Here is a 112221-nt window from a genome sequence, read left to right on the forward strand (position 1 = left end):
GTTCTGCAGTAGCTACGGACCCGCCGCCCAGCCTCTGGGGTCAGCTCTGCGAGCCTGGCAGTGGCAGCATTGTGTGGCCTGCGGGCATCCGGAGGAGGCAGCAGCGAGCGAGGAGGAGGCAGCAGGGAGCGAGGAGGAGGAACCTGGGGTGAGGAGGTGAAGATCACAGCTCAGGTTCCTGCCCATCAGCCTGGGGTTCACAGCGGGAGCAGCCACTCAACCTGGTCAGCGAGTGGTGCTCCCGCTGTGGTAGCACACTGACCACCAGGGGGCAGCTCCTGCTTTTAGTGTCTGCCCCCTGGTGGTCAGTGCACGTCACAATGACTGGTTGACCGGTTGTTCTGGTCGTTCCGCCATTCGGTTGCTGGGCTTTTATTATATAGGATTCTTGAGTCTACTGCTTTAGCTCAGTGTTGTCTGTGGAGTTCATCCATTTGGATGGACACAGTTTTGATACAACCTTCTGTCTGCTTCATCTGCTTTTCTTTCTCCTACCAGTGGGCATGCATTCTTGCCCTATTGGGTGTTCCCCTTTCAGATATTATTATTCCACTGTGCCCGGAGACATCCTGAGATGGACAGCTATTTGTACCCTTCACCATGAGTTGTCCAGGAAAGCAATTTTTCTGTGCAAAACTCATTTTCTCAGTATGCTTATAAACAAATACACACTGAGAGTGATTTAACTAGTGTTGTATGATCATCCTTCAATGATTTTCATGGTGCACCATAACTTTTTCAGCACCATATTCCTTCTACAATGTGGATGTGTCTAATCCCATGTAGAGAAAGGGGAGAAAGCCTAAAGGGAGAACATTCTGGTCTTTATATGTTCTTTGGACTCATTTAATCTGTTTCATTCTTCCCATTCTTTCCTTAGTTTGTAATATATTTTCCCCCCATACAGAGTGTGTTCTCTGGCCACAAAGGAATCAAACTAGATGTCAGTAAAAACACACACACACACCAAAAAAAACACCCAAAACCCCCCCTCCCCCCAAAAAAAACAACAAAACAGGAAAATCTCCCAAACATTTGGGAACAACACACTTCTAAATAATCCAGGGATTATTATTTTAGACAATCATTATGAGAATGGTTTACTCCTTGGCTCTAGATATAGAGAGGCAACTAAGGTAGTGCCAGCCCTCGAGGTGCCTAGGTTAGCATTGGAAACTATTGCTTGCAACCAATTGTTCCCAACAGCTGCAGCAGTGGGTTGTGGGAACACAGAGGAGGAAATGATCCTGTTTCTGTTTGGACAGGATTGAAAGAGAAATGAATCTGCACAAAGGACAGACATTAAATCCAGAGAGAAGCTCTGCTAAGCTGAATGTCACACAGCTTTCAGGTGACTTTCCTCTTTGCCTTGTCACGGCCTCCCTTGATAACCTTGATCAAGTTTTGCTTGCTGCATCCCCTTTTCTAGCATCTAATTGAAGATAATCATTGCTTCTGTAACCCCATAATCCCATGATTTCACTGCCATATAGCATACCTTTTGTGAAAAGTAAAGTGTTACTTTTCTTTGAGAATCAAGCCCACTGAAGGGACAATGAATACCTTTCTCCCCTAAATGTCCTGGCAATTTTAAAAGTGAAGAACAATACAATTTAGGTCTCTTATAATAAATATATAGCAGTAAAATGACAAGTAGTCAGTCATTGTTCTAAGAATAAATTTCAAATAGTGGAGTCAGTAGCAATCCTTAATAGTGATGAAGTCTGGTAAAAAGCTCAGCATTCCAGTAGGGAAGAGCTCACTTCCTGCATGGAGAGCCTGTGGCCTGACAAGGCCTGGCTCTCCTGTTAAAAGAGAAAAGTCCCAACTGTGGGTTGGAAACTGCTCTTGAATCTCTGGTTTATCAAACCCCTGCAGCAGGATGGAAATAAAATAACCGTGGTTTGTAACTCAATCTGCCTCCTGGGCAAGTCAATGCCAGGAGATGCCAGAGCTGTCCTGCTCCATGCCAGGAAGGTAATAGGTGACAGTCCGAGTATGGGGGGCCTTAGGTTGGATTCCTTAGAAACAGAACCCAAGGAAGGGTCCATGTGCGAGTGCTTCTAGAGGAAGTCAGTAAGGTAGTGGGGGAGGAAGGAGGGGAGGAAACCAAGCAAAGTCTTCTAGAGAATAGTTCTGAGACTGATCCGGCGGGGGATTCTGGAGTGTAAGCTATGTCACAGGAAGTTATGCCACAAGGAAATCCCAATGAAAGGGAGATTAGGTTTATGTATTCTTGCACCTAGTAGGCCTCCAAGGTAAGGAGAATGTAAGTTTTTAGACACATGGCTTTCCTTGGTGTGGACAGATGGGGCACAAAAATCTAAGAACTGTCTCCTTGAAGTGGGTGTTAGCTGCTGGAAGCAAAAGCGCACTGAAGGGGGTGTATGTGCACAAAAATGGATCCAGACGGAGCAACATCATTGTGTGCTAAAAGAGTGGTTCCCAAAGGGGGTGACACGGTATTGTGACTAATAACTAGTGTAAGGGAATGGGGAGTGCAGGAGAAGGCAACGTGATGACATTCGGTTGGCAACTGAAACATGGGCACGGTGCTACCCATGCGGTTCCAGACAGGATCCAGTCCATACTGAGACTGCTGAGGGGAAGTCAAAGTGTCCCACTCGGGCACCATGAGTGTCTGCCATGATGTCAAAGCCGGATACAATGTCCAGATCTAGGCTAGCAGCTCCCTGAGGTGAAACTAAGTCACCAGAAGATGGAACCAGGCTTTGAGGTTTCTTCCCAGGTCCAGCTTGTCCCTGAGCCTGGTCAGACGGAGCCTGCAGCCCTGAAAGTGGGACGAGGAGGAGGTGCTGGGATATTCATTAGTCACAGGTAGTAACGTTTCTAGGTTAGGAAACAGGCAAGATGCTCAGAAGAGGTTGTGGTTGAACTAGATGTTTCTCTGTTACCTAGATGCAAAATGTCTTGAGGGTCAGATTTTTAGACTCTTTGTTCCAAATTCATTGTCATTATCATCCTTTCCTTTCTTTTTATTTTGGTCTCTATTTATTTTTATTTTGTATCCACTGCTAATATGCAATTTTGCTGGTCTAAACATTCTTATAATTGATTTTACCACACTATAGAAGTAAGGTTAAATCTGTCTTAACTTTAGCAAATTCATTTAATGTATATTTTTGAATACTTCTATGTATAAAAAGTTTCCTGCTAAGGACTAACTGGGGACTCAGAAATTACTCATCTATAGCCATTCTCCTTAGGGAGTACATTTGCAGGAGCAGTTCTGTAGCTCTATCTAGAACGGAGAGCCAGGGTGTCTCCTGGGAATACAGTGCATACATTACATTAATAAAAGTCCTCCTTAAAATAGTCTTGCTAGCTAAAATACAGAACATAAATATTGTTCAGGGTACACTTATACTATTTTTTAAATAATCCTGTATTTTGCTAAATCCGACAACACTACCTGGAAAGTTTGATCAAGTCTGATTCTAGGAAGTAGGGTTCATCCAACCTCACAGTCAGGGGAGGGAGAGGTGTCAGTGTGCCCTGCTGCGAACTGAGGCCAGGGATATGTACAGACCTGCCAGACTCAGATGGTGGCTCTGCCAGTTACCACCCAGAGGTCCCCGAGCCAGGAATTAAGTTCTCTAAGCTGCTTTTTCATCTGTACAATGGGGACAAAACAACTGCCTTCTCAAAGCGATTGTCAGGTAGATGTGCATGGGATAGTAATCTCTAAAAAAGAGACTAATAAGCATGCATTCTTCATTGAAATAACATTCTCTCAAATGAGAAGATCAGGGGGAGAAACACCAGTCAGAATGTTTAAGGTTCCTTGGATTGCAATTCAAGAGAACATACCATTTGCCAAGGGTGGGTGAGTCTGTTTTACGTTTCACAGGTGACAGACTGCAGAGCTCTGGCAGGGTGAGTGTGTGCGTGTCCACAAGTAATATGATTCATGAGGACCAAGTCACATTTTGGATTGGTGAGAGGCAGTAGACAGCCAGATCCCCTCATAACTAGAATAATTTGTTCCCACAGTTCTTATTTATTTCATACTCTGCCTTGCCGCCCCCAGGAGCTTTGATTTCTGGGCTCTTCTATCTTTGATTGGTCTTTGTCAATGAGTGTCATACATCTGTCCTTTTTGGATGAGGAGCCAGAAGCTGGTTCTCCACTGAAGCGTCCCCATACCCACCTGTCACATCCATCACCTGTTTTTTGGTACCCAGCCCAGTTTACCTGTGTACTTGCCCAGGGCAGAGAAGTTGTTCATCAGCATATTTGTTTCTTACTTTGTGATGTACAAATAGATTCCTAGTTTAATATACAAATTATACAATGTTAGAATGAATGGGTGTATTTCATCACATGTTGTCATATAAATGCAACGAAATGCACCCATTCATTATAGCAGACTGTGTGATTATTCTTTTAGCAAGGTTTCTGCTGTCCTAGTTCAATCACCTTTCTTACAGCTGCCAAAAAAACACCTCACTACATCTCAGATGGCCCTTTGTGTACGTTCAGAGAAACCACTCACTTTGTCTTCCACTGAGAAGTGGAATTAATAATGACAGGGAGTGCTAGATAGACAACAGTATGGTGATTACTAGAGAGAAAGGGGGGGGGTAAGAGAGGGTATTTGCTTCTCCCCCCCGCCTACTAACCATTCAAATAACCATCAGGAAGCCTCTGTGGCTACTTTCACTTTTTTTTGACTTTATATAAATCACTTAACTTTCTGGAATTCAATTTCTTCACCTATAAAATGATGATGGTACAAGACTAAGAACATCTTTAAGGTTCTTCAGGTTTTAAAATTCTGGTCCTCTTTATTTTCTTTGAATTTTTAACCTACAAAGCATTTTTGCTAACTATGTCATTATCTTCTAGTTATATCTACTAGACTTGAAAGAATTGCTTTGGAGGATACTGACCTCTTAATTGGTTTTTAAAGGAACATCCCAATCATTAAAGATACTTAAAGACTTGCAACAGCACTAATAGTACTAAACTACAGCAGAGTTCTATTGATAGGATGTTTAAAGATCTAACTTTAAGTAATGAGGCGAAAGCGCCCTAGTCTACTTTCCAACACTTCTGTGTTTTAATGTTAAATGATATGTTTATTGCTTGCTCTCTTGTTCTATTAATCAGAATATTGGAACAGCTGGTATCATAGCAACAGGGCCCATTTGACTTCCTGTGTAACCATGTAAGCTTGTGATCATTCTCTATGTTATGTGGATTCATTCTTTTTCAGGCTGGGGTATTTATTGGGGGTTTTATAGCACATTATAGCTCATAAAATCTTCCCATCTTTCTTAGGAACATGCATATATAAAGAGGTGGTGAATTTAACAAATAAGACAGAGGACAAAAGTAAGTCTCAACCTTATTCTCAGAGTTTGCATTGCTTATTTCAATTTCCCCTCAAAATAATTTTATAAAGTTATAAATTGTTATGCTCATCTTACTGTTGAGAATATGAGGCTTATGATGAGAGGCTAGACATCTTGCCAGAATTGTGTCATTGGAAGAGCCAAGATTTAAATTCCAAACTTACATTTTTTTCTAATCTATTGTAATACCTCTTTTAGAAGTAAATATAAAATATAGTAGTAATCAAAATCTTGATGAGTTGAAGAAATCACAAATTGGAGAGAGACTTAAGTCAGTTATTTTCTTAAACCGAGTTTCCTCTTTGGAGCTTCTTCTGACATGTTGGGAGAAAAATACCATGGTAAGTAACTAACTAGCTAAGATGAGTTTACTTAGAGTCAGCAGCTTTACTTTAACTAATTTATTAAAAATGTACTGACAGTACCATTCTATGTGTTTGGTCCTATCAAAGAGTTATCTAGATACTTTAAAAAAATTATTTTGCATGTTGTTTAGCTATTTGCATGGAAATTATTTACTCACTTTTGAGGAGATCATTTGTAATTGGAATGAGGAACCAAGTCAAAATCAGGGTTGAGAAGAGAATAGAGAGGAGGAAAAAGGCAAAACTCAGGCTCTCAGGGCACAGTGACTCTTGTTTGTACCTTTTTAAAAAAAAATAATAATAATAAACTGATTACTGCCCTAACCGGTTTGGCTCAGTGGATAGAGCATCAGCCTGCAACTTGCAGGTTCATTCCGGTCAAGGGCATGTACCTTGGTTGCGGGCACATCCCCAGTAGGAGGTGTGCAGGAAGCGACTGATCGAAGTTTCTCTCTCATCAATGTTTCTACCTCTCTATCCCTCTCCCTTCATCTCTGTAAAAAATCAATAAAACATATAAAAACAAACAAACAAACAAACAAACTGATTACTGGCAGCTGGCAGATAGGTAAGTCTGGGCACTCCCTGCTCGAGCAGACTGATTAGTAGAACTATAAAAAAATAGTTTCAGTTGCTTATTGCAACATTTTAGCTGAGGAGCACACCTGGGCAGTCTTCCTATGAGTGACGTCACCTGGAGCCTCTCCAGTGGCGCCTCCTCCTGGGTTGGGGCTGCTCTGCACCCTTCCCCTCAGTCATTCTCAGTCCTGCCCTTTCTCTATGCAAGTGATGGGGAGCTATGAGAGGGAAGTTCCTAGATGATTTTCCACTGATGGGAATTTGAGATTAGTGTTAAAAGGCAGGTATATTGGGAAGAATGAGATGACAGGAGAGGTTTGGCCAGTGTTGACTTTCTGCTTGAAATACTTCAAAATCTTCCCATGTTCTTTAGGGGAAAGTCTGAACTCTTGATACGAGTGCAATGTACTTCTTTTTCCACATGCCTTGCCATAAAAACCTCTTACATGTTACTTTTCTAGCCATACTTACCAAATGTTATTTTGTCTCTCAGCATTTCTAAATTCTCTTCCTTCAACCCTGAACAATCTTTCCCTGAAAATATTCCTCCTTTCTCTGTATGCTCGACCCCACTTACAATCAACTGTACAAACAAAACTATTTTATCAGCTAGCTTTTCTTAATATTGTTTAGCAAAACCCCAAAGACACAGGCTGTGACCTTGAATATGGCACAACGGGGAGAATAGATGTATTTTGGCTGGGGAAAGGCCAAAGATATCTGACTTTACAAAGACGTCTTGAGGGAAGTGAAGAAAAAATGTTTCTCTGCAACACCATTTGTGTGAAACTTTGAAAGTATTCCTGCCAAAACACTGTGGGCATACTGATGAGAGTTGATGAGACCCTAAGTCAGCCAAGCTGGCAGTTGTGACAGGCAGATGATCCCTTTGGCCTTCTGTGACCAAGTCCTACAGTTCATTTGGAGAGATTAAAAATACAGTTATGGCTGCCATTAACACTCAGAAGGACATTAATGAACTAGGAAGACAAGAGCTTGAGATGTCAATGTATACTAAATGCAGCCTCATTTCCCATGGACTGTGCCCCTCTATCCTGGTTCTTGTGCCACTGGATAGTACCTATTTAATCAGTTTCAGCTTCTTTCTTGATTAATGGGATTAATAATACTTCCCAGATCAGGATACCATGAGGATTAATTTAGGTAATATTAATATAACATATACAAACATAGTCTTTGGCCTATAAATTCTCACAAATTATATTTATATCTCTTGCTACCATACTTTTACAGGACTTTGTGTTGTCCCAGTATCTAAGTAAGGGAGGTATGTAATGCATGTTTGCCAGAAGCATAAAGATCTATCATCCTTTACTTACTGTCCTTTGACATACATATCAGAAGGCAAGTGGTACTTGATCTAGGAAACTTTTTCTGATCTTTCTGGAGATGGGAAGACAACTGGGATCTGTCAGTAGCTACTTCCAGAATTTATTTAAAGAATTGGACTTGAGTTCTGCAAGGGGTAGACTATAGTGGAGACCCAGATTGTCTTTCTGGATTGAAGGCCTTACTTTCCCAGGTCCTGGAAGTTCTTCCCGCAGATATGCCATACATATGCTGTCGCCCTTCTTTGGGAAATACCTAGACTGGAAAGAGCTGCTTTGGCCAAGATTATTCGCCTCTTTTGGGCTAGCTCATACCTAATGACTGGTTTAGCAAGTCTACAAAGACCCCAACTTGCAACACTGAGAAGAGTTAACCTATTTTCAGGATTCCTTGTAATCTCAGCCAAGAACTTTGTTGAAACTGCATCATAGTTTAACAACTTCTGCTTAATTCCGCCTCCTTTCTTTCCCTTCCACATGTATTGTTTTCATGAGTTTCCCACATAAAATTCCTGGGTGCTAATCTTCATCATTTAGGGAATCCAACCTGCAACACAAAGTTAGTCTAATGACTGGATCCTTATATTACTTCTCTGAGTCTTTGTTCTTAGATGGTGCCATGTCTTGGCCTTTTGAACTTCTCAACAAGTTGGGAATCTGTATCTTCCAGGTCATCCCCAATGATGAATACCTTGTTTGTTGCTTGATCACAGCTATTTGAACTTGACTTTCACATCAGTAAATTTCATGTCCTCCCACCGTGCTCTTCCATACTTGAGGATTATCCCTCATCCTCTTTAGCTATTACTGGTCCTCCCTAATCAGCCCTCTCCAGCCCTCTCCAGGTCTCTTACTTCTGGAATCTCCTTTTATAGCTCAGCCTGTTTCATTTATCTTCTGTTACCACTTTGATATTAGAGTCTGAGGCTTCAGTGTAAGTGGAGTGAAGACTGACTTATTTTACAGATCATATGGATTCTGGTGGCTGGGATGACGCTAGGGAATTGTTACCACATAAAAATGAAGACAAATCTCCCTAAGCCAGCGGTTCTCAACCTGTGGGTCGCGACCCCTTTGGGGGTCGAACGACCCTTTCACAGGGGTCACCTAAGACCATCGGAAAACACATATATAATTACATGTTGTTTTTGTGATTAATCACTATGCTTTAATTATGGTCAATTTGTAACAATGAAATTGGGGGTCACCACAACATGAGGAACTGCATTAAAGGGTCGCTGCATTAGGAAGGAATTAGCCATCTGCAGGAACCTCCACAGAATTAGCCTTTACTACATGGTGATTTTCAGACTGACAGTGTTAAGGAATCAGGAAACAACCCTCTAAGTTGTAATCGTCATAAAACAAGCTATAATTTTAGAAACCCATGGAAAGGTGTTATATGCTAGCAGTGACAATCAGGAAACTGGTGGTCTGAATGGAATGGCAGTAACGAAGAGTCAGTCAGAAGAAAGGCTCTTTAGACAGGATTTGGTCCCTGCAGAAAATTGCATGGCTGACAGATCCAGCCAGAAGAAGCTCATTATCAATGCTTAACCTACTTTTTAATGCCAGCATTTCTCCCCCAGTCTTCTTTGTGATCATACCCTGAAGAAGAAGTGCCCTGCTCAGGTCACCACGCTCACATGCCAGGCAGACAAATAGGAGACATTATGAATATATTATAACTCTGTGGACTGAAAGGTGACTTCAGAAGGCAAATTAAATTTGCCAATACTAAGAAGTTAATTTTCTCTGTTTGGACATCATAAAGAAAAGTGCAATCTTTATGCATTATCTGCAGAATTTGGAAAGTGTCTGGTGCACAGTAGGAATTGAACAATTGTGCTTGCATTTGGATCTCTTCCAAAATCTATGCTGTCTTTAAGATACCCACTTTAAACATAATAATACAAGGAAGTTAAAAGTAAGAGGAAGGAAAAGATATACCGTACATATGCTAATGATAACAAAGCTGGAATAGCTATATAAATATCAGACAATGTCAACTTCAGGGCTTAGAAAAATCACAGAGACAAAGGCATATTACATAATGACAAAAGAGTCAGTTCACCAGGAAGAGGTAACATTTCTAATGTGTATGCGCTTTATAAGAGTACTTCACAATACATGAGGCAAAAGCTGATTGGCCTGGAAGAAAAAATGCACAAATCAGAGTCACAATTAGAGTTGGAGATGTCCGCCCTATTTTCTAAATAATCAGTAGATCAAGTAGAGAGAAAATCAGCAAGGAGGTAAAAGGCACAGCATAAACAATCTTGGATCTAATTGAGATTTATAGAACACTGCACCCGAAAAGAACAGAATAAACATTCTTTTCAGGTTCAAATGGAACACTTAACAAGAGTTACATCATGTCTTGCAACATACAACAAATCTTTAAAAAAGTTAAAGAATTGAAATCTTATAAATTTTGTTCTCTAACTTCAATGGAATGAATCATTAAATAACAAAGTTAAATGAAGAACTCCTAATATTTGGAAATTAATTGGCATATTTCTAAATAATCCCAAGGATCAAAGAAGAAATTCTCTAGGAGCAGAAAATATTTTGATGAAACAAAAATGAAAATACCAAATAACAAAATTGGTGAGATACAGCTAATGCAGTACATGAGAGGGAAATCAATAGCATTAAAATGTTCCAGTTTGGTAGGATTACCATAAAAAAGTACCACAAACCAAGTGGCTTAAACAACAGAAATTTATTGTCTCACTGCTCTAAAGGCTAGAAGTATAAAATCATGGTGTTGACAAGGTTGGTTCTTTCTGAGAGCCGCATGAAAAGGATCTGTTTCAGGCTTCTCTTCTTGGCTTGTAGATGGTCATCTTTGTGTTCCTATGGCATTTTTCCTGTGTGCATGTATGTGTTCAAATTTCTCCCTTTACAAGGACACCATCATATTGGATTAGGGATCCACCCTATCCCAGAATGATTTCATCCTAACGTAACTAATTACAATTACAAAGACCTTATTTCCAAATAAGATCACATTTTAAGATTCTGAAGGTTAGAACTTCAATATATGAATTTGGGGGGGGGGCATAGTTCTAACCATGACAGCTTATATTATAAAAGACGATCTCAAATCAACAACCTAATTTAATAATTCCATTATTATGAGATCCTAAGTCAGCCAAGCTGGCAGTTGTGACAGGCAGATGATCCTTTTGGTTCACCCTCATGGTTTGCCCAGTCAGGCTCTACATACTGGAATTACAGGAGAAGGTGGTCCTTGGTGGGGGGAATGGAAGGATCTGCTCATCCAGAGAACTAAGTCCCTGTCTAGACCACTCTGGATATCAAGGACCTTAGAATTTCTCTATTAAGCGACCTCTTTCTGAGTGGGCCTCTTTCTGAGTGTGCCCTATACTCCAGAGTTGCTTTCAGAAAATGTAGACTCAGCTTGGATAGGCTTAGAGAATTCCTGGAGGATCCACACAAGTTGCAGGAAGACCTTTGCAGCCAGAAGGAAGGAGGGAGTGAGGGGAATAGGTGAAGGTAAGGCATCTATTGGAAGCCAGAGGCTGGGGGCTGTCTCTCCTTTTCACAAAAACATGTTCTAGTGGGAATTTCAAGGAGTTTAAGAATTTTAAATTTGAACATGAATATCATAAAGGCATATATTTTTTAAGGTAAGAAGATTAAAATGCATGTTGTTCAGGCATTTGTTAATTGATATATAACTGTTAAAAACCTAGACATACGGTAAATTTGGTCCATTTGTACTCATTCTGGTGTAAGCACCACAGTGGGGTGGGGGTCTTTGTTTTTTTTCTGAGAACCTAGAACAATGCTTGGCAAAGAGAGGGCACTCAATAATTTTGAATTAATGAATGATAGGTAAATGAAGTTCAGTCCTTACAATATATCCCTGGAAAGATAGATTCTAGATAGTAAGTGGTCATGGTAATTTGTTGACACCATCATGGATAGAGGATGATTTAAGAAGAAAAATCCTTTAGAACAATGGTTCTCAACCTGTGGGTCGCGACCCGTTTGGTGGCCGAACGACCCTTTCACAGGGGTCACCTATGACCATCCTGCATATCAGATATTTACATTATGATTTATAACAGTAGCAACATTACAGTTATGAAGTAGCAATGAAAATAATTTTATGGTTGGGTCACAATATGAGGAACTGGATTTAAAGGGCCAGAAGGTTGAGAACCACTGTTTTAGAAGATGACAAGCAATATGATGACCTGTGTATATAGAACTCAAGTCTGTGAGCACTTCTCTGGTGATTATCCTGATCCCCAGTGAGCTGTCACATGGTGTGTTTCAAGAAAACCTGTCTTAGTCATTTTATTGGGAATCATTAAATCTGCACTGTGGCCGCCAACCATGAGATGATGCTACAGTGACTAGAGATGGCTTCCCTGCCCTCCAGGACTTTACTCAGTATCTGTCATGTTTGCCAAGGAGAGTTGATTCTCAGAAAAAACCCCCACTTTGGTTCAACATGACATCTGAACTTTCAAGAATTTCAGATTTGATAACTGATGATGATATTCTTAGAAGAAAATAAAATTGAGAACAGAGTGTGAGAAATTGTTAGTAGAATGTGTTTGTCCCATACCAATAAATATTCTCCACTTAACCATTTGAATTTAATTGAGAGAGCATTTAAAACACTTTTCAAACTATTTATGTTCATGTAACACAAAGTCATGGTTATTACTCAACTACAAGATGAATTATTTTGAGCCATTTCTTCTATCAAGGGGAAAATATAGCAAACAAGCATTTTAATTATTTAAAAGAACATTGGAGCAATTAAACTTTTCTGACAAATACCACAAGAATAAAACCAAAGGACAGAAAGTAATATATTAACTCTTTGCCATTCAAATGGCTCATAGAGCCTCCAGCAATCATATGCTACAAATAGGATGTTTATATCACATGCAAATTTAGTGCCTCAAGAAGCATTAACAGCCAACTTTCTCACAGCTCATTGGCTTATGGTCTTTAATGGTTAACCCACAAGGGAGCAATTGCTTCACCAATACCTCATTTGTCTTCTCTATAACTTTTTCCATACCAGTAGTTCTGTTAATTCTATTATTAAATGAATGGCAATACCCACAATTTCTTTTAAACTGCTAAATGGACAGCAGTAAGATGATGATATCTATTTATAAATAAGTAAATGTCTAATTGTTCACATTGCTTTTGAGTTGAAATCTTTCTCTAAAATAAGATAAGCAAACATAAAATAATGAATCTGACATGAAAATAATATTTAACATATATTTACTCTAAGGTATACAGCACAGAGCTATAGAATTGTAATTTGATTGATGAAAGCCTTTTGCTTCCATTAGACATGTATAAAGGGAAATTGGCTTTCAACTCCATTACTGTAACCATTCTACCATCAACGTGGAAATATGAAGAATACAGTTTACCAAGCACTAAGTACACTAGTACACTGGTAGACAAGTATGATTATACTAAAGGTCATTGGAGAAACAGCAGAAAAATTATTATAAAATTGGCTTTTAATATTTAAATATAATCAGTAGCATTATTAATGAATGACTTAATAATTTTTCTAATGTAATTGTTATCCAGAGCTTGGTCTTTAGTTTACTGTATGCTGTGTGTGTGTGTGTGTGTGTGTGTGTGTATGTGTGTATGTAATGCATTTATTACTATATCCTTAAGAGACAGAGATATTAGACACATCTTTAATTTTTTTCTTCAAATGTGATTAAAGAGATTATCTTTTAAAAATACATATTTTTATTGATTTCAGAGAGGAAGGAAGAGGGAGAGAGAGATAGAAACATTAATGATGAGAGAGAATCATTGATTGGCTGCTTCCTGCACACCCCCTACTGGGGATTGAGCCCACAACCCAGGCATGTGCTCTTGACTGGAATCGAACCTGGGACCCTTCAGTCCACAGGTCGATGCTCTATTCATTGAGCCAAACCAGCTAAGGTGAGATTTTTTTTTTTAATGTTCTGCTTTTTTAACTTATCTCTAAATATGCCTATTGCACTTTTAATTTATGCTAGTATCATTTTTATCTAGACTATTTCTTTTTCTTTAGAGTCTTCATTTTTATTATACCCTCTTGCAATGTAATGGAAGCAATATTTTTCATTTTATCACTTGGTGATATTAACTAATTCTTCTTATGTTTTTTTCTACTCATAGCATTATTTTTTTCCCATTTTCCTTTCTGTTGTTTGGACTTTATCTCTGGTCTTTATAGTAAACGTTTTCTCAAATGCCTGGTCATCTCTGGTTCTTAGCAGCATACATTATTGATATATGAAAACTGACTGTGTGTGTTTTGGGGGGATGGTCATAGCAGTGGAGCAGTAACACTTGTCAACTGATGCACTTCATTGTAAATTGATCAGGCAGAGACATGGCCATTTATTTGTCAGACAACCCACGGTCAATGGCTGCAGGTCTTTGAGACTTTTCTTATCTTTGTCTGGCTAGTTTCCCCAGAAAGGAATATTTTAATCTCTTGTTTGTGAATGCTACATAAAGTTCTCTTCCAGGGTTTGAATAGGAAAAGGAAACCGGGGGCTCACTTTTCAACAGGCAAATTGTCACTAAACTCTTGCTTTCATTATTGGAATGTCATCTCTAGCCTTCCTTGTGCTTCATATTCTCAAGGCACAACCCTTATTCACTTAAGATCTTGAGAGAGTAAACATTCAGGCTTCTTCCAAAGTGGGAAAGGACAAGTCACTTGGATTTGTAGGGCAAATGAAGAAATCCAGATTCCTCACTGCTCTTGATCATCTTTTCAGCTACGTTTACTGTTTATTACTCCATCTGACTTCCCTGACTTCAAAAGTACCTGGTGCAATAAATCTGTGTGCATTTTAAGGTAGGGTGAAGCTGTGGCAGAAGTCATATTGCTTCTATTGTTTTCATACCCCAGCTGCCACTGCCACCAGCTCAAGACATATTTAGTCTTCTCTGTTCTGTCAATTAAGGTACTTCTTGTTTATCCTCCATTCTCATTTCTCTCTCTTTCTCTCTCTCTCTCTCTCTCTCTCTCTCTCTCTCTCTCTCTCTCTCTTTCTCTCTCTGTCTCTTATTCTCTCTCTCTTTCGCTGTCTCCTGGACTCTTTCCTTCCCTCCCATGGTTTTGTGAATTTGTTATTTTGATGGGATATATAAACCATAAAAATAATCTCTCTATATAAAAGCCTAATATGCAAATTGTCCCTGTGGGAGTTTGACTGGGAGACTGATCACTTGCTATAACATGCATTGACCAACAGGGGGTGGCATAGAAGGAAAGGAGGCCCTGGCCGGCAGCCGGAAAGCCCCGGTTGGCCCTGATTGCTGGCCAGGCCTAGGAACCCTATCCATGCGAATTTTGTGCACCGGGCCTCTAGTAGTAGTAATAAAAATAGTAATGTTAGTAATGTGCCACTTTCTAAAATCTTCCATTGAAGGGAGTGACCAGGAGTCAGGAAAAGACCACCACAACGAAATGTCTTAGTCTACTCAGGCTGCTATAGGAAAATACTACAAAGTGGGTGACTTATAAACAACATAAATTTATTTCTTACAGTCCCAGAGTGTGGAATTCCAAGATTGGGGTGCTAAAACAGTTGGGTTTTGGTTAGGGCTCTCTTTTGGGTTGCAGACTGCAAATTTGTTTGCTCTGTAACCCGGTAGAAGGGGCTAGCCAGTTCTGTGAAATCTTTTGTGTAAAGGCACTAATCCCACTCTTAAGGGCTCCATACTCCCAGTTTAAGCACTGCCCAAAGGCCCCACCTCCTCATACCATCACATCAGGCATTAGGGTTTCAACATCTGAATTTTGGGGAAGCACAAATACTCAGACCAAAGCAAAAGGGCAGTGGATTGTATGGTCTGGTGCCATGTGCATTGAAAGAGATTTCACTGTGGGTCTTGGGTAAAAGGGAAGATAAATAATTAAGCAATAAACATTAATGAAAGTACCTAACCCTCCGCTAAGCCTATGGCAGTTGGGTTGGGAAAGAGAAAAATAGTCACCACTTGAAGGGTTCCCAAAGAAACAATCCTCTTAGAGTGGGTCAGGTGTCAGTGAGTTTTAGGTGAAGAAAAACGAAGAGGTCGAGAAAGTAGAGAATTATATTGATACCAGTTGGAGTATTCGAGAGATCATGATGGAAAGGTTTGAGAGCTTGGAAAGGAGTGGAACTTTGTGGTAGGTTATGAATGTACAGAATCCTTTGAGGAAAATGTCCTGGTGTTCATGGATTAAGTGGATGGCTTGGACATCCAGTGAGGACTGAGATAATGATGGGTATAAGAATTAAAGGGTTGTGCCGAAACCGGTTTGGCTCAGTGGATAGAGCGTTGGCCTGCGGACTGAAAGGTCCCAGGTTCGATTCCGGTCAAGGGCATGTACCTGGGTTGCAGGCACATCCCCAGTAGGAGATGTGCAGGAGGCGGCTGATCGATGTTTCTCTCTCATCGATGTTTCTAACTCTCTATCTCTCTCTCCCTTCCTCTCTGTAAAAAATCAATAAAATATATTTTAAAAAAATTAAAGGGTTGTCCTGGTGGCTAAGGGAACGGTGAATAATCATTTCTAACTACAGCAGGCCTGGTCTCCTGTGTCAGTGCAATGGATGGAACAGGTGATACAACTATAAAGACTAAGCCAACAGCAGCAGGGCCCTGGGGAAGGGGAGGAGTCCCTTATGTTCAGCAATCTGGGCTCCAGGGGCCTCCTTGATAGACGGAAGTGAGTGGTGTGATTTTCCCAAGCTCATCACAAACTCTGAGGCCTCTAGCCACTCTATGGTGACCTGGATCTGCCATTAATGATCTGTGTAACCCCTGGGCACGTGGCTGGGCCTCGTTTCCCTCACCTACAAAAGCAGGACGCTGGCCTACTTCAGTGCTTCGCAAACTTTTCCACCAGACATCTCCTAGAGATGTGGGGGTGGCCTGAATACACTTAACATTTATCACATTTTAGCTTAACATTCAATGTGAAGTTTAAATGGGATATAGATTAGTCCATGCAGTGTGATTATTTCTTGACATATTAATTGGGTTTTACTTTTTCTGCTGTAGAGAACCATGCCAAATTAGAGCTATGTCTGGCATGTTTCCTGTATTTTCCCACTTCTGTTTCAGGGAGGTTGCCAGATCCTTAATTTTCCTACCTCATGGTTGTTGTTTTTTTTTCAGAGTATAAGAGAGAAGTTGAAGAATATTAATCATTCTACCTATTTGTGAAAGTCTAAACTCATATAGCAGTCTCCCCAGGTGTGAGATTGGGTAACGTAAAGGGAAAGAGCCTGGGTCGTAAGAGAGGGGGCATTTCTTCCCAATCTGGGAGGAGAATGGAGTTTGGGTCCTATGCACAAAGCAGGCAGGGGGCCCTAGCCCCAGCTGCACCTGGAGGAGTGACGCTAGTCTCAATGACACTAAGTGGCTCGGGCTGACACACAGGAAGCCTTGAAGGAAACCTAAAGGCTTTCTGTGCCTGGAGTTGGAGAAACAATGTTTAATGTCAATGTCAAGTGGTTGGCCATTTGAGCACAGTGGCTAAGAAGGGGCTGCTGCCACTGTTAGCTGGTGACTCCTCTAAAGAATAACGGGATGACTCCTCTCACCCTGTTCTTTGTCTTTGTGTCACTGATCTTCAGGGAAATCAAAGAGCTGAGGGTTTCATGTCCAGCTTCTAAGCCCAGTTCTTTTCTCTGACAGTTGGCTCTTCCAGCGAAAAGTGTGAGTAAAAATGTGAGTCAGGCAGAACTTTGGAAGCTCTGGGTTTGACCCAGAGAGGTTTCTTTCCCTCTTATTTCACACTTGGTTTCCCCTCCTCCCCCAGGATGCACTGAGGGTGGGGGTATCTATGCTCCCTGTGAGTACAAGGAGTGCACAGAAAAAGGGTGTGCAACCCTCTCCCCACCACAGCATCTGTTCAGAACCGCACACTGAACCTTCCCTCCCTTCGGTCTTCCAGCTCACAAACTCTGTTCTCTGATTTTTCATCCACCTGATGATCTCTTCAGAATGGCATGAAACACTTTCCAGATATAAACTTGAAGATGCTTCAGCCATGATGTTCTCCTCCTGTTACCTCAGACTGTCCTGGGTAAGTACCACATCCCCCTTGCCTGGGCTTCAGGGCTTTTGTCTTTATTTCTGTTCTTTACGCTGTGTGTGAGGATCTCTTGTGCTTCTATAGAGGAAATGTTTTCTAAGAGCAGCGGGGAAATAAGCTTCTGCTAGTCTTGGCCTCATGCTCCCAAAGCCTTCTCTCCCTTCCCAACGGTGCCAGGTCAGGGACTTACATTGGCACAGGTAGGGCCATGTGACCCATTCTAACCAGAGAGGCTGAGGAAACCAGGCACTCTGACAGCCCAGTCTTCGACTGAGAAGGTAGTGAAGACTGTTCCCAGAAGAATAAGTTGGCCTTGCCGTGGTTTAGTATGAACATTGTGTTTTTATAGTAGTGGACACTGAGAAATATCACACTTTCAATATCCTTAGTTTTTCATTGTTTATTTTTCCAGCTTTATTGAGATATAATTGACATGTAGCATTGTGTATGTTTAAGGTGTACAACATGTTGATTTGATACACTTATATATTGCAAAATTATCACCAACACAGCATTAGCTAACACCTCCATCACATCATACAATCACCATTTCTTTTTTGTGGGGAGAGCATTTAAGATCTATTGTCTTAGCAACTTTCAAGTATATAGTACAGTATTATTATTATTATTATTAACTATAATAAGCATGCTGTACATTAGATCCCCAGAATTTCTTTGTCTTATAACTGAGTGTTTATACTCTTTGATTAACATCTCCCCATTTCTCCCACCTCTCAGCTCCTCATAACCACCATTCTACTATCTGTTTCTATGAGTTTGGCTTTCTTAAATTCCACATAAAAGTGAGATCATATAGTATTTGTCTTTGTCTGACTTATTGTACTTAGCATAACGCCCTCAAGGTCCATCCATGTTTTTTTTTCAAATGGTAGGATTTCCTTCTTTCTAATGGCTGGATAACATCCTTAATTTTTAAGACAACATCTGCTATGTGTTTCTGAGTGCTTCTCATAACTTGCCAGACCTGTACCCTAGATATGCAAGCCAACACAGACAGATGAGAAAACAGCCCTTATGTGGCCGTATGTTGATCACAGCTTCTGTCAGCTTATCTGGCCTGCCCATCTTAAATTCAACTTCTGGGCTTGTTCCTCACACATCTCCTCATTCCTGCCCTCCCTCACTGTTTGGTCCTGATGTTTTCTCCTCCTTTTGTCATTCTGGCCCTGGCTCATTTCTTCAACTAGGAGTAACATGTACTGATTTGCAATTTGGGGCCGATTTATGTAAATACCTTGAAAAGTCCATCCAGTGCCCTTGGACATGCACTCCAGCACAGGCCTGCCCACTGCTGGACCGGGACTGTGATCTGCAGGTCAGTTCTCTGCCTTCTACATAGAGCTCATGGTCTCTGTTTAAAGTAATATCAGAGGTTCCCAAATCTTAGAATTAAAGTGACCCTCTAAAAATTAATATGATAAAACCAAAGATAATCAATAGAACAAGTCACTTCTGGAAATATCCAGACATTATAAAAAAAAAAGTGTGTGTGTACGTGTACGTGGGTATAGTGTGTGAAGGTGGATATTTGCAGATTTGGGGACTCCCAATCTCTACTGTGGCAACTTGGATATAACTTTGGGAAGCAGGGACTGGATTATGATTATAATAATATAAAAAGTTCATCAAATATATTAGAAGTTGCATGACAAAACCCCCTGGTATTGGAAAGTGACTGGTCCACATGGTAGAGACTACAGAGCAAGACTTCGTGTTTAAATCAGCATGTGTGAGGGAGTCACAGAACTGGGAGGATGGGACTGTTTAGATCTCAGGAATGGTCCAGGGATGCTGCATGTTGCTCATCATGAATTGAATACAATCCCTCAAGACTGTCCACCTCCCCAAGCTCCATATCTAAGTTCAATGGGGCACTAAAGAACATGCTCACACATGATATAATCGAAAGGAGTGGCCCTGCTCACGGGCAGAGGAAGTCTGATCCAAGGTTCCTGTTGCTGTGCTCCCAGGAAACGTCCTTTAAAAAAATGCAGCTTAACAATCCCATTACAGCCTCCTGTAGGGGTTCACCACTCCTCCCATTGGTATTTCGTTGGTCACTTAGCAACTGTTCTTGGAGGAAATACTCTGCTTTAAAATCTACAGTGTAGTATGTTACACCTTTTGATTTAGGAGATTAAGCGTGACTATTGCACACAATGGTCTAACCTTAATTAAACCCCTGAATTCCAGGATGCAGCCCAGTGAGTAGCACCCAGTGCACCTCTGTGAGAGTCTGTCTATGCTGGTGGAATTCAGAAGCTAGAGAACAGGTCAGTGAGACTCTGTGATAATTATTCTGAAATTTCTTTGAAACACACACACACATACACACACACTCCCTCACACACACGCACACATGCTCACATCTTCTCACACACATGTAAACCATGCATATCTACATACTCCAGAGTAGTGGCTGCCATACAATAATGCTGTTTAACTTTTCATCAAAAAGATTATAATTTTTATATTCCTTGCAATTATTCAGTTAGTACTATTTTTTATAGTACTCCCATAAAGCATTTGTTGTTTTGGAAAATTTTCTGTATATGCCATTGTGTGTAGCCTTTTCCTTTTCTCTTTATAAATTACTTCTCATAAGGTTATTTTATAGGACATATCATCATTTGTCTTTGCTTCATGACTTTTGCTTTTGATAGAGAAAAAATTCTCTCATTTTGAAGACTCCGCTAACTTTCCTTCACCTTTCCCTTGACTCCAATTGCTAAGCCAATCTTATTCATGCCTCAAACAACATTCTCTTTTCTAGAAGTCCCCGAGTTCATATCTGACATTGGTCACTTGTAATAGAGGCCACTGTCATAGAACGGATACAAAGCCTGTGCGGATGAAGGTTTCCTTTAGAACTAATCTCTGCGCATTTCTCTCCACAGACACTTTCTCAGCCATACTGGCTGCTCTTCTAGGGCTCATTCTGAACAGATCTCTGGGGTCTTTGCATCTCCTGTTCCCTCTGCCTCTGCATGAGGCTGAGTCTTTCTCATCCTGTTATTGTCAGCTCACATCTCACATCTTCGGAGATGTCAGCTGTCCAGCTTCTATCTGAAGTAGCCACATCTACATGATTTCTGCCCCATCTCTTTCATCAATAATACCCTAAGGTCTAGATTGATCGAAAACCTAAAAGCAAAATAAAAATAAAAATGTACTCATAGCAGAGTATCAACAGAAGGAAGATTTTATCACATGAAAAATTCAAACACCTGATAAAAACCCCTGTATGACTATACATGTAAAGAGAAGAGACAAAGAATAAACTTTTCTAGGTTTTGAAAGAAAACATTTGAATAATGTCTTTTTTATTTGTGTTTTTGGTATTAATTTTCCAAATTAATAAGACAGCAGAAAATAACTCATAGAAAAATAAACAGAAGTCATAAAGGCAACAGAAAAATAAAGGCAATGCATAAGGCAAGAATATATTTGAACACACTAAAAAATAAAAAGATATTTAAATCAATGTGGATTAATTAAAATGAAAATAAATCACTAATCAGATTCAGGAAAAATTAAGCAATTTGATAAATGGAAGTGGATGTGAAGAAATAGGCACCATGAAAATTTTCAAGGGCAATTTGAAGTATCTTTCAAAACTTGATATGGTAATTTCAAAGGTAGAATTATTTTAGCCTAGAAATATATTGGAGTAGATATACTAAAGACTTAAAGAGAGTTAATATTAATATATTGAGTACTTCCAATGTTTCAGACTCTGTTTTGAGCCCTAAAAATCCCATTTAATTCAGCTAAAAACTTGATGAGGGAGGCTCTATTCCTCCATAATTTTGTACATTAGGAAACTAAGGCAGCAGAAGGGAAATGTCTTGTCCCATGACTGATGTATGGCCATGTATTACCCATCTGTCTGTATGATTCCTCATCTACCTCCCCTTCTCTAGAATCTGGGCTGGCCTTGTGACTTGTTTTGACCAAGATCAGATCCATAATTTGTGGGGCCCAATACAAAGTGAAAATATGGGGGCCCTTTGTTCAAATATTATTAAAAGTTTCAAGTTGGCAATAGTAGATCATTAAACCAAGCACAGAGCCTTTTGCTAAGCATGCACAGCTGCATAGATCATATGCCCATGAAGTTAGCTCTGGCTTTGGCCAGTAGAATGCATTGCAAGTGAAAGTGTACTTGTTCCAGGCTAGCCTTAAAAAAAAGCAGCAGTTTGCACTGAGTGTATAATTGTCTCTTATATGGAATTTTTATATATTATATATATATATATATATATATATATATATATATATATATATATAAAGACATTTTGTGAAATGTGTATATTTAAATTAAATCAATTTAACTATCATTTTATTTAGTTGCACTTAAACCTGAGAGAAAAAAGAAAAGGCAGGGGAAACTAGAAAGCATATTAGGAGAGATTCTCCCTGTATAAATGGCTCTCAGGAAAAGAGCCATAAGGAAAAGATTTATATATGAGCAACAGCCTTTCTAATCCTCTATTGGAGTTACTGATAATGAGATAAGGAGGGCTAACAGAATTCAATCCAAGGTCATGCTCTAGGTCTCTGGAATGTGCTAATTATGCTACTCAGCTAATCATGTAATCATACTACAAATTATGTGGTATGAAAGATTTATGGCATTAGAAATAAATGGAATTTAACAATTTTATTATGATGATTAATTATAGATGAGTCAAAATTGTGTAAAGGATTTATGTAACCAATTCAAGCTAGAGTTTAAGTGGCTTGGTTCAAAATGACAAACTATCATCCCGGAAAATTTGAGTCCGAGATAGGAGTGGAGACTTTTGTAGAAGATTTACACAAAATTGGACAAATAGGTCAAGAGACAAAGAAGATCTGCTGGTTCAATTATGCGAATTCTATGTCTTGAAGGTCCACCAGGTGCAAACTACTGTGCTTGGAAAGGAGTAAACTGGACATTGAAATGGGGGATAGTTGAGTTCCTTCACTTGACCTTTTTATAGGTTGGCATAGGGGGAATGCTGCTAAAATTAGAGTTTAATAAATCTAGGGCAAGAAATGTATACTCATGAAGTGTCCTCCTGGTGATTGAAAAAGAGAATATGCCACCCAGCTGGGTGTGACTCAGTGTTGAGCATCAACCCAAGAACCATTAGGTTACTGGTTCGATTCCCGTTCAGGGCACATACCCATGTTGCTGGCTCCATCCCCAGTAGAAGGGGTACAGGAGGTAACCGATCAATGATTCTCTCTCATCATTGATTGTTTCTATCTCTTTCTCCCTCTCCCTTCCTCTCTGAAATCAATAAAAATATATTTAAAAGAAAGAAAAAGAGACTATGCCCACAAAGGGATATTTAAGAAAATGTTTAAGAGAATTTCTGGAAGAGAAAACCATTTGCATGGGCTTTAGAAATTCACTCTGCTCATTTGCTACTGACTTATTATAACTGGATTTCAGTGACATTAGGTATACTAGTATCTAAAATTTGGATGCCTAGAAAGACATAATGTAATCCCAATGAGCAGATAGTTGACAATATCCAGAAAGATATATAGAAAGCTCTGGCTTCTGAATAATAAATGACAAACCTAATTGTGGCCAAGCGCTAATTACTTCAGTTATCTGAACGATGGTGTAATTTCAGAGCCAGAAGAGCCTATGCTTGCGTCATTCATTCTTGGAAAAAAAAGGTTAAGACCCAAAATGGCTTAGAGAGATGTGCGAGGTCCTCTGGCAAATGGTGGGTAATATTGAAACTTAAACACCGATTCCTGGTTTTCTCACATTGGAAAATCTGTCAGCTAAAGGAAATTAAGGCAAAGGCCTAAGAACAACAATAAAAGCAAAAACAAGAATAATGTTTGATTCAGAATTAGCCTCAGTAAAATTTACTAGAATACCCTGAGAATATATACACTCTTAGATACTTGGTTTTTAGGGGAAAAAGTATGAATATCCTAATGGGCCATTCATTATGCTGAATATGTCAGAAACTCCTAGCAACCTCATTTTAATATTATGCTGATCGCCTGATTTCCAAGTATGACCTCCTAACTGGATTTTCTGCTTCACTTCCCCCCAGCCATACATTTTCCATATGACACCAGGGTAAACTTTTCATTGAAGAAATCAGATACCACTCTGCTTCGAATCCTCTAGTTGCTTTATAGTTTGTTCAGAAGTTGATTCAAAACTTCTTGCCAGGATCTAGAAGTTCCTACATAATCTGGATCCATCAAATTTTCTGTCCTTTGCCATGCTCCTTTCTCATTACACTCTTTCACGCTGGACCTCTTGCTGCTGCTGCAATATGTTAACCATGTCCCCACCCCTAGATAATTTCACATGGTCAAATATTTTATAGCACTTAGTTCAAATATAGCTTTCTCTAGAAGAATTCCACAAATCACAATTTCTAAAGGGGCTCTTCCTCCTAGCTAAATACCTTCTTATATTTTTATAATAGAACTCAACCACCATCTAAAATGAAAGTATTTCTTTGTTTAATGGATGTTGTATTTACCTCTACTAGAATATAACATCCATAAGGGTGAGGTCCTGTTTTTTTTTTCCTGTTATATCTTTAGCTCCTGAATAAGCGACTGACACAGAGGAGTGACTTAATCATACATGCTAAATGAATATGAGACAGAAAATGGACTCTTGAGTTCTCCCTGGTCCTAGGTCCCCAACTATGTGTGTGCTGAGAAAATTGCACTTGGCACCATCCAACCTTGATCTAGTGTTTTCCTGTACTTTTTCTCACCCTTAATTTGTATTTCCCCGAGGAAGTTATCTGACTGCAGTATCTGAGCACCATTGTATAATGAGTATTGCTATGACAAAAGTTTGTACCAATGACCTTACGAATAACTACACTCTCTCATCTGCAGTTCAAATTTAGCTGCCTTCACTCCTTGCAAGTCCCTGGCAAAACAATTAATTTAAAAGTAAAATGAATGAATAAATGCATATAAATTGGTTTTTGTAAAAAAAAAAAAAAGAGTGGCTCGGTGGCCACTAGGGGGCTTCTTTCCTCAGAAGATGGCTGTCAGGCTTCAAGGCTCCTGGGATTCTCAGGAGGCCTGTAGAGGTACAGTTAGCGGAGCACAAAAGCAAATGCAATGGGAGCGTTCTGCCAGGTAGTGGCCAGGGTCTGAGCATGCTCCAGGATTATCCTTAAAAATCACAGGTGGAAGTCAGCTTTATTTATATGCTACCTCAGAGACTTCCTGACTGAATCAACATGTTAATTTTGGCCCTGTATCAATGGCATTCCCTCAGCAAGCTCCCTACCTCTAGCTACCTCACTGTCAGGACCATGACATGTGCCCATTTCATTGTCCACCCCATGAAGGCTTGATGAGGGGTTGTCCAATCTTATATGAGAGCATCCTATGAATATGTGTTTTGGGGAGTGGGGTGTGTGTGTATGTGTGTGTGAGAGAGAGAGACAGAGAGAGACAGAAAAAGAGAATGAATGAATGAGAGGGAGAGGATGAAAGCATGAACATAATTTCTTTATTGGCAGTGAAATGTACATTCATTGTAGATGTTCCTGAATATTACATGCTAACTGATAACCTTTGCTGTTTACTTCCCTTTGCCTCGGTACAATACTATTCTTCAGGGATAAGACTTGCTGAAGTGAGCTGTGTGCCAGGGCCAGGGTGGGTGTGGATCAGGCTTTTGTGTACTGAAGTATTCTGTTCTGAGAGTCTTTCCCCTCCTCGGGGGCCCTATATTGTTCTAGTCTGTGGTTCTTGATGTCTGTCTATACTACTCTCCCTGCGATCAGACTGGCTCAGAAGCTCCCCCTGCTCCCCAGCATTCCTCTGGGCTTTGATTGTGCTACTGTCCACCTGAAATGCTTCCCAGTATGGAACTCATTTCATTTTCTTAGGGCGGGGCTGTCTGACCCAGACCCCCAAGGCTTGTGCTTCCCCTGAACCTGAATGGTACCTCTCCATGGTGCCTAGTCTGAGTGTGCAGGGTTAGGTGTTTCAGGAGTCAGAGTGCCTGGGTTCAAAGCCTGGCTCACTTGTGTGACCCGGTTCCAGTTATTTGTCCTCTCTGGATTCCCAAACCTGTAAATGGAGCTTACAATTAAATGTATATTGAGTTATTAAGCGAAATCATGCACGTAAAGCCCTCTACATAATGTCTGGCCAATAACAAATGCTTCAAGTAAATTAACCAAACAAAGGGAAGTCTGAGTTTGAATTAAACTTGAATTTGTAAACTTCATTGGCTAGCCTATAAATATATAAGCCATTACAGGCTGGCCCAGATTATTATGAATACTATAATGGGCTACTCAGCATGCTGAGTGCAGGGGGAACTCCCAGTGACCCCAATTTAATACTGTTCTTGCTGATTGCTTGACATTTCCAAGAATAGCGTTAATTAACCTTAGCCGTGTGGGTGACTTTAACACTGCTCTGCATATTCTTTGTAGAGTTCCTTGCATGTATCACATTTGTCCTCGCCAGTGTTGAGATAGTGCACCACTGTTTGATAGCTCACTAATTGGGAAACATCTGTATGTGCACATGTACTAGTATGTGTAGGAAATACATATATTCACTTATATTTGGCAGGAGCAGCAAGGCTCTCTTCTATGAAACTAAATGGTTCTTCTCTGGGGAGTAGCAAAACTCATCATCAGGAACGTTCTTAAGCCAAACTGCAGATCAATGTAATATGTGTTAAATTGGGACAGTTTCCCGATATGTTTGGCTTTTATGGATCTCTCTCTCTCTCTCCGCCGCCCCCCCCCCCCCCCCCCCCCCCGCTCACACACACACACGTATGTGCTGTTTTTTGGTATTTATGTATATAGAGGGATTTTTCCATTTATGCTAATGCACCTTTGCAAAAACTAAATACAGGAAAAAGATTCAGAAAGTTTCAATTAAACTGCTATTTCTGCAACATATAAACTGTGGGGACTTATACATTGAGCCTCAGTTTATATAAAATAGGGGTCATTATTGATGACTCACAAAGACTTACTGAGTACTTATTTTGTGTCAAGAATTATGCTCTGGTCATCATGAGTATTAAGTACATGAGATAAATATGTACGAGTGTATTTGATAAACTGAAAAGTACATTTGTGAATATTAAGTACTATAATCTTTATTATTAGCATGTATAAATAGTTATATACATAAATAAATTAAGTTAGACTTATTTTCTGGAGAAAAGTGAGGTTACGTGGTCCAACTTAAGGTACTCACAAAAAGGAAAAGTACAAACCCAAAAGTACTGCCTATTGAACATGTGCTGTGGCCCAGGCACTGTGCAGTGTCTTTTCCTGTGTGACTCCCAGTTTCTGAGTGTGGTCTCTGGAGGGAGACTGAGTTTTAATACACTTAATTAGACTTGAGCCTCTGCTGGAACTGTCCATTGAGGAAAGCCTGAGTTCTCTTAGACTTAGGTGGTCCGCCCCACTTATGAAAAAATCTTTCCCTTTTAAAAGCAGAATTCCATCTCTCTGTAACTCAATTGTCCTACTTCTGAGCGAAAATCGTTTGTTTGACTTCCCCACGCGAGCCTTCGATGGCTTCTCTCACATGTTTCTACTGTGCACCTCCATTTCCTGAAGCTGTTCCCTATGTGACCTGATTTCTGTTCTGGAAAGTCTCCTTTGGGTGACCTCTCTCTTTTTCTCAGTGTCCCACTTAAGGCAACCAAGTCTACGGAGGGCTTATGGATTCATCCTATATGTGGCCAGGGATGCTGTATTTCAGATACCTTCTTTCTGCTATCTAGACTGAGACTTGTCCCATGTACCAAAATAGAAAGGCATCCATCTTAATCCTTGATTCTTCAAGTTCTGTGTGACAGTACAATGACTTTTGTGGTTGTAATCCTTCTTTTACTGATTTCGGGGAGAGAGGAGTAGAAATCCCTATAGAGTTATGCCTTAGCCTCAAAAAATCCTCCTTTTGTTGTTATTATTTTTTCTTTGCTGAGAGAAGAGTATTTGTTACTGTCATTTTCAAATTCAATTTCATAAGCCAGTTCAATAAACAGTTATTTTTCTAGGACAAAAGGGCTAAAAATATTCTTCAGTTCATCTCACGACATTTTTTTGATTTTAATGAACTCAGACAGTAGGAATCGAGAGAACAAAAGCTATTATACATTTCATCATCTGAGTTTTGCTCTTGGTTAACAGCCATTCTTGACTAAATATCTGCCACCTGGTGGTTCTTATGAGAACTGTTAAGTATTTAGCCAAGCCACTATAGGGTTCAAATATGCCCCATTCATTCATTCATTCATTCATTCAACAGATATACTAAAAGTCCACACACTTGTGTGGAATAGACTGACACTTAAAGAATTCTTTTGGAATAGTTTCTAATGAATTTGGCTATGTTTAAACATCTTCATGGTCAGTGAATACAGTGTACTTGGGCAAAAGATCCTCAAACTAGATCTCAAGCCATATTAAATGACTTTTTAAGACCTGTTTTATATATAAGTATTTTTTTAAAAAATATATTTTTATTTATTTCAGAGGAGAAGGGAGAGAGAGATAGAAACATCAGTGATGAGAGAGAATCATTGATCGGCTGCCTCCTGCACATTCCACATTGGGGACCGAGGCCACACCCTGGGCATCTTCCCAGACTGGGAATTGAATTGTGACCTTCCATTCATAGGCCAATGCTCAACCACTGAGCCATGCCAGCCACGCTATATCTAAGTACTTTTGGTCATAAAGTTCCCTCTTCCCAGGATAGTTCTTTCCTACCCATCACTCATAAGTCATCCTGGCGACACACCTCTCCTCATTGGTGCTTTCTCTGTACTGGAATTATTTTCCTTTATAAAATTTTCTTCCTCTACTAGACTATAAGCTTCTTTCAGGTAGTACATTGTTTACTGAGCTCCTAAGGTAGTTTCAGGTGATTGGTATGCCGTCAGTAATGCTCAATTGAATATCAAACCTATATTTAAAGTATAGATTTTGGTAAGTTTTCAAATGTGCATATACCCACAAAACCATCAGCTCCCCCAGACCCTCCTCATGCCCCCTTGTAACTGACCTCTTTCTCCTGAAGCTGCCACTCTCACTCTGTCCCCAGGCAACCACTGCTCTGTTTTCTGTCACTATAGTTAGTTTGCATTTTTCTAGAATTTTACATAAATGCAATTATATAATATGTGTACCCTTTGGTCTTATTATTTTCATTCAAAATAATTATTCTGAGATTCATACAACTTGTTGCATATATTAATAGTTCAGATTTTAAAAAAATATATATTTTATTGATTTTTTACACAGAGGAAGAGGGAGGGATAGAGAGTTAGAAACATCGATGAGAGAGAAATATCGATCAGCTGCCTCCTGCACAGCGCGTACTGGGGATGTGCCCGCAACCAAGGTACATACCCTTGACCAGAATCAAACCTGGGACCTTTCAGTCCGCAGGCCGATGCTCTATCCACTGAGCCAAACTGGTTAGGGCTAATTGTTAATTTTTAAAATTGCATACTATTCCCTTATATATTATTATTTGTTTATTCACTGGCTAATAGATATTTGAATTGTTCCCAGTTTAGGGGTTGTTACAAATAAAGTGTATGTGAACATTTTTAAACAAGTCTTTGTGTGGATATATGCTTTTACTTCTCTTGGATAAAATACCCAGGAGAGGATAGTATGAATCACACAAGAGTTGCTTGTTTAATATTTAAAGAAACTCTGAAACTGCATTCCAAAGTGTTTACACAAGGAGTTTAGTTCCTTTAATTCTCATGAACACTTGATATGATAAGTCTTTCATTTTAACTACTCTACTTGCTATTTAATGACTTATTGTGGCTTTAATTCACACTTCTTTCTAATGACTAATGGTGATTATATTTTGATGAACTTATTTGTTATCTGTGTAACTTCTGTGACAAAGGTTCTGTTCAAACTTATGGCCCATTTAAAATTAGTGTTTAGTTTTAGTTTTACATTTTTGTTGTTTGTTTTCTTATTGCTGAATTTTGAGACTTCTTGATATATTCTGGATACAAATCCTTTATGAGATATGTGATTTGTAATATATTTTTCTAGGGCGTGGCTTACCTTTTTTTTCTCGCTCCAGGTCTTTGGAGTTCGTTCTCTCTCTCTCTCTCTCTCTCCCTCTCTCTCTCTCTCTCTCTCTTTCTCTCTCTCTCTCTCTGCAGCTCTCTTCCATTTAGTGCTCTGTCCTGCAAACTATACCTGCTTTGTTAACCTCAGCCTCTCAGCTCCCGAAGTCCATCCTGCTCAGCTGTGGGTCCCCCTCTGCATGGCCAAGCAAGTCTCTCAAAGCAGTAAGTAGGGTTGATCTCAATTGTTTTCCATTTCTCAGGGCTTCTTGTCCTTCTTTGACTCATGTTCCATGTCTGGAAAACTATTGCTTCATAGATTTTTTTTCATTTTTTGGTAATTTCTGGCAAAAGAATAAACCTGGACCTTGCTATTTTACTTTGGACGGAATCAGAAGCCTTGAGTGTGCCACCATTTGCTCCTGGGAATGGATTCTAGAGGCTGTGTTTCTACTCCTCGTGTGTCTGTAGTGCTTCTCTGTTCTCTTTCCATGACTGCTGGCCTTCTCCCCTTACCATTGCATGGGGATTATTTTTAAAAGCCATTTAATCTGTAAAGTGTACCTACACTGGCAATTGAAACTGAAAAGTTATTCATTCCTTGTGCTATATAGCAAAGTTGGGTGTGTAATACCACTAACCATCTCCAGACTACATATAAGAGAGAAGAGGGGAGGGGAGGGGAGGGTTTGGTAGGAAAGGGGGAACGTGAGGAGGGGAGGAGAGGGCAGGAGACTGCAGTGATCCATCAGAAGTTTGGGTCCGGGTGTTTTATCTGACCAGAGGAGGATCGGGTGGAGCACCAAAATGTAGGTAGGTTCTATACTGTACACCTTGGAAAATTCGGTAGTCCTGAAAAACACTATAATTGCTTTTAAAGGAAGCAACGTTATATGACTTTGACTGCTTAAAGGATCTTTTCAGTCAAATGCATGTTCTAAGGATGTGTATTAAGCATAGCTGCAAAATTTGAATGCATTTTAGTTTGCGACCCAAAATTCTTAGCATTCAGCATTTCTTATCCACACCCTGTTTTCTTCTCATAGGGTTCTGCCTCAAAGAAGATGAATCTTTGGATAGTCTTTGGGGATAGAAGAGGTAAAGTCATTAAATTGTCTTTCCTTTCACCTTTTATTTATCACATATCTAATTTTATAACATGTTAACATTAGCTACTACTCTTTTAACACCATTCTTCTCTATGACTATAAATGTGCTTAAATCAAGGAAAAGTTGGGGGTTACTTGACTACTCCTATTACAGGAGGCTTCCACTTTGCTTGGATAAGTTTTTTCCACTTTGGGATAACGCACAGTAGGATGAATGAAGGATACCCATTTTTTATTTATTTTTATAAAGTGAAACAAAGGTAGGTTCTCAGGCAGATAGGGTTTAAGAAGAAGATGTGGAAGTTGAGGAACTAGAAAGTAGTCTTTAAAATATTTCTGCTGCTATAACCCTGAGGATGATTTCATGAACTCACATTGGTATCCAAGTGTAAAGAAAACCGCTCTCTCCAAGGCAAAGATACAGTGATGGAAATCAGCATAGTGTGTGGAAGGGGCAGTGCATTCTTGCTTGTCTTCGGTCCGTATTTGTGAGATGCAAAGTGTGGAGCTCTGAGTTCCAAGTTGGGAAATTGGTCTCTGAGCCTCACTAGCAGTTGGATCTTGAACAAGACACTCTGCATTCCCGCTCTGAAATAAGGGTACTTGAGTCTCTTCCAGCTTTAATGCTCAGTGGCTTGAGGCTGATTGGTGCAATTCAAGATTAGGAGGCAGCATCTGGATAGGTCAATGGAAATCCTGGGAGGTCAGAGAAAGAATTCCAGGTGTTTGATGGCATCATTGTCAGTGATCTAGAATGGTGAGAATGCACCCAACCATGAGGCTCAAAGCAATAGAGGGGATCTGGCAATTAAAGCTCAGGTTCAGTTATCCAGACTCCGGTTCTGTTCACTAATGTGAGTAATTGGATGGAGATAATGATCACTAATATCTCTATTTTGGGGTCCATATTACTTAATATTTGTTGAACATTTATTTAAAAAATGACTTAATAAGTTTCATTTTACACATTAGCAAATAGAGAGGAGTTAAGTATGTTGCCCAAGGCCACTCTGTAAAACTAAAGGGAAGAATCAGATTCGGGGGTGTGTCTTACCCTAAACTCCATGGTTTTTATGGCTGAGCAATGACAACTATTGCTTCAAGTATTTTGCATTGTGAGCATGGGTTCATGAATTTGAACTAGTCCTTGCTTTGTATTAAATTATTTTAAATGACCTTTAAGCTTTAGAACCTATGCGTTAGTTTTAACCCAGTGGCATAAATAAGATGTGGGCTCAGTGCCTCCTATAAACTCTAAGAAGAAAATAAAAGGAAATAACTATGGAACAGCATACACACAAAACATAAAATCGGGGAAGATTGGAAAAAAATACAAGGATGGTTATGTACCAAGTCATTATCAGTGTTTTTGTACTCTGTAAGAGGCAAATACAAACAGCCTGTATGTGACAATCTTGCACCTAACTACAAGCATTTGAGAACAGATTTCTTATTTTACTGTTTCCATGACAACACATGACCTTTCGCATGTTTTCAAAGGAAGGAAAGGTGAAAATTACTCTCAGTGTTAAATTGAATTTTTCTCTTTCTCCTCACCTATTTTATTCATAGACACTAGAAGGTACAGCAATTTCACGTTCCTTTCAAAATTTCAGTGCCATTTTTCTACATTAGATACAGAATAAATGAATTCTACTTCAATTCCTTTTTCTAAGGCTAGTATTTTCCAGAGAGAAAAAAGTTTCCTTAAGGTTTCTGTAGTCGGCAAACAAAATTCATTACAATAGGGGTAGCTCCACAAAATTATATTAATTTTTTATAACTTTTAAATTTGTAATATGTCAGTATTTTGGACTCTCGCCATTGCTAAATGTGGGTGTAGCCCTCTATTTGCTTTATGCAGAGTTTTTTTTTTCTGTCTCACAGTAAACAATTAAATGAGGAGTCAATAAATACTTGGGAAGGAATAGATAAATGCATACGGAACTATTTTGAAGAAATTTTTATTTGGGGGGGGAAAAGGATTCTTTTAGAGTAAAATATTTTGATGGTTTAAAAATAATTCACTTTGGGATTAAAAATCTTGGTAGCCATTGAATATTGATCATTGTAATAGTTGGGGTTCTCCAAGGAAACAAAAAGCAATGATGAGTATTTACAGAGAGAAAGATTTATTTTAAAGAATAGGCTCATGTGATTGTGAGGTTGGTGAGTCCAAGATCTGCAGGGTTGGCCAGCAGGCTGGAGACCCAGGGAAGAGTTGCCATTTCAGCTCAAAGGCAGTCTGCTGGCGGAAGTCCTTCACGCTCAAGGGAGGCCAGTCTGTTTTATTAAGGGCTTTCACTGATTGGATGAGGTCCACACACTTTATGTGGAAGGTAATCTGCTTTACTTAAAAATCTACAGATTTAAATGTTAATCTCATAAAAAAGAATCATCTTCACAGAAATGTCCAGAATAGTGTTTGACCAAATATCTGGGCACCATGACCCAGCCAAGTCGACACATAAAGGCAATTATTACAGTAGAGTTGTGCCAAGTGCTGTGCTAGGGGCTGGTGTTTTCCAGATGATTTTGAGGAACCAACCCAATATGGTAAAACAATTTGGTCTCTACTTGCAATTATGTGTCCAGGCATATTTATTTGTTGAATGTGTACAATGCGCCAGACAAGGTTCTTGGTCTGTGGGGATTAGCCGAATGGGTGAATTATTACATTCTAGAGAACCATTGTGAGTTATTTCATAGAGGTTGACCCTTTGCTCAGCATCAAGTGACTTATTGACAATGGAGAAATGTTGCTTAGAAAACAATGCTTTATATTGGTATGGGATTTTAATGTATCCAGAGCACTTTAATATCCATTATTTGATTTGAGTATCACAACAGTCTTGGACATAGCAGGGAGGACATTTCATTCCCATTTGACAAAAGAGAAGCCTCAGGCCTTACCTTTCTGAGGAAGTTGTAACATCCCAGTCTCTCACTTCTTGACTCCTGACTGAAATTTTTGAAATGGTTATCATTTCCCCGGGGCCATGACAATTATGAAGGAAGAAGCTAAGACTTAGCTATATTTCCATCAAACTGTAGAGTGTGTATCCTGTCAGCTTCTATATGATATTTTCACTGTGTGTGTGTGTGTGTGTGTGTGTATTATGGGTATAATACACATAGAGGGACACTCTCTATTTATTATGCTCAAAATCAAACCCATGCCGGGCCAGTGTTGCTCAGTGGTTGAGCATGGATCTATGAACCAGGAGGTCCCAGTTCAGTTCCCGGTCAGGGCACATGTCTGGGTTGTGGGTTTGATCCCCAGTAGGGGGCTGCAGGAGGCAGCCGATCAATAATTCTCTTCCATCATCGATGTTTCTATCTCTCCTCTCCCTTCCTCTTTGAAATCAATAAAAAATATTTTGTAAAAAACACCCCCAAAAAACAAACCCAGAGACCTTGGAACTATCATCCCGTCCAGCCCATTCACAGCGGGCTGCCCTAATAGCTGTTTTCACGGGATTACTTCCCAGCTGGGTGGTTTCCAAATGTATATTTACTAAGAACAAAGATTTTCCTCCTGCTTCTCAGATCCATAATAGTATTTCACAGCATAGAAACCAATGGAATGAGCAACTTTAATTTAAGAAAGTTAAAGTGGGTGGGAAGAAAACTGAGACGCAGATGAAAGAAAAACAGATGGGAACTTCTATTTGGAGTTTCGGTTCTCTCCAGTTACCACGTCTAGGCTTTCTAGTGCGCATGTGCCCAGCACCTTCTCTTCACCCTACAACTAACTCTTCCTAATGAAGAAGGTGGTCCTGAGGCTGATGTAACCCGACTCACTCTCCGGAAGTAGCACAGAGGCAGTGCAATGTGTTGGAAAGAGCGGGCCCACTAATGTTGGGTAGATGGCCATTTATTTTCTGGGTGATTATTGGGAAGTCACTCAAGCATGGAACCTCTATTTTTTTGCCTGTGAAATAGGATGATAATAATTAGTTCGCAGTAGTCTTGTGAAGATCAAATGGAATGTAATTGTATGTGCCTATAGCAATTAACAATTAAAATGAGTAAAATTATACAAAATGTTAACGAACCTAAAAAGGGAAGAAAATGATTCTGGCACAAAATAATTCTGGCTTTATTTATCGAGGGAGTCTGTTGACCACCCTCCCATCACACTGCCTCACTGACCTGCCTCAGTCCTGACCTCTGCCCATCAGCTCTGCTAGAGGAGTGTACCCATTAACACAAGGCAAAGATAGGGGTTCCCCAATTACAGTTGCCAACGACTACTTACCTTGTGTCTAGTGTTTATCTCAATGGAAATACTGAGCACAAGGAACTCTCATAGATCTGACAAAAAGAAAAAAACTGTTGCTTTTAAAGGACTCCGGTTTTCCTGTGAAGTTACAAATTTGAAGACCGAGTTTTGAAGTTCTAGATATGCTTTATACCTTCAGAAGAGTTTTATAACCCTTTGGTCATAGCTGTGCTGCAAAGGGCTGTTATTTATAGTAGCAAAGAAATGTTAGCTTCTACTTGGCTTTCATATTACCAAGTTCTTCCTATTTCATAGACATTTAGTTTTTCTCCCTTCACAAGGAACTATCCACTTTCAAGTGGTGGGAATATTTTGCTTATTCATTTGTGTTACAATTTCAAAGTTATAGCAAATTTTCAAGATAGTATATAGAAATCATGTACACCCTTCTCACAGCTTCAGAAATTGTTTACATTCTCCCTCTCTCTCTCTTTCTCTCTCTCATCAGTTTTCTGAAAACTGAGATTGAGTTGTAAACATGACCCTGGTTTACCCCTAAATATGGCAGTGTGCATTCCCCAATCACAAGGGCATTCTCTTATATAACTTACTAGAGGGCCCAGTGCATGAAATTTGTGCTCCGGAGGGGGTTGTCCATCAACTTGGCCTGACCCTCTCCAATCTGGGACACCCCTCTCACAATCCGGAACTGCTGGCTCCTAACTGCTCGCCTGCATGCCTGCCCGCCTGCCTGATTGCCCCTAACAGCTTCTGCCTGCCAGCCTGATTGCCTCTTAACTGCTCCCCTGCTGGCCTGACGGATGCCTAACTGCTTCCCTGAGGGCCTTATCACCCCCAACTGCCCTCCCCTGCCAGCTTGATCACCCCCACTGCCCTCCCCTGCAGGCCTGGTCGCCCCCAACTGCCCTCCCCTGCTGGCCCAATCGCCCCCAACTGACTTTCCCTGGCAGCCTGTTCGGCCCCAACTGCCCTCCTCTGGTGGCCATTTTGTGGTGGCCATCTTGTGACAACGTCACGCGACACCACCTAGGCTTTTATTATATAGGAATATCTCTTCTTTTATCCAGTACAATGATCAAAATAAGGAAATTTAACATTGATACAATACTAGTATCTAATCTATAGTTTATAGTCACATTTTATCAATTGTACTATCTTTTATAGGTATTTTTTTTCTGGATCAAGACCCAATTCAGGATCATAACATTTCATACTAAAGTCTTTTTCATCCCCCTTAACCTGGAACTGTTAGTTATTCAGCCTTTCCTTGTCTTTTTTGACCCAAGATGCCTTTGACTGCCCTTTAGTCTGAGTTCGTCTGATATTTCCTCATGATTGGATTCAGGTTATGTCTTTTTGGCAGAAATAACCCAGCAGTGATATTCTCACTTCTCAGTGAATCACATCAAAATTTATGGGGAGTTACTTTGTCTTTGATAGTATATAAATATTTTGTCATCAAATGTTCACCTGCTAGATTTATGTCCCATGATTTTCTAACTCCATTTCATCCATATTTACTTAGTGGTTTACTGAAAAGAAAGTAATGCATTTTTTCCATATGTATATATCAATATGAACTCAAAGATTATTATCTTATTCAATGGGTTGTAATCCATTACTATTTTTATTTATTTTGATGCTAAAAATTTTTCCAAATTTAGCTAGTGGGAAACCCTTCAATCTAGCTCCCCATATATTTTTGGTATGTTTCCATTATTATTATTTTAGCATGCACTGGCTCATCAATATGTCTCAGGTTCCTTATTTACTCTTCCTGCTCCAACCTCGGCACTAGGTATACTAATTGCTAATAATGTAACATCACTTCTAGATCCACTCAGCAACAGAGCTAGCAAATAACTGTATCAATGCTAAACCTTGTCTTCATGTTGATTACATTAATCCCAAATCAACACCACCATGGGATATACTCCAGTCTGACCCTTTTTCTTTTCTGTAACTCCCTTCACTACCACTGAGAAAACTGGCTTTTCTCCTCCCATATATGTTTACTCATTTGCTCCAGCCTGAATACAGAGAAGGTAGCAAAGGCAGAAAAATGAGACCTTTAACATTTTCTGCTCATGACTGCCACTCTAGCAAAGTGTTGAAGCCTGGTAGGAAACCAGTATCTAAATCTTTTCCATACTGTTTCTTTTCCTCAAAGAGAGAGCATAAGAGGTGTGAATTGTTGTGACTCTCAGTTTGACAGTTCCTGTTATCATCTTCACCACCACTTAACCACCCTTACTAGTAGAGCCACAAGTAGACATCACATTTATCACATTTCCAGTCCAGAGCTACATACTTGAATGTTCCAAAGAGAAACTCCATCCTTAGATTCAATGGTAAAACCTTTTAAAATATTTTGATGGGGTTTATCCATTGACTGGCCAACAGTCGGGTGCCATACATTTCAATAAAAAATTTCTTAGGTACCAGACCATATCCCAAGAAGAAATGTGTGATATCAGAATCTATTTTCCCTATCAAATCTGTGTTTTATCCAGGGGACCAACCCAATAAGATATCCTCTTTCCCAATAAGATGTGCTAACTAAGATTGATGATCCCAGAGGCTGTGTTAGAATTGGTGGGGTAGTTATCCAATGTAAAATGCTGAAGCTAGAAGTAGAATTTGAAGCATAATAAAACGATAGAAAGAAGGTTAAAAATATGCTGAGGTTCTTGGTGTTCAATACATATTTATTGGGTAAATTTAACAAAATAGGTTTTCAGGACAGAAAATAGAGATATTGTTATACAGAAAAGGAGGCAAAGGATTTTCCAGATAGATGGAGTGAATAACAAAAAGATCCTAAAACATAAAATGGTGCAAGAATATAAAGTGCCATGGTGGAGAGTGAGAAAGACGGGCAAAAATCCCATGTTTAAAGTTTTTCTTTGGATAACATGTTTCCAAGAAAGCAATAAAGGCTGTCATTCAAATTTGCATTTGAGAATGATTCCTCTTTCTGCCAGAAGGAGGTTGGATTTGAAGGATTAGAGCCTGAAGATAGGTAGACCAGTAAAAATTTCCTGTAGCAAACTCATGGACGGACCTTATATCTCAGTTTCAGGAATTCAGTCGTCATGCCTGACTTACCTATGTGTTTTCAGAGCATCGCAGTTCTTCTTGAATCTTTCACCCCCAAGGATGGAGTAATTTTGGGTACTAAGTCCTGGTTCCATTGATGTGCAACTGTCCTCATACATCTGTGGATGGGAGCCACCTCTCTGTCTTTGCAGGTAGCGTCCTTATTCTCTGCTAGATAATCTGTTGTGGGCACGCTCTAGAGTTAGACCTGGATCCTTGTGGAGTCCACTGATTGGCTAGTCACTCTTCTGCTCCCCATCACTTTGTTTTCTGATTGCCTTGTTCTACGTACACAGCTGGCCTCATGTCCTCAGCATTGGCTTTGTCTCTTTTTTCAACTCAAGTTCAGATTCTGGCCCCTTCCATTCAGTTCAGTTTGGGGTCATGTTTTACAAGACCCAACCAAAGTCCATAATTTAAAGAACTCTCATTTTTAAAACGTGATTAACAATTTTGCACCTAAGTTCATCATAGGGATTCTTCGTGGTTCTAATGAAATAACTAGAGGTTAAATTGTTTTTTAAATCTATAAAGCTTTATACAATTTTAAGGTCCTATTGTTAAAAAGTTTCAAAATCAGATGCAATAATAGTAAGTTAAGTGGTGCTTCGTATGTTGACTAAAACTATGTGTCTGAAATAGAATAAAGTGAAGCAGTTATGGAAAATTACTGTTTTTCCCTCTGAAGGAGAAAAATAACATACTTGAATTAGATTGGCTTCTGAAAATTGACTTAGCAATTTTTATTTCTATTATGCTCCCATTTGCTCACAAAGCGAACGTCCATTATTTTGTTATTATGAGTAAAGACGGCAAAGTAAGAACAAAATTTATCCAAATGCCTTTAAATCTTAGAATTTTTCTACTCTCGTACTTCTCCCTCTATATGTTACAACCTACTCACACTTAAGACCTGAAAATTAGTATTTTCAGTGACCTATGCTGATGCTTTGTATGGTCACTACTCCAAATTTTGTCGCCAGGTAAAAGGTGAAAAATAATTATTTGCTCAGGTGTGCCAATATCAGCACACTGCCTAAAATAAGCTTTGAAATTTGGTTTTTGGAAGCTGGAATTGGTTGCATAAAACTTCAAGAAAGGTGATATAAAAATATAAAAAGAAGTTTCTCCTTTGGTTGATAAAGCAGTAGGATATCTCCCAGGAAACATTTTTCGAATCTTTGGTTTGTCTCACTAAGAAACTGAAATCAATAAAACTACATTTCTAAAGGATTTATATTCTGTGATGTCCAGGTAACACAACTACAGGTTTTTGGTTGAATTCAATTAAAAAATCCCCAAATCAACCCTCCTGGCAAAAAGCTTATTGAGGAAAGAAAGGGGGGTAGATTATAACTAACATAGACTTTGCTGGAAAAAAGAGAGAATAGAAATAAGAATTTCACCCGAGTTAGGATAATAGTTGGCAAATTTTCATTTAACCTGAATAGAAAAATCAACATAAATTTACATGCTTCATGTAATCAGCAAAGATAGAGAACTTAAACTGTAAACAGGAATATTAAAAGCAAAGAAACAGCCAGAGATGTCTGGCTCAGACCTGTCATTATTCAAAGTAAATATTATTCTTTTGAAAATAGTTCTATTTTTTTCTCTTTTTTTGGGGGAGGGCGGGGGAGGTATGTTTGGGAATGAGGGAGGAAAGATAACAAAAATGTCTATAATTTCATAATTATAACTATAATGATTATGATAAAACTTCATTTTATTGGAACTTTTTCACCAGAAAGGTGTTAAGACCAAGTTATTATGGTTATATTTTACTGAGTGAGAGAGGGGGGCATAAAGTAAAAAATCTTACTTCTAAGAAGTGTGTTTTTATGTAATGCTTGACTTTACTATTTGTGAAATATTTTTGTTCACTTGTAACATCTAAGAGATTTACTAAGGACCCCTATATATTTTCTTACAAGTTTACTTGGGCATTGTTGATTTGATTTTAAAATATTGTACTTACGCCCTAACCAGTTTGGCTCAGTGAATAGAGCATCGGCCTGCCTACTGAAGGGTCCCACATTCGATTCCGGTCAAGGGCATGTACCTTGGTTGCAGGCACATCCCCAGTAGGAGGTGTGCAGGAGGCAGCTGATTTATGTTTCTCTCTCATCGATGTTTCTAACTCTCTATCTCTCTCCCTTCTTCTCTGTAAAAAATCAATAAAATATATTTAAAAAAATACTGTACTTACTGCTAGATAAGAACCAGTCACTGAGGTGATACAATAAACCACTTTTATATATTGAGATCTTGTATTTGGATATCCTGAATCGTTCCTCTTGTGATTCAGATTTAACTAGACTTTAAGTAAGATACTTCACTTAGTTATTATCTTGCTTACTTCCTGTCAGAACAGAAAACTATGCATAATGTCCCTGCATGCATCTAGAATAACTGAGGCAAAGGTCTCTAGAGTTCATTTATCTTGTTGAATTCAGTTATCTGTTAATCGTTGAAAATCCATATAATAGGTAGAAGATAGAAGATCTGCAAAAAGAGAACTTCTTTTCTTCTACAAATAAGATTCCATCCTAAATCATCATTGAGGATAGCTACAGATCCTGAAATGAATAAATATGCTAACAGTGACCCATGTGCCCTTGCTTTTTTAGCAGTTTTACTTTAATAGATGCTACAAAGGAATTTAAATGGGAATAGTTTCTTATACTCTTAAAATAGCTAGCAGTCACAGAAAAAGGATTCCTAGATAGCTGTCTGCAAGCAAGGAAGAGAAGTCTCTCCGGAACCCAGCCACGCTGGCACCCTGATCTTGAACTTCTAGCCTCCAGACCTGTGAGGAGTAAATGCCTGTTGTTTAAGCCATACAGTCTGTGGCATCTTATTATGGCAGTCCAAGCTAACACGCCACTTTAGATGTTAAAGGGGACAACAAAAAAGGGAACAGCTGTAATACTTTAAAAAATAAAGATAAAATTTTAAAATTTAAAATTTAAAATGTAGAAGGAAAAAATAAAATAATTTATATTATAAAAAAGGAAATGATAAGAAGGAGAGGGAAAGGGGGGTAAGAGAGGATATATATATATATATATATATATGCAAGACACTTCATATTTTCTTTCTACTAAATCATCAGCAACAAGGTAAGGGATTTTGATTCAAAAGGATATTTCCTTTGGGGTTAACAGATAGTAGAGTTCTTTAGATGTTTTAAAACATGTGAATATTATTCATGATTGGTTACACTCTATTCCAAATATTAAATTACTTAAAAAAATTATCATCAAATTTTATAATTTTAAAAATAGTTTTAACTAAGTTAATCATAGACTAGGTTTTATTTTTAAAGTTTATTTAAATGTAACATATACTATAGAATTCACATTATAAAGTATATAATTCAATCATATTTTGTACACTCAGTGTTGTGCAGCCATCAAGTTTAGAATATTTTAATCATTTTAAAAGGAAGCCTTGTATGTAGTGGCATCATTCTCCAGCTACACACACCCTAGACAACCATTATCTATTTCCTGTCTCTATAAATTTACCTATTCTGGTCATCTATATATATAAAAGCCTAAGTGATGGTTTGACCATTCGACTGTTCGACCGTTCAACCGTTCTACTGGTAGCTATGACATGCACTGACCACCAGGGGGAAGACTCTCTGACTGGTAGGTTAGCTTGCTGCTGGGGTCTGGACAATGGGGACTGGGCGTCATGGGCTGGACATGCCCTGGAGCCCTTCCACAGTCCATCCCAGGCCCCAATCATGCACCAATGGGGTCTCTCAGCCTGGCCTGCGCCCTCTTGCAATCTGGGACCCCTTGCAGGATGTCCTCAAACCAGGTTGAGGGACCCCACCGGTGCACGAATCTGTGCACCGGGCCTCTTGTTTCATATAAATGGAATCATATAATATGTGGTCTTTTGTGACTGATTTCTTTCACTTAGCATTGTTTTTGACACTCATCAATGTTGTAACATGTCAGTACTTTATTCCTTTGTATTCCTGAATAACATTCCATTTTATGGATATACCACTAAGATTTCTCATTATTGTCATTTGCATCTCACTTACATTTTTTTCCTGCAGAAATCTTAGATTGTTGGTGTAAACTCAGAGAACACACCATGCATTTGGTAAGAAATCCCAGAGCCTCGGGAAAAACTAGAATGGCAGCCAATGGAAACGTATAGCGATGGCAAATGTCACATTGCTCTTTCCAGGAAAACCATTCCTCATCATTCCTCCGGCAGGGATATTTAAAGACCTCTACTTTTAGGACATGGGTGATGAGCAGGTGCCATAATCATGGGCAGGAAAGGAGAACGGCAAGATTCCATTTAGACTTCTTCCCAAAGTAGCAGGCCTTGCTTTCAATGTCCTACTTCAATGGAAATTTCAGTTGCCAACATTTTACAGAAGATGAACTCACATTTAGAGTCCAAAAGGTACTTGTCAGAAATGTATTTAAATCCATTACTACATCTGTAAGTGCTCTATCTGTATGAGTCTGTGTCCATCTCAGCCCTTTTAATAGATTAGTCTGTACTGCTGGACCTTTGATGATGACATAGTCACAGTATTAGACACAGAGTGCCATTTCTGCAATTGAAAAAATAAGATCTCTATTTATATGTAAGCACCTTTTCCCTCTGAAGTTAAAAAGTACAGTCTGTCCTGTAGTAAAAAAAAGTGCTCATCCCTGGAGATCGTCATAGATTTTAAAACAAGCCTTGCAGAAGGACATACGGCAGGATTATATTGGAAGAAATATTGAGGGATCCTATAACACACATAAAAATGTGTGAAAATACATATTATTTCTGTCTGTTTTGTGCCAAAGGCACTACATTTTGAAGAAAAGCAAATTATTCACATTCTTATTAACTGAATACTTAAATGACATCTATGTTTATCACAATTTTCTTTTTCTACAATATTTCACTTAGCACTCAATTTAAATGGATGTACATACTAGAGAATTTAGCACTATTCAGAGAAATAGTCAAAATGCTATTCTTCTCAGAGTTGACAAACTAAGAAAAGCAATGCAATGAAATGTTAATTAACCAAGCTAGTCATTAATCCCAAGACCTTGTGAGAAGGAGTAATGGTTTAAATTTTTTTTTTTAAAAAAGATTAAGGCTTGACTGAATCCTTTTTTCTTGATAACCTGTGCTAATTTCTGTCCTGACGAGGTTGAATTTAACCCTGCCCTGTTGGCTCAGTCAGTTCGGGCTGTTATAGCTGAGTACCGTGGGCCAGGTGGTTATGTACAACAGAAATTTATCCCTCGCAGCATTGGAGGGCTGGAAATCTGAAGTGTGCCACATGGTAGGGTTCTGGTAAGGGCCCTTTCCCAGGCTGAAAACTTCCTACTACTCACTTTGTTCTCACATAGTAGAAGGGGTGAGGGAGCTCTCTGGGGTCTCTCTCTTTTTTAAAGTATGTCTTTATTGATTTTAGAGAGAGGAAGGAGGAAGGATAAAGAGATAGAAACATTGACGAGAGAGAAACACCTATCAGCTGTCTCCTGCATGCCCCTCACTGGGGATTGAGCAGGAAACCCGGGCATGTGCCCTGACTGGTAATGGAACTGGTGACCTCTTGGTTCATGGGTCAGCACCCAACCACTGAGCAACATCGGCCAGGCTGGGGTCTCTTTTATAAAGACAGGAATCCCATTCCTGAATTATCCGCCCTCAGGACCTAACCACCTCCCAAAGGCCTCACCTCCTAATACCATCACATTGGGAATTAGGATTCGGATTATGAATTTTGAAGGCACACCAGTATTCAGTCTGTAACTGGGGTTTTCTCGGCAATACAAATAGCGCATCAAAGACTTCGCATAGTGCCTGGCACCAGGTAAAACCTAGTAATTTCCCATTACAACGGCCTCATCACCACAAGGGTTAAATTGTCAAGACATACTCATGTTCTTTAAATATCCAATTGTAAACTTTCAACTATAAAAAGAATAAAGCAAGAAAGCAGCATAAACACAACCCTTTTCTCTGAGGGGCCCTTAAAGCCTCGGAGCTCAAACCCTCAAATATATCTTCCATAAAATGTTTCTTTCCCTGGGTCAAGATCTGGCTTCCCAGTAGCAGACAGCACTAACGATATGTGCGGAACATTGTTCTCTGGGGGCTCCGTCTGAGTGTAGGCTTGCTCAGTATTTATTCTCCCGCACTCACGCAGAGAGGAAATATCTGTGTGACTGCTTTCTTAGTCTCCATCCAACAATGGCCAGAGCTCTATAAATTCCAAGTTTATTTATAACTAACAATCTGGATGCCCAAGTACATACTACTAAAAGCAGTTTTAAGTTATGTTCCACTGTCACCAAACCCAATTCTGGTGGGCGACTGTTTATTGGGAGATCTGTTTGATGTCAAACATTATAGATGCTGTAAACCTTTTCCTCCCCAGAAGGAATTATGATTGATTTTTTTAAAAAAGAAAGTCCTCTATAAATAGACTGATTCTTATTTTTCTCCTTTATTTTTTCCTCACTATTTCTGCTGTATGTCTTTGCAAAAGTGTCAATGCCCCCATTTTTCACCTGGATGCTTTATAGAATACAGACATTTATTAACAGCTGTTTCTGTAAACCTTGGCTTATTTCAGGATCTATGCTACTTGAGATCAGAGATAAGAATAGAGACACTCCCCTGCTGCTTGTACTGTTCTATGAATTCCTGTTTCTGCATCACAACATCCCCTGAATTCTCAGTGGCTTCCAAGTCTCGTTCTTTCTCTCTTGCTCACCTTGCCTGAGAGTTGAAGGCCAGCTAGGACAGCTAGGACTCTGAGGAGCTTGGTAGGGCTTGGTCAGTTTGCCAGACTATCTACACGGACTCATTTTGGAACTCAGGCTGAAGGAATAGCCGTTGTCTGAGGGAGGCAGTGCTCTTGGTGGAAGGTAAGAGGCCCCAGTCAAGCCACACCCTGCATTCAAACTTTCTGCTTGGATATGGCAAATGCCATATGACTAAGACCAAAGTCAACTTTGCAAGGAAGCAAAGAGAATGAAAAATAATTATAAATTATACACATTAGAGTTTCCAATCCTTTGAGTCTCTCATATAACTTACATTTGCTCACTTCATTTTATGTGGAAATTTATCTTCCCATCCCTTCCTAAACGTTGAGCCCTACCTTTGCATATGTAATGCTCACTAATGTACTTTGTGAGGCAAGGGGCTGGAAATGGCAGAAGTTTTGACTGATCTGTTTTCTTCTTGCAGAGAGGGAGTGGGTTGGCTTTGTACTTTGTTTGCGCTTCTCTTAGGCGGGAAGAGCTAGTCAGTTTCAGTAAAATACTTTCAGTTTGTAAGTATCCAGAGTGGGGCCATTCAGTTCCTGGTGTCCAGTGAGGTCTTTGTCCAGCCAGCTCAGGGCCCAGCATATCTCTGAAATCCTTGGGAGTAATTGCTGCTCTTATGAAGTGTGGAATTTTAATAACATAATTAGAGGGTCTGTTATTTTAGGCAAGGATTTAATGTCTGCGAGCCCTTATTTTTTTTCTTTAAATTCTTTATTAGTTAAGGTATTACAAATGTGTCCTCATCCCCCCATTAACCTCCATACTCCCCCCCGCCCCCCACTCATGCTCTCATCCCCCTGTTGTCCATGTCCATTGGTTTGGCTTATATGCATGCATACAAGACAGTAGCAGAATTATTACAGCTTTAACTACCTCACAGACTGGTAAGCAGCACATCCTTAGAAAATGTAACATTTGTATTATCTCACTGTTTTGAAAGTATACATTCTTTATTATTGTCCACTACAGAAATCATCCTGCATACGAATATAGTTGAACATTGTTATGGCTTTACTCCTTTGCAATATTTTCTTGAAATTCGTCTGAAGCACATTTGCTTTTTAGACTAGATTGTATAGTATTGAATTAAAAACGGAAATCCTAAATTTATTACCAACTTTTAAAGGGCTGGGGTAATCTTTTACAGGTAATTAACAAGTTATTCATTATGGAGATTACCACTACCTTCTGCAAGTGCTCCTGTTGGGTAAGTGAAATATTGGGAAAAACTCCTATTCCCCTAATGAAGAGTGGCAGAAAATATTCTGTAATTGGGTGAGGAGATATGCTGGGCCTCTTAATCAGGTTGCTTAGGAATACACACAGATATCTGAAAATCATATGACTTATCTGGCTTTGACTTCCAAAGATCATGGATAGATATTTAGGTTGGCATGAAAGAGGGACACTATTTAACTGTTTTTTAAAACTCTGATAATAAAACTCATTAATCTACTCATATATTTTAAATATAATTTTTCCATCAAAAGTAAGTAAGTAGAGAAGACATATATTCTGGCTTTCTGAGGATAAAATAAAATAACATATACAAAAACCAATGACATACATATTAAGTGTTTAGGGAATGATGTCTATTTTATTCTTGGGAATAACTGTAATAAATATCAAATTTCTCATGTCTGCTAAGATAGCCTTTCTTTTGAAAATCAGGTTAAAGAGTTTCGGATTTTATCCCACATATCACAAGAGCCAATCAAGCCTTTAGTGTCAGAGGCAGTTTATCTTATGATGGCTACAAGTATAAAAGAAGCAAGACCATCATTTTACAAAATGCACAGTAATGCACCGTGATAGAATTATTGGGATAAGGAGCTTTATGTTCCCAAGTCAAGTTAGACTATCACCCTGGTGAACATTCAGTGTGTAAATACTTACTTACTTATCCACGCAAACCATATCATTGTTTGGTTACATTTTCATACCCTCTCAGGGAGGTGTAGTATAAAATTGATCACTGTGACAATATTCCTATGTGGGTCTTGGAGCATTGTGGCATAGTACAGTTCAATAATGACAGCAGAAGGTCTCAATATGAAGTGGCATTCTAGACTGTGACAGTATTTTGTGATGTTTACACAGGTTTGGAATAAGTACAACTGTGAGTTTTATTTCATACCTCATATGGATAGTGTCATCTGATTTTTCTTTTTCTTGCCAGATGGATAACATTTCTGTCAGTTTCATGGTTACTCTCTGTAGTATCATAATATTAAATTAGGAATGTTGCTGAGTAAGGGCCCTTTCGTATCTCCTTAAAATCATTTATCCCAAGTTCTACTTTATTTCTAACTTTACCGAACATTTAATCCCTTGTTGGTGATCGTTGAGTCCTGGAAGACATGAAGAGAGGAAGGCCGGTGTATTAGTTTGCTAGCACTGCCATAACAAAATACCACAAACTGGGTGGCTTCAGTAGTAGACATCGTTGTCTCACAGATCTGATTAACACCAAGATCATCAGAGTCAGTGTCGTCTTCAGGCTGTGAGCCAGAATCCTGTCCATGCCTATGGCCTAGCTTCTGGTGGTTTGCTTCCGGTGGTTTTGGCATTTCAGGACTTGTACAATTACTGCCCAGTCTTTGTCTACATCTTCACATGGCGTTCTCCCTATGTGCATATATGTCTCCAAATTTCCCCTTTTTGTAAGGACACTAGTCATACTGGATGAGAGTCTACCCCAATGACCTTATTTTAATTTGATTACCTCTGTAGAAACCCTATTTTCAAATAAAGTCACACTCTGGAACACTGGGGTTAGGTCTTATAAATTTTGGGAGGGGGCGTTCACAATTCAAGCCATAACAGCAGTCAGCATAGTTCAGGTGTTCAAAGCATGGCTTGCAATGGTAGACTAGCAAGAAAGACTCGATAGACCTTCTCTTTGTCTGGGTGTGCTGGGAATGGGGATGGGAAGAGCTCATTAAGCAATTAGAATCCCAGTATTTTAAAGTGAAATTCAGATTGAGATTGTTGGGAGGCAGTGTGCCATTTGTTAAATAACAGTAATAATAAATCTCACTCCAGCAGTGCCAGGAAGATGCTAACACAATGTAGGTACCTAATTAATATGTCATCCCGTATTGACTCTTGGTTTTGCCATTCCTTAATTAATTAATTTTGAAAAAATATATTTTATTGATATCAGAGAGGAAGGGAGAGTGAGAGAGAGAGAAACATCAATGATGAGAGATCAATTTTGATCAGCTGCCTCTTGCACGCCCCCTACTGGGGACCGAGCCTGCAATCTGGGCATGTGCCCTGACTGGGAATCAAACTGTGACCTCCTTGTTCATAGGTCAACACTCAACCACTAAGCAACACCAGCTGGGCCTTAATTTACTTTTTATTTCTCTCTCTCTCTCTCTCTCTCTCTCTCTCTCTCTCTCTCTCTCTGTCTCTCTCTCCCTCCCTCCCTCCCTCCCTCCTTCCCTCCCTCCCTCTTTTAATTTTCTTACTTATTTTATCTTCTTATTTTTCTATCTCTCCTGATGATCTAAAATCACTGTGTCATTGTGACCAACATCTTATGCATGCTGACTACTACCCTTTAAATTATTTTAAGGAATAAAAAGCAAATGGATATCGGAGATAAATAACATTTCTGGAGAAAGTCTGGGGTACACTAAATACAACAAATATACACTTTAAAAAGGAAAACAAAATATTTCGACAGTCTAAGCCCCTTCTGCCCACACTGCATCTGTTTTCACAGTCCCCCTCAGTTGGTGGGTGTGAGTGAGAAGCAGGAGGAAAGGGAAGAAGGGGAGATGACATCTGTGTTTGTGTCTCCCTAGGTGTTGGCTGTGAGTTGGTGACTCACTGCTTCGTGCTTTCTTAGCAGGGACCGTTCCACTTTTTGGGTAGGTTTCAGCTGTCCTGTGTGGTTAGTTAACAGTATAATCCCTCCCCTGTTTGTGCTAAGTATTTCTTTAACATGCAATCCAATCAGAACTATTGTTTTCTGGAAGCTTGTTAATTTAGATATTGGTTTGGTTGGTGAAAAACAGGTGCCAGCCAAGCCAGGAATTACAGAACAAACAGTCCTTCCTCCCCGCCATCCTATCCGGAGGGAAAGTGCAGGCCCAGCAGAGCTCCCAACCTCATGGTGCGCTTTAGATTCTGCCCCTAGTAATAAAGCTACACACTGACACTCGTGACAGACAGGGCAACTGCCGCTGCCACTGTAGTCATCTGAGTGGTCATTTTGCTTTTGTAGTTCAGCATGGACCTGGCCACGGGTGCACTTCCGCATAGGGGAGGTTCCCATTGGTGCACTTCCGCATAGGGGAGGTTCCCACTGGTGCACTTATGCATAGGAGAGGTTCCCACTGGTGCACTTCCGCATAGGGGAGGTTCCCACTGGTGCACTTCTGCATTGGGGAGGTTCCCACTGGTGCACTTCTGCATAGGGGAGGTTCCCACTGGTGCACTTCTGCATAGGGGAGGTTCCCACTGGTGCACTTCCGCATAGGGGAGGTTCCACTGGTGCACTTCCGCATAGGGGAGGTTCCCACTGGTGCACTTCCGCATAGGGGAGGTTCCCACTGGTGCACTTCTGCATAGGGGAGGTTCCACTGGTGCACTTCCGCATAGGGGAGGTTCCCACTGGTGCACTTCTGCATCGGGGAGGTTCCCACTGGTGCACTTCCGCATCGGGGAGGTTCCCACTGGTGCACTTCCGCATAGTGGAGGTTCCACTGGTGCACTTCCGCATCGGGGAGGTTCCCACTGGTGCACTTCCGCATAGTGGAGGTTCCACTGGTGCACTTCCGCATAGGGGAGGTTCCACTGGTGCACTTCCGCATCGGGGAGGTTCCCACTGGTGCACTTCCGCATAGTGGAGGTTCCACTGGTGCACTTCCGCATAGTGGAGGTTCCACTGGTGCACTTCCGCATAGGGGAGGTTCCCACTGGTGCACTTCCGCATAGGGGAGGTTCCCACTGGTGCACTTCCGCATCGGGGAGGTTCCCACTGGTGCACTTCCGCATAGTGGAGGTTCCACTGGTGCACTTCCGCATCGGGGAGGTTCCCACTGGTGCACTTCCGCATAGTGGAGGTTCCACTGGTGCACTTCCGCATAGGGGAGGTTCCACTGGTGCACTTCCGCATAGGGGAGGTTCCCACTGGTGCACTTCCGCATAGGGGAGGTTCCCACTGGTGCACTTCCGCATAGGGGAGGTTCCACTGGTGCACTTCCGCATAGGGGAGGTTCCCACTGGTGCACTTCCGCATAGGGGAGGTTCCCACTGGTGCACTTCCGCATAGGGGAGGTTCCACTGGTGCACTTCCGCATAGGGGAGGTTCCCACTGGTGCACTTCTGCATAGGGGAGGTTCCCACTGGTGCACTTCCGCATCGGGGAGGTTCCCACTGGTGCACTTCCGCATAGTGGAGGTTCCACTGGTGCACTTCCGCATCGGGGAGGTTCCCACTGGTGCACTTCCGCATAGTGGAGGTTCCACTGGTGCACTTCCGCATAGGGGAGGTTCCACTGGTGCACTTCCGCATAGGGGAGGTTCCCACTGGTGCACTTCTGCATAGGGGAGGTTTCCACTGGTGCACTTCTGCATAGGAGAGGTTCCCACTGGTGCACTTCTGCATCGGGGAGGTTCCCACTGGTGCACTTCCGCATAGTGGAGGTTCCACTGGTGCACTTGCGCATAGGGGAGGTTCCACTGGTGCACTTCCGCATAGGGGAGGTTCCCACTGGTGCACTTCCGCATAGGGGAGGTTCCCACTGGTGCACTTCCGCATAGGGGAGGTTCCACTGGTGCACTTCCGCATAGGGGAGGTTCCCACTGGTGCACTTCCGCATCGGGGAGGTTCCCACTGGTGCACTTCTGCATAGGGGAGGTTCCACTGGTGCACTTCTGCATAGGGGAGGTTCCCACTGTTGCACTTCCGCATAGGGGAGGTTCCCACTGGTGCACTTCCGCATAGGGGAGGTTCCACTGGTGCACTTCCGCATAGGGGAGGTTCCCACTGGTGCACTTCTGCATAGGGGAGGTTCCCACTGGTGCACTTCTGCATAGGGGAGGTTCCACTGGTGCACTTCTGCATAGGGGAGGTTCCCACTGTTGCACTTCTGCATAGGGGAGGTTCCCACTGGTGCACTTCTGCATAGGGGAGGTTCCTACTGGTGCACTTCTTCATAGGGGAGGTTCCACTGGTGCACTTCCGCATAGGGGAGGTTCCTACTGGTGCACTTCTTCATAGGGGAGGTTCCTACTGGTGCACTTCTTCATAGGGGAGGTTCCACTGGTGCACTTCTGCATAGGGGAGGTTCCTACTGGTGCACTTCTTCATAGGGGAGGTTCCACTGGTGCACTTCTGCATAGGGGAGGTTCCTACTGGTGCACTTCTTCATAGGGGAGGTTCCCACTGGTGCACTTCTGCATAGGGGAGGTTTGCTCTGCTACTATGGAGGTCTCACATGGGATGGTATTGCTATGTATACTCAAGGGGGACAACACAGTGGAAAGAGAATCCTCCCTTTATAGATTCCTGGTATTGTTAGGAGAGAGAGAGAGAGAGAGAGAGAGAGAGAGAGAGAGAGAGAGAGAGAGAGAGAATGAGAATATGAATGAATGAATGAGAATTTCTTTGGTAAGATTGGGGTAAATGCCTCATAAAAACCCTTATAAATGACTCAATTGCATCATCCCCTTGGTCACTTAGCTCAAGAACACTGACTAATCTTTTTCCAGAGAGACGGCTGCCCTGGGGAGTGTGAAACAAGTGTGGTCAGGCTAGGGAGTCAGCAGTGTGTAATCCTGGGATAAGCGAGGCCTAAGAAATCTCTATGCTCACATAGTAGAGCATGAAGCCAGAAGCAGATATGTTGGTGTGAGCCACACAAGAGCAGGGTGCAAACCCTCTAGAGTAGATACAGCCTTTATAGAAGAAAGACTCTTCTAGCCACTTAGTCTAGGGCTAGGAACAGTTTCTGGGTGAGGAAACCAGAGATTCTGCAGAACCTGTGATGCGTTTCTTGTGCCCCAATATAACTATACCTGTTAAATTCCATGCATTTATTCCAAAGTGAGGGCTTTCATGAACTGAAGTCTCAGATTATAACTACACACCCTCAGTATTTTTCTATGTAGATTTCTGAAATGGGCAGTTCTACCTGACAATTAAAATCAAACATTTTATGCCCACAGGAGGCAAAACCATGTAAGCTGCTCATTAGATATGTTTACATTAAAGAGGTTTATTCTGACTCTGTGTTTCACCCTCTACATTTGCATAATGCCAGTGTCCTCCACACTGGCTGTGCATTCACCTGGGTGGTCTATCAAGCACACGTGGCCATAGGCAGATCTGCAGGGCACAGCTGAGACATTAGTATTAATATTTTGAAAAGCAGCAAAAAACAACAAAAACCCGTTCCACATAAAGAAGGGGTCTATTTATTTATTTATTTATTTTTAAATATATTTTATTGATTTTTTACAGAGAGGAAGGGAGAGGAACAGAGAGTTAGAAACACCGATAAGAGAGAAACATCGATCAGCTGCCTCCTGCACACCTCCACTGGGGATGTGCCCACAACCAAGGCACATGCCCTTGACCGGAATCGAACCCGGGACCCCTCAGTCCACAGGCTGATGCTCTATCCACTGAGCCAAACCGGTGCTGGCTAAAGAAGGGGTCTATATGCAGTCTTGTGCTAAATACTTTACAAAGGCTTTTCCCCTCTCACATGGACAAACTGTTAAGGTATATCATTGTTATTCTTATCATTCCTCCTGTTACTAATGATAAAGTGACGTTCTGGTGCTTTCATATTTACCTGGTGGTCATCTCAAATATTTTTGCCCAAATGGTTGAACAGAATCTCAAAATCTAGTTTAGAAACAGTGACTTTCAAAATTTTTTGATCATGATTCACAGTAAGATATCATTTTTACTTTGTAATTCCGGGTACATACATAACATACCTTAGTTGTATGTTTTGGAACAGGAAGTTTTGGAAGCAATGCCTAATGTATTTGACATCTGGGTATTTTATTCTGTTCTCTTCTGCACTGTACTCCATTCCATTCTATTCCTTTCCACTCTATTCTTTCATTAAAATTTCTTTTTAAATCACTAAGTTAGATGGTGACTTGAAATTTTATTATCATTGACGTTTTTTCTCCAATCAGTATTGTCCCCACTTCTCCATACATATTAAGCTGTACTAAGCAGAGGAATAAAAGGGAGATCATGTGTTTAAACCGTGACACAAATAAAAATTCAAGCCTGACAAATAATACTTCCTCTGGACTTATTATAAATGTGTTGGCAAACTGAATGTTTCATTTTCACACTCCAGTGGATTTTAGATTCCTCTTTGGGCTGTAATGAGCAGACAGTAATAAACTTCACTCTATAGTAAGTATGAATGAATGGTCATTACCTTGCAAGCTGGGTAGGAGCATACTTTAAGCTACTCTTTGAGGATATAATATTTAATGTTAAGGACTATCTTTCTGATTGATGTACACCAGTTGAGGATGGTGACGGGCGTGAGAGCTCAAGTACATGGTCAAAGTCATTATCTTAATGATTTGAGTTAGTCTGTCATATTGGTCCCTTGTGTGTCTCTGCCTCAGATCTGTTTTCCAGAATGTATTTATATTAGTAAAAAGAGAAGTATAGTACACCAAGCCAAGGCATATGAACAATTAATTTCAAATTGAAACTTAATATTGGACAACGACTGGGCAATGGGTCTTGATGTTAACACTCACTCCAATTCTGAGGAAAATTACTTAGTGGGAGGAAGGACCACTGTATTTTCTAATTGTTCCATATTAATAAATAATGTGGTGAAAGGTAGAAAAGAGATTGCATATTGAGCTTTCTTCTTAATCCTTCTGTATAGCCAGTGGATTATGAGGTTCTATTCATTTTGCATTTGATATTTCTCTCAAAATCATTCTGCTAACCATAATGCTTCCAATCTTATCTGGGAAGAAAACAGAGTTGTAACTACTAGAAATCTGTCCCTATACTTAGAAAACAATTGTTTTGATAGAAATTGTCCTAAATTTATTCTTAACTTACATGCATTAAGGCTTGCTCTTTGTGCTATAAAATTCTATGGGTTTTGTCAAATGCATAGTATCTTGTAACCACCATGGCAATATCATACAGGATATTTTTAATGCCCTAAAAATCTTCTATGCTTCACTTACTCATCTCTGCCTCCCTCTGAATTCCTGGAAACCACTTACCATTTTACTGTCTCTATAGTTTTGGCTCTTCCAGAATGCCATGTATTTGGAATCATACTGTTGGTAGAATTTTCAACTGTCTTCTTTCAGTTAGCAGCATGCATTTGTGTCTTTTTGTGGTTTGAAAGCTTACTTCTTTTTATTGAGAAATAATATGCATAGATGTATCATAGTTTGTATAGCCATTAATTTATTGAATCTATTGAAGAACATCTTGGTTGCTTCTAGTTTTTGGTGAGTATGAATAATGCTGCTATCAACATTCATGTGTAAATGGTTGTGTAGACATGAGTTTTCAAATCAATTGTGTAAATACCTAGGAGCATAATTGCTGGATCAGATGGTAAAACTATATTTAGCTTTACTAAGAGCTGGGAAATTATCTCCCAGTGTTGCTGTTCAATTTTGCATTTGCAATATCAATGAATTAGAATTTCTGTTGCTCCACACCCTCACCAGCATGTGCTATTGTCAGTATGTGGGTTTTAGTTATTTTAATATGTGTGTTGTAGTATCTCAGTATCTCATTGTTATTTTAATTTGCAATTCTCTAATGATAAATGACGATAAGCATATTTTTATATGCTATTTGCCATCTGTATATCTTCTTTGGTGATGCATTTGTTTATATATTTTGTTCATTTTAAAATTTTATTGTTTGTTTTCTTTTTACTGTAATTTAAGATCTCTGTATATGTTGAATGCAAGTCCATTTTCAGATGTGTTTTGCAAATATTTTCTTCTAGTCTGTGGCTTGTCTTTAAAACTATCTTGCACGGAGCAGAGGGATTTCATTTTAATAAAATCCAACTTATTATGTTTTTTCTTTCTTTTGATGTTATATCTAAAAATTCACTGCCAAACCCAAGGTCACTTCAAGTTTCTCTTGTGTTTTCTTCTAAACACTGTATACTTTTGCATTTTACATTTAGGTCTAAGATTCATTTTGAGTTGGTTTTTATAGTAAAGTCTCTGTCTAGGTCCTCGTCCTCGTCCTCGTCCTCCTCCTCCTCCTCCTCTTCTTCCTCCTCCTCCCGTCCTCCTCCTCCTCCTTCTCCTTCTCCTTTTCCTTCTTACAGATAGATAAATGTCCAGTTGTTTCAGCACCATTTATTGAAAAGGCGATTCTTTGTCATCGATTGGACTTTGCTTCTTTATATCAAAGATCATTTGACTATTTCTGGTATCTCTATTCTCCTCCATTGTTTCATGTGTCTGTTCTTTTGCCAATACCACACTGCCTTGATATGTAATAAGTCTTGAACTTAGGCAGTATCAGTCCTCTATGTTCTTCTTCAGTATTGTTTTGACTTTAAAATTCTGGATTTTTGCCTTTCCATATAAACTCTTGAATCAGTTTGTTGATATCCACAAAGTAGGTAGTATTTTGATTGGGATTATGTTTAATTTATAGATCATGTTGGAAAATTGATAACATTGAGTCTTCCAATATTTCTTCATTTATATGTTTTTTTAAATTAGAGTTTTAGATTTTATTCTTATTTTTAGTTTTATACTTATATGGATCCTATACTTATTTTGTTAGATTGATACCTGGTAGGGTTATTCCTGGTAAAACCCATGAAAGTATATACATGGATAAGTGGTAAGGTGTCGGGGGAAAGGTAACATTCTATAATCTTAGTTATGTTATCTGGTCTGTATCTCTGAGCCTTGACCTTCACAGTGTTTCTCAGCTTCCCTCCCCACCCTACTCCACCACTTAGGTGAGATAGGAAGGCTAGAGGGACTGGCATTGGGTAATTTCCCTTCTTTTACATCAGATAAGATTTATAAAGTCATTTCCCTTGGAGTTTTAATGAATGCCTTTGTGATGAAAAATGCTCTGGGCATATTTAAGAATGGTTACTTTTGTCTTCTGCCAGAAAAACAAAGGTTTTTCTTGGCTCTTCATTACCGGAACCTGGTAGAGTTCCTGTTGGTAAAACCCATGAACTTGTGGGACCCTATAAGACTAGTCTGTAGCAGTTTTTTGCCTTCATATTAATTTACCCTCCATCTCTAGCAATTTGTCAAAGTCATTGGTTTAATGTTCCTACAAGTTTATGATCCACTGGCTTCTGCTTCTAGCAGGCTCCTACTAGATTTTGTCTGCCTCCCCAAATTTCGGGTTGGTGGTGTGCCCTATGACCTCAATTCTTCAATGATTCTAAGAGTCATTAATATTCAGTTTGCTCTGCTTTTTTGAATTGTAAGGGCAGGTATTCTTTACATGTCACAGATGAAAGCAGAAGAGTCATTTATTTTTAAGAAGCTGTTTAATGTCAATTCAGTTTGTCTACTGAATATTGCTTTGCAGATTTTCTATATTGCATAATGTTAATTCTGATAAAAATTTTCAATGAATTTGGCATGTCATATAAGTTGTGAAGTTTCATGGTATAAGGTTCTTCATAATATCCCCTACTGCTTTTGTAATTCATGTTTGTAGTATTCCACAGGTTGGTGATTTCTCTTTCTGATATTTGTTTCCTTAAACACTGGTTTACCAGTGTAAGCAATGTTTTTAAAGCATTTTGTTCCTCTGTGTTGTTCAATCATTTTATCCACCTTTTCCCTTAAGCATTTGATCATATTTTAATGATTATTTGAAAGTCCCAATCTACTAATTATAACCTCTTTGTCATCTTAGCTCTCTATTTACTATATATTCTCCTTTTGGTCAGGGGTCACATTATTCAGTTCTTCATAAGGATGGATATATGAAATATTTATTAATTGTATGTTTGACATTTTCAGTACATTGTTGATAGTCTGATTTTGTTCTTTTCCTTTAAAGAATACTGAGTTTCAGTCTGGAAGACAGTTACTTTTCTGGTGGCTTAACTTGCTCTTGTGAAGGATTGGTTTTAGGTTTTATTAGAGTAAGTCTAGAGTATTCCTTTTTCTTATTCTTGGGCCAGAGTAGCTCTACTCTTAAAGTACAGATGTTGTGAGGTTTTACTGAATGCGCAGAGTATTCAATTAGATCTCGCCAGTGTACCTGATTGTGATTCCAAAGTATATGACCTGTGTGTCTTTTGGAATCTCTGTTTACTTCAAAACACCTCCCACTACTCAAGACCCTGAGAAGACCTATCCTTACCCTCACAGAATCCTGCTTTAGACACATATACCCTATCTAATAAAAGGGTAATATGCAAATTAACCATCACTCCATCACAAAGATGGCAGCACCCATAGCCACAAGATGGCGGCGCCTAGTCCTCTCAGCCCTGCCAGAGTCCACCAGTCCTGGGGGGGGGGGGGTGGCCACTGAGAGCGGGCAGCGTGAGTGGCCTGGTGGAATGCTTGCAAGCGTTCTACCCTGGCCGCAGAGGGCCTCTGGGCAGTGGGCACAGAGCAGCGGTGGGGAGGAGGGTCACTTGTGTCGTCGCCCTGGCGATAAGGCAAGTGTTCCACGCCCAGCTACAGGTGGACTTCTGGCCAGGCCGGGGAACGGAACACTTGTGTCATTGCCCCAGCAACAAGGCAAGCATTCCCGGCCACGGATGGGCCTCTGGGCTGCAGAGAGCCTCTGGGCAGCGGGTGTGGAGTAGCCAGGCCTCGCAGAGAGCTACTGGTGCACAGATTCGTGCGCAGGGCTACCAGTATTTAAATATTTGGTCAACACCACAAGGGCACTCCTATCAGATTTATGAGGCTCTTTCTCTGTGTACCTCCTTCCTAGCTTGTATCTTATCTTAGACATTCCAGCCACAGCTTCAGCTCCTGAGTACGATCGCTGTGTCCTCTACTAGGAAGGCTGCTGTTCTGTGTTTGGAAGTCATTTCCCTGTGCTGAGATTTGAAAAGCTCCCCAAGAAAGAGCACCAGGGGGAACATGGAACTTGTCTCCTGTGTTCCCTTTCTCTCATGGAGCAGAGTCCTGTGCTTTTGGCTCTCCAATGGCTTCAGACAGTTGTATCATACATTTTGCATATTTAACATTGTTTACACTGTGAGGGGGACATGGAAGCCCAAAAATTCAACATGACCAGAACCAGAATAAGAAGTTGATATTTTCTTTTTAAAGAAAATGGTTAAATGAGTTTAATCCTAATCTAATGTCTTACTTAAAAGTGCTATAGATTTTACTTTTGCCACTCAGATATTTATTTTCATGTGTAGTATGAGCTAGCATACGATTTTACCTTTTATCATATGAGTAATTAATTATCTCTGTACCATGAATTCAATATCCTTCTTTCAGCCATCCTTTTCAGTTCTTTATATAGATACTATCCATCTAGGCCAGAAGAATGCAGATTCAGGCTTTCCAAATATAGATGTCCAGAAAGAAATATGGTAGTCAAAAAAATATTAAGTGCCAGTAATATACTAATTTTGAAGCTTTAAAAAGAAGAAGAATAACTAAAAATGAATGAAAAATGAGACTGTTTATTTCCTGCAATTTAATAAACTTGGAGGCATGATCCAAAAAATGTCATACTTAGCATTTCATTTCCTCTGGGCTTTTAAAATGATGGTTAATTGCAGATGGTGACCTTCTGGATAAGACACTGTTTACAAGTGTTAAATTTTAAGTAGGAGGCTTTTATGGTTTTCTATGATGTGTCTCTAGGGCATAGTGTATGAAATTCAGGCAAAGATTTATACATCAGGAAAAAGCCAGATACTTCTGTGTTACCCGATTGCTCACCTACCCACTCCCAAGGTTGCAACTAGATTAGAAATTCAGCTTATTTCAGAATAAAATTTTTACTCTCAATTAATAGTGTCCAATGTCACTTGATTTTATTTTTAGAGGCAATGGATAGGAATACAATACTTTGGTCTACTAGTGAACATTAGGTTTCTTTGAACTGGTTTTGATAGAAGAATACTGATTTAAAAACTAAAAGAAACCATCAACAAAATGAAAAGGGAACCCACTGCATGGGAGAACATATTTGCCAATGATACATCTGATAAGGGGTTAATGTGATATTATCAAGATAGTGGAAAATGTGCAGTTTGCTATGGATTATCTGAGAAAAAAGAGAATATAAATATTTATGTATATTTTTCTATATAAAATGTGAAAAGATAAAACATAAAGCTGAAAAAGATATAAAGGATTCCTTTGGGAAGGAAATAGGTTGAATTAAATAGGGACGAGAAACTAAATTTCTTTGCAAATAACTTACTTTCTAGTTTAAACATTGGAACTGTGTAAAATGTTTGCATCATTATGAACAAAATTAAGTTAAACAATTAATCCTTACATATTATCAGTAAACTGAAAGTAATAAACCTCTGATTTTAGTTGATAAAATAGCCACAGAGAGAAATTTTAAAACCTAGTAATTTGCCTCAACATGTCTAATGGGATATAGGATATACTAGTGGTCGGCAAATTCATTAGTCAACAGAGCCAAATATCAACAGTACAACGATTGAAATTTCTTTTGAGAGCCAAATTTTTTAAACTTAAACTATATAGGTAGGTACATTGTTATTAACTTAATTAGGGTACTCCTAAGCTGGCCTTTGCTAAAAACGTCCTCAATCTGATTGAGGTACGTTTGTTGAGGTTGACCCCTTCCAACTCTCCCATCCACACTCATCTTGTATACTTGTTTCGTCTATCTCCTTTTGTTCATCCTCTCTATGTGTCCACCTCCCACTTCTCCTAACGCCACTTCTTCAAAATAGACTCGCCCAGGCCGAAAACTCACTTCTGCGCATGGGCCAAGAAGTTTCAATCACACTGTACGCGTGCACCCGCACGTGGTGTTTTGTGGAAGAGCCACACTCAAGGGGCCAAAGAGCCGCATGTGGCTCACGAGCCACGGTTTGCCAACCACTGGGATATACTCTACCAAGGAGAAAAAAATTGCTCTATAATCTTAGGTAAAGTGATAGGGACCTGTGAATTAAATTTATAAAAGACAGATTAGAAGCAAAAAAGATAACATTTAATCTCATGTACATGGAAATTCACATTAATGTGACTTGAGTAGGTGGTTAGAATTTGGGGCTTATATACTATCTTAAAAGGGAAAGGAAAAGAGAAGAAAATTTATGTGAAATTAATGACTTCTTAATAGAGGAAGGACAGGGGGAGAGAGGTCATTTTAAGAAAGAGGAGGGGCCCTCAGAAGAATAGATCAGAGACACGATACTTTGTGACAGTGTCTGTTTAGGTGTGGTGTTGACTTCTAGTCTCCAGTGGTGACTGTCAGTCTCCCTGGTTACTCCCAGGGATGGAATTTATGACAGTTGAGTTCTTTTGGGAAGCTCTGCCTTTAGACAGTTCAAGAAAAACGCTTATTCTGAAGTGCCTTGAATAAAAATTAATTATTTTTATGGCACAGTGGAATATTCTGAACCCCTTCAATCCAAAGAAAATAAAACTGCAAATAAATTGTTTTTAGCAAGCAATTGCTAGTGTTGAGGTTGGATTGTTTATTCTGAGTCTGCTTTGCATGTGTTACTGAAAAATAAAGAACAATGAAAGTTTTATTATAAATGATGATTGACATTCCTGAGGAAAAGATAGTTGTGCATCTATGATTTTCAATTAAAAATGCCATCGCTCTGAATTTGAAAGTATCGGCATGAAAAATTTTAATACAAATAGTACCGATTTACTAGTAAGGTGCTATATGACATCATAGTGGTGCAATAAGCAAAATCCCAACCTTGGTTCATTTTGTAGGATATCAAGCTCATTTCTTCAATAAATACATTGAAAGCAAAAACAGAAACAGAAAAAAAAGAAGGAAGAGACAACTGTAGGTTCAAAGAGACATTGGAAACATACCCACCAGTCAGAATGCACATCCTGAACCAGGCCGGCATACTGTTCTAATTAATTCATTCAACAGTTATGGAAATTTAAACACAAGCCGGGTGTCTGATTATATTGAGAACCCTTTGTACCATAGGTCTTATGATTTGAGAACTGAGAGCCAAAAGACAACACTATTTGCTCTTATTCAAGACAAGGTGGGTCTGGGTTTTATAGTTTTTAGACTTAATCTCTGTGCGATTTTAGTTTTCATCTTAAAGCGTCTAGTCTCCATCTCCTTGTGTGCATCTGCCTTTTCCCTTGATGATTGTTAAATTGTGTTATTGTGACGGCCCTTTGATGGTAGCATTGTTTCAAAAGTAACAAGACCTTTTACTTAGGAAAAGGCAGCACCCCCAACGCCCCCCCCGCTTTTTGTTGTTTATGTGAAAGTTTTATTTTTTTCTTACAACTCGCTATGGAAATCTAGATCAGCAATCTTTAGAGGAGGAGGAAGGAACCTCTTTCAAGGAACAGTTTTTAAGTAAAAGAAATATAACATAAGTTGTTGTAAAATAATATAAAAAGCAGTTAAGGGAGAATTTGCTACTAACAAGAATTGAGAATTACACAGTAGATATAGCTGAATAACGCTAATGTATTCTCCCTGTCTGCGGAGGTTTCTATAAATAGCACACACAGGCACAAGGCACATCCTTCATGATTAGCTTCTCCCTCTTGACTTAGTTCATCAATTGGTGCCATCAGACTCTTTGCAAAGTCATTGCTCCTGATTAAGAGAAATGAGCTGGGTCCATCTCAGAGGGCTCACGGAGCTGACAATAGGTGGGGGCAGTCGACTCTGCCAGGGTCTGGAGTGTGTGCAGAGCAGCCGGGGTGCTCCTTGTGAGATGACTAGAGGCCCACATTCCCCAACATGTGATAGAGCCACAGCTATCATTTGATGCCTGAACTGGAAGCTCCGGAAAAGGAAGTTGTCATCCTGAAGCCACTCTACTCTCTGGTCCCGTGTGTGTGTGTGTGTGTGTGTGTGTGTGTGTGTGTGTGTGTGTGTGTGTTGTGTGTGTTCCCATGCCTGTGCACAGATTCTGTGTGTATGAATAGCTGAGACTTGCTAAGGTTCCTAAATCAGATAGTAAGCTCCTACTCCAGGCTTCTGCTCAGCCTCCCATATTCCTTTAGTGCACCTGCAAAGGTGCAGCCGGAAGCAGTGTGAGCCATGCCAGGGCAAGGTGAGGGCGGTCACTCATTAAAAGCCTCCAACCAGAGTAGAGAGGTGGGAGGAAAAAATCTAGTGCCTGACTTTAAGATTTATGGACTGGATTATCCAGATAACGGGACAGTAATATTTTTAATTGGTGCTGGTCTTTGACATGGGCCAAGAACTACTTCAACTCTCTGCTTCGTTTTTAATTTAGGCAGAGCCAAAAATTCAAAGAAATAACAGGAATGAAATAAGACAGGGGATGGATGCTGGTACATTACGGAAGAGAGGGCCCATCCTCCCTGCTTTGCAGTGATTCAGTAGGGAATTTAATTATGCTTCATTTGGTATATTTCTAAGATATTATTTTTTTTAAACTGGAAGCCGTTGAGCTTAAATTTCATAAGAAAAAATCTGTTATTCAATGTAATTTCAATTTGTTGATACTTAATGTTTTAATGAGAGGAGGAAAAACGGAGAAGTAGAGGAAAACGAAGAAGAGAAGAAAATGCAGGGACTGCAGCTTCTCGGTTCTGCATTCCCTAGGGGATATTTAAAGCAGAAATTTCTAGTTTTAGTTATTTGGCTTTTCATTATAGAATTTTTTGAAAGCTGTAACGGTCTGTGCCCGCACTTCCTATTGTGGGCATGGTTTCTGCATATGGAATTGAATTATTAATACGAATTTCACACTTCTAATGAGCACCCGCTGTCTTCTTTGGGTCAGTACATTTTTATCATTTTTTTAAAAGAACATTAATCGTATATGCCAAGTCACTATCTAGTTTGATATATTGCTTTTTTTTTTTAAATTTTGAACTAACTGTAGACTTCCAGAAAAGTTGCATGAATAGTAGAGTTCCTCTATATCCCTTACCCAGCTTTCCCTAATGTTAACATCTGGCATAACCAGAGTACAATGATTAAAACCAGAAAATTAACTTTTATATAACACTATTAACTAAATTAGCAGAGCTTATTCAAATAAACACAACTTCTAGAAATAATTATACGAATCTCAAATTTTTAAAATGATGTAAATTGCTACAGATTGGTCACAGCAGGTAAGATATTTGTAAATTAGAAGGGAGATAATAATTTATGTAGATTGTGTCATGGACAAAGCAAATGGAGGGTAAGAGATGAGAATTCCATGAGCATGTCTAACAGGCATTTTATTGGAGTCCAATGTAGGTGAAAAAGAGAAATGAGAAGGCAACATTTATAGGAAGAATAGCTGAAAATTTCTCAGAAGTGTTGAGAGGCAACAAAGCCCAAATATAATTTAAAAAATTCATACATTGTTATTAAAATGGTAAAACTAAACAAAAACAAAAGAAAACTAATAAGAATATTAGTTGGACAGCGGGCAGATAAATGAGAAACACCATGTTCAGAGGAAGGACTGGCTGACTGATTTCTGAATAGCAACTACAAAAATCATAAGACAAAGGAAGGCTATCTCAAAAACGCTGAAATAAAATAACTGTAATCAAAATTTCTATACCCAGAGAAAATATCCTGCACAAAGAGAAGTCAAACATAAACATCTGCAGTAAACAAAGATTGATGGCATTTGTCACTAGTAGATTCTCACAAAGAAAATTCTAAAGCAGTTTAAATAGAAGATAAGTGAATACAAATTTAAGTTCAGAAAAGCCAGAGGAATTAAAAGAAGAGGAAGTGGCAAAAATGTGGGAAAATGTAAATGAACATCAAATATGTAAAATAACAATACTAATGTTTAGTGGGGATCATAAGTAACAAATATAGTAGACTAAAATTTCCAGAAAAAAAGTAACATGAGTTGGAGGCATGTAATTCTGTTTACATTTTAATGTCCTTTTATTTTCTGATAGGATGATAAAGGTTTTGATTCTCCTTAGAAACGGAACTCCCTACTACATGAAAATCAATTCCAGGTTAATGGAAGACATCTATGTGAAAGGGTTTTACAAAATAATACAGAAGAAAATCTTTGTGGCATTGAGATATAGTAGGGTTTTTAAAAACAAGATGCTAAAAGTTCTAATCATGAATGAAAAATGATAAATTTAGTAACCCCTACATAACCTATTCATTGAACATCCTTATAACCAGTGTTTTGAAATCTGCATCTAGTAAATTACTTGTCTCCATTTTGCTTAGTTCTTTATGTGGAGTTTCATTCTGTTCACTCATTTGGGACATGTTTTGTTTTGTTTTGACTCCTCATTTTGGCAGCCTCCCTCTGTTGGCAGTTGCTCCATCTTCCGGCCTTGATAGAGTGGTCTTATGTGGTAGGTGTCCTGTAGAGCTCAGGGTGCAGCCTCTCTGTTCACCAGAGCTGGGCATACCAAGTGCATCCCTCTCACCCTTGTGTGGGCTGTGTACACCCTTCTGTTGTAGTTGAGTCTTGATTGCTATTAGCATATCAGTGGGAGTGACTTACCCCCAGGCCATTTTGCTGCAAGGACTGGCTGAGACCATTAACTACCATCGAGGATCAGCTGTGCAGGGCTTACTTAGTGGGACTCTGGTGCCTGCTTAGTCCGTCCCTTGAGTGTGCTGCTTGTGAAGGTGGTTGGGTGGTACTTTGACATAGTCTGAAGTTTTGCATTGGGTGTGCTGGCTTGGGGCCTCCTTGGAGGTGTAGGCTAAGGTCAGCCACTGCCTAAGTTCTTCCTGGGGCCACCTGGCATTAGCTACAAAGTAATGTGCAGATAGCTGGTAATTGTGCTGGACATGGAGGTGCCCAGGAGAAACCAAGCTGTGAACCAAGGCCAGCCGCTGCTAGTACTGGGCCTGAGCCAGTTAGCTAGAGGTATAAGGCATGCTAAGGCCCAATGCTGCTTGTTTGAGAGATTTTAGGAAAATCTAAAGCATGAGCCAAGACAGACCATTCTTATGGAAAAGTCGCTGGAAACAGCTTGGGTGAGGCCTCAGGCTGGGTAGGACAGGATCTCAGTGAATCACCAGGGTGGGGCAAATAGTGTGACCCAGGTTGACAGAGACTCAGATCTGGTGCCTGCCTGCTGGATCTGTGGGAAGGAACAATGGCATCTGCCAGCATGCCTGTCTGTGAGAAAGCTGCCCCTCCAGCCCTCATCCTGATGCTAGACAATTCAATTCCTCCATGTCCCTGGTGCCTTTTGAGCTGCTGCCCAACGCTGGAGCTCAGAGCACGTGAGTTTATGTAAGTCTGTGTGTGGGCACTTTAAAAGGAATACCTGGGACTCCAGCAGCACCTTCCCTTCCCCCCCTACTCCCACACACACACATCTCAGCCACAATATTGCTGGTTTTCACAGCTATAAATCATGGGGGACTTTTTTTCTGGGCAGTGGAACCTGAGCTGGGAGGCCTGGTGTGGGGCTGGGGACCCTTGATCTCCTTGTTTGTCCAATTTCCAGCACTCCTGAGGGTGGTATGTCATGGGTGGAAAAGGTGGGGAGGCTTATGGTGGAGTACAGAGGATCACCATCAGCACCCCATATCAGAACTTTGTGTATGAGCTTTGATGGTGTGGGAGGTGGAAATGGATGTACATGGTAGAAAAATTCTTCCTATGTGATTAAGTTATTTGTCTCTAAGGAGCAGAGTGATCCATTATCCACCTTAGAGTTGTTGCTACTAGTATAATGCCTATTACACTATCACTGCCTTTCTTGAATTAAATCCCTACTATATATGCTTTCTTGGTGCATCATTCACAATTTCTGTTTTTTGAAATATTCACAGACTTTTATAAGGTATGTTTTGTTTTAAGTCTTTAATATATTCCTGCCATTTTCTACAATATACAGTGTTTTTAATACTTTAATTTAAACTTGTCTCAAAATTAACATGAATTTTCTCTTTACTCTCTAACTTCAGAGCTAGAATAATTCAACCACAGCCCTCTCATTACTAGAAGTTTGCTTCTATGCATTTGTTTTGAGAGCATCCATATAAAGAAACACATTGAACATGATGCCAGCAATGGAAAGATACAATTTATTGAAAAAAAGAAAAGTGCATTTTTTCATTTTGATAAATATATATTATCTATCTAACATATCCATTGTCATACATATGGAGTCATAGGGTAGGTACTCAAATAATATGCTAGCATATAAATGGTGCCTACTTTCCTCTGATTACTGTCATCTACATTTCTTTTTCTTAACCTATGTTTTGTAAGTGGACCAATGTAGTAAAATTTCATTTTTAACTGATGACTGGCTCATTATCTTTGCTATAGCATTTCTGAAAGTCTGCTGGCACAGAACTGATAAACACAAGTATGGCAAAAGCAATGACTGGCTGTTAACATAAGTTTAGACTGTTGAGGGAAAATGCTATTTGGTATTAAATTATCTTCCCATGGAAATGTAGGGAAGATACTTCAAGAGTCATCTTTGCTTATAATTTAGGGTTGGCATGAATCAGAACACTAAGAAAACAATATCGTAGCATCTTTCACTCCCTTCATTTGTGGATTTCTACTCTTTCATCCCTCATTTCATTCCTTGTAAGATAGGAGATCTCAAGAATCAAGATATAAAGCAGTGTGCATAGTGTGCATAAAAGATTATAATTTTTTAATATTTTTCATTGGATCAGAGTGTCAGAAAAACAAACAAGAGGGTAGAAGAAGCTCCCTCAACTTCACAAAGCAAAACAGTTGTATGTTATGTGCTGTGTGAACCAATTTGATCTTTATTTCTAAATACATGCTATACATTCTGAAGCAATAGGCAGGGAATTGAGCCAGTGATGGAGAATGTCTCATCTATGTTGCAAATATTAAGCCTGAAACAGTTCTCATTTAAGTATTAATTTTTAAAACATTTGACATGTATCTAAAAAATACTTCAAAACAATGGATATGACTCATGATTCTAATGACACAAGCATTTTAGTTAAAATGATTAACTAAAATTTTAGAGACTTGTTATTTTATTTTTTAACTAGAAGCCCATTGCACAAAGATTCATGCAATAGGCCTTCCTTTCCCTGGCTGCTGGCAGCGGTTTTCCTCTGGCACCCGGGACCTAGGCCTTTGGTCCAGCCGCAGTGAGGCTTGGCTTCTCCGTTATGGCTGTAGCAAAGCCAAGCCTCTTCAGTCTTCAGTCTTCACTCTTCAGTCTTCAGTCTTTGCTCCGAGCCTGCGTATGCAAATTAACCGCCATCTTTGTTGGGTTAATGTGCATAGTCGCTCTGATTGGCTGGTGGGCGTAGCGGAGTTATACCAATTTGCATGTTTCTCTTTTATTAGTGTAGATTCTTTATTGTTTAAAGTATTACATACGTCTCCCTTTCCCCATTGACCTCTCCCCAGCCATCCCCACTCCCCCAGCACAAACCTCCACCCCCCACTGTCTGCATCCATTTGTTATGTTTATATGCATGCATACAAGTCCTTTGGTTGATCTCTTACCCCCTGAAGACTCTTAAAATTCAGTATTATTATACTGAAATCAGTCTCTGACATTGGACTGATATCCAAGCTCGGTTGCTCTGAGCAAGTTTCCTGTACACTGTAGCTCAGATTCCTAATGTGTAAAATGTGGATAATTTAAATATCTTCATTTTACACTTATATGGCAATTATATAAGTTAATGAACATTAAGCCAGTGTATAATCAGCATGCAGTAGTCAATGTTCTACGAGGAAAGATTAGTCTGTAATACAAATGGAGCTAAGTAATATAAAGAAAACTGTTAAAAACAAAAAAATGCAAGAGCTTTCTTTTAAACCTGATTCTGATGTAGAATTAAATCAACCTCAGTTAAAAGTGAATGAATGACATGCAAGTCAAAATTGGGAGATTTTTACAGAACACAGAAAAAAAAGGACAAAGAGACTTATTCAACGACAGAAATTAACAGCTATGATAGAGAACAGAAATCCAATCTATAGAAAACTAGAGTTCCTGAACAAGAGACTTATATGCAAAGATCACAGAAGTATTCAAAAATAGAACTAAAAAAATTTCTCAATTGAATAAAAATGTGTTAAATAGTAAGGTAAAAATTAAAGTTGTAAGGAGAGGTAGATTAACAAAATGTAAAAGTACCATTATGTTATAATACTATTTTTAGATGCAGTAGAATCCAAGGCAAAACATTATAACTTTTTGGGTTATTGATGTATTGAATAACCTTGCATAAAATTATTTTTAGAAACATAAAGGGGGAATTTTAGATCATTTTTGACAGATGACATAAAGTAGCAATATAGAGTTCAATAATATAAATTATGATTATATATACCTTAATTTATGTCACACACACACACACACACACACACACACGCACACACACTGCAGAAGCTAGTATAATCTGTAGTCAGTGACTTTTTGTCAAAGACTAAGTATTCTCACGGTGATAATTGATCAGAGAGAGAGGACTTGACAATTTACACTGGGAGTTTTCTGATTGGGTTGAGGTGATAAACACTCACAAATCTCAACAACAGAGCAGATTCCAGAGCTAATGGTGCATCATTCACTTCTCTTCAACTTCTGAGAAAGATTATATGTGTATTGTGGCAAGGATCATTCTAAATGAGTGCTTCTTAGCTGAGTCAGTGTTACCCTCCATGGGATATTTGGCAATACTGGGAAACCTTTTTAGCTGTCATGGGAGGTAATGGGGGTTGGTTGCTACTAACATCTAGTCTTCTAGTAGGTAGGGACCAGCCAGCGATGCTGCTAAACAGGACACCTCCCCACAACAAAGAATTATCTGGCCCCAAATTTCAATAGTGTCAAGGCTGTAAAACTCTGATCTAAACCGATGTACTTAAAAGCCCTGGCACAAACTGGAATCTAATAGAATCCAACAAAAAGGATTTTGTATGAGGTAGTGGTGCCGAGAGAAAGGGGCTCACAGTGCATTTTCACTAACTTCAGGCACTTTCGAGAGCAGATATCAAGCAACCTGTTCATTAAAAATGAATTTCCTCTTTGAAAACTACTCAATATATTCTGTTTGCCTATTCTATCCAAGTGTGAAAGAACTTAAGAGGGTTTTGATGAAAGAGTACGAACCTTCAAAATTGAATTTCAGTCAGGTGGAGAGGAAAGTCTTAATAACTTCCACTAACAGTTCCCACTGACGAATACACTTTGAGAAATCATTTGTTCATTCATAGGCTCAGTATTTATGCTTCTGATTTCTGTTGTATGCACAGCCACATCTTTTGATGATAGAAATAATTAAGCTGAGGCTTTTCCCCCTCAGCTAAGTGAGACTTGGGAGAAACAAGGAAGCAAATGTTGGCTGGGTCACTAAGCTAACTGAACATAAGCAGAAATTTGGCTGTGATTTTCTGTTTCAACTGGGAGTCTCTGTTTTTGCTTGTCTTTCTAGATTTCAGGATTGTGCTTTGTCCTGTGACTCCAATTCTTTGATGGGTCTGAGAAAGTCAATTATTTTCAGTTTGTTCAGTTAAAAAAAATATATTCATTTTGGAGAAAGAAGGAGAGAGAAGGATAGAGAGATAGAAACATCAATGATGAGAGAGAATCATGGATCGGCTGCCTCCTGCATGCCCCCTACTGGGGATCAAGCCCGAAACCCCGGCATGTGACCTGACCTGGAATCAAACCATGACCTCCTGGTTCATAGGTCGATGCTCAACCACTGAGCAACGCTGGCCCGGTGTTCAGTTTTTTCCCTAAGGATGGGAGTAATGATTTTTACATTCTTTACATGTTGGAGCTAAAACCAGAAGCTGTCTTTTACCTTTGAAGTATTTTTTATTTTTTTACTTGAGATGAACTCAAAGATATGTATTTATTTTTGGCTTCCTCATTGATTTGGTTCAAGGCAAACTATTTTTGCCTAATAGTTTCAATAAGTTGGAGGTTTTTAAAAAATTTGAACTTCTGTCTTTTTTTTCATCAATGCTATTTGTTCTATTTTAAAACATGAATTTTTAAATAATATTTTTATTTTAAAGAAAGAACATTAGAGAAGTTAATTTCTTTAAAAGACCAAAAAATAGCATTGTGCAGTGCTTCAATAACAAGAGAGGAGACATGGTCATCTAGTGAATTAGTTATTTATATTATGTGTGATGTAGACAATTTTAGAAGCTTCACTTGCTCACTTTTTGAGTACATAATGTATGATGGAACAGTAATTTTCTCTGAGAAAAATTAGTAGCCTGAAATACACTGAGCAATACATCCATCTCAATGTTCAGAATGTTCCCTGAATATAATTTGTGAGCTTGGAAAATGATGGACAAGTCACTATTTTTGCAGTGTTTTCTATGCTTTTCTATTTTAGCGAATTTCCAATCATATATCATAAAATGTTAGACCTGGAAAGAATCTCTTGCTTAATTTCTCAAACCTAATCATCTTACAGAAGAGAAAACTGGAAGCTACGCAAGCTACCTGATTAACCTTCCCCCTCGAATAGAATGAAAGATTGGGATCCAGATTTTCTGTCGCCCAGCTTGATAGTACTGCCTCTCCATGCAAAACACTCTTGGGAGCTCACGAGTAAAAAAAAACCTCTTTTTCCTATCACAAGTCAATAATCATTGAATATTCCTGTGAAACTGACAAAACCAACGAGATGTAGTGAAATGTCTCCATTTTTTTTTAAAATTTCATGAAAAAGTTAAATATTTTTGAGTGTGTTTTTAATGGTTGAAACAGTGAAAAACACTTACTGACTGCTGGAATAACATCTCTTTGAACATAACTTTACAAAGTACATATAAATATTCTATTCAGGATTTATTAATTTTAATATCATCTTTAGAATAATGAATACCGATTACTGGGCCTAGTCTGGCAAATTTTTAATTCAACAAAGACGGGCAAAATACATAGATTAAGCAAAATCTGGCTTCAATGGAGCACATTAGTAGTTGAATGAACAATATTACTTCAACCACATTTATACTACCTCACAATTGGGCTGTTTATGGATGTGGGCTCTTATGGGCTTGTGGTTGTCTCAAATTTTATAAGGTTTAAATAATAGAGGATTAATTCATAATGAGCTAATCTTGTTCATCATTAAAATAAAGCTAGATTTTACTTTAAATGCATTTTGTCATGGCAAGTACTTTAGGACATTATTTTAGAGTTCCTGGGTTTCTCAGTTATTTGAAGTCAGGACATAAGCAAGGGCCAAGAGCATCAAGGTAAGGCACCAGGATTAAGATTGACTCAGTTTCAGAAATTGAAGGCAAAGAATCAGGAGCAGGGTAGGGACATTCAAATGCAGTTGTTTTATGATCCCAGGAGAGCTGTATCATAACAGTGTCCACACAACCTGGTTCCCCTGAAGAAGGGCCATTCACCATAAATCAGGGTAGAAGAGAAGATGTCTGGGGCTTTGAGTCTATGTTTCACATATTTTGCCTCTGCCTTCATGTTCACCAAACTTTATGATTATTTCCTGGGTGTAGAGGTATTTTACTGCCTGCAAAATTTTTGTACATTCTTCACCCACCCACAAGTGGACTTAATTGTTGGTGTCTTAAATTCTCTCTTTAGAGATTGATTTATTTGGCTTTATGCAAATCCCATTATTAGTTATTCACACATTAACATGAATAATTTTAGTATCTTGATTAAGTAAGACTGATTAAACTTTTCATTCATCGAAGAGAAATGCAGATCCTCTGGATATATTTTATTTTACTTTACCTTCTAAGTAATGACTGGAGAGGGCTAACTATTAGATAAAGTATTTTTCAGAGCTCAATAGCTAGATTGTTGCGATGGTGAAGGGGGAGAATAAACAAAACAGAGATTCCACTGCCTAGGAAGATCTAATAATTTGTTAGAAAGATAATTTAGTGAATTCTAAATATTTTAATTTTATTCTAAAAATTTAATTTATATTTTTTAAAAATATTTTTATTGATTTCAGAGAGGATGGGAGAGGGAGAGAGAGATAGAAACATCAATGATGAGAGAGAATCATTGGTTGGCTGCCTCCTGTACACCCCCTACTAGGGATTGAGCCTGCAACCTGAGCATGTGCCCTTGACTGGATTCGAAACCAGGACCCTTTAGTCGACAGGCTAATGCTCTATCCATTGAGCCAAACCAGCTAGAGCCTATTCTAAACATTTTAAAGCCTTATAATCGATCACCCATAATAATCCTATATAATAAAGGGTAATATGCAAATTGACCCTAACAGCAGAACGACTGGGAATGACTGGTCACTATGACACACACTGACCACCAGGGGGCAGATGCTCAATGCAAGAGCTGCCCCCTGGTGGTCAGTGCGCTCCCACAGGGGGAGCTCTGCTCAGCCACAAGCCAGGCTGACGGCTACCAGCACATCAGTGGTGGTGGGAGCCTCTCCTGCCTCCTCAGCAGCTCTAAGGATGTCCGACTGCAGCTTAGGCCTGCTCTTCGCTGGCAAGTGGATATCCCCCGAGGGCTCCCAGGCTGCCAGAGAGAAGTCTGATTGCCAGCTTAGGCCCGATCCCCCGGCCCAGGGAGCGGGCATAAGCCAGCAGGTGGACATCCCCCAAGGGGTCCCAGATTGCGAGAGGGCCCAGGCTGTGCTGAGGGATTTCCCCCCCTGCTCCGAGTACACAAATTTTTGTGCACCAGGCCTCTAGTAGTCCATAATTCTGCTTTTAGGTAACTTTAAATTCTCCAATATAAAGAGTCTGCACTCTAAGGATGGTTTTCACATTTTTAAATGGTTGAAAAAATATCAAAAGAAAAATAATATTTTATAAAATTCAAATTTTGATTTATTTTAAAACATGGTTATATGATAATATTTTAATTAAAGTTTTACTAATAAACTTTTTAATTAAAATACTATATTAATAGAGTGTTCATTAATACAGTTTTATTAGAAAACAGTTAGGCCTGTACAATTTCATATCCTCTGTGATTGGTTTGGGCTGCAATGAGCAGATTTGAGTAGTTACAAGGGAATGCATATGGCCCACAAAGCCTCAAATATTTACTATCGGTCTTTATAAAGAAAGTTTGCCAACACTTGATTTATAGCATATGCTAGGTGTTTAGAGATGGGTATGTCACCCATTCAAAGCTACAGGGGAAAAATAAGTCACCAAAAACTACAAGGAGTGAAACTTAACACACAGAAAACCAGTACTTATGACTCATCCTCTGAGACACTAATAATCTAATACCATTAATTACCTAAAAGAAAGTCTTAGTAAAGGAAATTTCCTGGGGTTTCTTTTTTATTAGACATAAATAAGAACTAAGAGAATTATTGTGTAACTCAAAATAAACAGCAGGAAGGGTTTCTTTCATTTTTATAATTTTGATCAGAATAAATAGTCCTAGAACCATATTTAATATTTTCAAAATGCCTGCGATTGTAACCAAACTTCAGTTAGGATTTGTTCCCAAATCCTTGGAGAAATGCAGGAGGAGGAGAGCAGGGAGACGGCAGAGGGGGGAAGTGGCAGAAAGAAAATGAGAAGTTGACAGCGAGTAATAAAAATGTAATTTTCCCCATGAATTAAAAACGAGAGCAGAATTCACAAGTAGAAATAATACTGAGAGCTTCAGTGGCTTCAAGCTATGTCCTCTCGCTCTATAAAGTTAAGAGCACCGCATTTTTATAACTGTACACATTTTCCTTGTTTCACATCACTCTGCATTGTAGCCTTTAAACGCCTCTAATCCAGGGGTCCTCAAACTTTTTAAACAGGGGGCCAGTTCATTGTCCCTCAGACCGTTGGAGGGCCGGACTATAGTTTTAAAAAAAAACTATGAACAAATTCCTATGCACACTGCACATATCTTATTTTGAAGTAAAAAAACCAAAACGGGAACAAATACAATATTTGTATTTGCATGTGGCCCGCGGGCTGTAGTTTGAGGACCCCTGCTAATCATTCTGGCTCATCCACTTTTTCAGCAAGCAAAGTCTTGATTCTAAAGTAGAGTTTATTCTATGCAGAAAACATGGAATATACAAAAATGATTGGAAATAAATTTAATTTTATAGTCTTCGTTACTCAGGGGTGCAACATTTACTAATTTGTCTGATCTTGTGGGGTTTTTTTTAGCAAGGAACATTTAATTTTCTCATGTTGCACAAATTTTATTGTTTGCCTAATATGTCATCAAAAAAATTGCTGTATTTTAGAAATATTTTATCTAGTTTGCTTTTTATTCTGGTTAATTTTTTGATATCATAAATAATAGTATTGAGAACTTGACATAAAGTTATTTTCTTCTGAATTTTTATTATTCCTTAGAAAAGATGGGAAGCTATAATGTTGGCATATATGGATATATCAAGGCTCTGGGTTTAAGTGGCCAAATACTTTAAAAAAAAATTTTTTTTTATTGATTTTTAGAGAGCGAGAAACGGAGAGGGCAAGAGAAAGAGAAGCATTGATGTAAAAGTGGAACATCTATGCTGCCTTCTGCAGACCCCTTACTGGGGATCAAGCCTGCAACCTGGGCCCTGGGAATTGAACCAGCAACCTTTCCGTGCACAGGCAATATCCAACCGACTGAGCCACATTGGCCAGGGCAGACATAAACTTTTCTAAAATTTCTTTGAAGTATTGAGGACTAAGATACTTACTTCTCTATGGAACCAAGGGACTATAAGTCACTGACTCCCCTGCACCCCATGTTAATTTTGGAGCATATAGTTGGGTAGATGGGACTTAGGTTGGTAGATACAACCTTCCTTAGCCAGACCTGATGAGATGAAGAGAGAAATGGATATTCTATAGTTATATAACTTTAATATTCTAGTTCTGGTGCACATTAGTCTCCATGTAAACCAGGATTTGATTTTGACTAAAGCTAACCAAAGCTATAGTAATCCTTAAATTTGTATTATTTGTATTATTCCAAAAAGCTTGGTCAGTGATTGGTGAAATGAAAACCAAAACAAGCTTAGAAGCAAACAAACAAAACCCATGTTCTAATGCATTCCAGTTCTAGCTGGGCTGTGGACTCTCTGAGTGATACTCGGAAAGTCATATAATCCCTTGGTATTTGGATTTTCTCATACATAAGATGTTATTCTTGGACTCTTTTCCAAGGGCTATTATTCCCATTACATACTTAAAGTAAACACATTGTATTTTTCTTTTCAGAAAGCTCTTGAAATTAACCTACTTTTTAAACTTATAACCAGATTTGGCTGCAAGCCATAATAGAAACCCCAAAAGTTTCATAACATCCTCTTTTACAAATCACTCCCCCGGCAATATATGCCTCATAGCCCTGCATTTCTATGCCTAAGAGAAGCCACTGGAGTGATTTGATTCTTCCTGGACAAATAATAGAGCTCTCATAGTCACTTTCAGATCATACTTATAGTAGAAGCAATCGACAATATTCTTGCCTATAAGAAACAAGAAGGAGAAAATAGTACCTTAAATTCAGAATAGAAATGCTTTCATAATACTATTGTTAACATTTAAATAGAATTACTAAAGGAGCAATAAGAGAACATAAATATATGGAACACTGAGCTAAATTAGATGTGATGAATAATAAGTATTTTTTTGCAGCTGATGTAAAAGGAAGTAACTACAGATTACCTTATTCTATGCAAAGGAACACGTATGCTTTCAGAGAAGATACCTAATTTTCTTTTAACTTCTAAATGTCCCACAATGTAAGCATTGTTTTTGCCAGAACATTGATTCTGGTTTAAACAGAAAATATCTCATATCTCAAATAGAATTTAAGAACATAATGTTAACATTTACTCCAGTGAGGGCCTTCTGAAGCTTCTTTCTAGGTTTATAGCTTATTGTTGTTTTCATCTTTTCACATAAGTTAAATGAGTTAAAGCTAAAATATAATCTTATCTTTTTGTTGTTATTGTTATTGCCTAACGCAACCAACAGATGCCATCAACTCAAACCTAACTGACCAAATCTCTATTAGGAGACTTCCTTATCAACAGGCCTAACAGGGCATCACATTTAAATGATTCCTGATGAGTCCTTTATCGGCAGATGATATGTTATGCACATCCATAATGAGTATCCTGCATTATTAATTTAAAAACACACACACATCACGTTGTTCAATGTAAGAAACTCTGATTTTTGGCCCATCACAAATCAGATCTGTCACATCATTCACAATACTTAATGAAATAGAAATTTTCGTAACGAATTCACCACAATTAGAAAACATGTGAAACACTTTTCTGAAACTATATGCCCAATAGCCTGGAGTTCCCCTTTAAAATTCCAATTCAAATGATATCCCCATCACTCAATTCTTGAAAATACTCAAGAAAGCACCAGGACACGATGATCTTGTCTTCACACATTAGGATAAATTTGGGGAATAAGTCTCCAAACCACTCATGAAGTGTCTATCACTTAAAGAATTGGGGTGAGCACCAGGTAGCAAAATCTGGCACCCCCCAAATCCTCCTCCTCTATGTTCCCAACCTTAGCATTTCACACTCCACACTCCTTAGAGCTCCTTTTATGGCTCCATGCTTTCTCACATGCTTCCTCCTCCGGTTACAACATGTCTCCTACTCTTGCTGCTTACAATTTCTCCTTTCACTCTTGTCAGCCTGAGGGTCTCCTCTCCATCCTTCACAATTTAACTTAAACTCCCATATTTTGGAAGTCCTCTCTGACCGACATTGACACACACCATCAGCACTCCTTCCTTGCCATGCCGCTCTGTGCACACACGTGCATCATGTCTGCGTATCTGTCGCCTCCGCTTCACAGTAAGCTTTTAGCCCTATGTTGCATTTTATAATTTATCTCCTAAGTACTTTTATGAAAATATAAGCCACATATGTCATACAGTGTGTTTTATGGAATGCGTCTTGATTAAAGGTAATAGCCCCCACCTTATTCCTTTTAGTGATTATAAATAGATACACTATTGAGCCATTTTCCCTAGTCTTACTGTTTCAGCAAGACACAGAGAAAACTCTCCTGGGGCACACCTCAACCCAGAAAAAAAGGTAACAGAACACTGCCCCCCAGAGGCGGCAAAAAGAGGATGGTTTCATGGTCTCACAAACTTAGTGGTCGGGTGAGCACTGACCGTGGTTGCAGGGCTAGAAACATGGTTAATCTCTCTACCTGGGGTTCACTAGCATTTGGGAAGCTAAGACAAGAAGTTGTGCAGAGGGACGATTGCACCCCGCACCCCCATTTCTGACATCACTAGCGTGCTGTGGCTGCCCCTTCTTCAGTGAGTGAGGAAAGCATAGAGGCAGAGTGAGCTAATAAATGCCATTTCCAAGCCCCGCTATGATCAGAGTTTTGGGTCCCAAGGGAACCTCCCAAATAGCCATCTTGAACTATAGTGGCGTCAGTGAAGATGACCTGGAGGTGTTTCCTAAAGAGGATCATACTTGAACCTATGGGTGATTAATTTCAGCAATTCCTAATGGGCTAAGTACAGGGACCAAAGTCCACAAGCTCACTCATTCAGAAGTGTAAACAATTTGTTGTCTCTAGTATTTAGTCAGAAAGAGTAATGTCTAACCTCTTTGCTATTTGGTTTCCCTCCCATGAATTGTGAAGGGTTTTCATTTCCAGAACTATTTCCTACCGTTTGAAAAGAATCAAAAGGGAAAGGAATGGAAGAGGATCTACAAAGCAAGCTGAAGAACAAATTAGGAATATTGGTGAGAAGAGACCACATTTAGGAGGAGTAAGTGGGGGGGAGAGAATATATATGATCATCCCTAAAAGTCAGTTAGTTAAACCAGAAGGCTCTAGTGACAGTACCATTATTTCTACGTAGAAGGGGTTTAGGTGGAGCAATCTGATAGAATAAAGGGTGTTAAGGCTTCATTTGCATAGAATTTACATGAAATTGTTAACTATCGGTCGTCCAGGTGAAAGAGAGCCCAGGTCTTCTTTTGCCCCCCCCCCCCCCCCCCCCCCCCCCCCCCGCACACACACGCGTGCGCACAGTAACGCCATAATCTCCAGGCAAAAATTGCCTGCAGCCTGCACTGTCTTTTGAGGGAATAGTCTCTGTGCTTCCTTGAATCTCACAGCCCCTGGGACTCAGAGCTTCTTCAAGTTCTCATCATTTTCAATAACAGATCCTGAGTCTGGAAGGACTTTGAGTCCCCAAACTGGATACCTCCCAACAAAAGTAACTGGTGAACATGGAAAATTGAGGCAGCTCAGGTTTCTGGGACCCTCTGGATTTTATAGGGTAAAGACATGAGATTAATCTGAAAAGCTGGGAGGCACCTGGAGTTCATGTTAGTGAAGAGCTCCATCTCCTGTTCTGTGTGGGTATGTTCTCAAAACAATTCTAGACACCAGAGTAATGAGGGAGAATAAACCAGTACAACCCCTTGCAACGCAGATCTTCCCTTCACCTCCTGCACCTAAAAACGAATGTTGCTTCCTTTGTGGGGGGATCTGCTACCCAAGGGAAGGAAACATGGAGTGGAGTGAGGCTTTACAGGCTTCGCCTCCAGTACAGAAAAAAGGTTGCCAGCACGTTTAGAGGTTTTCTTGCAATAGTTTTACCCTTCCCCTTAGAGAATTCAAGGTGGTACCTCAGGAAAACATGTTTTCTCAGCTCTGTAGGAGAGATCTGGTCCAAGCTGGGAAAGAAACACCTTTTCTGGCTCATCAATCGAACCTGTTCACCTGCAAAAACTCTTTCTATGTTGATTTTAAATTTGGCCTCTTTAGTGTCTGCCTTTTACTACCAAGAGTAACTTAAAGGAGAGAAAAGTGAAAGGGATGGTGTTTATTGTAAGACAAAAATGCTGCTATTTTAATAAATGCAATATAGAGACTCGAGAGTGAATGCTGTTAGACAAAATCAGATTATCCTTTTTTGTTCTATTGTAGGAAATTGTTTGGCATCAACTCAGCAGCAGTTTAATTTGCTTGCTTTTCCCTATTTTATTGGAAAGACAACAAATCAATGAAATTAAGTAAATTTTCTCTGCAATTGTACTGGGAGGCTATGCAATTTGGAGAAAAAATGCCTTGGATTATAAACAAGAGAATTAAATTCTATTTCTGTGCCATCGTGGCTTCATGCTGGTGACAACCTCTATGGACTTCAGTTTGTTCCCTGTGGAAAGCAGGGTTGCCTTAAATGAAACCTTTCTTTCTTCTCATACCTACAAATGTGATTATTATAGAGTCATCCACCAATAGCATGCCAAATCTGAGAAATGCATTTCCTATTATGTTTGTAAGAATGGTTATCTGTGTATTTGTATTTTGAGTCAATCTAGTTAAATCATTTCTATATAGGGTATTTTTTTACAATGGACGTTGATGATCCTTTATCATCCTAATTGGCCTAGCTTAGGAAAAGAAGTCCAACTTAGCTAATTGGTTTTCCACGTTAGATGGTATATTATTAGCTAGCAATATCATCACTAATGTGACTTGGTTATCATAGTGCCACAAAAGAAACTATCATAGTAACATCACCCCTCCATGAAATCAAACCTCATATTCTGTATTATATACTAATATTGAATACTAATATATTATAGATGTTACATACCAAAAATCATTAGTATAAATAAATGCTTAATATCCAGGGAGCAATCAGTGGGAAATACTAAATAGATTAAACTGTTAATTCCATACTAATACAAATATCCTGAGTCACATTACTTATCTTTGAAAATCGTCGTCATCAATCACATAGACAAGTTTGTATTCACATGGAGAACAAATCATTTAGCCATTCACCAGAGTTCATTTTTATGTTAGGATCCAAAAATGTCTACACAGGACAGTGTTAGGAGTAACTAGCGCTATCTCTGCTATTTTTTGATTCTTGTAGTGCATTTTGAAGAAAATGTTTTAAAAATAAATATTCTAAATACTTGATATAAGGGTAAGGGCAATTCTTATATCTCTCAAATAATTTATCCCTTCCCCTGCTTGGGCCTATTTTGTGCCTACAGGTGAATCATGAGTTTGAGGTTAGCGTGTCTATACAGTTAACCATGCTCTTGCCATACTGTTCTCAGTATTATGAAAGCCACCTACTAGTATTGCCTTTTAACCCTGAGCAGGGAATGTTCCTTTGCTTAAGCACTGAATTTTTTTCTTGGGCAGAGCTTCTTTGCCCATCGTTCTTTGTGGTCTTTGGCTCCAGTCCAATGAGTGGGGTTCTTCTTTTACCGTTCTCCTCCGTGGCCGTCTCTGGAGAGGGTATTGGGGAACACACCCCTGTTGCAGATTGTACAGCTTTCTTCTTACAGCTTTTGCAGCCCGTATTCTGTTTATTAGGGGTAGATGTCCCAGACAGCGTCACAGGACCTTTATACACATGATTTATTTGACAATACAGTTCTCTCACAATGTGTAGATTTCTTCTCTGTTTTACTCCAGCAAGTTGCACATGTTAGAGATCCTTTTGAGAGACGGTTTTCATTCATGTAAGATGTGTGTCTTTGCTTTTTTTCTTTTTTCTTTTTGGTCTTCATATCGCTTTAGATTTAAACTACATTACCTTGGAACTGGTAGGCTATTCTGGAAATGTTCACCCATATTCTTATTTGTGCTTTGAGGCATCTTAATTCACTTAGGTATTTTAATGCTAGAAGTACAGGCCATACCTTTAATGTGATCTATTCCAATAGATTCAATTTTAATTGGTCTAAAGCAGTGGTTCTCAACCTTCCTAATGCCGCGACCCTTTAATACAGTTCCTCATGTTGTGGTGACCCCAACCATAAAATTATTTACTTCATAACTGCAATTTTTCTACTGTTATGAATCGTACTGTAAATATCTGATATGCAGGATGTATTTTAAGGGGTCGCGACCCACAGGTTGAGAACCGCTGGCTAAAGACTTTCTCAATTTTGTCTTTTGCATTTGGAGTCTAAAGGCAATCCGCTATTCTAACTCTACATTGTCCCAAATTTCTGAAATCTATTGATCTCCTTTCTACTTTCAAATTAGCCAATTATTTTAACTAGCTCATAGCTTCCTTTTAAGTCTTTGCCAAATTCACCCAATTGCTTTCAGTTTTATTCTCACATAGCCTACATACTGAGTTACTGCAGGTTACTATATTTTCCACTATAACATGGGATTCCAATTTTCCAGCCTCTAATATAGATTTTCTTACCATCCCAAGCCAGCAGCTAAACAGGTGCTGCATATTTCATATTATTCTGATGGTACAGTGCTACTACTACTACTAATACTATTTTAATCAGACTGGGGTAGGCTAGGTGGTACCTAGGTTTCACTGCCAGCATGAGCTGACAATTATGTATCTTTGAATCAGATATGTTGGTGCCTTCATCACAGGGAATATTGCACAGAGTTTGCGGGGGTGGGGGTACGGTTCAGAGCTTATGGGTTGGGTTATGGCCCTTTTCTTATTTATTTAAAAGTTTGCCCAATATTTTAATTTTTGGGTAAATTTCAGAGTTGAAAATTTATAAAGACTTTTTAAGAACATATTTTTATTGATTTGAGAGGAAGGGAGAGGGAGAGACAGAAACATCAATGATGAGAGATAATCATTGATCGGCTGCCTCCTACACACCCCACACTGGGGATCAAGCCTGCAACCTGGGTATGTGCCCTGACCTGGAATCGAACCGTGACCTCCTGGTTCATAGGTCATGCTCAACCACTGAGCCACACCAGCCAGGCCAGAGTTGATAATTTAAAAAATAAAATAGAATAATAAATGTATAAACAAACTATTTATTGAAATAATATAACATAAAATAGAAGAAAATATGCAAATGGTGAAAGCAATGCAATAGTAATATATTAGGGATTTCTACACTGTTTGGGGAGTTGGAATGCAGATGGGAGAATGGAGACCCTCTACCTCAGAAAGCCAGAGTAGAAGAACTAAGTGTCTAAAAGGGAGTTATTTCTGGTGAGAATTTGATCTGAGAAGCCCTACACATTTTCAGAATTTAGAGGCGGCTGGTGCTATAGAAGTCAGAAGTGGTGCATGGAGCTGAAAACAGAGCAATTGCTTCCAAGTTTACACGTGGAGTTCTTATTCCTCCAAGTATAATACAGACCTGTAATCGGCAAAACTTGAGATGAGTCTGACTCCCAGCCATTCGCTCCTCCTGATGAGACCAGAGCTGACCTTCTTTTGTCATTATGTATAATAGCTCACAGGTGTGTTCAAAGCATAACAGTATTTTTAAAATTCTTTTCCCTGGTGAATAAGGAGTGCCACCTCAATAGAGATCGTCTACCCAGTGGCCAACAGCTTGGCAGTAATCAAAGCCAGAAGTGTTAAGCTTGTCCTCACCCCTTGTTTCATTCTTGTGAAATAATAAAACTTGGCAGGATTCTTAAATAAAACATAAATTACATTCAGAGCAGGAAAAGGAGAAGGTAAATGAAAAGAATCTGCTGACTGAAGAACACGAAGAGCAGTGGAGAATAGGGTGAGATGCAAGACTGAACATGGCAGTTAGTAAGAGCCTGACCCCCCCTCCTCTCTTCCCAGACCGTTAACAACCAAGTGTACAGGTCAGGCAACATATTGGAAGATTCTCTTGAAGAGATGACCAGCCCAGCACAAAAAGACCAACAGAAATATCTGACTAGTTGTCTGAAATGATGAATTGTCTGACATGTTTGATTAGAGAGTAAATGGAAGCATTTATAATGAATACATATTTTCTATCACAGCTCAATTGTTCCATAGTGAATTGCAACGATAGGTACATATATTCTAGGCATGCAGAGCTTTTAAAATCACCTACTTAATATCTCTCACTCTTAAAATACAAATGATCATCCAGGAACAACTAGGATCACACGATATATAAGAGAGCTTCCAACTTGATAAACAGAATCTAAACAAATATATAAAAAAATTAAAAAAGAGAGCTCAGAAGAAACATAAACCATGAAGAGAGCAGAAGACAGTAAAGATGATGATGACAAGAAAAACACTATTTCTAAGATCCTCAAAGGAATAAGAGGATATTGCATCCATGAAACAATGTAATATAATCTTTATAAGAGCATCAGAGAAAAAAATGATCTATTGGGTTATTGAATTTTGAACATTAAAAATAATAGAAACTGCCAAAATAAAGCTGTGGCAATTCTAGAAACATAAGCAAAAGGTCAAAGATAAAAAAAAACCACATTGAAAATAACTGCTAAAAACAATCCTGGTGATGAAACATGTATAGTAGAATTATTACAAAGACAGAACAGGGTAAACATAGGGGAGAAAATAAAGAAATAACAAAATATTTCATGATTGAAAAGGCCCATGATCTACTTATCACAGTGAACAGAAAAAAATGAACTTTCTGTTGAACTCAAGGCATGTTGATGTGATATTTCAAAACAGAATGAACTAAGTAAAAAAAAATTATGAAGCCTTCATTGATAAAAACAGGTAAATTACAAAAGAGCAGAAACAAAAAGTTTTCAATTTATTGGCAGCAGTATATGAAAGTAAAAGACAATGCACCTCTAATTCTGAAGAAAAATAATTACTATCCTAGAAATCTATACCCAGATAAACATCCCAATTTAAGGCTAAGGTAAATAGAAAGGCAGAAAGAGTCAATTTGCCTTCTAAGTACTTTTCTTCTTAGAAAACTTTTGGAGGATATACTTTGCTAATAAAATGGGAAGAAAACCAAGAATAAAGCAGGATGCAGGAAACGGGATCAACACTGGACAATGTAGGACAGTTCTGGGACATATGTGCTTGGAAACCTACAGAAGAACTGGTCTAGATTAGAGAGGGGGCAAAGTGGGCTTTAAAAGGAAGTTCTCTGAGAAACATAAAATGCCCTGATGAATTGTCTGACTTGTTTGATTAGAGAGGAAACGGAAGCATCCAGGAAGCATTTGTAATAAATATATAGAAAAGATAACAAAATTGTTCTGCAGTAATCAAAACATAACCATGTTTCACTAATCAGAATTGACTGTTTGATTAGTTCAACCTCTGTTAGCATTTTTGCTTCTGACCAGTGGGACTCAGGCATAAAAAAATTAGAGTAATTAGACCGGTATCTTCTTTAATTTCAGCCATTTAGAACAATTTAAGTATTTTAAGCACATAATTTAAAAAATATATATATTTTCACTGAGTATAGAGTGAGGAAGGGAGAGGAAGAGAGAGAGAGAGAAATTGATTGGTTGCCTCCTGTATGCATCTTCACTGGGGACCAAACCCACAACCTGGGCATGTGCCCTGACTGGGAGTTGAACTGGTGCCCTTTCTGAAGAAAAATAATTACCATCAGGAGGATGCTCAACCAAGCCATACTGGCCACGTCTTTAAGCACATGATTTTAAAAAAATAAAATAGAAGGTAAGTAAAAAGCAAGCAAGCAAACAAACAAAACACATACTTTCGCTACTTTGGGACTTTGAAAAAAAAATTTTTTTTTAACCATAGTCACTTGAGAAACCAGTTTCACTTTTACATTAGGATTTTGTCAGAAATATCTGAAATATTTTAGCACTTGTACTAAAGTTGCCATTTATAATTTCAAGCACAAAAACAATAATACTCACCACAGGAAGAGTGGATCTATATTTGATGAGCTTAAGTAAGTTGCTAATTCGTGCCTGTAGCAACAGTATGGGCACTGGCAATACATAAATATGAGTGTCCTGAGAGACCAGGCAGCAGCCTCAGAATGAAAATCACTGAGAGTAACAAGAATTACCACTGATAATGTAACAGAGAAAATGGAGCAGAGGGTCTTATTTGCCAGACTGAAGAGCTGACTTTGATCACTGGCAAATCAGCATCATCTTCGAATATCGGTGTCAATTTCAAAACCTCTGTGCCTCTTTGGAATGTACTCCAATCTTCTTAGAAAGTCATGCCAAATTCCAGAAGTATAATAAAACCAAGGTTTCTTTTCTTTTCTAAGCTCTACACTCTAAAGGCCATCCCTCATTTATTTGTTCCCCCAAAGGTCTGTCACTCTTACACATGACATACCCTTCAGATAGTCTCTCATTCAAGGGATAACCTGTCCTTAAACTGCTATTTGGCCGTGTCCTGGCTTTGTGACTAACAACAAGCCAACTATTTTAGAAGGCAGTGATGCTAACATCTGTGTTACACATTACCACATAGAATAATGAGAGCAGGGCAGTGACATGAAGCACAGAATTTGAAATCTTTTTATTTGGATGCTTCTGGACCCAAGGGAACACTTAGATCTTTCCCTCTCCCTTAGTCTCTACTTCAAGGAAATGATAGAATTGTTGACAAAAAGAAATCAAATCTATCCTGCAATAACAAACAGATACTTTTAAATCAATCATTATTTTCTCAAAAATTTTAACATTAATAGCCCTGATAGCAGATAGGGGGTGGGGTGTGGGCTCTCAGGAAAGCTTTTGGCATCTAGCCTGACATGAGCTTCTAAAATCACAATGTGTTCTTGAATTTGTTTTGTCTTTTAAAATTATGGACATGTAATTGCATTACATGCATCATTCACTTACCCATTTTTTTTTAGCTGGAAACTAATTTACATTATTCACCAGTAAAATAGCATACCCAGCGTTCTCTGAACGTTTTCTAGAAGTTTTGATAACTCACTAAACGCATCCTGTGACTACTATGGCTATCCGGCAGCTGATATCACAGTGGCCTCTGGCGGAATCAGAGAAGCACAGGAATAGGTGCTGGGATGCTGGTCCCCACCAAGACATGACGTTCTTAAATGTGGGCCATTGCAGAAACCACAGATTTGTAAGTCAGAAACGTGTTCTAACGCAGCCACTCACTGAAAAGTGGCCCTGATTCCTCGCCGAGGTGGCAGTGTTGCCTCACTTGAAGAACAGAGGGGATGTTACATGACATGATATACCCGTAAGCACACCTCAAACAGGTGTTGGTGGTGAGGTATGGCCCTCTTCCCTTCCGTGTCCTGGGCCCACTTCCCCACCTCCTGATGTTCTTGCTCCAGGTGTTTTCATTGTCTCAGGCAGCTGTCAAGCTTCATAGTCACTCTGCAGATGCTGAGCCTTCTCATAAATCCTTGCCTCATGCCTCTTCCCAATTTGCTATAATAGAGAAGTTTCTCAGGAGTCAGGAAGTGATTAAAAACCCTTACATTTAAATGAAAATGAATGATAACTGTCTTTTTTTTTTTAACACATTAAATTACTGGCAATGATAACACAGGAAAAAAATGACAGCTATTTTGTTTCATAGGGTTTTTTCCTAGCAGGTCTCCTGTTATCACTATGGTTGTGGTGTCTACTGTTCACTCGCATGCCACATATGTGGGAGGGTACCTGGAGGATAAAACATAGATTCCCACCCGATGGGAAAGGCAACTGGAAGGCTTTCTGGAGGAGTGGGGGTGGGCCAGCAATCCTGGACTAAGCAGAGGAACCAGAACATGAGTGATTTGCAATCCGGAAAACAAACCTTTCTCAGGATGGTATAAAGATAATTATGCTTGCAGGTATCATTTAAATACTTATTAACACTTCTGTGTCTTTAAGTAGTAATTAAAGCGCTACAATTTTATCCTGGCTAATGTATATATTCAGAAAATAGAATGAAAAGGCTTTGAAAGAAGACACGTTTATAAGGATGAAAAGTGAGATTAAGGCAGGGGGGTTCCTCCATGGGCTATGGTTCCACATAGTTGCAGGGAAAACTGGGAGGACATTTGAAAGCTGTGGGGCTCTCAGGCCTGGGGCGCCAGACACGGGGCCACACAGGCAATGAAATTGAACACCCACATTTCAACAGGTAGACGGGCTGAAGCTACGGCAGACTATTTCAACTTTCGTGTTTAGCCCAGAAAGTGGAGCAGAATGCCATTCAAACTAAACAGAACCAAAAAACTAGCTGTATAGAGATGAGGGAGAGAGAAGGCAGGGCAAATAAAGTTCAAAAGATAGGAAACCATCTCTGAGCGACCTAAGTTCCAGCTGGAAAAACGGCAAATGCTTTGAAATCAAATGGCTCATTGGAGAAACGTTAGGCACATAGTCAAAGAGGCAAAAAAAATCTTGCTCAGTACTATTTGTTATGCTAAGTGCCAGCCTTTCATTAGGAATTTAATGGAGGAAAGTGACTTAAGCTAAAATTCCGGACCAGAATACACGTGGTTTATCTTCCTGAGAAAAACACTCGTCATGATGGCTTGTTCATGGCTAGCATACGATCTTACTGTCTTCTTTCCCTCCCAACCCAAATTCTGCGTCTTATTTGGGACCCAGATGGGGGCCCCATCTTGGAGCTTTATTGATGTAACGGGGCTAACATTCTTTCCTTGTTTTGGTTTGCTTCTCGATATATTTTTGTGTTTATTTTTGATCATATAAATGTTATTTTAGTGTTTGTATTTCTGTTCTTTAGCAGGTGTGATAATAAATATATACATGCATCAAATCATCATGTTGTACACCTTAAACTTATGCAGTGTTATATGTCAATTGTATCTCAATGAAGCTGGGAATATGTATGTATTATATACATATATGTATATACTGATGTTTATCAATGATCACATAAGCATTTTTTCATGTTTATTTTTCACATTTATTTGTAAGTTCTATGATAAACATAGCATTCTGGTCCATGAAGTGTTTATACCAAAATCTACTTAAACCTTCCCAATTGTCAAGCTACCTCTAATTTAACACTAATGTAAACAATACTATGATCAACGAAGTACAGAAATTTTCAGATTTCATGTTATTTCTGTATATATTACAAAATAAAAATGTCAATGGTTTTATGGTTCCTAGGGCTTGTTGCCAGTGACCTGCAAAAAAGCTTGTATTAACTTACACTGCATTTGCCACACCTTCTAGATCTCACTGTTCTTTTCCTTGTAAACTTATTAACGTTAGGGTATTTTTTTTTTTTTACCGTAAGTCTCATTAGAAAATAAACCAAGCAATTCTACACCATGAAATACTCTTTCTACTCCGACTTAATGGAAGCTGCCCCCTTTCTTAAAAAGCCAACTTGGATTCCTACTATTCCATCATGGTTCCAAGACCAGCCACCTCTGAGGGTCCTCGCCCAGCTCTGAAGTGCTGTGGCATGTACTCTCTACTTCTCTCTGTTGGCACTTTTGAGCTATTCTTTTCAAGCAGATATGTCATGGCTCCCACTAAGACCTTCAGCTCCTTAAGAACAAACTGGCGTTCTTCCATTTCTCACAACTCCTAACGTGGCACAGCGATGCACAGAGGAAGTACACAGTAAACCTTGTTGGTGGCTGGTGAAGAAGTTGAACTAATGCACGTTAGACACCCTATGGAAGGTCTTTCCTCCCAGAATCTCGGATTGCACCCCTCCAGCTGTGCATCTTTCTGGGAACTGTCATGGGATGAACCGATCGCTCCTCACTTCTGAGTTTCTCCATTACCTGGACTGGGAAAGTGATTTGAGAACGGGAGAGCACCTTTGGGGGACGGTGCCTTTCGCTGAAATAGTTTACACAGAGGCCCTGTCAGCCCATCGACAGGCCTTCTGTGATGAAGACCAACTCAGGACGCAGGATTTGTGTGTTCGGTATTATTGTAAGAGCAAAAGTGACACACATGCAGGCTCCATTTTGGGGGGAAGACAGATATCTCCCATTGCTGGATTCTAAGTTGTCTGAGTTAAATCTCTGCTCCTCTGCAGCTGTCACCTACATCCACTGCCTCCCCGAGGAAAGAGCATCTTTCTTCAAAATCTCCCACTCCTTGCAATTCTTTAAAACAATGAGTCCTCACAGCACAAAGAGCTCATGCTCATGAATAATTCAATTAATTAAGACATAAAATATTTTCCTTTATTTCCTGCTCAGTTTAGCCAGGACTTAGTGATTGCTGCTGGAGACAAATTAGAGCAAGAAGAGCCTTCGGAGCTAAGATGCGGAACTGGCTCTGATCACTTTCAGAGGCTCGGGACCACAAGGCCGGGTTTTACTTGTATGTTTTCCATGGGAAACAGTGAGCCTTTTCCTGGTGCGAGAGCTGCACGGTCCTCCTCAAGCAGACAAAGCCTTCGCTCAAAACTCACAACCGTGATCACTGTTGTGCTCTTGGGGCTGGTAACTGAGGCTCTGTTTCCTAATCTAACCTTTTCACTTCTTGGGTTTTTATGAGAACTAAGTAAGGTCGTGTGAGAGAAATACTCAGCAAAGTGTCTGGCACATAGCAAATGCTCTGCAAATGTTGAATGTTATTGTTAGCCATTCTACATGCCCTCTGACCCCAGCCTACCTACCTCTCAACCCTCACCGTGCACACGATTCACCTTGTTCTCCATGCTGGTCAGATTACTCTTCTGTCAGTTTTTCCAATAAACACTTACCTTTCTGTAATTTTAAAACTTTACATATGATTCTCCCCCCTGAAATCCTTGAAAGAAGAAATCCACCTTCTTAAACCAACTAACATCTCCTCAGACTTTAGCTTCCATTTCTCCTTCTTTGCACAAAGCTCTCCTGAGACCTGGTGGAAACCATGGGTCCCCTGTTTCAGCTTCTACTGCCGAGGAACCCAGTTGGAGACACGTATGTGTCTGAATGCCACGTGGAAATACAGAAAGCACGAAGAGCAAAGTTATCAGCTTCGCCTCGATGGGAATAGAGATTTCCTCCTGAGAAGACTTGCAGGAGCTCTCTGGGACGAAGAAAGCATATCTTCCTTTGAAGCCCAGAGCATAGAATAAGATGCATCCTGCACAAGTCTTCAGAGTGTATCAGCATCATCTTGAACAAGCCTGTTGTATCAGACGCTGTGAGTGCTTGGAATTGCCCTATCGCTGAGGTGCTAGGTTGTCATCCTATATAATAAAAGCCTAATATGCAAATTGACCGAACAGCAGAATGACTGTTGGAATGACCAGTCACTGTGATGCGCACCGACCACCAGGGGGCAGATGCTCAATATAGGAGCTGCCTCCATCCTGCAGGCCCCAGGCCAGTCAGGGGCCCAGCTGGTGGGTGCCAGCTGGGGCCCTCCGATCGCCTGCTGGTTGCCCCGCAGAGGGAGGCAACCAACAGTGGCAGCCAGGGCTGGGGCCAACCAGCGAGTGGGCAGCAACAGGGGGCAGGGCTGGTGAGCGGGCAGCACCAGGCCAGCCAAGGCTGGTGCCAGCAAGGCCCCTCTGATTGCCCTGCTGGTTGTCCCACAGATCGGCCCCTAGGGACCCTACCCTTGCACGAATTTCGTGCATCAGGCCTCTAGTTTCATATAATGAGGCAATCTGTACTTTCCCGGGCCATCCACAGCGAGACTCTATAAATTCTGCATCAGGCAGAGTGTGGAAGCATCTCTTAATGACCCCAACAACTACCATTTCACCGGCTGGGATCTGCCAATGGGAGATAATGCAGATGAACTGCACAGCTTTCTGCCAGCAATAAAACACGAGAGGGAACAGAGTTTAAAGGCTGCAGCTAACTTTTGTTACAAGCAAGGCCAGCGGACGGGGATGGAATGAATGAGGAGGCCTTAGGGGCCTGTTCCTAGACATGGTCTGTGGGGTCCCCCTTGGCCAACACTCTGGAAACAGCATCCTCTTTGTAAATCGGAATTAACGGGCCCAGCCCTCTTCCTTGAGCAGGTGGCAGTGCCCCTTGTGCGGGCTGGCATGCCTGGAGTAGAGGCTGCAGCCATCTGGACCGCTGTCAGGAAATCCCCTGGCTGCTGAGCTTGGACCACAGGGCAATTAGCAGGGCTCTCCACAGCAGCTTTGTAAAGGCTGGAGTCCTCATCGGTTCGTTCCTCATGCCTGACATGACAACATCCACTTGGCTACAATATACTGCAGGGAGGTGATTAACCAGGGCCACCTGGTATGTGGCTAAAAATAACAAGGTCTCTGCATAGGTAACTGCCCCCGTCAGATGTAAAAAGGGAAGTACCTGATAAGGAGCCTATTTGAAAGTATTTTCCGATTTATACATTTTTAACAACAGGGGGCGTTAGGTCTCTATGTTGTCGGTGGTTTTTATGTTGACTGCTAAAACTCGCCTCCCTTTCCTGGTTTCACCTGGCAGTTCCATAAGCGAAATCTGCGCGTGGGTGCTGTTACCAGTACCTTTTACAGTCATTGAGTGAGTTAAATAAAGGCAACTGTGGCTGAAAAAAAAATCACAAGGGATTTCGTGGATATTGCAGTTCCCACAGCACAGTGAGAGCAAGAGCAGGCTGGATCCCAATTTATCTTTCAATAAAGATCCTGAGAGAGGCCATAACAGGAGAAGGAAATGCCTTTCCCTGAAGCACTTCACAGTTCCTTCCCGATTTCATTCTTTTCTGAAACCAAGAAAATCTGCATGGCAATGGGAGGAGGGAGTTTCACCTGGAAGTTGCTGGAACCCAACTTTTCACTGTGGCCTTTCCTCTCAGACATATTTGTCCACAGGGACTTCCTGCTCTTTATCTTCCAAGGACAACATTTGCAGCATCAGATACTTAAGTAATACTGATCTCACATCTACACTGGGAAAAAGAAAAATAATTCTAGACAATGGAAACATGCTATCGCTGGATAAGAAAGGTAGAGTGGAATACAGTTACTGTTAAGTCCTGGAGACATGTTGTTACTTGAATATTGAATTCAGAAAATCCTCAGGAAGCATGCGAGAAGGCGTAAGAGGTCCATCTTGAAGACAGTTCTGTATGTGTTAGACATCAGCAGCTCACGGGGCCTATGGCCTTGGGGAAAGGTACATACATAACAGGCATAACATGGTTGCCCACCTCTTTTCACACGGTATGTAAATGACTGATAATTTTTTAAAGAATGAAAAATTCACTGCTGTAAAAAAGAAGGAATTCTTACCATTTGCCACAGCATGGATGGAACTGGAGAGCATTGTGCTAAGTGAAATAAGCCAGTCAATGAAAGAAAAATACCACATGATCTCTCTCACTCATTTATGGATAATAAAGACCATTATAAACTGATGAACAAAAATAGATACAGAGGCAGAGCAGCATCGAACAGACTGTCAAACTACAGCGGGAAGACTGGGGAGGGTTGGGGGTTGGGGTGGGGAGGTAAGAGATCAACCGAAGGCCTTGTATGGATGCATATAAGCATAACCAATGGACACGACACTGGGTGGTAAGGGAGGCCGAGGGAAGGTCAAGGGGGGACAAAAGGAGACATATGTACTACTCTTTGTAATACTTTAAGCCAGTGGTTGGCAAACTCATTAGTCAACAGAGCCAAATATCAACAGTAAAACGATTGAAATTTCTTTTGAGAGCCAAATTTTTTAAACTTAAACTATATAGGTAGGTACATTGTTATTAACTTAATTAGGGTACTCCTAAGGCTTAGGAAGAGCCACACTCAAGGGGCCAAAGAGCCGCATGTGGCTCGCGAGCGCAGTTTGCCGAAAAGCAACATTTTTAAAAAATGAAAAATTTAATACTGTGGAACCAAGCCCTCATAACCAGGCCCCATTAAGGGAGGGGGCATTACTTGGTTCCTGTTTCAAAATAATTGAACCACAGTCTTTTGTAAAATACAGTTTTGCCTCATGACTACTTAGCCACCAAGAGGAAAAGTAGAGCTGCTCTTCTTAAGATGCAGTTGTGTTTCCTTCCACACTGCCATGTTCAAAATCCAACTCCAGTCTTCCCCCCCAGTTTTCAGCTGGAGGGAAAGAGACCCCGGCGATGCCATGACAAGTCTGAGCAGCTTTCCGGCACTCCTAGGTGGGGGTCAGAGCAGTCTGAACACCCTCCACCTGGACACCGAGGAGGAGGTGACCCCCAAAGCTCCTCTCTTTGGAGTAACTTCCATAGAGTCCTCTCCCCCCAACTAGAGCACCCCGACCTGTGGACCTGTGCACGGGACCAAAGACGCAGCTGCCGGCAACAACTCTTGACCTGTCCCTACCCACACATTTTTTGTCTACAAAACCTTATATTCAAGTGTTTTTACTTAATATTTTTTTGCCATTTTCTCTCAGGGCACTCTTTCAAGTGGCCTGGTCCTGATTAAAATGTTTATCTCAGTCATTTTTTAATTTTTTTTGCATCATTGTAGGCAGTTTATAGTGGCTGACTTGCCTCTTATATATAATTTAAATGTTATGTATTTGCTGTGAGCCTCACAAATTACAGTCTAATTTAAAAATTTTTACACACAGCCACCCGGAATCATAAACAATAATTTTCTGCCCTCAGAACAGGAAGTGAAATCATTATTAAAAAAAATCTGAGGAAGAAAAGGGGAGAGGCTGCTGGAACTGTCCCAGATTTCCCCGAAGCGTGCTCTCTGGGACAAGTTATGGCAGCACAGGCCATGAGCAAGAACGTGCAGTTTGCTCTTGGGAGTCCATTTTGGTGATTTCTCTCTAAATATTTTTTTTTCCATGCTCTTTTTATCATAACGGAGTGCCTTTTCAGAAATGGCCCTCTGTCAACCAGGGAGCACTTCCCTTCCCATCTCTGCTAATGGCGGGTCTTGCCATCAGCCTGGAAGCCAAGCGGGCGGTGATTTGTGTAGGGCAGGCCGGATGTTCTTCATCGCATCCCTTCCCCGCCTCGGAGGGGCTGGTGTAAAGGACCTGCCATTGTTTTTTGTCATTTGCAAGCGTCTCTTTATTGGAAAATAGAGAGCTGGTGAGATTTGTATTAGGGGTGATGCTTCTTCCTTGAGAGGATGATCGCCTGCCTAAAATTATGGAAGCATAAAAGCTGCAGGTTTTCTGTAATAGGCACGGCTCAGTGTTATTAATAACTGTGCAGGAGGCACTTTTATGTTGGCAAGTGGCTTCAATCATTTTTATCACGCAATAGCCGCAGAGGTTCAGTGAGCTCTTCCATCTCTTCTCAAGATTGGGTCGCGGCAACATGTAGAGTTTTAGGGCTGGGACGGAATTTGCAAGGCTCATTCAAGAAGTGGTGTTGAATTATTAATTCAAGAAATATTTTATACACAAGCATACACACACATCTGCACACACACAGGCATGCATCAGTTTCTGTTAGTAGGGATATTCCCGTGAGATGAACACAGCCCCCACATTACTAGTATCTCATTTAATCCTTACAAGAAACCCTCTAAGAAAAAGGCTGTGATTCTGTCCTCTGTACAGAGGAAGAAGATGAGGTTTGGAGACGTTAAGGAATATATCACAAAGATAGTAAATGGCACAGCCTGGATCCAATCTAGGTGTCAGATTTCAAACCTCACGTCCAAAGGCTAGGTCTGTCTGATAAGAGAGCACATGCAATGGGCTAAGGGATGCCCGTGCCCTCCCACAAACCCCTTCCCCACTGTGGTCCTTGATGCAGAGGCCCAGCGTCTATACCGGGGATGGAAGCCGAGACAGGCTCATGCAAACATCCGTTACAGATGAAGACCCATGTCTCCTCTCCAGTTTCCTTCTCCAACCAGGCAGACTATGCATTCCAGAAAATAAAAATCGCAACAAGAGAAAAAAATCAGCCGAAACCGGTTTGGCTCAGTGGATAGAGCGTCGGCCTGCGGATTGAAAGGTCCCGGGTTCGATTCCGGTCAAGGGCATGTACCTGGGTTGCGGGCACATCCCCAGTAGGAGATGTGCAGGAGGCAGCTGGTCGATGTTTCTCTCTCATCGATGTTTCTAACTCTCTCTCTCCTTCCTTTCTGTAAAAAAATCAATAAAATATAAAAAAAAAAAAGAGAAAAAAATCAAGTAGGCAATACATTAGGAAACCAAAAGAAGAAAAACCCAGTGTTCAGTTCAAGAGCTAGTTTTGGAAGCCACTAGTAAACAGACAAACCTCTGACATTGTTTAAGAAGAAAAAAATTATTAGAAGAGAGAAATGAGACGCAGTTGTGGATTCAGAGGGGTTAAGTAGCTAATTGTATTTAAAAAGCTATGTATTGCCCACTGATACATTTTAACAATCTCACGGACATGTTTGATATTGGGGCTGATTCAAGTTAAATATAAGAAGGGAAGAGGAAGAGAGCCTTGAAGGAAACACACATGGAAGAAAAAGGGGAAAAGTTCCAAAGAATTAAGGGTTTAAGAGGCATTAGGTTGTCACTACCTTACTGGTGAATTTTACTAAGACTTGAAAATATAATACCTTCTTAATGTTTGTGGGTTTGTTTGTTTTTTGAGTGTATGTTTACACAGTATTGAGTACTTACTATTTGCCACAAAGCTTGGTCAGTACTCGGTATGAACTATTATATTTAATATTCACACTCTTAGGATGTAGGCACCATTGTTACCCCTTTTCTTACAGATGGGGGAACATCCGTAAGTAATGAAACTCGGTTTCTAATCCACATCTCTCAGACTTGAGAACCTCAATTCTTTCTTTAGTAAGACTAACATATAACTGATAAATAATTGTATCAATTTTAGGTAGGCATTACTCTGATTTGATGTATGTATACATAGTGAAATTATTACCAACCTAAGTTTAGCTAATGTCCATCATAGTTAAAATATTTTCTTGTGATGAGAAATTTAAGATTTCATCCACATGCACATATGCAATAGAGTATTGTTAAGTGTAGTCATCATGCTGTATAGAACATCCCCAGGACTTACTTATCTTATAACTGTAAGTTTGTACCTTTTGACCCTCTTGAACTGTTTCATCCATCACGCAGCCCCTGCCTCTGGCAACCGCCAATCTATTCTCTCTAAGAGTTCAGGGTTCTTTTTTGTTTCTTTTGTTTTGCTTTTTTTAGATTCAACATATAGTTGAGATCAGAGAGTGTTTGTCTTTGTCTGACTTATTTCACTTAGCATCATGCCCTCAAATTTTATTCATATTGCTGCAGATGATAAGATTCCCTTGTTTTTATAGTTGAATAATCTATTTTTGTGTGTGTGTGTTTTACATTTTCTTTACCATTCATCTGTTCATGTCTTCTTGTTTCCATGCCTTGGCTATTATAAATAATGCTAGTGTAAATAACAGGGGTACAGGTCTATTTCAAGGTAGTGATTTCATTTCCTTCAGATAAAAATACTCAGTGTAATTGCTAGATCATATTGTAGTTCTGTTTTTAATTTTTTGAGGAACCTGCATTTTGTTTCCCATAGTGGCTGCACCAATTTCCATTCCCACCCACAATGCATTAGGATTTCTTTTTCTCCACATTCTCACCAACACTTGTTATTTCTTGTCTTTTTGACAATACCCATTCTAACATGTGAAGCTACATCTCATTGTGGTGGTTTATTTTCATTTGAATTTTTTTCTATTAAGTTGTATAGGATATATATGATATTATCCCTTTTAACAGATATATAATTTGTATTTTTTTCATTAAGTTGGTTGCCTTTTGATTTTGTTGATGGTTTCCTTTGCTATGCAGAAACATTTTTTTAAAAAAATATATTTTATTGATTTTTTACAGAGAGGAAGGGAGAGAGAGATAGAGAGTTAGAAACATCGATGAGAGAGGAACATCGACCAGCTGCCTCCTGCACATCTCCTACTGGGGATGTGCCCGCAACCCAGGTTGGGGATGTGCCCACAACCCAGGTACATGCCCTTGACTGGAATCGAACCTGGGACCTTTCAGTCTGCAGGCCGACACTCTATCCACTGAGCCAAACCGGTTTCGGCTATGCAGAAACATTTTAATTTGATGTAGTCTCTTGTTTATTTTTGCTTTTGTTGCCTTTGTTTCTGGTGCCAAATTAAAAAAAAATAATCATTGCCAAGACCAATATCAAAGAGTTTACCTCTATATTTTCTTCCTGGAGTTTTATGATTTTAGGTCTTTTGTAAATGTCTTTAATCCATTTTGAGTTTATTTTGTGTGTAGTATAAGATGGTGGTACAGTTTTATTATTTTGCATGTGGCTGTTCGGTTTCCCCAACACCATTTATTGGAGAGACTGTCCTTTTCCCATTTTATGTTCTTGGCTCCTTCGTTATAAGTTAATTGACCATATATGTGTGGGTTTATTTCTGGGCTTTCTATTCTGTTTCATTAGCTTTGTGTCTGTTTTTATGCCAATACCATACAGTTTTGATTTGTGGGAACCTTGATTCTTAACCACAACCCTAAGTGGCTTTCAGACAAAAACTGTAACGAAGTACAGAATTTTATAAAATAAGCATAATATTGAAGCAATAACCTTACCAATAATGACCCCTAAGAAAGTATTTGGGCCATTCTCATTTTTGAACATTGAAACAAAAATCTTAAAAATAAAATATTGGCATATGTATTATAGCAACATGAGTAATACACCCAAATCAAGTATATTTATTATAGTAATAGTAGGAAATATATTTAATTAATAAAGGAGGAAATAATTGAAGAATATAAATTAATGTCAGAATAGATATTTATGTAATTTAACTTCAATTCTGATTAAAAAAAAAATAACCATTATTGTAACCTCTGACTCTCAATGGTAAAATATTAAAGAGGTATACAAAAAAAGGATGTATATTGATATATATATTCTCTTCTTTATTATTTATATTGTTGTAGAAATTCTAGTCAATGCAATAAGAAAAAGATATTTCGCCCTAACCGGTTTGGCTCAGTGGATAGAGTGTTGGCCTGTGGACTGAAAGGTCCCAGGTTTGATTCCGGTCAAGGGCACGTACCTTGGTTGCGGGCACATCCCCAGTAGGAGGTGTGCAGGAGGTAGCTGATCGATGTTTCTCTCTCGTTGATGTTTCTAACTCTCTATCCCTCTCTGTAAAAAATCAATAATATATATATATATAAAGAAAAAGATATTTTGATATTTGGAAGTTGCAATGGAATTTCTATAATTACCTGCAAATTCGCCATGTGAAAATTCAAGAGAGTCAAAGTAACAGTAATAAGAAATGTAAAGAACAATTTGGTAAGTAGGCTGAATAAAAAGGACTATTAAAACAAGTCAATACCTCCCTGGGCTTATTACCCAAATTTATATTAAGGTCATTTTGATAATAGATTTAGCGATACTCTTTGAATATAAACTTTAGGTTTACAAGCCTTTTAAATATTGGATGCTGTTTTGTTTTGCCAATCTCTAAGAATCTTGGTTTATACCCCCCTTGGTTTTGTGTTTTGATTAAACTATCCCTTCACATAGATGTACTAGAAACACTTCTCAAGGTCCTGGCTAGTCTAAATGGATTTTGGCAGAAGTAACCATGTGCCCACTGCCAGTTCCTCTTTTGAACCCTAGCCAACCTCCTTGTATGCAATAATTGTAATACAGACCAATGATTGAAGCCTTACTACACTATCTAACAGGCATAATAATAATAATAATGATATTTACATGCATAATCACATTTTATGCTTGCAACAGTTCTATTAGTCGGGCACAATGATCATTCCCATTATACAGACAAGGAAACTGAGGTTACGAATTTCCCTAAATCCACATAGCAAGTAGCAGAGACAGATTCTGAATCCCGATACTCTGTTTTTGCACGGTACCAGACCCTGCGTTCCATGTTACAGAAAAATTATCCTGCTGTATTCAAGACACATAAATACAAATATTCTAGCGATTGCATACTCAAAATGAAGATTCCAAAGCTGTTTTTCCCTTTCTCTGGGCCCTTACTGCTACAATCCCCAAAAGAACAGAATTCACATGACTTTTGCTCCCAGGAGAGCCGGGTCATATCTTTAATCTTCAAAACAAATGTTTAAGCCAAAGAGTATTTCTGACATTTTAATTTATTATCTGTGTTTGAGATAGAAAAGAGATTTGAGTAGTGTTGGAGATAATTTGATTTTTGCTTTGGATCGCACAGGCAGTATCAATCATTTAAACATTTTCCCATAGCTCTTTTCCAGATATTTGTTGCCAGGATGGGATGAATAAACAAAAGTACAATTTGAATACAACAGCTCTTAAACCACGGTGGAAGACAGATGGTCTTATGTGGGAGAAAAAAAAGACATAGTTTACCTTCAAAGGAGCTGAGAGAAAGCTGCCAACTCTAAACATTTGTCATTTCTGTGACACTTCACTTAGGGGTGTGTATGTCCTTAATCATAACCTGCTGTAGTTGAGCATGGCGTCATGGAAAATTTAAAAAAAAACTACTTTCCACTTAAATGAAGATTCGTTTTAACTCCCATAAACAGTTTGTGTGCCATATCCAGGGTGGCGCAAAGGTAGGTTTACAGTGTGAGTACACAAAACACAGAGCGTATTCTTGTATTACTATTTATTAATTATTGTATTCTTTTCCATATAAACAACTGTAAACCTACTTTTGCCCCCTCTCTATATATACACGGTTATAAAGAACCAGGCGCAGTCTGAGCCTTCAGACTTTTAGTGAAAGGCATTTATTCTAGGACCTCATCTTTCTAGAGTTCCATGGAATAGCCATATAAGTTCAAACGATTAAAGAATGATGTAAAGTATTTGACCGATGAGAGTTTGGGTATTTGTTTACATAAAGAAATGTGGGTATCAATTGCTCATGTGTTTAGATTCTGTTAATCAGTTTCTTTTAAAATATCAGTTTTTGTGCAAATTAAGTATTTTACAATGATTTAGATTTATAATACAAAATTTTACATGTTAACTCTAAATAGGTAACTATTTTTAAGGATAAGAAAGCACAGATTTTGAAGATCATGGATACTAATTCCTCACCAACACAGTTAGAAAATGAAAATTAGTTTTGGTGGATAGCCATCACTGTGATTATGTGAAGTATATTAAGATATCATATTATGTTTATTAACAATATAAATTATCTTAGCATCTATAATGAACATTTTTCAAATAAGATCTGATGCAAAATTTTGCAGTCCCAAATAGATGAGTGGTTATTTTCAGTCATGGTACCTCAAGGGTGTTACTGCAATATCAGAAATGTAAAATTAAAAAGCATCTCCAAAAAGTTTGGCAAAATATGTTGTACATTCAAAAGATTCAACGTGGTCATTCTGGCTTTGTATTCTACTGAGAACAGTGGAGCAAGCAAATGCAGTATTTTCAAGCTCCACATTAATGACTTGATGCTATTTTCCTGTCAGATTGATTCTCAAACTTATACTAATAACAACCAAAAAAAAAAACGATGAATCATGGATAATGGAATAATTCTCCTTTCACTGAAAAAAAAAAAAAAAAAAAGCTCCGAATACTTCAAACAACAGCTTGGGAGGTGGGGGGTGATGTTAATCATTCACCATTTGTCATCACCTCTTCCCAGAAGTAGATTTCTGTTTCTCCACATCCAAAAGATGGACACATTCCAAGCAGGAAAAATGACAAACACAGGTCATACAGAGGTGAAACTACAGCATTTTTCCTGTCGGTTTCAGATATAACAAGGGCAGTTTGAGTGCATAGTTAAAGAGGAAGGAGGAAAAAGATTTCCAACTATTACCAGTAGTTACACTGAAGGGACAAATCTTGAACAAATTCATTAGAGGAAACGTTCTAATTTTTCTCCATATACTTGGAATCTTTTATCATAAATTACTCATGTATTGTGCGAGAAAAATAACATGGGAGGGAGGCTTATTGTCCAAATTTCCTTTAAGGTGATTCCACTTCTTTCTTCATTTGATTCAGTGGCACCATTGCTTACATTGATGCGCTGATTTATGGTTCAGAATGTTTTTCATTTATCTTTTCTCAGTGGATCTATACAACACTCTTATAGGCATGTGTTAATATCCCTACTTTACATGATGAAAAAGCAGAAGACCAGAGCGACATTGATTTTTCCCAAGGACATATAGCTAACAAGCTATCAACCTAGTCTGTCATGATCAAATTCAGGCATTTTCTCCCTAACAGAATAGAGTATCCACCTTCAAAATGGAAAAAAGCCAGACTCATAAAAACAGAGAGTTGAATGGTGGTTTCCAGGGGCTGAGGGAGTTGGAGTTGGAGAGATGTTTAAGAGTATGGATTTGCAACTAGTAGATGAATAAGTTTTAGAGATCCAATACCTAGCATAGTAATTATGATCAACAATGATGTATTATAAACATCAACATTGCTAAGAGACTAGACCTTAATTATTTTCACCACAAAAATGCAGTGCTAATAATGTGATGTGACAGAGGTTTTAGCTAGCACTACAGTGGTTGCCATATTGCCATATATAAATGTATCAAACCAACACATTGTATACCTTAAAATTACAGTTACATGTCACTTTTAAAACATGAAAAATAAAAAGGGAAAACAGAGCTATTGCCCAAGATCCCACTTTCTTCCCAAGGTTTTCCAATCTATTTTTCAGTCTCTCATACTCTGGTTCAATATTCAAGAGTGTCAATCACGTTAAGACATCAGGGTAAGAATGTGAAAGGAAAGCGAGATCTCATCTGTGAAGAGATTTTAAGAACTAGAGCAGTACTATAAGGATGACCTCAGCCTTTGTTCAGGCTTTCGAAAGGCACTTGGAAGTTTGCTGTGAAGTCAGTAAGTTAGAATAAAACAAGCAAAAACTTTAGGAAATTAGTTTGTCTGGTATCATGTTTTAAAAAAAATAACAGTATTCAGCAATAGCCTGGATTTTGTTCTAAGGTCCAGGTCATCCAACGTTCCTGCTGTTTTTATTGATGTCACTACCTGAAATATTCTATGAGTTATTTATAGGTGTAAGAAAAATGGTCATGCCTTCTGGTTGGTATTTTAACACAATGACAGATTCTAGAGCAGCGGTTCTCAACCTGTGGGTCGTGAACCCTTTGGGGATCGAATGACCCTTTCACAGGGGTCGCCTAAGACCATCGGAAAACACATATATAATTACATATTGTTTTTGTGATTAATGACTATGCTTTAATTATGTTCAATTTGTAACAATGAAAATACATCCTGCATATCAGATATTTACATGACGATGCATAACAGTAGCAAAATTACAGTTATGAAGTAGCAACGAAAATAATTTTATGGTTGGGGGTCACCACAACATGAGGAACTGTATTAAAGGGTCGCGGCATTAGGAAGGTTGAGAACCACTGCTCTAGAGTGTTTACTACAACGGAGAAAGTCGGCCACGGGTAGAGGAGCCGCAGTGCCACCAGTGCTCAGCCCTCCTCTCAATGACTGCGAAGAAAGCATGTCCTTTTGTCAGGGAAACATTTCTAATCCCCAACACAAGTCATGTTCATCCTCAGAGATTTTAAGGCTCACTAAAAGGGAGGCTAATGATTGACTAGCTGCTTTCTGTCTTCAGGATGTGTGGTTCTCAGCTCAGTGCCAAGGACTTCCTAGTGAGCCCCTACCATCTGCAGCAGGCGGCACAGTGAAACGATTTCCCGCAGTGGCGTTAGAAAGTGCTCGAAGGTGCTGTTTACTTTTCATAGGGTTTTAAAAATAGTCTCAGGTTGTCCCAGTTTTCTCACCTAAACTATGAGGAATAATAATAGTACCAACACCATGGAGTTAGTTTATGAAATCAGGAGAAAATGCATGTAAAGTGCTTTCTATATATAATGCCAGCAACTAGGATGTTTTCAGTAATTGCTTCTTTCCTCCCAAATGTGTAAGACAGAGAAATTGAGCCACATTTAGGAGCTTGAGGTTGGATGGTGGTGTAAACAGTGGAAATCCAGGCAGATTCTGTGTGATCTTGGAAAGAACAAAGCACAATGAATTCATTGTATTCTCAGGGTTTGTTCCAACATCATCATCCGTCCAACTTAGAGGTTCTCAGCTGTGTTCCATCCTGGTGAGACCTGAGCCTAAGACACGATCTGAGTTTTTGTTACTATGGAAGGTAGCAATGGTTTTCAAATTTTGGGGGGCATCTAAACCTCAGTTATGCCAGAGGCTCTACCAGTATTTCTCTGTTCACTTAAGTATTTATGGACTTCTTACAGCAACCAATACTTCTCCAAATGGGTGGAGTGAGATTGAGCATGAGTATGGTGTAGGTGGTACAGAATCACTCATCTGAAAACCTCTGGTTTATTGGGCCTAAAGGTATTCATTGGGGATATAGATTATCTTATTTAATATCCTCTACAATATTTAAGATAGATGTTATTTCCTCCTTTACCCAGAAAGGCTAAATAACTTGCTTACTGTCACAACAAAAATAGATTAGCCTAGAATCCAAACTCAGGACTGGCTCCCAAATCCACATTATTTTCACTCTTCCCAGCACATTATCATTCTAGCTAAGACATGATTAATATTCAAAAACCTGAAAATGCATGAATATTATTCTGTACCTATAGGAGAGTTTATGCAAAAATATTTTCAGAGAGCCTCTTCAGTTACTACCGAACATAGAGAATAGAAAATATCATATGTATTGATATTTTGGTGACCATTTATTTCTGCCCTACTATTTAATAATTGTCAGTGTCAATTAGTAAGGTCAACTGAGACAGGTATTTAACTTCAAGGGAGGCTTATTAGTATAAAGAATGGGGGAGTATAGAGGAAGAAAGAATAGGTATTTTCAGATCATTTTAATAGTTTTGTAATATTCAGAAATATTTTTAAAAGACCCATTTAATCCTAATACTTAGCATTTCTTTTAGGGAACTCTGATTGAATCTAGGCTTTTTTTTTGCTAGATGTCTGAACAAAAGGATCATTTTGTTCCTTCCTTGTATGTCACAATTTCCACATAATGGCTGCTTTGTTTTGAATGAATTGATAAGGTAGCTTTCACAGAAATATCACTAATCTACTTAAAAGCACCTTTCACAGCATCAGAACAATGCCTCCACTTCAGCTCGTAATTGTCATCCCCACCCCACCGCACCCCACCTGCTTCAACTTCCACTGTTATGATTCCTGGCGGTAGTTTCTGTGAACACTGCCTATGAACTTCAGGGAAGGAAAATTTATGTCAGGCTGTTCTGCTGACACAATGCAGGCCCGGAAGTTGTGCAGTCTGCAAGGAGTGCTTGAAGCTACAGGAGAGCAGGGCTGCTGACATTCTCAGAGCTTCTGAAGCCAAGTTGCAGCTCCGTGAACTCACTTTACTAAGTTTACATGTCAATCATCTTCCTCCCAGACATCACACCAGTTCAGCCAGCTCCTTACATGTGCTCAAGAACGATTCCTGTATATTCCAAGCGACTCTGAACAAGTTGCCATCAGTGTGTGTGAAGAAGACTTCAGAATTACAGGGGCTGAAATGGTGGTCTTATAATAGTAGATTGTTTGGGGGATCTTGAAGGTAGGGAGGCCTCAATGATGAGGGAGCAGGTGGGAGGATTACCATTGCACACTAATGTAATGAGGCCAGAGTTATCTTTAATGTCTTCAAACCAAAAACACAACTACAAATAATCCTAGACATATACTTATTTTGTGATGCCAGGTCACAAAATAAAAATAAATTGTCCTGTATGCCAGTAATATGAACTGAAACTTGAAATTAGAAAAAGAACAATAGTAGTCACAATAACATGAAAATAATGAAGCATTTAGTAGTAAATACAAACATATCAAAACATACCAGAAATTGTATGTTGAAAACAGTGATAAAAAGAAACCAAAGATCTAAATCAATGGAGAGATATATCATGGTCATAAATTGAATAGTCAATATTGTTAAGAAGCCAGTTCCCTCTAATTTGGTCTATAGATTCAACAAAGTCTCAGTGAAAATCTTAGCAAATTTTTTGTAGTTACAAGCTGATCTAAAAGTTGCATGGTAAGGCAAAGGATCCAGAACGGTTAAAGCCATTCTGAAAAAGAAAAATAATGTTGGTGAAATCAGATGACCTGATTTTAAGACTTATTATCAACTACAGTAATCAAGACACTGTCATACTGGTGAGAGGGTTGGCACATCGATGAGTAGAACAGCAGAGAGAGCCGCGAAATGTCCTCACAAAATACAATCAACTGAATTTTTGACATAGGGTTTCAAAGGCAATTTAATAGAGAAAGGACAATTAAAAAATAGTGCTGATGTCATTGGATGTCCATATAAAAAACCTCAAACCTTTACATTTAAATTGCATCTCATTCAAAGATGAACAGTGAATCACAGACTTAACTATGAAACATAAAATTATAAAACTTCCAGAAAAAAAGGGGGCACATTTGTGTGACTTTGGATTTGACAATGAATTTTTAGATATAACATCAAAGACATGATCTATCAAAGAAAAAATGATAAATCATACTTTTTCAAAAGGAAAAACTTTGGCTCTTCCATTGATACTATAAAAAGAGTGAAAAGACAGTAAACAGACTGAGAAAATAATCTGCAAGTCACACATCTTATAAATAACTTGTATCAAGACTGCATAAAGAAGTCTTACAACTCAATAATAGGAAAACAAACTACCCAATTGGAAAAATGGGCAGAGTATCTGAACTGGCACTTCATCACCATGTGAGCAAAAAACCCAGGAAAACCATTTTTAAGAGTTCTAGGTATTCAAGGAGATTGACTCTGACCTCTTAGCCAGATGTCATGTCATTTCCAAAATTGACTCTGGTTTCATTTGAAGATTGAGCATTGTTGCATCAGATCTCTCTGTAGTTTTAATGGTTTTGGTTTTGTTTAACTTAGCTAGAGTTGATTTCTTTTGTGTTCTTTTTAAGCTATTGAAACCACCTAATAAAAATTCTAATGTTGGAGAGAATATGCCATGAAAATTTAATTTTCCTTATATGCTTTTAAGCTCCTGCCCCAAACCCTAACCCTAACCGTAGCTGTAATCCTAATCTTCTACAAGTTTCTTGTGCAGTGTGTATTCTTTCAGTAAATCCAAGCAGAATGATAATATACTCACAGTATTTAATACAATGTGCTATTTTGATGAACCATAATTTCTTTTACTAGCCCTCATTAGTGAATATCCTTATGGTTTACACTTGATGCTAAAAATGATACTGCAATTTAAATTCTTGTATCTTTTTATATATGTATAGGTATATATTTTACTCAAAATATATATGCTACATTTTATGTTCCTTGGTATTTTGAAAACAACTCGTGAACATATAGAATCCAGGATTAAATATGTTGATAGAGATGGTTTTTGAACAGTCCAAAATATTTTAACTAAATTTTGTTTTTTATCTATTCAGTTTCCTTATATTTACTCAACATTGAGTTCACTTCAATAAACTAAACATGTGATGGGTCCTTCCATGTGCCAAACACTTTACTATATGCTCTAAGCAACACCATATAGAAAAAGACACAAACCCTAGAATCAACTATCCTGAAATCCAAGAAGAGTGAACATATTAATAAATATAATGTAGATAAAATACCTCTATGGAATTTATAATCTCATTAATGTCTTGAGAAGTTCCTTTGAAGGTGAGGAGGAGGCTATGCTATGTACGAACGATGTTGGGACATCCAAATGGTGATTACTATATGCAATTGATTAGAACGAATGGCTAAAGATCAGCAAATTGTCATTAGACATCCCGTTTGAGAAATGAGAGCTTTTTCAGTCAATTAGAGTACAGGATAAGACCAAAGTAGGTTTACAGTTGTTTCATATGGAAAATAATACAATAATTAATAAATATAAGAATCAACTCTGTAACTGTAAGTCTACTTTTGCCCAACCCTGTATAGTCAGAGAAAAGCAGAGGGTTAATGCTGTGGTTTAGAGTTCTGTAATTAAACTGATAGACTGAAAACCCAGAGAAGGAGAAATAGTTGTAAGAAGAGAATCCCCCCAAGGGGATATAAAGTCATGGAAAATAACGACTATCCATATTACCACCAACAGGTTCTCCTCGGAACCAACCCCCCTGTGCCAGGCAATTACTGCAGCAGCGAATGAAGCCTACTCCAGGTAGGTGCCATGATGCTGTTGGTTCAAGGTGCACCCTCTGCTTCTGGTACTTAACATCGTGCCTGTTAACATGATAAGCACTGAATACGTGTGCGTTGTGTTTCCTCACCCTTCCTCTCCTCTCCACTTCTTCCTCTTCCTCCCACTTTCCTGGGCTGGATCTCAGGTATCAACCCCTCTTGAGCCTCCCCCTCTATTTTGTTAACCAATGTAGACTTCCATCTCAAAATTGTCCGACTTGACTTCTACACTTGGATTCACTGCCCCATCCATGATTTCAGTGTCCTCTGCAGGTTGACCTGAGGTGTTTCTTCAGTGAGGCCCTGCAGGTGGGGCCTCAGAAACTGTAATAACCCTACCCCTTCCCAAGCCAAGGAGCGAGGATCCAACTGGAGCAGTTGTGACCAAACAAACAACAAAAAAATGGGAAAAGATAAGCTGGACATGAATAAATAGGGCAGGAAAATAACCTCATGTCACTTTCTCAGCCTCCTTTTGATTTTTAATAAATACCTTGGCTTTTATGAGGGCATTTTCTATACAACTTAAGTCGATCATTGAATCATATCAAAGATCATTTATTATTTTTACATAATACTTAGGCACAAATTAATTTCATATTTTAACATTCTATGTTAAATTTAGATATGTACTCTAAAGGACAATATTTAAAGAAAAAACTTTACTCTGAAATGTCATTCATTCTCTTCCCATTCAGCCCTGAGCACATGTGAATTGGCCCATTCTGCAGATTTGCAAACCAATGATCAGATATCTGAAATGTTTGAAATGGCTTGCTGGTAATGTTTCCAACTCTAAATCACAGTTGCTTTAAAAGTTTCACATAGGTGATAATTTTCTGTGCAGAGCGTCAAACACTGCTTTATAATAGCAACTCCCACAAAACCTCTTCAGTTGTATGGGACTGTTAGCATTTTCTTTTAAACATCATTTTGACAGGTGTATTATGTAGTTATTACATTTTTCTATGCATAGAACATTCTTGACATTCACTTCACTTGCAGTTTTCTATTAGAAAAAATTCAGCAAAGAAGATTGTCCTCTTGACTGAATGAAAAATGAAAGAAAAGTCCATTTTGAGATGACTTTTTGTTTCATTGACCTGAAGTTAAAAGAATCCCAAAACTCATTGAGACAACTTTCATTCATTTGGGCACTCACAAGCTCATTATTATTTGTGTATTATTAGTGTTATTATTATTATTATTATTATTGCTGCTGTTGTTTTTACTATGCATGTGACCTTGTGCTAAGTATCAGGAATCTAAAGATAAAGACCTTATTTGTAACTGCACCAAATTCATCTTATGTGGGAAGCAGTGATGCAGACAAGTAGTGACCACAGAGCCGCTATAAGAGATGCTAGAAATAGACATGGCATAAAGATGGGTGTGGGGTTTTCTGTGTGAACTTGGAAAAGTCATAGCTAAAAGGTGGTGGGGTATTTTTTTTCTCAGAAGGGTGATAATTCACCGGGTCAATATAGAGAAAAGCATTTGAGCCTGAGGATAATGCTCATGCAAAGACAGAGAAGTGAGAAAGAACCCAGGGAGCTATGTGCATGAGAGCGCGGTACCACTGCCGAAAAGAGCTGGGGGTTGGTAGTGAGTGGTGTGCAGATCATCAGAGGGGGTGGGTGCCCTGTGAAGGAATTCAGCCTTCAGGGCGGCAGAAGGGGGAGGAACCAGAGAGTGATGTTAGCGTAGTGATATCTTTCCACAGTATTTACAGCTTTATGTTTCTGATCTCTAAGGTCTTGCCTTCCATCTCTCCTTTCCTTCCCTCACTTTAGCCACAAAAGCCTGTGTTGTTCTGAGAAGCCACACAGACTCACCACCTCCCCCTTCCCAAGGCCTTTGCACCTACTTTTTTTCTCTGTTGGATTTGTTTTTCCCTCCATCCATGTCTTGCTCCCTCATTTTATTCAAATCTCTGCTCAAAAGCACCTCCTCAGAGAGTTTTGCCTGACTATTCTATGTAGGCAATCCTCTGAATTATATTAGATGTTATTTATTTGTTTATTGTCTGTATCCCTTACTAAAATGTAAGCCACATAGGGCAGAGACTGTGTTTTCAGCACCACAGCAGAAATAGCTAAAAGAGCCCCTGGTACTTTGGTGATGGTCAATGAATATTTGCTGAGAGATGAATACATCGAAGAGATCTATTTCCGCCTGTGTGTACACACATGCAGTTGTCACAACACCCACCAGAAACACGTGCACTCTATATGGAGTGCAAAAGTTGATGGAAGTTGTCCCTGATCTAGTCATTCTAGTTTCTGTTTTTGAGAGAGCTGAGAGGCGGGCTCTTCACTAACGCCAAGTAATACAACCTTGAGAAAGGGCCTTCTGTGCCTTAGAACCTCCTGTGATGGGAGAGTGGCACCTTTTCACACACTATCTTTGCTCAAAGGGTGACAGCCCCCAAATAGGAAAAGATTTGATAAGCAGGTGGTTTGCCAACTAATTTCCTTCCCGTAGGTACTTTGTTAAGTTTGGCATGAAACTAACAAAAACCCCCGCTATCTGACAATCTCACTCTGGCTACCCTAGAACAGCACGTATTTCTGTATCGCCAGTCGATCTTATCTTTCTTTAATGGCTATAGAAAAATCCTTTGCCCCAATAACATGTCAAATTTACTCTGAATGTAGATAGTCTTCCTTAATCACATTGTCTATCACAGGGGAAGATATGGCTATTCCGGGCCTGGGAAGAAGGGAAAAGAGGATTACCTTCTTATACACACTCAGCACAAGTTGTACAGCCCTCAGGAACTGTGAATGGTCTCCTTTAGGACTTCTCAGCATTTAGTGGGCATCTGGGGTCTGAAGTTAGCAGTAGATGGAGGATATGAGAAAGTTATGTCAGTTAACAATAATTGCTTCTGAGGGTGGCAATACGATGATTCATATTTCTTTATACAATTATGGGAATCATAAATTTCCAGGATAAATATTTGTGCATTTTATACTCAGGAAATAAAATAAATCCCACCTATGCTTTTTCGTGACCAACAATTTAGGAATCTAACCCTGTCACCTCCAAGATCCATTGATTAAAGTGGTTCTTCATTTGGGCTGAATCTTAGCGGGAATGACTTTGGTTAGTCATGGGCCCTGACTACCCAGCTTCCTTTAGTAATAGAATTTCAAGGTTTTACCTGACTCGTGGCCACCTAGCTTTAGATTTCTTCTGATGTCCCCATGAAGTCACTACTGAGAAGGGTCAGTTACCACTCTGCATTGGAAAAGAAATAAAATTCTAGCCATTCCCTTCTTCCTTGTTACCACCTTGACCACATGGAGAGAGAAAGACCTGTAACAAGGAGGTACTGGGTTTATTGTTCTGATTCAAGCTGCATTCATTCCCATTACATTTTGTGCCCAAACCACAGGAAGTGGTGGCCCTGGTCCTTAATGCTACCCTTTTATAGCTCTGATTGCTCCATGATGAGTTTCCTCTCATCTCTCCAGGCTCTAACCCTCTAACTTTAGTGACAAACTTCTCTGCTTTTCTCATTCTCAACATGCTGCTTACTTTTCTGACTTGTATTTTATCTCCTTTGACGAGGGACGCATTGATAAATATTGTGCTTCTGACTTTTAACTTCTTAGAGGACACTTGTCAAGTGCAACAGCTTTCAAGTGAAGCAGCCTTGTGTTTACTTCTGGCACAGCTGCCTGCTAGTTGTGTGACCCTTTGATTAGTCCTTTTTGTCATCTGGAAAATGAGGGGGTATCTGGAAAGGGGTGGGTATCAATAATTCCTAACATATGGAATTATTTTGTCGATTTGATGACATAGCACGAGTGAAGTCTTAGGATCTTGCCTGACACAGAGGAAGAGCAGAGAGAACGTTGGTAATTAGGGTATCACTAGCTATGTTCACCAGGGTCATTACCAGGGGAATACTAGCTGTTGTCAAATAAATAACTACTTGGAGCTTCTCACCTAGGAGCACCTGTCATGTTGCGTTCTAGTGGGAAAGAGCTCCACTGCAAACCAGCTGCTCATGGCAAGCCTGTGAGCTGCCACCACTTCCCCATTTTGCAAGGTCCACCAAAGGGAATTCCACGGATGCCATGTGGTCTATATTTTAAGTATGTCCACTTCAAACATCCCCTTAAAGTAAGTCAAAATTCTTCCAGCCCTCTTCATGTGATGCTGTAATGAAATTTTCCCATTAATGTATATGGATACAGATAATAATTTCCTGCATTCCACTCCCATGTGTTCATAGAAGAGGCTTACAGATTCTGAAAATCGGCTTCTACACATTTCCTGTTGTGAACACAACTTGTGTTGAAATGTACCACAAGTTCTTTCTATTATGTGGAGTAAAGGATGCTTCTAACAATTCTAGTGGAAGAATCAGTGTCGAGCTGACTTTTTAAACACATGTTTAGAGTGGAACTAAACTGCTGCACAATAGAAATGGTAAATGCGGCTTTCTGGGTCCTCTGAATTGCTTCCCCTCAAATGCTGAGTATAAAACTCCCATCCGAGAGGAGCTCTTAAACTCACATGCCTTTTATCACCTCCTTCTGCTTCCTTCAGAGAGGGAGAAATAGGAGGTGAGAGTACTAAGACTCAAATCCGGACTTGTCGATGATTAATAGTCACTGCCATTGTGTCTCCAAACTCACAGTCCCACCTGCTCCCATCCACTGTCTTCTGTGACACCCAGAGAGGAAAACTTGATGATCCAGGAGAGATTGGTGCCTCCTGTCCTATTAAAGCCATCAGTGAAGTGAATGAGTAATGAGAGCGCATGGGTGACATTGATGCTTAATGAGCTCAATTGTCTTTGCTGCCGATCTCTGATTTCCACAGCTTGCTAAATAAAAGTTTATTTGTGTTCTTTAGGGTAAGATAATTTCCACAAATGAGCTTTAATAAAGGGAAAAGAGGTGCAGGGGGAAGCACTACAGGAAACTAATGAAGGCAAAAAATGAAAAATGGAAAAAACAATAAATTTTTACTAGGGATCCCTGCCAGGAAACCATTGAGTGTAAGAACAAATCATGCCCACTTCTGAGAGATATTACTTCACATTGATGCATTATCTCTGGAGTAAGGGAGGTGGGGACCCTACCTACTAGACACTTTTTTTTTCATTTATTCAGTTATTTTTATTTTCTTAATTTTGTTCCTTTCTATTACATTTATTGGGGTGACACTGGTTAACAAAATTATATGGGTTTCAGGTGCACAATT

General features: G+C 39.3%; 1 long non-coding RNA gene across 1 annotated transcript; it reads left to right on the forward strand.

Annotated features, from left to right (window-relative positions):
- The first annotated feature begins 30944 nt into the window (after positions 1-30944).
- Positions 30945-106979, forward strand: LOC138992776 (uncharacterized). The gene is made up of 3 exons (XR_011468136.1): positions 30945-30998; positions 46323-46382; positions 106913-106979. It is a non-coding gene; the product is annotated as an uncharacterized lncRNA (long non-coding RNA).
- The last annotated feature ends 5242 nt before the right edge of the window (positions 106980-112221 follow it).

Source organism: Myotis yumanensis, unplaced genomic scaffold (assembly GCF_028538775.1).
Source record: "Myotis yumanensis isolate MYYU_CA2020_CCGP unplaced genomic scaffold, mMyoYum1.0.hap1 SCAF_14, whole genome shotgun sequence".
Taxonomy (NCBI): Eukaryota; Metazoa; Chordata; class Mammalia; order Chiroptera; family Vespertilionidae; genus Myotis; species Myotis yumanensis.